This window comes from Archocentrus centrarchus, chromosome 20 (assembly GCF_007364275.1).
Source record: "Archocentrus centrarchus isolate MPI-CPG fArcCen1 chromosome 20, fArcCen1, whole genome shotgun sequence".
Classification (NCBI taxonomy): domain Eukaryota; kingdom Metazoa; phylum Chordata; class Actinopteri; order Cichliformes; family Cichlidae; genus Archocentrus; species Archocentrus centrarchus.
The window spans coordinates 1,425,918-1,542,992 of record NC_044365.1 but is presented as its reverse complement, the minus strand read 5'-3'; the positions used below and the strand labels follow the sequence as shown (position 1 = coordinate 1,542,992).

Below are 117,075 nucleotides of genomic sequence, written 5' to 3'. Positions count from 1 at the left end.
AATGTTGGCGATGAAGAGTTCCAGCTTGTTTTCAAATGCAAACACTGCTTGTTGAAGTGATAAGACTGTATTTCCAATGCCTTGCATTTTCACATTGAGCTGGTTCAGATGTTCAGTCATGTCCACGAGATAGTAGAACTTCAGGAGCCACTCAGTGTTAGCTAACTCAGGATGCTCGATGTTTTTCATTTCAAGAAAAGTCCGGATTTCGCTCAGACAAGCCGCAAAACGGCTGAGCACCTTCCCTCTTGACAACCAACGCACATTGCTGTGCAGAAGCAGACCAGGATAATTATTCCCAACTTCATCCAGCAGTGTTTTAAACTGGCGATCATTTAAAGCTCGGGCAACAATAAAGTTGACCACTCGAATGACCAGCGACATCACCTCACCAAGCTGCTCACCGCACATCTGAGCACAAAGCGCCTCCTGATGTAGGATGCAGTGAAAACTTAGGATGGGTCTCTTTTCATGTTCACGAAGAAGCGCTACGAATCCTCTGTTTTTCCCCACCATGCACGGAGCACCATCAGTACACACCGAAATAAGTTTATCCATCGGCAGATTTTTTCCTTTAGCGAACTCAGTGAAAGACTTGAATAAATCCTCCCCTCTTGTTGTCCCTTTCATAGGCAAAACAGCAAGACTTTCCTCATGTAGTGTGTCACCGACAGCATACCTTGCAATCACGCTGAATTGGGATAAATGGCTTACATCTGTTGACTCATCCAAAGCGAGAGAAAAGAATACTGCTGCATTTATGTCCTTCACTTGTGTTTCCTCAATTTGATTTGCCATCATGATGGTACGATCGTGAACAGTTCTTGCCGACAGAGGCATGTCTTTTATTCGTTTCATTATCTTGTCTTTATCCGAAAAGTCGTCAAAAAGTTCACTGGCGACATCAAGCATGAATGTTTTGGCATACTCACCATCTGTGAATGGCTTTCCGTTTCTCACAATTGCTAAAGCACCAGCAAAGCTAGCCGAATTCCAGTCACCTTGTTGGGTCCAAGCACGAAGTTGCTGCTGACTAGCTTGCACTTTGCACAGTAGCTCTTGACATGCTTTCTTCCTGCTGTCCCCCGCTGGGTATTTCGATGCAAATGTAGTATGGCGTGTGTCGAAGTGCCGCTTTATATTTGACCGTTTCATCGATGCAATTTTATCACTGCATATTAGACACACTGCAGAACCTGCTCTCTCCACAAAGGCGAATTCATCTGTCCATTCCTGCTGAAAAGTACGATACTCCTCATCTTTTTTTCTTTTAGCCATCTTCTTCGTAAAAGGTTTCCTCAATTAGTTAGCTGACTACTTGATTAAAAGGAGGGAAGTTTACTCCCTGACCTCACAACGACCCGCGTACGTTAGGCATTATCCAATAAAAATTTGGTGTGGTCCCGGAGGACAGTTGTGATTGGCTCCAGCCACCCGCAACCATGAACATGAGCGGTAGGAAATGAATGGATTGAAATACTTGAAAATGTTATATATTTTTTAACGTTATTATTTTTTTTTTTATTAAAGATTTGTCTGCGAGCCAGATGCAGCCATCAAAAGAGCCACATCTGGCTCGCGAGCCATAGGTTCCCGACCCCTGCTTTATATGATTTCATATAGTTATTATTAATAGATCGTCGGCAAATAGCGCTCCACCACTTATACTACAAATCCCACGATGCACTGCAAAAGCTGCTGCAAAGGTCAAGACCTGTGCACTAACCCGTTTCCATGCTGCCAATGACACATTGATCAGTGATCAGTGGATAAAAACATCGATCAGCACTTTTTACAGCTACATTTAAGCTGCCTGAAGCCAAAAACGTCCAAATGAAAAGTGGAAAACAGGGATTTTACAGACAGACAGAGGACCTGATGGCTGACAGGTAAATCGTGCGTCTCTTTTCTCCGCCTGCGATGTGCGGGGAAAAGAGGGGATTGATGGGACAGAAGCAGGAGAAGATGGATACCTGCACAGGTGAGCTGACAGAGCATCACTGCGTCACACAGCAGGAAACGCTGCAGCAAAGTCCCGAAGACACAACGCGAGCATCGTAACACAGACAGAGAACTTTATAAGAGGCAAAGGTTTACGTCACCGGCAGCTTTGGAGGAAACAGCTTCTGAGTTTGGTGACGTGCCTTATACACAGGTCACTGAGCTACCTGAGGAAATCTGTCAACTTCAGGAAAAGTAAAGGAAAAGTCTGAGCAGGGCTCCGGGGTGAAAGGTGGCTGTGTGAGAAGCATCCATACGTCTGTGCAGCTTCAGGGACGGACCGCGTGATTACAGGTGTGAGTGCCAAAAACATGAACTCAGAGCAGGTCTCCACCGCGGTGTCTGCAGCTGAGAGACTGACACACTGCACAGTTTACGCAGCGTTTTTCTGACTGAAAATTCAGTTTTACCTGAGAAAGCTGCAACTTTTCATCAGCTGGAAATATATTTTTTCCTGATGTTAGTTTTGAAGAAAAACATCATTTTATATTTTATTTAATGCGTTGAGGGAAATTTTGCTGTATTTTGGCCATTCAAATTCATATTTCTGATTAAAATGATTATTTTTAATCCTGCTCGGCCTGCGACTCAGACCGTATCTTCAGTTTTGACAGCCCTGGATTAAAGTAATGGAGGTGGTGGGCGTGGCCAAAAATAGATGGGAAGCAGCAGCGTTACTGATAGGTTTTAGCTTTGACTGACAGATTACACGAACAATAGGCAGACATGCATTTTAATGACTGAAGGAACATCCATCAACCTTCTCGTCTGGTTTCGTCTCGTCAATGAAAACTGACTGACGTCATGTTGTAGTCATCAAACAGCCATCATTGTCATCGTCTCGTTATCGTCATGAAAAAAGGATCGTCAACGAAATCATTTCATCATCGTTATCTTTAACAAAAACAACACTGGCCAGCACTCTTCACAGGAGATTCCATTGGAATTCTGTGGAGCCGGATCTCAAGGTTTTTAAGTCTGACCATGCAACCAGAAGAGGACCTTTGTGTCTGTGCAGACTCATTGCGACCCAATAATGGGAATGATTTCAGGCCTGCATGATCACGCTGATGTTTGGACAGAGCAGATAATGAAGTGAATGTTTTTGCACATTGGTGACAGTGAAACAGTTTCTTTGCACCGTGGGATCGCTGGTGTCTGGTGTATAAACCGAGATTCCTGAAGCTCTTGTCACACTGGTCACAGCTGTAGTTCCACTCAACATGTGTACCTTCATGACGGCTACAACTACTTACTACTTTAACACCCATGTAGACGAGTTCATGGTGTTTCAATTCACCTGTTGTGGGGAAGCTTCTCCCACATTCTTTGCAGTAGTTCAGTTTGAGTCCAGTGTGTTTGCGTTGATGTGTTTTTAGGCTCCTTTGACGATTGAAGTTTTTCCACAGATGTCACAGCTGTATGCTTTAATTTCAGAGTGGGTTACCTGATGAATCCATAAGCTACGGTGAGTAAAAGATTTACCGCACTGATTACATCTGTATGCTTTAACTCCACTGTGGATGTCTTTGTGGTCTTCCAAAGTTTCACTGCGGGTAAAACGTTTTTCACACTGATAACAGCTGTAAGGTTTAAATCCAATGTGGATGACACTATCCCTGTCCAAGCCTCGTTTCTGGGTAAACCACTTCCCACATTCAACACAAGAATATGGTTTAACACCACTATGGACAAGTTTGTGTCTTTTTAAGTTTCCAAGCCGGTTAAAATTCTTCCCACACTCATCACAGCTGTTTTTTTTCCTTTTTCTTCTGTGACGTTTGCTGGCCTCCTGAGAACGCTGATTTTTTGGTCCATGTTGGTCCTGCAATGACAGAGATACAAACAAAAGCAGCGAGTCATGGAACAAACTCAAGCTTCAAACTCCTTCCAGCACTGCTAGCATTAAACCTGACATTCAAGGAGTTGACAAATATATTGTAGCTCTGTTCTTACCAAGTAGTGGAGATCGCAGCACTTTACACCCAACAAGGTGAAGGAAGCATGTATTTTCATTAGGGGTGGGACTTTAACGCGTTAATTTCGATTAATTAATTACGGGGAAATTAACGCGTTAAAAAATTTAACGCATTTTAATCGCACTTTGCACCGTGGAACGTTTCTCAGTGCATTGTTGGGATTTATTTTTATCAACCATACTGATATTTAAAGTTATTATTCCTACTTCTGTTTATTTGCAACTAAACTGCTTTCTCCACTGTAATAAATGCATATTGTGGTCTAAAAGTAGTAGGAAGATTTGAGGCCTGTTGAATTGCTCTTATTTGTGTTCAGGGCCCTAGAAGCTCTGCTACCCCTCCCTAATAGTCTGCTGTCACCCAGCAGGCCCTCTCAGACCATCCTCAGAGCATACTCATCTTCTGCCCTAGCCCCGTGATGAACCTGTCACTCATTAAATTCATGCTAAGGGGTCTCAACTCATAAAACTGCCCGATTTTGGGTTCGTGTACAGGACACCAGTCATCCTGTTTGCCCATTTTTTGATTTATACTGGTTATAGGGATAAATCTGTCCAGTGGACCTAGCCGTAGGCTAACTTGCTTGTGCAGCACGGCCAAAAACTTTGGAAATGCAAATCAAGAAAGTATAAATCTGTCCATGCAACAGGTCCGGGGGCAAAATGGGCCTCATTTTCTCCCTCATATCTGGTCCTTTTCCCTCATATCTGGTCAAGCATATGTGTGAGGGGTTGTAAATCCTTCTCCAAGAGTGCCTTAGGATGGCCTCAAGGAGGAGGTGGCTGACAATTACTATGATGAATTTTTCTTACTGTCTTGTTGATGTATTGAAGATGCTCCGGGATGTTTGTGCCCTTTCAGATAATGACAGTAGAATTAATGGCAGTTTCTAATGAAAGTTTGCAAAGTGCAGACTCAGCACAAATCGTAGACAAAGAAAGGGAAAGAGTATAAATACCACGGTTAGAAGAGGAGAGGGGAGAGAAGAGAAGATGTAGCGACTGTCTTTGTCCGGGTTGTCCGTTTTTCCAGCAACTACTAAGGCACAACCTCCCGGGAGGGCTTCTTGCTGTTACCTTTTTGCTTTTTGTCCTTTGTTTTTTGTGTTTGTATATTTATAAGTACTTGTACCTTTTTGCAACAGAGCTTGCTCATCGCCATGGATCATCTGGACAGTTTGATTTTATTTAGACTCATACTTAATCTCAGCGCGGGCTCTCCTCGGTCGGAGGGAGTGATGAGGAAGCCGGGGCATGATCAACAGGTTCTTTCTTCCTTTCTGTTTCTCTGTGTGTGTAACTCAGTCTTCATATGCTACTGTCTGTCTTTTTAACTATTTGTGTGCTACTAAGATGTCTAATAAACAGCCTGCATCAGAACCTGCTCAACCCTGTGATTTGTTGGTAACTATGGTTTTAATTGGGTTTTAATTTGCAGTCAAAAAGGAACATGGAGACCCCTAAAATGTATCCTACAGCATGAGTTCCCGGCATACAGATTATATCGACGCACAATGTCCAAATTAGGGGCCGCATCCTGCGAAGGACCCGGCCCACGTCTTTCGCAGCCCACGAACACCACAAAGGCCGGAAGTGAGCGTCTAGCCTTCATATCAGCTGCCATCACCTCTGCGTAGCTCATGTCGCCTAGCAACCGTGAGTGTGAAGTACAGCTGTGTAAAAGCAGCTGTTAAACGGAGAACGAACTTTTTCTCCTTTTTGTGGTTTAATTTTAAGTCTTTAATTCAAAATAAGCTGTTAAAACAAGCATAACACATTTCAACATCAAGGAATACAGCTGAGAGAATGATTAATTTCCAACTATAACAAGTGAGACATTAATGTTGAATAAAACTATCCAGTTATGATGCTTAACTTTAATTTCAGGAGTTTGCTTATCACAGGAGCACTTCCACCTTTTGTTGGTCTGTGTAGTAGACTGGTGGGAAAATAAACAAAATTTTGAAGTTTAAGCTTATGTATATTGATTCATTCATCAACTAAACTTAAATTAATATTTATCATGTGAAATATTGAAATGCGATTAAAATGCGATTAATTTCGATTAATTAATTACAAAGCTTGTAATTAATTCGATTAATTTTTTTAATCGAGTCCCACCCCTAATTTTCATATAAATTATTATATAACTAAACATTAGAATATTTTAAAATGCAGCATTATGGACCGGCATGACCACCATTTTGCATGATAGCACCCTTTTAGGGCTGCAACGATTCATCGATTAACTCGATTAAATCGATTAAAAAAAAATTATCGACACAAATTTACTGTGTCGATGCTTCGTTTAAACTCTGCCGCGCTCAGCTGTCTCTGTGTAAGCGGCGCTCCTCACTAGCATTAGCAGCATTAGTGCTCTGTCATCTTTTTGTGGGTTTATTGGGGGCTGGCAAACCAACATAGAACTGCATTACTGCCACCTACTGGACTGGAGTGTGAATCACTCACACACACACACACACAGATTCTAAAAAGCTCTCCGTCTCTGCGATGGATTTCCTTTAACAGAGTGGATCATCTAGAGTTGCCATCTGTTTGTAAAATACAGAACCCCGTATGTTACGGGACTCCGTGGAATACGGCTCCGTAACATGCCGTGTTCCGTACTTTACGGGACGGGTGGCAACTATTGCTGATATTCATTTCCACGCCTCCACTGCTCTCTGTGTGTCTGTGTGTGTTGTGCTCGCTGAGAATTTCAGCTGCTATTTTTGTCTTTACTTCAGCTGTAGCTACCAGAACTGGTTTGCTAGCGAGCGCGGGCCATTAGCACTAGCGATGGTTCGGTACCGGAAGGCCCGCCCCCCAGGACCGAGGGGCTCCTTCAAAATATTTTTTATACTTTAATCCCTTATTAGTGACTAAACATAGACCTGCAGTAGAAACGTATTTTCGAGAATGCTTGTGAATACAAAGCATTACACCATTACTCACACATGCGCCATGGCTCCCGCAGCCACTAGTTTTTCAGAACACTCATAGCAGGCAGCGGTTTTAACTGCGCAAGCGCAAAGAGGCGAAGCTGTGACGGTGAGCTCAAGTAGTGCAGAAGGAAACGTTTTTCCAGCGTCCAAAACAGCAGCTTTTTCTTTTAGTAACTGTGATGATCAGATGTTATTGTAACTGATGCAATTTCATATCGTGCCACAAGGTGGTAGTATCTATTCCTAGAGACTGAGGTTGATAGGTGGAGATAAAGAGAAGAAGAAGGTTATGCTGGATGTAAGAGAACAACTAGAGACGTGTTGTGTGTTTATCTGCTTGCCTAGAGGTAATAGTAATAAAGGCACGTTGCAGAAGTATAAATGATTCGTTCTTCCAGATGAGGAAATGAACAAAACATGGTACCAGGAGTAAAAAATCTAACCTGAGGGGCATTCTGGACAACGATATGGATTCTATCAAACCGCCAGAGAGTTTGAAGCTAACGGGAAACGTCGATAGCAACTGGCGTGCCTTCAAGCAACGATTCCAGCTGTATATCGCGGCCCTGGGATTTGAAACCAAGCCAGATGCAAGAAAGGTAGCGTTACTGCTTACGATAGCAGGGCCTCAAGCTATTGAAGTGTACAACACGTTCGTATATGACGATCCCAGTGATAAAGAGAAGTTTAACACGGTTATTGAAAAGTTTGATGCCCATTGTTCTCCTAAGAAGAATGAGACGTATGAGAGATACATTTTTCGCTCGCGAATTCAGCAGCGAGGCGAGTCTTTTGACAGCTTTCTGACAGACCTGAAGCTCAAAGCACAGACTTGCAACTTTGCTATATTACGTGACTCCATGATCCGTGACCAGATCGTGTTTGGCGTGGTGGACAAAAAAGTCAGAGAACAGCTTCTGAGGGAAACTGAGCTGACATTGGGAGGAGCCATAAGGATCTGTCAAGCGTGTGAGTTATCACAACAGCATGTCAAGACATTCAGTGAGATGGGCGCGACGGCAGTCAGTGACAGCGTTACTGTGGGAGCAGTTTCCAGCCAGAGCGGGAGGCGCACACAGCCGCGGTCCGACAACAGGAGCTTTGACTGCAAACGGTGTGGCTCAAAGCACATGCCCAAACAATGTCCAGCTTATGGTAAGACCTGCTCTTTATGCAGGAGGAAGAACCATTATACCAGGCAGTGCTTCTCAAAAAGTGAGAAAGAAAAGAAAAGCCGATCAATAAACACAGTTGAAGACACTGATCTCAGTGAAACTTTTTTTGTTGGTCTTGTTAATCATGAAGATGAGCCAGACACAGACAGAAATACCATGATAGAAGACAAATGGACAGTACCACTGATAGTAAATGGGACACTTGTCACATTAAAGCTAGACACTGGTGCCAAAGCGAATCTGATCAGTTTATCTGACATCAAAGGCCTGAGAGAAAAGCCCAGAATACAGCGAACAAAATCTGCTCTAAAAGACTACAATGGACAAAGGATTGAAAGTTTTGGCACATGCAGACTAAAAGTGAGAGTGAAAAACAAAGTGCACCACTTATTCTTTTCTGTTGTTGCTGAGGAGTGTGAATCCCTGCTTGGTGACAAAGCCTGTGAAGATCTTGGACTGGTAAGACGAGTGTATCTCATCAACAAAGAAGTGAATACACCAAATGACTCTGTTGACAGCATAGTTCACAGTTTTGCAGATGTGTTTAAAGGACTTGGCACCTTGCCTTTCACATACAAAATTGTGCTTAAAGAAAATGCTAAGCCAATAGTGCATGCTGCTAGAAGAGTACCTGTACCTCTGAAAGACAAGCTAAAGAAGGAACTGGACAAAATGACCACACTGGGGGTGATAAGAAAGGTTGAAGAACCTACTGACTGGGTAAACTCCATGGTGTGTGCAAAGAAAAAGAATGGTGAACTGCGAATATGCATGGACCCAAAAGATCTAAACGAGAACATCAAACGTGAACACTACCAAATACCTAAGCGTGAAGAAATACCCAGTGAAATGACAGGCGCCAGATATTTCACAAAACTTGATGCTTCACAAGGTTTTTGGCAGTTAAAACTAGATGAAAGCAGCACCAAGTACTGCACCTTCAATACGCCATTTGGCAGGTACTGTTTCCTAAGAATGCCTTTTGGAATAATCTCAGCATCTGAGATATTTCACAGAGCAATGGAGCACATAATTGAAGGACTGGAAGGTGTCCGAGTTTATGTGGACGACATAATCATCTGGAGCTCTACAATGCAAGAACACAAGGAGAGACTGACAAGAGTACTTGAGCGAGTACGACAGTATGGACTCAAGCTCAACAAGAGCAAATGTCAGTTTGGAGTACAAGAAATTGTTTTTCTGGGAGACAAGCTTTCTGCACAAGGTGTTCAGCCTGACCACGAAAAAATCAATGCAATACAGGACATGCCAAGGCCCACAGACAAGACAGGAGTGCTACGCATAATGGGAATGGTGAATTTCATCAGTAAATTCATTCCCAATCTGTCTGCAAAAAAATCCTGCATTCGTGAGCTCCTGCATAAGGAGCACAAGTTCAAGTGGACAGCACAGCATGAAGAGGAGTGGGAAAATCTCAAAAGAACGCTGACAACTGCACCTGTGTTGGCATTTTATGACTCAACGAAGGGGATCAAAGTGTCAACGGATGCCTCCAAAGATGGAATTGGTGCGGTACTCCTGCAAGCTGAAGGTGAGCATTGGAAACCTATAGCCTACGCATCCAGGTCCATGACAGAAAGTGAGCGTCGCTATGCTCAAATTGAAAAAGAATGCCTAGGATTAGTTTTCGGCTTAGAGAGGTTCCACAGCTACATATATGGCTTACCATCCTTCACTGTAGAAACAGATCATCGCCCACTAGTTTCTATCATCAAGAAGAATCTGAATGAAATGTCACCAAGAATTCAGCGTCTAATGATGAGAATGCTGAGATATGACTTTGAATTGGTGTATACACCAGGAAAACACCTGATAATTGCAGATACACTCTCACGAGCACCCACAGGGAGAAATGTGAGTACAACAGAAGACGACATTCAAACTCATATAAACATGGTCTCTGCTCTGCTTCCTGTGTCAGACATGAAATCCAAGCAAATTGTAGATGAGACTGCACAAGACACAGAACTGCAACATGTCATCAGAAACATATCAGAGGGCTGGCCCGCTGGTTCATGTCCACTCTTCTACCACATCAGAGGAGAACTGAGTGTGGTTAATGGGCTGCTGCTGAAACAGGACAAAATCGTCATTCCGCAAAAGATGAGACAAGAGATACTTACCAGAGTACATGAAGGTCATCTCGGGATTGAAAAATGCAAAAGAAGGGCAAGAGAGACAGTCTTTTGGCCAGGTATAAACAGAGACATTGAGAGTCTGATAAGCAGATGTGTAACATGTCAAAAGTATCGCAACAGGCAGATCAAAGAGCCTATGGTGATAGCAGAAACACCAACAGCACCATGGCACAAAGTAGGAATGGATCTATTTCATGCCAAAGGCAAAGACTACTTAGTGGTCATTGACTACTATTCAAACTTCCCTGAAATGGCATTGCTCTCAAACTTATCATCATCATGTGTCATAACACATGTAAAATCCATCTTTGCCAGACATGGTATCCCATACATGGTGATGAGTGATAATGGACCATGTTTCAGTAGCAGAGAATGGCAGAAGTTTGCAGAGCAGTATGACTTCAAGCATGTGACATCCAGCCCGTTATACCCACAGTCAAACGGTAAGGCAGAAAAAGGTGTCCACATTCTCAAACAGCTTCTGAAGAAAGCTGCAGACAGTGACTCAGATCCATACCTTGCCTTACTCAGCTACAGAACATCACCGCTTGAGTGTGGATTATCACCTGCTGAGCTACTGATGAACAGAAAGCTGCGTACCACACTACCAAGCTATACCAAGCCTGAAAAGTATCCAAAGATACATCAGAAACTGCAGCGACAAAAGGTAAAGCAAAAGCTGTTTTATGACAGAACAGCCAAACAACTTCCACCTCTGGTGACTGATGACACAGTCAGGATTGAGGATCATGATGGATGGAAAACCAAAGCCATTGTTCTGGAGGAAGTGGCTCCAAAGTCATTTAATGTGATGACTGAAACGGACAAGTCGTTCGTCGGAATCGACGTAGTCTTCTGAAAACATCAGAGCCTGATCCAAAAGTCACTGACACTCAAAGTGACAGGGAAACCATATCTCCAAATGACACAGACTGTATCAAAATGAACACTGAGAGTGAGCCTGCACTCAGAAGATCTGCAAGAGAGATCAAGAAACCTCAAAGACTGGATTTGTAAAAAAAAAAAAAAAAAAAAAAATGCTGAGGTTATTGTTTAGTATTTGTAGTTATGGCTTAAGGCACAAATGTTTAATGTTATAGACGTTAAAAAAAAAAAAAAAAAAATTTAAGAAAGGAGGATGTGATGATCAGATGTTATTGTAACTGATGCAATTTCATATCGTGCCACAAGGTGGTAGTATCTATTCCTAGAGACTGAGGTTGATAGGTGGAGATAAAGAGAAGAAGAAGGTTAAGCTGGATGTAAGAGAACAACTAGAGACGTGTTGTGTGTTTATCTGCTTGCCTAGAGGTAATAGTAATAAAGGCACGTTGCAGAAGTATAAATGATTCGTTCTTCCAGATGAGGAAATGAACAAAACAGTAACCACCATTAAATCTGTGAAACAGCTGGAGGTCCTTCATCAAGCACCTGATCAGCAAGTGTTAAGGTGAAGAAAAGAGAACTTTGTAGCTGCTCCATTCACTGCTGTTTGTTCACATGGCGAGAAACTGCAGTATGGAAGTTAAAATATGCAGATAAACTGTTAATAAAAAAGTATTTCTTATCCGATTACTCGATTAATCGATGGAATAATCGATAGAATACTCGATTACTAAAATAATCGTTTTATGCAGCCCTACACCCTTTGAATGGTAATTCATTTGCCTACGACTGTTCTTTTTCTACTTAAGTTTGAAATACAGTAGAAATTGCCTCATCTTATGTGTCAGTTGGATAAAATCCGATTCTTCAAACTATCTGACAGTTTGGGGTCTACTATCGAATTTTGCTGTAATGCTTTCTGCTTCATCCCTGGATTTGCATTGCAAAGTTTATAATCTCCTATTTTTGTGTGTAAATGCGAGTTTGTTGCTTAAGCTTGCATCCTGCGCTCGTCATGAGTTTCTCTGGTGAAATGAACTGATTTGCCCAGTGCAGCCAATCCTCACGTGATCTCCGGGTGTTGTTAGTGTGTGCGTAGCTGTGCATGAACGAGCTGATGCATGGAGTTTGGGTTGATTGTAGATATTGGAATTGGGTGTGATCGGAGCTGAGGAGTTCTTTAGCACTAAACTCATTCAAATTATGCGATCACATTTAAGTGGAAAAGTATTACAACAGGACCAGATTTTCATCCGAGGTAGGCAAAAATCCGACTTGTATGGTCTGATCTGGGTGATGACTTTACTGGAATTGTTATTAGGAAAAATCAGGATCTGGAGAAGCCATCCGACCAGAGCAAAAATCAAAAGATCGTTAGTGTGGTAACATTTTTGATTCATTCCACCAGGGTTTGGTTATCTCCACACTTATTTAATGGTTATTAGGTCAACCTAAAAATCTTTTATAGGCTGTTTTGGACATCCTGATCATAAAGAATTAGAGCAGCTCAGCTCTGATGAAACAGGAGGACAACTTCCACCTGTTGCAGTTCAGAGGAAGATGAGTGCAGTGGGGCTGGACTCTGGGAAACCACAGGATCAGAGCACAGTTGTCAAGATACTATAAATATGAACTTGATCTGAATACTCATAAAAATACTTCCTGTCACTTTCAATACCACATGAATTATTTAAAGGCATTATTTGAAATAAAGAGTAGAACATCACTGGATTCAGCTACAGTCCAGTTTATGTCCTGTGCTCCGGATGACTTGCAGCATATTTTCACTGTTGGTCAGGGTTGGTAAGGTTGGCTGCCACGTGTCTAATTTCTGTTTGAAGTTTTTTCAGCTTCAGTCTGGGGCTGATGGCATTTGCTGCCTAGCTCCAGCATTAACAACATTGCTAATTCACCACAGGTGTTAGCCACTACCTCACTGACAACAGACGGCTAACGGGAGCTTTTCTGACCTCATGAAATTCCTCATTAGGACCGAGCCGTCAGGCTTTAACATACTTCAGAGTTTGTTCTGCTGCTGTTCATGTGTTCAGCTGCTAGTGACGGGAGGGGCAGCGTGTGAAGATGAGTGACAGCTGGAGGTGGCGGCGATGGCACTGTTGATATGAGTACTGTGAATATTTAACATGATCATTTGTTGCACCTGAGTGTTTTTAAACCCTACTCACTACATAAACTGGCTTCTAGGGGATATAATATTAATAATATTACTAATAAATAGCATAGTATCACAATATTATGCAGGGTGATATTGTATCAATACAGGGGCACAAATATTGATATTTTATTAAGGAATTACTACAAAGAAGAGGGCTCATTTCATGTACCTCCGTCCTGAGACAACGTTAGCCGAGCAAACTTAGATTAAATCAGCTCACCTGGAAAACCGCCTGACACTGGACACTCTTTTTTCAAATATCGGCTATAATAATAATAATATAATAATTTTCACTGGGGAAAAATTATTTCTTTGTTCTGCATGTTTGACTGTACAGAGTTCAGGAGAGAACAGCTAACACAAAGCCTGCTGCCAAATGGGACCTACAGCAGCTGATGAAGTCACATGATTATGATAATATTGGTCTCTCCTTTTGTGTTGAGCTCATTGTTTCCTCTGCAGGGCTGAGCTGAGTCCTGAAAATGTTCCTCTGACAGGCTCTCCTCCTCCTCCTGCTGCAAATCAGCTGAGACACAAACATGTCTTTATTACATCACAGACCAAAGGGAAATGACTGACTGAACAGGTGTTCCTGGTGTGGGTTCTGAGTGGGCTAAATCACACGATGTGACCAGATTGAAGACCTCCCTGGAAAAGAGGTTTGCCGTGTACAGCTCACGCAGATACAAATGTACACAGGTGTCGATGTTATCTTCAGATAACATGAAAATTCTGCTTTCTAAAAATATTTTGAATAAAGTTTAAGAAGAAAATCTCTGTGTGTGTCTGGGACAGACTTGGAGCTGATCATTATCTTTGAATCACAATTTCATACTGAATGCATGTCTACAGGCAACAATATTACAACACAGTGCTCATCAAAAAAATATTAATGAAGCCCACTGATCAGATTGTACCCGTGTACTTCAGTAATAGATCACTGAGTAACTTGAATAACTTGATTATAAAACACTTCATTTAATCTACAAATCTGCAGTGCTCAGGTGTGACCAGGTAAACGTGAGCACTTCCTGCAATAGAAACAGATTTAGGAGCGCACATGTGAGCAACAAATATTACATTACGTCTGTGTAGGGCCCAGATTTTTTTGTTTTGGATTTTAATCAAAGACTTCACACAACAGTGAAAATAATGCTGTCACAGTTTAACATGGAGCTGTCTGCACACGCAAAGAGGCGGAGCTTGTACTGAGACGATGAGCTCAGGTGGAGCTGCGTCCAAAACAGAAGCTTTTTCCCTGAAACCTCCATTAAACCTTTACTGGGAAACAGCTGGAGGTCCTTCATCAACCAGCTGATCAGTAAGTGAAGAAAAGAGAACTTTGTAGCTGCTCCATCCACCCTTTTTGTTTCACACAGGGAAAAACTGCAGTAAAGATGCAGAAGATACAATAAAACATATTTTTAAAGAAGAAGTCAGCCTTTTGCTGACTTTGCTCTGGATCTTTTCTGTTTACATTTTTATAGCACAGCTGTGAGTCTTTTGTTATGGAAGAAAAATTAATTAATGTATTTGAGGAGCGTTATTATTATTTAAATAAGCCAGTAGTTTATTTTTGAGCAATTTCTTAATAAAATATGAATACTTTATTATTATCACCCAGATCATTTATAGTTCTCGTATCGATTAGAGAGCCATGAGTTCCAAAAGAATTACAAAGTACACCTTTAAACAGCTTTAAGGGGGATTAGAGAAGAAGAGCTTCCTGGATTTTTGTTTAACCTCTGAAACTACGAGCCTTCATCAGGGGCTTCAGTCCTGAGCGCACCATGAGAATAATTATCATAATATTATCATTATTTCAAAGACAGAGCATTTAAGTTTTAACCTTATAAAAACATTTTTTTCTGTCATCTGTGATGTTAAATATGTTCATTTAAATATTTAAATAACTAATCTGAAGCCACCTGATGTTGTTGTTGTTGAATATGAGCACATCAGCACGTTTCCTCTCACCTTTCAGGGTTATGATTGGTGATATATAAAAATTATTGAATAGCAAACCTGCATTGGCTCGTCTTTGGCTGCCTCATTTATCTGATTTGACGTTTTCAGAGAGAAACAGTGCTGTGAAAGTGTTTTTTTCCTGGTTTGTTAAATTTTGTGCATATTTGTCACAGTTATGCTTCAGATCAAACACATTTTAATATCAGACAAAGACAACCTGCCTGCCCCTGAATAAGTTACCTGCAAACATCCTCTGCTGTCAAACTTCTGCACGTTGTTCATTAAAACTTTTAAGTGTCCTGTGAGGCCCTTTTTTCACTGATGGGGTTCCGGTGCTGGTGCCAGTATTTGAACCATTCGTTTTTCCACCACGAACGCACTCTGTGTTCGGCCAAAAAAACGGGTTCAATTCCGGCCCCGCAAACTAGCTGGTCTTGAACCAAGAACGCGTGACGAAAGCAGCAGAAGGGCGTGACTCTGCCGTCTCAACGAAGTTTCCTACAACTGTTTTCTACTGCATGGTGTGTATTACAGGAGAAAAGCGAAGCGATTTTCAGGGCTGTGAATTAGGTTGGGCTCTAAGGCTGAACTTGCTGCTTTGTATCAGTTCATATCACAGATAAAAGGACACAAAGTGTGTACTTGTCGTCTTGCTCTAATCGCTGTCTGTGTTTCCCTCTGTGCTGCACACAGATGCTGCAGTAGTTGGTTTGGACCTTAAAGTGTTTTTTGCAGATCTTTATCGAGAAACAAATGACAGAGCAGTATAATAAATCACAATATGATGTAGTAACAGCTGCCAGGGGGAAACAGGTATTGAAACAATGTTTTTACAGTAACATATTACATAAAAACATTAAAGAGAACACATAAGGTACAAGTTTTAATTGCTTTAGAACTGGTGGGGTTTCTAATAATTTTAATATATTGGTTGACCTCATTTTCAAAAATGGAAGCAAGTGATATTTGAATAGTGTAACGGCATTTGTGAATATGTAATAAGGTTAATAATATAGTGTTTTGTTTTTTTTAATTACTGGGAAATCAATGAATCCAAACAATATGTGTTCAAAGCAAAGGGAGACATCCAGTTCAATAAATGTAGAGATCAAACTGCAAATATTTTTCCAGAGTTGAGCAGAGGGGGGAAGACCAAAATAAATGAAACACGTCTTCTGGGTTTCATTTACAAAAAGAGCAAATAATTTTATGTTATTAAAATGCTGTAGGAAGATTTTGGATGGGCAGACTCTAGGAATAATTTTATTTATTAGTTATCATGGCTGGTAAAGTCAAAATCATTTTCCAGTTAAGGTTATCAATAAATGTGTTCCAATATGATACCACATATGGAGGTGACAAAACATCTTTCTGAAATAATGAGCGTGTACGACGGTTGCTATTACGAGTTGAGGAGAAACAGATTTGACCCTTTTCAAGTTTGGTTGGATCAAAAGGTAAGAGCGTATGTCATTAAAGATCAACCAAGATTGAGCAACTGATGAACTAAGACTGTTGTGGGTGTACCAATTGGGGTAAAATAAGGATTCGTTTTTATGTAAGATGTCTTTATTATTCCAGATATAATACCTGTGAGGGGAGAAATTATGCTTGTAAATCAATGACCAAGAAAGAAGCATCTGCTTATGGAAGCTGGATAACTTTAAGGGGATTTTTTTCAACATTGTAATTGCAATTTTTTCCCCCCCCGGTTTATTTAACTTTTCAAGTGAGGTACAAAATAAAGACAACAGAACGATTAGCACAGTTAACAGTGTACCAGTTCTTTACAATCAGAACTGGGATAGAACACACCTGAATACCCAAATATGAGCACATACAGCAAAGAGATCAAGTCAGAATAAAGTAGTAAGAACCATAATGTGATAACAGACAGATAAATCAGAAAATGAGTATAGTACCTGCATGTACACGCCCAAACAAACACGCACACACGACGAAACAAACAAAACAGAAAACAAAGGGGCCAGGGCGGTGCATCCTGTGAGTATGAAGGACTCATCCAATTCGACTCAGAAAAAAGAAGGTTATTATATATATATATATATATATATATATATATATATATATATATATATATATATATATATATAAAAAGGGCTGGTTTACAAGAGAAAAGTTTACCCACTACAAGATAATTCCCTGATGTTATTTTACTCGCCTTCATAAAATAGGTTCACTGGAGAATTATTTGTGTTGGGAATCCAAATATTATGAAGGGACTTCAGTGCACGCAATGTGAGATTGCCCTGTTGTTAAACCTTTCTGGCAAAAAGTAATCAAAACAATGCAAGGATGGGTGGGTACACACGGCGCCCAACATCTCTAATCCAGAATCTGCACTGGCCGTTTCAGGCTTTATCATAGCTGCCAGTTATTCTCTGTAAATGGAGAAGATGGTCCAGTGTATCGAGATCAGATGAGGTGTATGGCAGAGATGGCATCTTTTGAGTTATTGATAAGTTGCACAATCAAAAGGAATTATATTTATTGGTTTGGGATAAGTTCTTGTCAATTATAAAAGGGGGATAAGACTATATAGTCTAAACATAAGTCTGGATGTGCATGAAGTTTTGAGTTTATATATTGTAGGATTATTCACTGCAAGTCCAGAAACCAGAGCTACCTCATCTGATCAGGATAAGGATCTTTACAGGAGATTCCATCGGAATTCTGTGGAGCCGGATCTCAAGGTTTTTAAGTTTGACCCCAAGAGGAGGTTTCTGACTCTGCAGACTCCTTGTGATCCAGTGATGGGAATGATTTCTGCCCTGCATGATCACGCTGATGTTTGGACAGAGCAGATAATGAAGTGAATGTTTTTGCACATTGGTGACAGTGAAACAGTTTCCTTGCAGCGTGGGATCGTTGGTGTTCAGCGTATGAACGGAGATTCCTGAAGCTCTTGTCACACTGGTCACAGCTGTAGTTCCCTTCAACATGTGTATGTTCATGGAGGTTACGACTACTTGAATGTGAGAAGCTTTTCTCACAGTGTCTGCACTTGTATGGTTTCTCTCCTGTGTGGACACGTGTATGCACTGTAAGCTCATGTGCAGTGGTGAAGGATGACCCACACTGGTCACAGAGATGCTTTTTAATCCCACTGTGGATGAGTTCATGGCGTTTTAATTTATTTGATGTGGTGAAGTCCCTCCCACATTCCCTGCATTCATGCAGTTTGTGTCCAGCGTGTCTGAGTTGATGCCATTTCAGGCTTGTTTTTTGATTGTAAGTTTTCCCACAAAGGTCACAGCGAAACGCTTTTCCACCACCACAGTGAGGACAGGGCTGAGAACCAGATCCATCTGTGTGGTTCTGCTTCTAAACAAAGACACAAAGACAGTGTAAGTCAGCGAATTCCTTCAACACTTATCCTGTACATCACCTGAAATAAAGAGCATCTCTGCCAACGTCCAATAACATTTTACTGCTTACATTATAAACACAGCTTACTGGGATACAGTAACTCTTCCTTTTTGTATGGGTCCTTCCATATAAAGTCATTCATATCTGAAAAAAGTTCCCACTTAAAGGGAATGGGTCGCTCTCAGGAGCTCAGTGAATCCCAGCGTGGTACCGTGATAGGATGATACCTGTGCAACAAGTCCTGAAGTTTCCTCACTACTAAATATTCCACAGTCAGCTGTTAGTGGGATTATAACAATGTAGAAGAGATTGAGAATGACAGCAACTCAGCCATGAAGGGGTAGGCCACTTCATGGCTGGTAGGGTCAGTGGATGCTGAAGTGTATAGTGGCAAAAATTGGACTTCTGGTGCAGTGCTACACCAAGACGGATGCATAGTGGAGAGGTCCTACTAATTGGTTTCAGGAAAAGGACCTCCAGGTGAAATAACTAGCTCCAGAAACAATTTAAGTGATGTATGACTGTCATGTAGTAGCTGTGGCCTGCAAGGCAGAGGACCCCAAAGCAGGACACAGTACACGAGCAGCTTAATTTCAAGTTTGAGGTTTAATAGCAAAAGTCTACTTGATGAAACATAAACATGAATTTAAAGCACAGAGGGATGAACAAAAAAATGACAAGGAACAAGGGGAACGCAGACACTATATATACAGAGGGACAATCAGGGAACAGGAAACAGGTGAGGAGCACAGCTGAACATAATTACACAGAGGAGACAAGGGAAGCAAAATTAACCACAAGCACACAGGACTGTCAAAATAAAACAGGCAGGAACCAAACATGGTGCACACAGCATTAACACGTAGGGAGACTTGGCACAGAGGGAATCTAAGCATGACCAAAAGAACAGTCAGGGAAACACTGGGAATAGAAACAAAACATTAGACTAACAAAGACATCATAAACAAAACAGATACAGGAACACTGACAGAACCCTAACCCTGAGAACAAAGCCCAACACAGAAAACCCAGAAAATGAAACAAGAAGCACAAAAAGGGAAAACCAAACTGAAATTAAAGGCCAACCAAAAGCGTTGGGTCAACGGACCAAGGATCACAACAATGATGCTACTTTTCCACCGCCAAGGTGCTCGTGCCAGTGCTGGTGTCGGTTTCAATGAACCGGCGAAACGCTTAACAGACCTGCATTTCTACCAGTTTGTGTGAACTGCTCCTTTACGTATGAGAGTGGGCGGGTCCTCGTCTGGAAGCTGAAGCGCACAAACGTGGGAGAACACGCCCCCCTTTCTGTGCTGCAAACACGTTTTAGGGTCCAAACCAAACTACTGCAGCATCTGTGTGCAGCACAGAGGGAAACACAGACAGAGATTAGAGCAAGACGACAAGTACGCACTTTGTGTCCTTTTATCTGTGATATGAACTGATACAAAGCAGCAAGTTCAGCCTTAGAGCCCAACCTAATTCACAGCTGTGAAAATCACTTTTCTCCTGTAATACACACCATGCAGTGAGATAGTGGTAGAAAAGTTTATGCTGAGACAGTAACCGCCCTTCTGCGGCTTTCATCATGTGTTCTTGGTTCAGACCAGCTAGCTTGCAGGGCCCGAGTTGAACCCATTTTTCAGTGTTTGCTGTGGAAAAACCGCTGAATGGTTCAAATACTGGCACTGGCACCCCGTCGGTGCAAAAGTGGCCTGAGAGGAGGGAAACAACAAGGGACTCAGGGGAATAATGAGAAAATGTCCAAACCACAACAAAACTTGGATCCAAGTCTGCTAAAAAAGAGGGAGGGATTCCATGGTGAAACGGTGCCTGGTGAAGCTCAGCTAACTTGCAATAGTGAAAACGCTCTACTGGAAGCAATGTCATTACACACCGAAGAGTATAAAAAAAGAAAAACATCAAATGAGACATGAGAATTCATGAGCAATGTCAGGAAAACTCCGATAGACGGCCTCATGGAGTTTAAGGGGGAAGTTTTGCAGGAACCACAGAGTCAGAACGCTAGCATAGCGGAGGTGCAAACTCGAATGGCTCGTTTGTTGATTAAAGAAATGCTCCTGACAGCGGTGAAAGAGAACATGGAGATGCGGAACATTTAGAGAGGTTTTTAAGTAGAAACAGTATAAGGATCTACGGAGTGCCCATGGAAAAAAAGATGGAAAGTCTGTCACTGACTTGGTAAAATAATTGTTCAAAACTCAAACTGCCGGACGACAGAACTCCAGATCCAGCGGGTGCACAGAACATTGTTCCCAAAGCCAGCTGCAACTTCATCACCGAGATCAATAATTGTGAACTTTTTAAAATTTTACATTAAGGAGCTGCAATTAAGAAAGCATGACGACAGAAGATAGAGCAATGGCAAGTGACTTTATTTTGAAAAAAATGATTATGCAACAGACATTATGGAGAGGCAGACCCATCAAAGCAGCGCAGAAAGAGAAAGGGATCCCATACTAGACACCTACATAAAGCTATGAGTGCACTGGGACTCCGGGCAGCTGTTCAAGACCTGAATCTGCAGTCAGTGTCGTGATGACCAAGGTGAACAACACAGCGACAACGGAGGAATGACTGAACTAGGGCTGCAACGATTCCTCGAGTAACTCGATTTTTAAAAAGAAAATCCTTGATCAGCACCAAGTGGATCATTGCTGACATGTTTTTCCACTGCTCTTTGCTGTGTGTGTGTGTGTGTGTGTTTTTTTTTTTGCTCACTGTGCTGAGAATGTAAGCTATAACCAGTTGGCTACTGGGTGCCACCATTAGCACTAGTGATCATTTGATACCAGAAGGAATACAAAGCAATTACAATATTCAGCTCACGCAGACCGCAGTTTTTCAAGAATTTACGTGCAGTGTGCACATGGCTAAAATCTGCAGCAAGCGCAAAGAGGCGGAGCTGTTACTGAGACGGTGAGCTCAGGTGGAGTGGAAGGAAATGTTTTTCTAGTGTCCAAGGCAGCAGCGCTTGTTCCTGTAACCACCTTAAAACCTTTACTTGGAAACAGCTGGAGGTCCTTCATCAACCACCTGATCAGCAACATGAAGAACAGAGAACTTTGTAGCTGCTCCATCCATCCTGTTTGTTTCACACAGAGAAACATCTGCAGTACGGAAGTTAAAACATGCAGATGAACTGTTAATACAAAAAATTTTTTCCTATCCGATTACTTGATTAATTGATGTCGTAATCGATAGAATACTTGATTACAAAAATTAATCGATAGTTGCAGCCCTACTTGTATTCAGAAAGCCATAGTCAAACATTAGGTTTCAGCTGGAGTGGAGTTTCCTGTTACAATAAAAATGTGATAGTTTATGCTCACAACATGGTGGCAGATATTCAAACATAGGAAACGCTTTCAGCAGCTGATTAATAAAAACATCTGGATTATGTTTTTGTTGTGTATGCTTTTTATGTGATTTCTGCAAACCTATTAGTAGAACGAAAAGGCACTCTGATACACATTAAATGCATGATATGTAAGTGTAACTCTTCTGGATTATATGCAAAAATGATCACTCTATTGATCCAATAAGGCCTGATTTAGAGCTCTGCATCGGTCCTTCGTACATAACCAAAAATCCTCTCTGAACCTAACCTGACACGCACCTCGAGAAATGTGACTACACATCCACAAAGACTGTAATTACTACCTAGGTTTCAGAGGTGCTTTCCAGTTACATACGTAGGCCCCATCACTCACTTAACAAGCGGGAGCGGCATTTAAAGGTTAACATTACCTTATTAATTAGTATTAGCGTTAGGGCTGAAAAAAAATTTCTGGCTAGAACCCTGTAGTTAGTATGGCCACCAATGACGGTAGATAAGTAAGTTGTTTCTCTGCCATTAGTACATGAGCAGCGTGTACGAGGAGGGATTGACATCGCTAAGACCCTCCTCCTGGCCCTGATTGGCTGTTTTTGACCGGAAGCAGTTCATGGTGGAGGTGGAGGAGCTTGAGTTTTTCACAGATTTTCTGTCTCATAACATGGGCAACCTGGGTGACAGTTTTAACAAATATGTAAAAAACAGATTTATAAAAGTTACATACTGCAGCTTTTATCTGTATAAGAGAAACTTGTGGTTTTAGTTCTTACTGTCAATAAGTGTTTGCCAATTTTCAGTTTTACACATTTATCTATGTGTTTTTGAAATAGCACCCATTATTACAAAGATTGTTGTTGGTTTAAAAACAACGTAACATATTCTCCATTCAGAGATACACAGTTGAAATTTAATATGTATTGGAGCGCAACCTCTGGGTCATGTTAACAGAAAGAATTGAATATCTATATGGTAAATGGACTAGTTCTTATATAGCACTTTTCTACTCAGAGCACTCAAAGCGCTTATACATTTTACATTTACCCATGCACACCCATTCATACAAGCACTTCCATATTAACTAAGCTAAGTGCTTTAATTATCTAACATTCACACTCCAATGGTTGCGTCGGAGAGCAACTTGGGGTTAAGTATCTTGCCCAAGGATACATTGGCATGTAGCCAATGTATCCTTGAATCGAACTCCTGACCTTCCGATCAGTAGGTGACCTGCTCTACCTACTGAGCTACAGCCACCCCAGAAATTAGGACTCATGTGAAAAGGTAGAGCATCTTTCCATTAGACATTTGCTCACGAATAGAGATCATAAAAATGAGTGTTCTCCCCTGAAGACCTGTTTCAGTCTTTGCCTGTTGAAATACCAGAAAAACAATTCAGAATATGGGATAAAACCATGTCAAGGTTTAGATGTAAAGGCCACTGAGCAAGAATCAGATTACAAGACTACAGATTGGGAAAGATAAAGAAGGTATGGCATTGCCAGACCTCAAGGTATATTATCATGACCTGTAATTTGGTGGTGTGATGAAGTCTATTATGCCAATTGGAAAATTTTAACACAACTCATCCAGGAAAGATAAATTCATAGCCTGATAGGTGACAGAAACAGTAGAACGGAGGAGATGTGGAGGCATTAATGCGGATCACTCATATTTTTTGGCCGTGTCCTAAACTCGCAATATTCTGGGGTAATGTCCAACTAGCCATGGTTAGAATTCTGGATTATGGAATATAAATCATGAAAATTGTTGTATTTTGATAACATGGCAGGACATAAGGTGTTAAAAAAAAAATCTTGTTAGTGGCCTGCAAGAAAGCAGTCACAAGAAAGTGGCATAAACATGACCCACCAACACAAAATGACCATAATCTACATTATGGAGCAGCTGCCTCACAGGACAAAGACTCAAGAACAATTCCATGAGAAATAGACTGTAAGGGCATCAGTGAGAAAGACTTACACATGGATACATAGAAACAAACTGTACATATGGCAATCTTGCATGTCCATGTTAATCTTTTTATTTATTGTTATTATTGTTTGTTTCAGCATTCTTTGATTGTATAAATAAAAAAAAAAATTAAAAAATCAATATAAATTAAAGCCGCAAGCGGCGATGAGCGGGCCCTCGCACCCGGCGCGCGTCGACCCCTGGCGCGCTCCAGCCAAGCCGCGCGTCGACCCGTGGCACGCTCCAGCCGAACCGCGCTCGGAGGTTCTCGCAGACGAGAGAGTAGCTGGCTCACCCGGCTGCTGACAGCTCAGCAGGCTAGCCGTACTTCGCGTCGATCGTCTCCCGCTTCCACTAGGTGGCGTCGGTGAGTGCCCACTAATTAATATGTCACAATGCTCTATGTAATGCCTGCAGCCATCAATGAAACTGTAATGACCATAGGATGATGAGTATCAGTGTCCTACTGATTTCCTGTTGCCACTAGGTGGCGTTATGAGTGTGAAACAAAGCTGATAGAGGGGTGTGTCCAGTCTCCCTTACCCTCCCATTAAGCCTGTGAAGTTTGAGGCACATCGGACAATGTATGTCAGAGATGTAACAATTTGGTGCACTGTGGTATATGAGTAAAATCCCACATTTAGAGGGTTGCTACGGCAACACCGTTCAATATTCTACAAAACCATGAATATCTTTTGATGGGCTACTTGTGTAGATGATGTGGAGCCATTTTGGTGTGACTGGATGAAAAGCTGTCTTAGAAGATGATTCAAATAGCAGGCCTGAAAAATGTGAGAAATGCTGCAAAAATGACACCTTAATTAGAACATGTCAGGCTTCCTGTTGGATTTCGGCTATCGGTCCAAGAGACTTTTTTGTACGTCTTAGGATGGTACTTCAGCATGCACGATTCCAGGTACACAGAGCAAGCACTGCCCTGGGGCTGATGTTTAGAACCTATCTGGGCCTGAAATGGAAAAAAAGTCCAAATTCAGAGGGTTGCTACGGCAACACCGTTCAATATTCTACAAAACCATGAATATCTTTTGATGGGCTACTTGTGTGGATGATCTGGATCCATTTTGGTCTCACTGGGTCAAATGCCCTAGGAGGAGTTGAGGCAAAAAGGCCTGAAAAAGGCGAAAAATGCTGCAAAAATGACACTTTAAAGTGAACGTGGCTGACTTCCTGTTGGGTTTCGGCTATCGGTCCAAGAGACTTTTTTGTAGACGTTAGCATCTTACATCAGCAGGCACATTTTCAGGTACATAGAGAAAGCACAGCCCAGGGGCTGATGTTTAGAATCTCTGTGAATTTGAAATTGAAAAAAGTCCAAATTCAGAGGGTTGCCATGGCAACACCGTTCAATATTCTACAAAACCATGAATAACTTTTGATGGGCTACTTGTGTAGATGATCTGGAGCCAATTTGGTGTCACTGGGTGAAATGCCCTAGGACAAGTTCGTTCAAATAGCAGGCGTGGAAATCGCAAAAATTGACACCTTCAATTGAAGATGGCCGACTTCCTGTAGGGTTTGGGGTATGGGTCCAAGAGACTTTTTTGTACGTCTTAGTATGTTACATGAGCATGTACATTTTCATACATGTAGATAAAACGTAGCTCCGGGGCTACTCAAAAAACTTGCTATTTTAAGATATTCCGAGCTGCCAGTAGGCGGCGCTCTAACGTTTATGGACTTTATGCATATCAGTGTGTTCAGGACAGGGTGCTTATCAGACCACTGAAGTTTGAGCCAGATTGGGCAAGTTGGCTTTGAGTTACAGCCATTTTTGTGTTCATGGCGAATCATCGAACTTGGCCGTCCCATAAGGGTCACGCCCTTTTGTCAAAAAGTCACAGTTTTGAAAACACAGTAAGTCCAACTTCTTAAGGCTTTCCAGGTGAAATTTGAGATGGTTCTGCTAAACCACCTTGGAGCTGGACCTCCAAGTGTAAAATATGACATTTCCTGTTCCCACTAGGTGGCGCTGCGACTGATATTAAATATTGTCATATGTATGTGTTCAGGGGGGCACCCTCATCCTACTGGAGAAGTTTGATGCACATTGGATCATGTAGGTATGAATGAGAGGCAATCAAAATTTCATGGCGAATGATCAAAGTTCAAAGGGGCATAAGGACCCCTCCCCCTTGGCAAAAACTCACCATTTTCGAGATTTAGATTCCCCTGGGGGTGTAGGTTAGACAAATCAAATATGAAGATGATAACGTCTAAAACCTCTGAGTTATTAGAAAAAGTGTGAGGGCTGCAAATCGCCAAATTTGCATAATTAATTCAAAATGGCGGACTTCCTGTTGGGTTTAGGGCATGGCGCCAAGAGGATTTTTTGTGCGCCTGGACATGATATACATGTGTATGAAGTTTCATTCATGTACGTGAAACACAGCGGTGGGGCTCCAGTTTAGGGGGCGCTAGCGAGCCATTTGGGCGCGCCCTTGCCCGAGGCCATTAAAATACTTAAATTTTCACCAGGTGTGACGCATGTGCAAAGTTTCATGAGTTTTTGAATATGATAAAGCCCCCAAAAAGCCAATTCATTTGCCTGAATAATAATAATAATAAAAATAAAAAAAATAAAAAAAAAAAAAATAATAATAAACGAAGCAATTACAATAGGGCCTTCGCACAGTTCGTGCTCGGGCCCTAATAAAAAAAGAAGTAGAAATCATAAGCGAGATTAAAATGTCATGACTCACCCAGTGTTGGAATTCCTAACACAAGTTAATGAGCACAGTTGTTTCAGATAATAAAGCTAAAACTAAAAGATCAAAATAAAAATACATACCTCACAGTAACTGCACTTGTATGGTGTCTTTCTGGTGTGGATCTCTTGGTGTTTTTTTAGACACTCCGTATCTTTAAAAGCCTTCTCACACAGGTCACATTTGTAAGGTCTTTCCTCAGTGTGGGTAACATTATGGCGTTGTAACTGTTTCTCAGTTGTAAAAGGTTTACCACATTGATCACAGGGGTACACATTGTGTCTAGTGTGAATGCGTAGGTGTCTATTTAGAGTCCCTAGAAGGCTGAAAGTTTGTCCACAGATGTCACAGCTGTATGCTTTAATTCCAGAGTGGGAAACTTGATGCCTCCGTAAGTGGCTACTTTGAGTAAAAGCTTTACCACACTGATCACAGCTGTACGCTTTCACTCCACTGTGGATGAGTTGGTGTTTTTTCAAACTTTCAAGATGAGCAAAGGACTTTTCACACAACTCACAGCTGAATGGTCTCTCTCCAGTGTGGATGAGTTGATGTATTTTTAGGTAAGACTTCGCAGTAAAATCCTTCCCACACAGATCACAGCTATATTTCTTGCCTCCCTTCCTTGTGTGAGGTTCGTCGGCTTCCTGAGAGTGCTGACTTCTCACTCCATGTTGGTCCTACAGAGACAGAGATACAAGCAGAAGTAATGAGTGAAATGCAGTCGTGGAACAAACTGAGTTTCCCTCCATTAGTTGGATCAAGGCAGAAACGAAACACACTGCAGGTCAGTTACTGATCTGATCCATTAAATAGCATTTCGCCCATATTAGCTGCATTACAGTTCTCCATTGTTGTCTTATTCTTCTTGTGGATTTACAGTTGACCAAACCAGCTTAGAGCTACATTACCGCCACCTACTGGACTGCAGTGGATCAGGAGTTAGAAATAAACCCCTCAGGCTCTAAAATGTTCTCCGTTGCTGCGATGGATTCCCTTTGACACTGAGTGGATCATCTCTGACATGTTTTTCCACGCCTCCACCGCTCTCTGCTGTGTTTGTGTGTTAGTAATGTTTGTAATGCTCGCGAGCGCAGCTATTAGCACTAGCGTTCGTCCAGTACCGGAAGGACCCCTTCCCTGTCAAGATATTTTCTTATACTTTAATCCCTGATTAGTGACTAAATATAGACCTACAGCAGAAACGTATTTAGGAGAGTGTTTGTGAATATAAAGCCTTACAAGATCACGCTCACACAGCCCTCAGTTTTTCAACATAAACACTGATAACAACAGCAGCAGTCGGCTGTTTTCCCTGCAGTCTGTCTGCACAAGCACAAAGAGGCGGAGCCGGTGGGCTCACATGGAGTGGAAGAAAATGTATTTCCAGCGTCCAAAAGATGCTTTTCTCCCTGTAACCTCCATTAAAACTTTACTGGGAAACAGCTGGAGGTCCTTCATCAACCAGCTGATCAGTAAGTGAAGAAAAGAGAACTTTGTAGCTGCTCCATCCACCCTGTTTGTTTGTCTGTTCTTCGCCAAAGCAACCACCTCCCTGAACTCACACACACACACACACACACACACACACACACACACACACACACACACACACACACACACACACACACACACACACACACACACACTCTGTGTAATAGCCACATCTCTGTGCAATATTATAAGACAGAAACAATAGCGAAAACATAAGGAAAGTAGACTCTGTATGTATGGAGGAGCCCAGGATGAACAGGTCGAAGCTAAATGCTTAAAACTGATTTAATGAAACCAGCGGCTGATAAAGTCACACAGATTCAATCACAGTGATTTTTGTCTCACCTGTTGTGTTGAGCTCATTGTTTCCTCTGCAGGGGCTGAGCTGAGTCCAAATGGATGAATATGTTCCTCTGCTGCTCCGTCAGCCTCTCCTCCTCCTGCTGCTACTCAGCTGGGACACAAAGTATCTGATCCCTGACAAAAAGAAGCAGAGCAAACAAAAACCTGAGCAGAGCAACATTTAGAAGATGCATTTGTTCCAGCAGCTACAGGATGGTTTCTACAGGCTGAAGAACAGCAGTCAGTGCAGGAATCAACATCTGCACACTGATTTTCTATTAGAGGAACAAAGTGAATGCAGACACACACACAGAGACAGACTCTCCAAACCCACAGAACAAAAGCTGTCCAGCTTTGTGTGTCTGTCAAAATGCTTTGTACACATCCTGCTGGAATCAGTGTTGTTACAGCTGCAGTCAAAGCATCATGGAAACCATGAAGGTAAAGACGGCACAGTTCAGCCTCTGATCATGAGATGGACCTCACTCAGACCCAAGTGGACCCTCGCACACCTGGAAACTACAACACTGCTGATAAACTGCACTGACTGCAGTTTGGAGCGCCATTTGAACCTTTTGTGCACAATGTGAGAAACAGCTGAGAAGCAGCAGCATCATTCCTGGAAGGGGAGCTGATAGGAAGAGGCTCTCCAGCCTCTGATGAGCATCAGACCCAGGTACAGATTCTCAACAGTAACCAGTGCTCATCACATGGAGCCAATTAACCAACTACAAGCCCAAAGGCCCCCACACCAGACTTTCCACACCTTGGGGTGGCTGTAGCTCAGTAGGTAGAGCAGGTCACCTACTGATTGGAAGGTCAGTGGTTCAATTCCTGGCTACTGCAGGCTGCGTGCCAATGTATCCTTGGGCAAGATACTTAACCCCAAGTTGCTCTCCGACCGTTCCGTCGGAGTATGAATGTGAGTGAATGTTAGACGATTAAAGCACTTAGCTTAATTAATTAATCATGGAAGTGCTTGTATGAATGCGTGTGCATGGGGTAAATGTGAACGTGTTGTATAAGCGCTTTGAGTGCTCATATCTGAGTAGAAAAGCGCTGTATAAGAACTAGTCCATTTACCATTCAGCCCCCCAGTCCTATTAATACAACAGGAGTTCTCGACCTGCTCTCCACTTCACAAGTCTCTCCACTAGGGCCGGGCAATATATCGAGATTTTAAAAATATTGATAAATTTTCATATGCGATATAAGATGAGACAATATTGTTTATATTAATATAGTCTATGTCGTGTTACAATCACACCAGTTCACCTTTCTCTTCTCCCAGTTTGTCTCTGCACAGTTTCATACTGCCCCCCCTCTCTCCGCTTCACCCGTTAATCATGCAGGAAGTGACAGCATGGCAGTGTTCCTAACTTTGTGACTTTGTTGCTAAATGAACGACTTTTCAGACCCCACTGGAGACTTTTCCCCCAAAAGAGACTAGCGACAAATTTAATGTCTTTTTCCGGTGAGGTCGGAGAGTTTTGTTAACCTGAAATCCTTCGCTGTCGCCGTGTTCTGTGTACATACAGCCTTCGTACTGCGTCCGTTCGTACGCTCTGGCATCGCCCGGACCCCCAAGAGTCCCTGGCTGCAGGTGAGAGAGCGCCGCCATACGCAGCAGAAGTTGGTTTGTACCATAAGTCACATGACCTTAACAGCAGAAGTGGGTCTTTTTTGTGTGCTTGCAGACGCTGCATTGAGTGGGTGGCCCGTTACTGTGATACATCAGTGCAAATGTCTGTGGATTTACTGAGACGCTAAAATCCTGCAGATGGAAGTTTGTTCAGTAGTCACAGTACTGGATGTACAGGAGTACACACAGGAGGAAGTACTTCCCAGTGAAGCAGACTTCCAAACTAGCTTTATAAATAATCAGTCAGCATTTTGATATTTTTGCTCTGTAGCTTTTTTATTTACATTTTAATAGCACAGCTGTGAGTCTTTTTATAGAGGAAAAAAAACATTAATTTATTTGAGGAGCATTATTATTTAAATATGCCAATAGTTCATTTTTGAGTAATTTCTCATGAACATCTACAGCTGAATGTTAATAAAAGTGTCAGACATTTGGGACATGTAGCTTTGACTCTGAAGGGCCTTTTTGTTTATACCTTTGGGAAGAAAAATATCGAGATATCTATCGTATATCGCCATTCAGGTTGAAAAAAAAAAAAAAAAGATTATTTTTCGTCCATATCGCCCAGCCCTACTCTCCACCCTCCATGATGCCACTCTTCAATCCTTAGAGAGATGTAAATAGACTCATTCAGAGACAACCCCACAAAGCAGCTGGATCAGACGTCTCCACCAAACTGTCAGATCCCAGATTATCCTCATACAGTAAGTCTAGAGTTTCAATGATCCTAAGAGCATTACCCTATTAGGAATTTGCATTAAGTAATTGAAACCAGAGGTGTGCCACAGTGGGTGGAAGTGAGGACCCAATGGCTGGACTCAGGTGCAGGCAGGAGTTAAAGAAAACGAGCCTTTATTGTGACTGAAGGTACAAACTAACAAAACAAGGCTCGTTACAAAAGCGGAGAAAACCTAAATTGGGGAACATTACGGAACATGAGGAGCATGGAGAGTCACAGGGACAAAACATAAGAGGGGAAGACGGGAATAATCAGGGAACATGTGGAAGCACAGCGGACTTCCGGACTGAGCGGAAGTGATCTGTCCCGAGGGACGGCTTCCTGCGCAGCGGCTTTTATTGTGGACTTTCACAGTAAAATCAGTGGGATACACAGAACTCAGTTTACAACATGTACACATGGTTCTGATTATGCCGCGGTACCAGTGGATCAGACTCGCCTCAGTTCACCCACAACACTTCCTCTATTTCCTGCTGCTTTTTCACCAACTCGGACCACATAAGGAGACTATTTACGACTGCGCTTCCTCCTCACAGTTCTCTGCTGGGGGAGCTAACGGTGGCTAAGCTACCATGGTCCGCACCGACTACAGGGGCCTGGCTAGATACAGGATTTTCCAGGGTGCAGAACCGAGTCTCCAGTTCACTGAGCCTGGCCTCCAGAGCTACAAACAGACATTTCTTTAAGTACCGTTACTGCTAAAGGAGGCCGAGGAGTAAACATGTGACAGGAAAGTGCGGGAGGGACAGGAGAAGAAGCCATGCTGCTAGTTAGTCGGCAAAGAGCTAAGTTAATGGCTGCGATAAGCTAGCGAATTTCTAAAGACAAATAAAGTGAACAACGTGAATACAGGTGATTGTGAGAGAGTGTGCTCTAGATAAAGTAGGTGAAGATTACACTGAAATATGTCGTTAACTAGGAAAATCGAGCTACACAGATTAAACAGATACAGCAAAGACCACTGTGCTCCTGGACCGGAAGTGATGATACCGCAGTGAGAGCAACACAGTGCTGCCAAATTAGACGAACCGGTGGGAAAAGCGAGAAAACCAGTATTTGTTCTGCTTCTCAGCGAGGCACAAAAACACAACAGACGCAGAACAGCTTCGAGTTTCACTGCCGAGAGCTTACCTCACGGTTGGTCTCTAGTGATGTGGTGTTCTGTGTCGAGTAGAGGTGGGCGGATCGATCCTAAAAGCGATACCAACGCTGGTATTGATACTGAGCAATACTCTTGTAAAAAGATCGATACGCAAACTTTTTTTTCTCTCCTGCACGCACTGACTGCTGCGCATGCGGATTCATCAAAGTCTACTCTCTGCAAGAGCAGCGCTGTGCTGTGTCACACAGCACGGAGCAGCGCACCCCGCCCCTCTCTTTTGTTGTTGCACCGTCACGTGGCTTAGCGGCGCCAGCCAAACAACCATGCAGGTAGGCTCAGCCTGGCCCGCCCACTCAGCGCTCTCCTCGAGTCCCCACGTCACAGTACGGAGAGAGACACCGCCGAAGCATCGAAATGTCTGAGAGGAAGAGAGGCGCCGTTTGGCTTTATTTTATTGCAGAAAATGAAACTACAGCAAGCTGTATAGTTTGCAACAGGGCCGTTAAATACAGTGGAAACACAACAAACCTCTACAAGCACATGAAAAACCACGCAGCAGAAAACGCGGAGCATCAGAAACGGAGAGGAGAGACATCCCCCCATTCCCTGGCCCCGACAGACCCAGACCCTCCACCCAGATTCAGATGTCACTGGCAGAGGCCTTTCAGTCTAGCAGCAGAGAATATCCAGGTAGATAAGAGCGGTCATCTTCAGCATCAGTTCATATTAACTTTCAAAGTGCATGTTACTTAAGTCATACGTTACTGGAGCCAACTCAAAAATATAAAATTAAGACATTGAAATAATCTAGTACATTTATTCCATTGCAAAGTGTTATCTAAGATAAGATAACGTTAGATAAAGCTTTAATTATCCCACAACAGGGAATTTTATAGAATTAAAGCAACAGGCAAGTGCACACCAGGGTTATTATAGTTAACGAAAACGAAGGAAATAACGAAAACTGAAATTGAAAAAACATTGTCGTTAACTGAAATAAATGAAAACTAAAATTAAAAGGAAAAAACGATAACTAACTAAAACTGTATTGTGAGTTTAAAAAACGAACTAAAACTAACTAAAATTATAGATAAAATGACCTTCCTTTCCTTGTTTGTCATTTTATATAAAAGCCTCATGGATTGATCATTTTTCTGCTCTCCGAGTCTAAGCTGGGAGCGCCGTCGGGCAGCTGTGTGTGCGCCCACCGCGCTGGTCCTTAAAGTAATGGCAGCGGTCTGCCGAGAAAGCGGCAGAGTCCCGTATGGAGTTTCTTTGAGTCCGATAATACAGATAGAAGAGCGTCTTGTTGTGAATGATGAAAAATGTATGGAACACGTCTCAGTTAGGAAAAAACACCAACGTCAAAGTCCACCTGAGAAGCGCACACAAGGAAACCGCTCTGAACCGACAATCTGGCCTTCATGTGACTACTCCTCGCTGCCACGCAGCCTCAACGTTGTGATGAACCTTTTCGTCCTTGTGTGTTTTCGCCCACTTTATCAGTGAGAGAATAACAATCAGGAACAAACAATATAAGGACTCACAAATGTCAGCAAATTCCTGGAGGGAGCTGCTAAAACTGTCGGAATGGACATGAAGGAATGAAGAAAGTGAAATAAGAGGGACAAATGTGTTTGCAGCCAAAAAACTGAGCACAAAGAGCCAGAACCAAAAGAAGTCCCAGCCGGCACCGCAGCACACGACCGTAAGGTAATGAACACACACAATTCAGCTACACAAGAATAAATATGGACATGAGGTCGGCCACATATGGAGCATCTAACCAAGCTAGCTCCAAAACAGAAGCTGTTGTTAATCTGCTGCACTGATGCTGAACTTTATTGGGAGTTTATTGTAGAATTTATTGAGTTCATGTTTTTCTTTGTTAATCCCTGTTGATGTTCATGTGTCCTTAATATTACACACATTTAGCATGTAGTGCTGCTGTCTTGTGAACAGTTGGCTGTTGAATATATTTCTTTAAACGGTATCTTTTGTTGAGTTTTTATTACACAATAGTCACTCTTGTACCTTGAATCTTGCACCTGACAAAGTATGAAAAACTAAAACTAATACTGAAACTAACGAAACTAAACTAAAACTAAGCAATAAACCCAAAATGAAAACTAATAAAAACGAGCAAAACCACTCTGAAAACTAATTAAAACTAACTGAATTAAAGAAAAAAAAGTAAAAACTAACTAAACCTAAACGATAATGTAAAATCCAAAACTATTATAACCCTGGTGCACACAGTGCAAACAAAATTACATAAGGATTGAAAGATATAATATCATAAGAAGTGGACTAGAAAAAACATAATGAACAGAACAATTTAACAACAAGGAATATTTACACAGCCAAACAAGACTGTAAACATAACAGAGGTTAGAAACCTCCAAAAAACATTAGATTAATGATTTTCTGAAATTGAAACAAATATACTAAATATGGTACAGCTCAGGCTTACTTTACACTCTTTATTTAAGAAAAAATGTAGAGAAGTGCACTGAAGGGAAGAAATTCCTTATTTTTGTATTATTTTATTCAATTGTTCGACTTGAAAAACCGAATAACTTTGAAACTGTTTACAGTATTTGTTGTGGTGTGTTCATTTTGTTGTATTGTTTTTTGTCAGCCCTCTACCTCAGGAGATTTTGTTTTAAGTTGTGTTGAGTGATATTTTTTTACACTCTGTTTAATAAAAAACAGGATTGCACTGAAAGGAAGAAAATTCCTTAGTTTTTTATTGTTTTTCCTAAGAACAATTCTATTTGAAAAAAGAAACAAAGAAAGAAGGAACTAGAAAAGATGTCTAGTGAAGGGAGAATTTTTATTTTATTTTTGTATTGTGGTTTCTCCTTTTCTACCTCAAAAAAGATTAATTTTCCTAATGTTAAGGCAAACTGTTTTGTTACTGTTCCATTGTTTCTAAACAAAAACGTTGATTGTGATAGTAAAGTATTTTGTTGTCACGTAAAATGTTTGGCGAAATTCTATCCTAGGTCTTTTGGAGCCTTTAGATCTATGAAGCTTAAATATGAAAAAGTATCGGTATCGAGATCGGCGATACTGGGCCTGCATTTACTTGGTATCGGATCGATACCAAAATTCCCAGTATCGCCCACCTCTAGTGTCGAGTAAGGAAAGTTGCTATTGGCTGTCCTAAAAGTCGCTAGAAGTTGCTAACTGGCATCATCACCTAATTTGCATAATTGGTCATTTGCATGTAGTTGCAACCGAGGCTGAAGGAGAGAGGAATAACATCTTTGGAGAGACAAAAAGTGAAGAAAAAAAAAACATTATAAATATATTTATAACTACTAGGGCTGGGCAATATGGACCAAAATAATATCTCAATATTTGTTTTACCTGAATATCAATATACAGAATATATCTTGATATTTTTTCTCCCCAAAGGTATAAACGAAAAGGCACCTCTGAGTCAAATGTCCCAAATGTCACACAGACACTTTAACATTCAGCTGTAGATGTACAGGAGAAATTGCTCTTAAATACTAATGCTCCTCAAATAAATTAATGCTTTTTCCTTCATAACAAAAGACTCGCAGCTGTGCTATTAAAATGTAAACATAACAGATGCAGAGCGAAAACAGCAAAAGGCTGACTGATTCTTTACAAAGCCAGTCTGCCGTGAAGTAGACTTCAGCAAAGTGCTTCCTCCTGTCTAACAAACATGTAAACAGACTGAATGAACAAACTTCCATCCTTCACTCAGCAGGATTTCAGCCAGCTCAGTAAATCCATACGCTGACGTATCACAGCAAAGGACCCACCCGCTCAGTGCAGCATCATATCCACCGGCTAGTGGTGGGCAGAACGATACAAATATCGATAATATCAATACCAATGTTGGTATTGATATTGATCAATACTAGTTTAATGAGATTGATACTTTAGTTTCAGTTTCTCTCTATGCAGCGCTGCGGTTTCATCAAAGATGTGAGCTGACTGTTCAAGTCACAGCAGCACACTTTGCTCCGCCCCTCCCCGCAGTGTTTTGATGTTATACTGTCACATGACAGATAACATATTTTACTTTGGAAAAAAAGGAATTTGTCAGTGGTCTCAAACTCCCGGGTGACTTCCGGCCTGGCGATTTGATGTCAAAAATATAAGACAATTTTTCCATTTAAGTTACTTTTTTTTTACATTTCATTAACTCCTCTTAATTGGAGGGGAAAGCAAAATGTCAAAAAAGTAACTTAAAGGGCCAAATATGTCTATTTTGACATCAAATCGCAGGCTGGAAGTAGGGGTGGGGCTGGAAGCGTAAATGTTTTATTATTGTGGAGTGATAATTTTGTACAGTGTAGAAAAATTGTGGGGGCAGCACGGTGGCGCAGTGGTTAGCACTGCTGCCTCACAGATAGAATACCATCTGGAAGGCCTGGGTTCGATTCCACCTTGGCTCAGGCCTCTCCCTCTCTGTGTGGAGTTTGCATGTTCTCCCTGTGCTTGCGTGGGTTTCCTCCGGGTACTCCGATTTCCTCCCACATTCTAAAGACATGCACTTACTGGGGTTAGGTTAATTGGCTACTCTAAATTGCCCATAGGTGTGAATGTGAGTGTGAAAGGTTGTTCGTCTTTCTGTGTTGGCCCTGTGACAGGCTGGCAACCTGTTCAGGGTGTACCCTGCCTCTCGCCCTATGACAGCTGGGATAGGCTCCAGCCCCCCTGCGACCCTGAACAGGATAAGCGGAAGCGAATGGATGGATGGATAGAAAAATTGTCATTTTTTACACTTTATTTAAGAAAAAAATCCAGACATTGCAATGGACATTATGAACAAAGGAATGCAGCACAGCGAGGATCACCACTGGGTAACACCATTGCCCTTCCGTTCACCAAGGAGGCAGCTACCAAACAATAAAGAGCAAGCTGCACAGAGACTGTCCTCCCCTGATCAGTGGCAGTATGTTCGGACTGAGCAAAACCCAGCTGATCACGCCACTAGACCCACTCACCAACTGGTTCTCAGGGCCTGCCTTTCTTCAACTGCCAGATGCTGCATGAAACAAAGAGCAGTGCTTTCAGCTCATAGATCCTGACCTAGATGTTGAGATTCGGCCTCAGGTAACCACACTGACCACCAAAATGACACACCAGGCTTTAGGTTCACACAGGTTTCAACGCTTTTCAAGCTGGAAATCTCTTGTGAGAGCCTTAGCTACACTCACCCATGTAGCAAGGTCATTTTTGCAACCCTTAGACTCAGACACTTGCAAGAAATGGCATCACTGCACAAAACCTTGCACTGCAGAATTTTCACAAGCAAAATCCACAATCATCAAAACTGTGCAGCAAGAGATGTACAAAGATGAATTTGAAAGCCTAATGCAAGATGGACATGTGCCACACAAGAGCTCAGTCAAACGACTTGACCCCTTTATTGATAGCGAGGGACTGATGAGAGTTGTGGGCGGTTACAGTCAGCTAAACTTTCTGACCAATAGAAACACCCCCTGATCATACCGCCCAGCTACATCGCCAACTTGCTTATTCACAGAGGTGGGAAGTAACGAAGTACAAATACTTCGTTACTGTACTTAAGTAGATTTTTCAGGTATCTGTACTTTACTTAAGTATTTATTTGTCTGACTACTTTTTACTTTTACTCCCTACATTTTTACACAAGTATCTGTACTTTCTACTTCTTACATTTTCAAACAGACTCGTTACTTTTTAGGGTTTAATATTTTTCCCGAAAATGACATGAATCAAATCCCGGGAAATGACGAGCCATTTCCCGGGAATCCCGGGAAAAAGTTTTTTTTTTTTCTTTATTTTAATTAGGCCTTCTGTAGCCTGTGTCGGCCTTAACCTATTCTGATATTGTAGAGGTAGCTTTCCAGCTATGTCCTGTTATGCCCAGTAGGGGGTAACGTCGGCTTGATTAACGCAATAAAACCTACATCTCGACATTCGAGTGCTCGAGCTATGCGGTGTTGTATCGTTCCTCAACACTCCCTTAACAAATATAATTCGAATATTCCTCCATTGTACATGGAATTATACCAAGATATTTTACAACTGCTGGTGCAAAACAATACGGTTCATCTCCACAGCATTGATAAAGGCTCAGCCACGCTGTCGTGGCGACATCTGTTGCGCTATATCTCCACCAGTGGAACGCTGTAATAGTCATTGAAAAGTTAACTACCGTACTACACTATAATATGGCATAACACAGGGCCTTGAGTAATGCACTACGACTTGGTCATTGCCATTCTGGCAACAGCAAATTTATAACACCGTGTCTGAGGGTTAAAGTAGGTTCGCTGTGAATCGTCTTTTGAAAAACTGGCCAATCCTTATAGCCTAAAAAATATACATTTTCCTCAACTCCATTTTAAAAGCGAAATATGTTAAAGCAATCTATTTCATGATAATTTCTTCACACATTAGGCCCGTATCCTAATTCATGATTGTTAGTAAGCGGCTGCAAACAAGGAAAAGAAACACTCGAAGTTTAACAGATATTTCTTTATTGTTCAGGGCAGGCATATTTTATAGGCTATATAATGCAATATAACAATATATAATATAAAATTATATAATACAAAATACCTTAGGGTAAACACATTGCCTACGATTTCAACAAATTAAAGAGGAAAAAAGTACAACTGTGTAATACCTCTATTAAAACGCTTGAGATGAAGGCTGAAGCCTTAAACGGAGGCTGAACGTGCCTGAAATGAAGAGTAATGCTTTTCGCATTAAACGAACCCTTCTCTCAATATTTCCTTAAATTTAACTTTCTGAAGCTTTCTTTTCTTTCTGAAAGTCAAATCGACGCGCGCGACTTTTTTCCCGGTTTCCCGTCTAACGTTTCCCGGGAAACGGGAAATGGTTCTGATCGCATTTCCCGGGAATCCCGGATCCCGGGATTAAACCCTATTACTTTTTAACACGTCAGAGAAGTTTGCGTTTTCGGTCAGTGCGCCGTCAAACATCAAACGATCTGAGCCTAAACGGAGGAATAATAACACATAAGAGACAATCGTACTGCGTATCCTCCATCATCGGGGCTTATCTCGTACAAAGGGATTAAATACGCAAACCCATATAATTAATGTCTCATTTATAGCGCTATAATCGGGCCGGACCGAGTCCGTAAGTTGCGCTGCGGCACATAAACAGCTTAGCTAGCGCTACTGAAGAGGAGCGAGCACGAAGGGAGTAACGTGTGGCAGGTAAATGCAACGTTTCTAAATGCTCAACAAATATCAGCAAACACACAAAGTGTGTGCAGTTTGTCACACAGTGTGTCTGCGAGCTAAAAGAAGAGCTGCTGTATTTCAGGGAGAGCAAAGAGAGAGAAGTTCACTCAGAGATGGAGAAAGAGGACAGGAGAGGAAGAAGAGAGGTTAGAATTAAAGGTAAGGACTGCAAAATAAACTGAAGTATGCTGACGTTGTGTAATTCAAAGATTCTATGAAAATACTGCAGTTTAGGTTAGCTTGTTGTACTGTATTTACAGTAAAGCTCTGTGTTGGACTGGAGCACAGTGTTTGTGTTCATGGTCAGAGTTACAGGTTACATCAGTGCAGCAGAGATGAGTTTGAATCAAAGCTGCTGATGCTGAGATTCATTCACTGAATCCAACATTTCTACAGCCTGTATGCTGTCAGTGTAGGGGATGGAGATCAGCTCAGAGAGCTGTGAAATACTGGCTTACATCTTTGTGAGTTCAGTTCATCCACACAGAGCAGTAAACCTCAGAGCAGCAGCAGCAGGTCAGCTGATCACAGCCTGCACACCAACATCATTTACTGGAGCTCACAATAGAAAGTTGTGATTCTTCTCCCCATGCAGAGCCACTGCTGATCTTAGGGTTCCTCCACCTTCTGAATCCCACTGTAACCCCTGAGTATCCTCATGTTGGTGTTTAGGTGGAGACACAGTCACCCTCTAATATGGAGGACACAGAGAACAGAGCTGTGTTTAAATTCCCTTTAACAGTTTGTGTCCTACATAACAGTTTCAAGCTGAGTGCATTCATTAGGATTAAAATTTAGATTGGAATAACATTTGTATTCTCATGTAATATTATTTTATATTATTACAATAATATATAATGAGGTTCGGTTAGTTTTACACAAAAATAGCAGGTAGAAACATCCTCTAAAGAACTACTTTTACTTTCTTACTTTGAGTACATTTCAGAGCCTGTACTTTTTTACTTTTACTTAAGTAGAGAAGTTGAACCAGTACTTCGACTTGTACTAAAGTATTTTTTAACATAAGTACTTGTACTTCTACTTAAGTACAGAATGTCAGTACTTTTGCCACCTCTGCTTATTCATCACTATCACGACCAAGTAGCTCATCAAGGGCACCATTTCACCATGGGTGCATTACAGACAGCTGGACTGTGTCAGAGGTAAAAAGCTCATCTCCAGTGTGATTCATAAATGTTTCATGTGCAGAAAGCTCAGGAGAAAGCTTGAAGTACAGAAAATGCCAGATCTGCCAGCAGACAGAGTGTCTGTCGATCCTCCATTTACTCACACTGGGCTTGATGTCTTTGGCCCATGGAGTGTAGTGACACACCGAACCAGAGGGGGCAGCGCTGAGAACAAAAGGTGGGCTGTTATATTCAGCTGCCTTAGCACTAGAGCCGTTCATCTGGAAGTTATCGAGTCAATGTCAACCTCAAGCTTCATCAATGCTTTCCGGCGTTTCCTAGCTGTGCGAGGGCCAGTTCAGCATCTTCGTTCAGACTGAGGCACTAACTTTATTGGGGCCTGCAGAGAGCTGCAAATCAATACGACAGACCCAGAGATCAAAAGCTTCCTACAAGAGCGAGGTTGCACCTGGACATTTAATTCGCCACACTCATCCCATATGGGGGGAGTGTGGGAGAGAATGATAGGAGTTGCACGGTGCATCCTCGATGGCCTATTATTGAAAAACAGCTCCACCAGACTCACAAATAAGTAGGGGTGGGTAAAATAATTGAAGAATCGATGCATCGCAATAATTTCACGCAAAATTCATAATCACTTAGGGGGCTCCTCAGAATCGATTCACCTCCTGACACGTTGGGGGCGCTGTGTTTGGTTACTGTGCTGAGCACCTGAGCGCATAACAACAGTCATGGCGAGCAGCTGTAGAAAGCTAACTCCGTCAACTTTTAAGTCAGATGTTTGGGCTCATTTTGCTTTCCCGTCTAAATCTGGAACTCAAGATGTCGACAAAAGCAAGGTGGTATGTAAGCTGTGCCAGAGAGAATTAAAGTACTGCAGTAACACGACAAACCTGCGCAACCACTTAACCAGATACCACACAGATGCGCTACAAAAACACGAAGCACAACCTGTTGTTGTCATGCCAAGCTAAAAGGTACCTTTGCATCCCAGGCAGTAGTGTACCTGCTGAAAGGATCTTTTCCACAGCAGGTGACATAGTCACAGCCCAGAGAAGTGCATTGAAGCCTGAGCATGTGGATCAGCTGCTTTTTCTGAACAAGAATCTCCACGTGCCCACTTAGTGTGTAACCAGAAATGAAGAACTGTACTGTTACAGTACAATTCTTTATTTCTGGCTACAGTACTATAGTTCAGTTCAAGATATGTTCAAAAATTAGAGGTTAATCACTACATGTTCAAAAGCTAAGAATGTTTACAAGCACTAAACTTTTTCAGTGCAATTCAGTTGAATACAACCCTATGATTTGTGTTTAAATCTGCACTGATATGCAGAGATGTTATTGAAATGCATTTTTATTTATATTAGACTTTCAAGAGATGAGCTATGCCTAATTTTATTTTACATGCACTTTATTTTTTATTGTTTATTAAGAACAGTTTTCTACTTTAAGCACATTGCAGAAAGAAGTTTGTTTCTTTGCTCAGAAATGTGATGTTACAGAAGTTTGTATGAAAATAAATATTTTAAAAATATCAACATTATCTTAAATCATTTGTGTCTTCACAACTTTAAATCAATATCGAATCGAATCGCAACAGCAATAATCGAATTCGAATCGAATCGTGAGGTACCTAACAATACCCAGCCCTACAAATGAGGTGTTGACCACACTAATGGCTGAGGTCATGGCCATCATGAACTCTTGTCCTCTGACCCCTATCTCATCAGATGTAGAGGTCCCCCAAATCCTTTCACCTGCAATGCTGCTTACTCAGAAAGCAAGTGTCGCCTCTGCTCCTCCAGGAGACTTTGAATTGGACCACCTGCACAAAAGTCAGTGGCGCCAAGTCCAGAGCCTAGCAAACTCTTTCTGGAAAAGGTGGAGGCAAGAATATTTGACACTCCTACAGCCTAGGAGGAAGTGGACAGAAAATAGACCAAACCTCCAAGTAGGTGACGTTGTCCTACTCAAAGACTGTCAGGTGAGACGCAGTGAATGGCCAGTTGGACTTATCACAAAGGCCATCGCCAGCAGCAGTGACAATAGAGTTCGAAAGGTCATGGTCAAGACTGCAAAAGAAGGGACTGTGAAAGAGTATTTGAGACCTATTGCTGATGTTTTGCTTTTTTCTAGTAATGACAAAGATAACTGATTCAGTGAAATGAATATAGTGATATAATAGCAATTATATCAGGCGGGGAGTGTTCCGACTTGTGTAAATGATTTTATGTTTAAGAAAAGGTATGTTAAGTTTTACAATTGTGTTTACTTCCATATTTTCATGATGCTATGGTGACGCCTAGTGTTCTTTTTGAGTATTGTACAGCATGGTGGTTTCTCTCACTCCAAACCTTGGAATAGATACGTCTGTAAGTGTTGTCAGTTACAGTTTGTCATATAATACGACACATGTGAATCGTTTTCTTTGAATCATTAAGTTTGATGAAGCATCTCTGTGTTAGCCTTTTGCTACTAGCCTGTGTTATACATTGTTACCTAGCAACGATGACCATGTTTGTTAATTGCTTAATGTGAGAGTGCTTATTTTGATAAGAAATGTGTAAATACATGTGAAAGTGTGACGAGACTTTTCTAACTGACATGTGTTTTATGTCTGTTGTAGTTTTACGATTTGAGTATATCTGGGTTGCCGAGGGGTAGTAAAAGGTAGTAAATTAAATGAGGTCAAATTAAGGCTAGTAAAAGGTAGTAAATTAAATGAGGTCAAATTAAGGCTAGTAAAAGGTAGTAAACAGAATCTGACTTGGTAGTAAATTTTTCATCACTCCTTCAATATGTTTCCATTGATGCCGACTTTTTGTTTTACGTTCGTTTAACTATAAGATCTGTATAGAAATATAACTACTAAGCAGGACCTGAGCTGACATTGTTGACGAGCGGTTCCACTGTCCGATCTGCGTTGCGCATGCGCGGAGTCATTTTGCGCCTCTTCATGGGAAAATGTAGTTTTCACAACTTTGGCTCGATGACCGGCAAAGACTGGCTTAACCCTCCGGAGTACACGGATGCGCTGGCGCGTCAAAATGACATCACCAATTTTAGATGACGTAGCATCGGGACGCTGCTGCCATGAATCGAAAGTGCAGACTTCAAACTATGTACCAGTTTTTAAATGACGTTGATAGGCCAAGTAAAACCAGAGTTATGCCCAATAATTTACGCCACGCTTTTTCCTGTATATTGTCCTCACCTTCGATGCGCGTTTTGTGCAGAAAGAAACGGCGAAAATGTGAGTTTCGCTAACAGGAAGTGCTTGCTAATAAAAAAACAAAAAACAAAAAAGTAATCCCCGACAACCCCTTTCCTATTGGTGGAAAAATCAACCAATCAGAAAATTTTGCGGTAACACGCTGCAATTGGGTGCATTTGACTGCTGCGGAGCAGGTGAAAAAGTGGTAAAAGAGAAACATTACTGGCAGGTTTTGCCTGTGATGGGCCCCTCAGTCTTGTGGAGGACAGAAACTGTTTTTTGAGGCGGCATAAATAATTTGTCTAGGATCTTAATGTGAGTCCTGATTGCTCTGCAAATAGTTGTACACAAAAACACCTGAGGCCTTTCCTGCATTTTAATGTGAATAGTTGTATTTAACTTTATTTACTATATTTTTACACAAGTTTTGCAAATTTACAACTTATATTTGCATTTTAATTGTAAAAATAATTCACTAAGCATGTTTCTGATTTTTACAGTAAAAAAAAAATCTAACTTTTTTCTACTCTGATTTTATGTTTTTATGTGATTGTAAGTCCAATGTCTTAATACAGTAGGTCAAAATGAAAGAATAACTATACAGTCACACACATGAGGTCGTGCTGAAAAAAAAATTATACCAAACAGTTTCTAAAGTCAACTATGAAGCTAAAAACAAAACTAGTCAAAAATGGCCAAATATACCCCGGACCCCAGACGGTTAAGATCGAGAGGCGTTTTGTAAAGTGTGCAGAAAAATTATAAATTTGACCTGAAACGGTGTGACGGCGATCAAATCACACCGAGCATCCACCGTTCACCAGCAGCAGATTTGCGCGTGGGGAGCAGATCCCTATTTTGTTTTTTGGTGCTACACAAAGCACTGAAACTGCAACCTCAAGGTCAGCTACGAGCACAAGTATCACTGTCACACCTCAGCAGCAAACCAGTATTCCAAGATTTTATTGAAAAATAAAATAATCGGCTTGTGAAACTTGAATTTCATTGCATTTTGTTTATATTCTTAAAGAAACAAATTTAGATAGATTCAACTCATTGTCATTGTGCACACAAGGCACACAACAAAATGATTGTTCCAGATCACTCATCCAGAGACGAGCATCTGCGGTCATGCAGCTAGAGCACAACCGTAAGGCAATGTGGTTTAAGTCTCTTGACCAAGGACACAACGCAGCGTAGGGACAGGGACTCAAACCGGCAACCCACTGGCTGTAAGACAGGCGCCTACCTACTGCGCCACTTTTTGAAATGTGTTTGGCATATTAATGTTTATGAGGTCTTAGTCAAGACAAAGTCACAGTTACACCTTCAAGTAAGTGGCATACAGTTTTGTCTTTGGTGAGAGCTGGGCGATCATCTTACATGGCTTAGTGCTGTGAATCCACCGCTACCCCAAAAAAGGCTGCTGCTCGATTTCGTCCTGGTAGTAAAAATATTTTAGAGGTAGTAAAAATAGGTAGTAAAATGTAGTAAATTTAACTCTAGGATTCCTGTATAAACCCTGTATATGTGGATGAAGTGGCAGTTCAATGAAACTATAATGAAGGAAAGCCCCACTCCTCATTTTACTCTCGTTAGCTATCTGTCAGTGCTTTGTTTGGACACAACTGCCAGGACAGAATAACATCTCTGCCTCTTATCTCTTCTGGTGTTCATCATATTGTTTTATATTAACCTATAGACTTTGCCCAATTCTGTCCTGGTTTTTAACTTATTAATGATCCAAAGGGAAAAAAATCACAAAACACTTAAACTTCATGAAAATTCATCATAATTATAAGAAAGTATTGGTATCAGTGTCAGTATCAGTATCAGCAATACTGGCCCTGTATTTACTTGGTATCAGATCGATACCAAATCTTGCTGTATTGCACACCACTATCAGCTGTATCCGGGGACACAAACAGACCCACTTCCACTGTTAAGGTCACATGACTTATGGTACAAACCAACAGCCAGGTACTGTTAAGGGGTCTGGGCGATGCCAAAGCGTATGGACAGATGCAGTACAAAGGCTGTTTGTACGCGAAGCATGGCAATAGTGGAGATTTCAGGTTTCCAAAAGTCCCCAATGTCACCGGGAAAAGTCACTAAATTTGCTGCTAGTCGCTTTTTGGAAAAAACGTTTGTAACGTCTGGGTTGTGTTCGGTGGTGAAGAGGAGGCGGCGGGCGTACTTATCAGGCAGCCAAAAACACACAACCACACTGGTACTGGGAATTCCACAGTGTTATCCTTTAATAGACGTATTCTTCACCAACCTTATAAAGCCCGGTTGAACGGCTGCTGCATTATTATACATAAAAACGAGCAGTGTTCATACAACCCGTGACAATACAAAGAGTAAGTAAAGAAAATTAGAGGTCCGCCTCGAGCCAAAGACTCTTTGGATCCAGTTGATCTTTCAGAGTTAACTTCAATAGTTACTTCCTCCAAACCAGCAGCATGTTTGTTAGATCCCATTCCTACTAGAGTGTTCAAAGAAGTCTTTCCAATTATTGATGCTTCTATCTTAAAAATGATCAATCAGTCTTTATTAGTTGGCTATGTACCACAGACCTTCAAGGTGGCTGTAATTAAACCTCTACTTAAAAGCCATCACTGACCCAGCTGTCTTAGCTAATTATAGGCCAATCTCCAACCTTCCTTTTCTCTCAAAGACTCTTGAAAGAGTAGTTGTAAAACAGCTAACTGATCATCTGCAGAGGAACGGTTTATTTGAAGAGTTTCAGTCAGGTTTCAGAATTCATCACAGTACAGAAACAGCATTAGTGAAGGTTACAAATGATCTTCTTAGAGCCCCTGACAGTGGACTCATCTCTGTTCTTGTCCTATTGGACCTCAGTGCAGCTTTGATACTGTTGACCATAACATTTTATTACAGAGATTAGAGCTTGCTATAGGTATTAAAGGTACTGCACTGCAGTGGTTTGAATCATATTTATCTAATAGACTCCAATTTGTTCATGTAAATGGGGAGTCTTCTTCACACACTAAGGTTAATTATGGAGTTCCACAGGGTTCTGTGCTAGGACCAATTTTATTTACATTATACATGCTTCCCTTAGGCAGTATTATTAGAAAGCACTGCATCAATTTCATTGTTATGCAGATGATACTCAGCTTTACCTATCAATGAAGCCAGATGACACACATCAATTAGTTAAACTGCAGGAATGTCTTAAAGACATTAAGGCCTGGATGACCTCTAATTTCCTGCTTCTAAATTCAGATCAAACTGAAATTCTTGTACTCGGCCCCACAAATCTTAGAAACATGGTGTCTAACCTGATACTTACTCTGGATGGCATTACTTTGGCCTCCAGTAACACTGTGAGAAATCTTGGAGTCATTTTTGACCAGGATATGTCCTTCAATGCACATATTAAACAAATATGTAGGACCGCTTTTTTGCATTTGTGCAATATTTCTAAAATTAGAAACATCCTTTCTCAGAGTGATGCTGAAAAGCTCATTCATGCATTTATTACTTCTAGGCTGGACTATTGTAATTCATTATTATCAGGCTGTCCTAAAAGCTCCCTGAAAAGCCTTCAGCTGATCCAAAATGCTGCAGCTAGAGTACTGACAGGGACTAGAAAGAGAGAGCAGATTTCTCCCATATTGGCTTCTCTTCATTGGCTCCCTGTTAAATCTAGAATAGAATTTAAAATCCTTCTCCTCACCTACAAGGTCTTGAATAATCAGGCACCATCTTATCTAAAATTGAAAATACTTTGTTTTTCAGTGGGCTTATGTACATGAAGCTGAAACAGCAATGCATCGTAAAAAATTAATAATCAACTTTAACCCTCCAGTATTAAGGTTCAGGGAACAAAGAAGTGGTATGAAGGAAGACCCAAATCAAATTTTGCTTAGGGCCCCTTCAAGACTTGGGGCAGCTCTAGTGGTCATATTCACAGATCAGATTGCTTCAGGTTCAGGTTATTGTATTTGTACCTGTGGATACATGTTTGCACGAACAGCTTATGTTGGATGTAATAAAGAATTGATCATTATGCTTATTCTCTGAGTTGCTTGCAGTAAAAACGAACACTGTGTCCTTTCACATTTAGGTGCTTTCCGAGAAATGTCTTTTAAATGTCAACGCACTCTGTACTGTGAAAAACAGGAAATGACCTTAACCAGGCCACATGTATATGAATGTGTACGTGACCAAAAGTGAATAAAAGTAAGCTGGAGGCAGTTCCTCTTTGAGAGCACAGAGAACTCTGCCGCGTGCAGACTTGGGCCCTGTTCGCCCAGCTGTTGATCACTACTCATGTCTCTTGTGTGTTTTGTTCAGCAGATCTCCTAAACTGGGTTAGAACCCAACAGCTTATCTATCTTAAAACCTTAAAAACATGACGGGAACAGAATAAAACACAGTGAAGGAAAACAGAACGGAAAACAAAAACATGTTTTTCATCTGCCTGTGGGAAAAAAATACATACTTATGATCTTAAAAATCAAATAAGCCTCTCTTCATCATCTTCATCACTGTCAGTTTTAAAGACTTCTGATTGAGACATCACCCCCAGCCTGCCACACTCACACCAAAGTAACACAAATTGTAACTGGCATAAAATGAGGTGTTTTTTTATTGTTAATATCAAAATTAAGTAAAAGTTCTAATTTTTTTTTTAACAGAATAAATATGAGTGAAGCTTGCTGTTTCAGTGACTCCACAGCTTGATTATGAGATGGGATTGGTCTCAATGCTGTGGGTCTGCTCGGTGTGCCTGCATTCATGACGGTTACGATTAATTGAATGTGTGAAGCTCTTCTCACAGTGTCTGCACTGGTACGGTTTCTCTCCTGTGTGGACTCGTTCATGCTTCTTAAGGTCACTTGCAGTAATGAAGGATGACCCACACTGATCACAGAGGTGCTTTTTAACCCCACTGTGGATGAGTTCATGGCGTTTTAAAGCGCTTGGCATGGGGAAGCTTTTCCCACATTCTTTGCAGTAGCTCAGTCTGTGTCCAGAGTGTCTACGTTGATGCAGCGTTAGGCCTGCTTTCTTCTTGAAACTATTTCCACAAATGTCACAGCGAAACGCTTTCCCACCACCACAGCGATGACAGGGCTGAGAACTGGAGCCATCTGTGTCGCTCTGCTTCTAAACAAAGACACAAAGACAGTGTAAATATGGGAATTCCTTCAAAACTTTAATCCTGCAGGTTTCCTGAAATAAAGAGCATCTGACACCACCGTAATACTACATTAGAAGTACTGTAATACTATAATAACACCACTGTAATATATGTTTAGCAAAGACAATTTTCAAAATGCATCTGTGACTTTGATGTGGAGGACGACATAAATCATCGTATATATTCTGGCAGTTTTTTCTCAACGTTGTAATGACATCATTAAAGTCAGTTATTCTTGACAGATTATACATAAAAGCCAACATGCATTTCTCTAAAAACAGATTTTTAAAATGATCTCTTTCATGTTATCCAGTCATTTTTTGTCCCCTCAATGTAATACTTGATGGGATGCAAAACGTGGACAGTGACCATCGGCTGTGGAGTAACTGTGGGATACTTCAAGACCACTAGTTGAATGACCCACACCACACTCAGCAGCACTACAGACCAACAAACACTTCACAATGAGCAGTGAGGGATGTTGCAGACAGCGGTACCTTCAGAGGCGATTTCAGTTTTTAACTACGGTGAAATTTAATCAAGAAAACAAAATAACTTTTTCAACATTATTTTTGCTCAACAGCTTTGATGCTTCCATTTCTGCCCCTTCTTAAAAGCTCAGGTAAAGAGAGGCTTCGGTTTCAAAGATATATGTGCAGCACTGTGCCTGATGATGCAGTTCTGCCCACACAGACAGGAAGCCAGGTGAGGCAAAGATAACATGGAGACAGATAAACCTGCACCTCATAGTTTGGAGGAATAAGTTTCATTGTCAGTACTTTTAAAGGCCCACTTCCCATAATAATAATAAATTTTAATAAAAACCAAAAAACTGTTTAACCTTTAACATCAGTGATTGCTGCCGATGCACCTGTGGCCTGCCCTTACCTGCTGTGATCAGCTGGTTAATACCAAGCGTATCACCACTGAGACGTCTGATCTTTGAATTATGGGACGGTTTGTCCTATCAAAAAAATTCTAAACGGCTTCTGAAAGCTGAGAAATTGCGCTTCACACCCAGCATATGGTTATTATAGTAATTGTTGCTGGAAGTCCGGGAACGGCGGCACCTTTGAAGTTAAGGGTTAATGAGCTGTCAACAGTCAGGGTAAAGATAAAAAAATACAAACACATACCTCGCAGTGACTGCACTTCCTGCTGTGGATCTGTTGGTGTACTTTAAGGTAATCTGGATCTTTAAAAGCCTTATCACACAGCTCACATTTATAAGGTCTCTCCTCAGTGTGGGTAAACTTGTGGATGTGTAAGTTGTTGTATGTGACAAACCGTTTGCCACACTGATCACAGCAGTACACATTGTGTCCCGTGTGAATGCGCTGGTGTTTATTCAGAGTTCCCATCTGCCTGAAGGTTTTTCCACAGATGTCACAGCTGTATGCCTTCATTTCAGAGTGGGTAACCAGATGATTCCTTAAGGTGTACCTGCGAGTGAAGGTCCTGCCACACTGATCACATCTGTAAGGTCTCACTCCGCTGTGGAGGAGCTTGTGATTTTCCAAGCTTTGTTTCTTTGTGAAACACTTCCCACACCGATCACAACTGTACGCTTTAACGCCACTGTGGATTCGATGATGACTTTTTAGGTCAGTCTTCTGAGTAAAAGACTTTCCACACAAATCACATCTGAATGCTTTAACTCCACTGTGGATGAGTTGGTGTCTTGTCAGATTTCCAGCCTTGGAAAAAAACTTCCCACACAGCTCACACCTAAACGGACTCTCTCCAGTGTGGATGACTTGATGTCTTTTTAGGAAAATCTTTGCAGTAAAAGGCTTCCCGCACTCATCGCACCTGTAGATTTCCTCGCCCTTCCTTCTGTGAGGTTTGTCGGCCTCCTGAGAGCGCTGACTTCTCACTCCATGTTGGTCCTGCAGTGACAGAGATACAAACAGAGGCAGTGAGTGAAATTCAGCCATGGAACAAACTGATTAGATTAGATTAGATTGGATTAAACTTTATTAATCCCTTTAGCAAGATTCTATCAGGAAAATTAAAGTTACTAGTTTTAAATTCCACCTGGAAGAACATGGAGACAGGTCCTGTTTCATACTGAACATTGTATTCATCATGTCACAGCTGAAAGATGCATCAAGATGTTTCCAATCAAAAATGAGGGAGGTTAACCCTATAACTTTGGGCAATCACTGCTGAAGCGCTGGTTTCCTGCCCTTACAAGCCAGGAACAGCTGGCTAAGACAGCGTATCACTGCTGAGGGCTTTTTACCTTAATTCTGTGACTGTTTGTCCTATTGGAAAAATTCAAATGGTTCCTGAAGCCCAGAAATTGCACTTCACAGCCACATAGGGTTATTACAATATTTTTTGAGATGTTTTTGAGCTTTGAGATGTCCTGTTAAACTTTGGTGCTTTTTGTCTTTTCCTTACTTACTGCTAATTAGGACCATAATAAATCAAACCATCAGCAGGTGATAAAGTCACACAGGTTCAGTAATAGTGTCGGTGATTTTTGTCTCACCTGTTGTGTTGAGCTCATTGTTTCCTCTGCAGGGGCTGAGCTGAGTCCAAATGGATGAATATGTTCCTCTGCTGCTCCGTCAGGCTCTCCTCCTCCTGCTGCTACTCAGCTGGGACACAAAGTATCTGATCCCTGACAAAAAGAAGCAGAGCAAACAAAAACCTGAGCAGAGCAACATTTAGAAGATGCATTTGTTCCAGCAGCTACAGGATGGTTTCTACAGGCTGAAGAACAGCAGTCAGTGCAGGAATCAACATCTGCACACTGATTTTCTATTAGAGGAACAAAGTGAATGCAGACACACACACAGAGACAGACTCTCCAAACCCTCAAAACAAGCTTTGTGTGTCTGTCAAAATGCTTTGTACACATCCTGCTGGAATCAGTGTTGTTACAGCTGCAGTCAAAGCATCATGGAAACCATGAAGAAGGTAAAGACGGCACAGTTCAGCCTCTGATCATGAGATCACTCAGAGATGGACCCTAAAAGAGACTAGCGACAAATTTAGCGACTTTTTCCGGTGAGGTCGGAGAGTTTTGTTAACCTGAAATCCTTCGCTGTCCCCGTGTTCTGTGTACATACAGCCTTCATACTGCGTCCGTTCGTACGCTTTGGCGTCGCCCGGACCCCCAAGAGTCCCTGGCTGCAGGTGAGAGAGCGCCGCCATACGCAGCAGAAGTTAGTTTGTACCATAAGTCATGTGACCTTAATAGCAGAATTGGGTCTTTTACGTGTGCTTGCAGACGGTGCATTGAGTGGGTGGCCCGTTGCTGTGATACATCAGCGCAAATGTCTGTGGATTTACTGAGATGCTAAAATCCTGCAGATGGAAGTTTGTTCAGTAGTCACAGTACTGGATGTACAGGAGTACACACAGGAGGAAGTACTTCCCAGTGAAGCAGACTTCACCAAACTGGCTTTATAAAGAATCAGTCAGCATTTTGATATTTTTGCTCTGGATCTTTTTAATTTACATTTTAATATCACAGCTGTGAGTCTTTTTATAGAGAAAAAAAAAGCATTAATTATTTGAGGAGCATTATTATTTAAATATGCCAATAGTTTAATTTTTAGCAATTTCTACAGCTACAGCTGAATGTTAATAAAAGTGTCTGAGAGACATTTGGGACATGTAGCTTTGACTCTGAAGGGCCTTTTTGTTTATACCTTTGGGAAGAAAAATATATGGAGATGTTACTTCTTTTTTTATACCCCAGCCCTAACTCAGACTAGTGGTGGGCGGATCGATCCAAAATATCAATATTATCGATACAACGCTGGTATTGGTATCGAACAATACTAGCGTGATAGGATCGATACTTTGTCTCCTGTAAGTTCAGTGTGTTGCTCCTGTTCATCCGGGAGCAGATATGTCTGTGCAAACACAGCTCCTCTCATGCAGGCACTCTTTGCTCCGCCCCCTCCTCCCTGCACTGCTGTGATTAGTTGTCTCCAGTCACGTGACTCAGCGGCACTGAGCAGTCATGTCGGCTGCAGTGAGTGAGAAAGCGGAGCGTCGTGCAGCTGTACTTTACAGCTGGAAATGGAAACAGTGTAAACAGTGACGCGTTTTGGGAGGAAACTCTCTACTGTGGGGACACCATGGATTTATTTAAAGATGTGAGAGAGGACGAAAAGAAAAAGCTTTGTTCCCGAGGAGCAGGAGGAAGGAAATCCCTCATATGCTACTTTCACACCACCGAGGAACCGGTTCGCGTGCCAGTGCTCGTGCTGTTCCCAATGAACCGGCGAAACGCTTAAGAACGGGCCCGCGTTCCCACCGCGTTTCTGTGAACTGCTCCTTTATGTATGAGTGTGGGCGGGTCCTCGTCTGGACACGAAGCTGAAGCGCACAAACGTGGGAGAACACGCTCCCCTTTCAAATACGTTTTAGGGTCCAAACCAAACTACTGCAGCATCTGTGTGCAGCACAGAGGGAAACACAGACAGCAATCAGAGCAAGACGACAAGTACGCACTTTGTGTCCTTTTATCTGTGATACAAAGCAGCAGGTTCAGCCTTAGAGCCCAACCTAATTCACAGCCGTGAAAATCGCTTCGCTTTTCTCCTGTAATACACATGTAATATGGTAGAAAACGTGATGATGAGACGGCAGAGTCACGCCCTTCTGCCGCTTTCAGCACATGTTCTTGGTTCGAGACCAGCTAGTTTGCGGGGCCGGAATTGAACCCGTTTTTTAGCCGAGCACCGGGAAAACCCGCCTAACGGTTCAAATTACGGCACCGGCTCCGGAACCCTGTTGGTGGGAAAGAGGCCAGACAGACCCAAATAAAGGGGGCTCCTTTTTGACGCTAGAAAAACATTTACTTTCACTCCATCTGAGATCACCGTCTCTATAACGGCTCCGCCCCTTTGCTCAACCAGACTTTAAGTAAAACAGCTGACTGCTGTTGGTGTGTTATCAGTTTTTTTGTTGAGAGCTGTGTGAGCATAATCTTGTAATGCTTTATACAAGCATTCTCCTAAACACGTTTCTCCTGCAGGTCTATATTTAGTCACTAATCGGGGATTAAAGTATAAAAAAATATTTTGATGGTGAAGGGGTCCTTCTGGTACAGAATGATTGCTAGTGCTAATAGCTGCGCTTGCTAGTAGTATGTGGTACCGGTTGTTAAGCGATGACATAGAATTCCATTTCTGGGTCCAAACTGTCACGTGATCAATATCCTGCAGTGCTGTGTCTCTGGTTGTTTTAACCGATGCGACTCGAAAAAAAAACACACTCAGCTGTGATTTACTGATGAGAAAGAGAAGCGGAAATGGCTGCAGCTGATAAAGTATGTTACAATCATCTTTAATTTAATCTTTAACAGTCATTGATTTGCCACTGCTGTTTATTTAGGAACATTTGGACCCGGAAATGACGTCAGATTTAAAGACCTGATAGCGATCCATTCTGGGAGCTGAAGTAGAGAAAAATATAACAGCTGAAATTCTCAGCACAGCGAGCACAAACACACAAACACACGAACACGCAGAGAGCGGTGGAGGCGGAACAACATGTCAGCGATGATCCACTCAGTGTTAAAGGGAATCCGGTGTCGAAGAACTTTATAGAATCTGACGTGGGTTTTTTTCTAACTCCTGATCCACTCCATTCCAGTAGGTGGCGGTAATGCAGCTCTAAGCTGGTTTGGTCAACCACAAACCCACAAGAAGAAGAAGACGACAATGATGGAGAACTGCAGTGGTGCTGATGTGGCTGAAACGGTCCACTTACATTGAGACACACACACACACACACACACACACACACACACACACACACACACACACACACACACAGGTGGAAACGGGACACGGCCCTCACTGACGTCCAGATATTTAAAAAGGCTGATTCAGCTTTATTACTGCAGGCTCTGAATCGTACTCAGAGCATGAAAGTGTAGAAGCAGCTGTTTGGAGGACGTTTCTAACAGCTGTTTCTGTGCAAAACTAACTGCACCTCGTGGCATATTAATCATAAAATAATCCAGGGGAGCAGGAGCTACTGTTTGAGGTCATGTACTCTAACATCTGTAATGTAAAACTGAAGCAGAGGAAGAAAACAGCTGTACCTGCTGTAACCCTCACTGTACATGGTTACTTTGTTTCCACAGCTAAGCAGAAAAATGAGCAGTGTTTGATAACTTATGCATAAATGACCTTTTTTGGCTCTGTGTGTTTTATGTCAGTGCTGTGTGATAAACCCGATGAGTGAGTCAGGAGCAGCATTGTTGTTCATGTGCTGCTGTTCCCTCAGTTTGCTGTCGGGAAGGCGAGCAGTGAACTGCAGATGATTAATCCCAGATTACGCCCACTCCACCGCAGATAACCTGCTCTGACTGTCACAAACACCCACTCCACCTGAGCGCAGGTCAGTTGTGGGGTATGTCGGCGCAAAGAATTCAAAATCTTGACAAAACAAAACCCCACCGATCCAGCCAATCAGCAGCCACTAAACAACATCAAAGTGTGCAGCTCAGCTGTGAACAACAAACCAACAACAACATGTACCTGATTCTGCAGTCTCTGGTGATGTGGACGCTGCAGAAAGCCTTTATGCTTCATGAACTGTTATGAAGTCCAGTTTGAAGCCCACTGCTGTGTGCTGCACAGCACCGACTGACTGTCAATGAAAACTGACATTATTTGGTTGTTTTCAAGTAGAAAACAGTTTCTGTGATTATTCTGATCATTATAGTTCTGACTGTAAAACGTTACTATTTTATAGCCATCAATAAACAGCTGGGATGATGGAGAACACTCAGACTCATGAGCTGTGAAACTTTCTTCCTGTGTCATTTACTTCTTTGCTGTGTAAAACGTCACTTTCCAATAAGAACATCAGCTTTGAGCTTCTGTACAAAGATGCTGTGTTTAACCACTAGAGGGCAGAAGCAGCTTTGCTGTGTTATTACCGGAGATCGTTAAAAATACTAACATTGCGCCACTGACGGTTAGTTTCAGAGCTCTACTAACTGTTCGTAACCAACCAGTTTCCTCCGCATGTCCCGTTCACGGTCCCATTAAAAGCCATCCAGCCGGTCAGGGGGACGCGCAGGCGCAGATGCGGCGCTCCTGCAGCAGGGCTGCACCTATCCGCTCCCTCCCTCAGTTAAACCGGAAAGCCTTTTTCATTCTCTCCTCATGAACAATGCTCCAATAACGTGTCTGATACAGCGGTGCGGCTTTAGGGACGGAGTATTCGCCGTGTTTGTGTTTTGATTTTTCCCGGTTTGTCGCAGCGGCTCCGGGATCATCAGTCTGACCGACTCCCCCCGGCAGCACCGGGGAGAGCAGCCGAAGACCTCCTCCAGGAGCTGCGCTCAGGAAGACCTGAATTCGGGTTAAAGCCAGCTCGGTGCTTACCTTTAGATGATCCGGACCCGCACACCGAACCTGGAGCGCTTCTCCTTCCTCCTCGTCTTCCTCTCTACTGGCGGTTGTCAAACAACGAATGGCTGAAATACCGCCACCAGCTGGCGTGGAGGAGCTGAAACACTTCATCTTCGTCTCCTTTCTTCCTCTCCTTGCTGTTTCCTTCTTTCCTTCACTTCCTGCCTCATGAAGCTCACAGATAAATCTGTGGTCACGCTTTTGTGACTTCCTTTAATTTCCTTTTACTCTGAAGTGATGTGGTAAGAGGGGCTGCAGGGTGGTCCCTGGACACAGTGCAGCTGAGGAGCATCACAGACCGAGAGTTGAGGGTAAAAGCTTTGAAACGAATGTGTCTGGTTTGGAGTAACACGGCTGCATCACAGGACAGACTGAAAACACAGAAATGTCGGAGGGTCATCTTTGGTGTGCCTGTGGTGTCAGCACAGCAGGAAGCCGTGTGCAGGAAGAGGAAACACAACAAATCAAACTGCTGAAACAAAGTAACACCGAGCTATGAAACCTTTAAGCTTTCTCATGGCCAAAAAACCCACAAAATAAGCTGCAGAGCAGTCACATCATCATCACACACAATCAACAGGAGTTCTTATAGGGGGTGAGAGGAAATGTGGCCCCTGAACCTTTGTGACATCAGAGCAAAGATCTTCATGGAGACGTAACCAAAATTTCATGCACTCAGTTTAAAGTTACAGAAACGGTTACACTTCATGTAAATGTGCAGCCAGAGCGACCACAGTGTGTGCAGTCTCCATTGTTACTGTATAAAAGCTGTTAACCTTTCATTTAACTCACCTGCCACTTCATTAGGTACACCCTGGGTTGGACCCCTTTGACCTTCAGCGTCAGTAAGACGCTGCAGCCATCAGAGGATGGTACACCGTGGTTACAAAGGGATGGAAACAGCCAGGGCTGGGAGATACGGACCAAAAGTCTCGATATTTTCTAGCTGAATGGTGATATATGATATATATCTCAGTATTTGTTCTTCCCAAAGAGCGCCTTCTGAGTCAGAGCTACATGTCCCAAATGTCACAGACATTTTTATTAACATTCAGCTGTAGATGTACATGAGAAATTACTCAAAAATAAACTATTGGCATATTTAAATAATAATGCTCCTCAAATAAATTAATGTTTTTTTTCCTCTATAAAAAAAGACTCACAGCTGTGCTATTAAAACGTAAAGAGAAAAGATATAGAACAAAAACAGCAAAATGCTGACTGATTCTTTACAAAGCCAGTCTGCAGTGAAGTAGACTTCACCAAAGTACTTCATCCTGTGTGTACTCCTGTACATCTAGTATTCTGTGCAAATAACAAAACTTGTAAACAGACTGAACAAACTTCATCCTTCAGTCTGCAGGATTTCAGCCAGCTCAGTAAATCCACAGACATGCGCTGACGAATCACAGCAACGGGCCCACCCGCTCGATGCAGCGTCTGTAAGCACACGTAAAAGACCCACTTCTGCTGTTAAGGTCACATGACTTATGGTACAAACCACTTTCTGCTATCTAGTTGTGGTTTAAACCAGGGACTCTTGGGGGTTCGGTTGATGCCAAAGCGTACGCATGGATGCAGTATGAAGGCTGTATGTACACAAAACACGGTGACAGTGGAGGATTTCAGGTTTCCAAAACTCTCCAAAAGTCGCTGATGTCACCGGGAGAAGTGGCTACATTTGACGCGAGTCGCTTTTTGGGGAAAAAAAAGTCTCCAACGGGCTCTGAAAAGCCGCTAAATCAAGTGACAATGTTGCTAAATTGGCAACACTGCCATGCTGTCACTTCCTGCATGATTAACAGGTGAAGCAGTGAGGGAGTGTAATGGAGACCAGGGGTTCCATTACCTTTACCTGCTTATGTAGTAGTAGGTTTTTAAATAAGCTATATAAAAAAGAACACACATTAATTGTTTGGAGGATTCTTTATTGGATTTAAGTTAGTTTGTATCGTGGCAGTTATGAAAGGTGAAGGAATAGAGGGGGACTGGCCATCCTACCTGTATAGAAAGAAAAACCTTAGTCAGAACTGTTCACAATAATCTGTTTCATAATTTTCATTCTGTGTTGTAAATATTTGCTATGTGTTAAGGTTAGCAGTACTCACCTTCTCCTAGTTGTCTCTTCAGCAGGGTGTGGAGCAAAAGATTGGAGGTACCTCAATCACCTGCTTATGAGCCCCTGGGGCGAACCAAAGTATCACGTGAGGGGAGTTTAGATTAAAGAGTTTTAATATAGATGGATAAAATCAATTAAAAAATAAAAGCATGTTATTGAAATATTTTTAGGAATGTGTATATATGTAAATGTTCATTCTTTGTGTTGGATTTTGTTTGGTTTTGGGAATGGGATTATTGTGTTTCCTTTGTGGGTTGCACCCAAACTTGGACCATTCTGGATGCTCACCTGTGACAGGTGGAGTATAAAAGGGAAGCCATTGGCTTGTAGAGGAATGATGGTGGTTGCTGTGTTTGTTTTGATGACTGTGAAATGCTCCTATTTACTGAATAAAGACCTCAAGTTAGATGAGTTTATTTCAGCCTCATGCCTCTGTTTAAACGCCAAGGGACCGCCGGCCAAACTGACAAGTGGTGTCAGGAGTGTTGCCTTTACAGACAGAGGTGAACATGATGATGAGGAGTGGGAAAAAGAATGACTGTCATGAAGGGGCAGAGGATGGCAAAGGTGCAACAGCTGAACCAGTGGCTAAAGCAGGAGTTAACCCTGGTGACAGACTGGATGAACTAACAGACTTGGTCAAGTCATTAATGCAGTCTCAAGCAGCAAGAGACCAGAGAATGGACAAAGAATCAGCCCGGCAAGAACAAAGATGGAAAAGCATGCAGCACCAGTTTCAACAAATCCAAGCACAAGTGAAAGAAATGATAGAGGAGCAACAGGACCAAGAGGAAGTCAGGAGAGATAATGGCAGACAAAGTGAAGATGGAGGTGAACCTGAAGAGGGGCCCAGTCTAACTAGTCAGCAGATGTGGTCTCTGCAGAGACAGGAGTCACCTACCCACAGAGATCCCAAATTACTACCACTCACTCCAGATGACGATATTGAACATTTTCTCACTACCTTTGAGAGGATGGCTCAAGTCTGCCACTGGCCGAGAGAACAATGGGCAGTGCGACTGGTACCTCTGCTTACAGGGAAAGCACGTCGTGCTTATGTGCTCATGGACATTGCTGATTCTGAAACGTATGACAAGGTAAAAGATGCGATACTTGCCAAATAAGAGATAACTGCCGACACCTACAGAAGAAGATTTCGAGCCCTGAATATTCACCCAGGTGAGACTCCAAGAGAACTGTATGTCCGACTAAAAGATCTGTTCTACAAATGGGTGAAACCAGAAAAATCTACATTGAAAGACATCTCTGAACTGATGATCCTGGAGCAGTTCCTGAGGATGGTCAACCCAGAGCTGGAGGTATGGATCAGAGAACGTGCCCCAAAATCTGCAGAGGAGGCTACGCAGTTAGCAGAGACTTTCACCTCTGCTAGAGCAGGATCCAGAAGAACCACTTTTGGCCGAGACAGTTTCACTGCTGGACAAAGTAAGTCTGACGGGGGTGAAAGGGGTGGTGGTATAGGCCAAAATAGAGGTTTTCCTGTCAACAGACACTTTACACCGGGTAGGATTAACCCTGCTAAAAAATCATTCAGGTTCAAAGCCAGATGTTAGGTGTTATCAGTGTAATCAGATAGGTCATACTCAGTATACCTGTCCAGCAACAAAACAGAGTAAGCCATCTCTTTTGTGTTCAGTGCCTAGGCCCACTCTTCTAGCCCCTGATTATCAGCCAGTAAAAACAACACCTGTACTTGTGAATGGCCAGCGTGAAGAAGTACTTTTAGATACAGGGAGCTGTCAGTCAGTGGTTTTATCTAGTTTGGTACCGAGAGAGCTGTGGAGTGACACTAGGACAAAAATAAGTTGTGTACATGGTGATGAGAAGGACTACCCCATGGCTGAGGTTTACCTGACTGTAGGTGGCCAAACATTTCTCTTGCCAGTAGCATTAGCACCCAAGCTACCCTATGCTGTCATTTTGGGTCTAGATGTACCCACATTGGTAGATTTGGTTCACACTGAAACACCTGAAAAAGTGAATGGTGATTATATGTTTCAAGACAAAAAGTCACCAAATCAGGTAATTGAGCTGCAGGCACACTCAGAATGTGTAGTACCCAGTTTGGTTACCACCAGAGCTCAGAGTGCCATGGACCCCTTGAAGGAGCTGCCTTTTTATGATGAGGACATAGAAGTAAGTCAAGTTAAACCAGTAAAATCAAGAGCTCAGCGCAGAAGTGATAAGTTCTTGGGTTCACCCACAACAGAGCTTGTACAGCAGTCTCCCAAGCTTCTAGAATTTGATATTCCACCAGACATATCATCACTTCAGCTGGCTGATCCTACATTAAAACCCTGGTTTGAAAAGGTGTCTGAAGTTGATGGAGAAGTACGAGGCAAAGCAGACCTTTTGGCAGATGAGACCTATGTAGTGAGAAATGGTATCCTTTATCAGTGCAAAGGCAAGAAGGAGGCCATAGCATTACCACAGGCTCTTAGACACAAAGTCATGGAACTTGGTCATTCAGTACCTTGGGCAGGCCATCTTGGTTTTCAAAAATCTTTGCACAGGATTGCTAGTCGTTTTGTGTGGCCTGGCATGTACACTCAAGTGCAGCAGTTTTGTAAATCCTGTCAGACATGTCAGCTCAGCTTATCTAAAGGAGTGGTCCGTGCCCATCTTCAGCCATTGCCGATCATAGATACGCCTTTTGAAAGAATAGGAATGGATGTAGTCGGCCCTCTTGAAAGAAGCTCATCTGGTAACCGTTACATACTTGTTATCTGTGACTATGCTACTCGTTATCCTGAAGCTTTTCCCCTTAGATCAGTGAAAGCCAGACAGGTTGCTAATTGTCTACTGCAGCTGTTTTCTAGAGTAGGCATACCTAGAGAGGTCCTCACAGACTGTGGGACAAATTGTCAGTCTAAACTTCTGCAACAGGTTTATCAGTTACTAGGTATAAAAGGTATCAAAACCACCCCATACCACCCCCAGTCAGATGGACTTGTGGAACGATTCAACCAAACACTAAAGAACATGCTTTGCAAGTTTGTTGCAGAGAATGGCTCCGACTGGGACCAGTGGCTGCCATACCTGTTGTTTGCCTATCGTGAGGTGCCACAGGCCTCAACTGGATTTTCGCCATTTGAACTACTCTATGGTCACCAGGTGAGAGGTCCATTGGACCTGCTGAAAGAGAGATGGGAGCAGCGAAGGGCAGATGGGGAGAATATTGTGGCTTATGTGGTGAAAATGAGGGCAAGACTGGAAGAAATGACTGTGCTAGCACAACAGAACATGAAAGCAGCTCAAAACAGTCAGAAAACTTGGTACGACAAGAAGGCCAGGGAAAGAACCTTCCAGCCAGGACAGCAGGTGGTGTTGTTGCTTCCCACAAGTGACAATAAACTGTTGGCCAAGTGGCAAGGGCCGTACAAAATTACAAAATGCCTCGGTAGGGTTAACTATGAGCTGTATATGCCTGATAGAAAAAAGAAACATCAGATTTTCCATGTTAACCTGTTGAAAGAATTCCAGCAGCCCACGCAGCAGCCCACGCAGCAGCCCACGCAGCAGCCCACGCAGCAGCCCACGCAGCAGCCCACGCAGCAGCCCACGCAGCAGCAATGCTTTGTTCGGGTGGTCAAAGATGAGGAGGAGTGAGAACAATTCTTCCCTACAGACAAGGTAGAGCCAAGTTCAGTGTCTCTTGCCCACCTCCCGCCTTCCCAGCAGGATGATTTAAGACCTCTACTGGATCCACAGTTGTTTCAAGAAAAACCTGGTTTTACAACACTGGTAGAACACAAAGTTCACCTGAGGGAAGAGGCTCCACCTCACAGGAAGTTCTACAGGATTCCTGAACGTCTGGTCCCACAGCTGAGGAAGGAAATTGACTTGATGTTGGAACTTGGGATAATTGAGACCTCGACTAGCGAATGGTGCAGTCCAATTGTGCTGGTCCCAAAAAAGGATGGAACACTGAGGTTCTGCATTGATTTGAGATACCTCAACTCTGTTTCCAAGTTTGACCCTTACCCAATGCCTCGCATTGATGAACTCTTGGAACGGGTGGGGAGGAGTAAATTTATCTCCACTCTTGATCTGAGCAAGGGTTACTGGCAGGTGGCCCTAGCACCAGAAACAAAGGAGCTGACAGCCTTCAAAACCCCTTTTGGACTGTTTCAGTTCAGGGTGATGCCATTTGGTCTCCAGGGGGCACCAGCAACATTTCAACGCCTCATGGACCAGGTCTTGAGGGATGTGTCTGAGTTTGCTGCAGCATACTTGGATGATGTGGTGAGCTTTAGCCTGACCTGGGAGGAGCATGTGGTTCACCTGCAACATGTTCTCCACCTGCTCAAATCGGCTGGGCTTACCATTAATCCTCACAAGTGTAAGCTGGCACAGAGGCAGGTGGAATACCTTGGTTATGTGGTTGGATATGGACAGGTCAAGCCACAGGTGGGGAAAATGGAGGCAATCCATGCATACCCAGTGCCGACAACAAAGAGAAAGGTGCGAGCGTTTGTGGGTTTAGTGGGGTGGTACAGCAAATTCATTCCCCACTTTGCAGAGAGGGCAGCACCTCTCACAGATCTGACAAAAGCTTCAGCACCAAAAAGGGTCAAGTGGACTGAGGACTGTGAAAAGGCTTTTGGTGACCTGAAGTCAGCCATTACAGGTGACTCAGTTCTTCATAGTCCAGATTTCACTCAGCCTTTCACACTGCAGACAGATGCGTCTGGAGTGGGCATTGGCGCCGTACTGCTGCAGGAGGTGGATGGAGTACAACGGCCAGTTGTTTTCCTCAGCAGAAAGCTTCAGGACAGAGAGACAAGATACTCCACTGTGGAAAAGGAGTGTCTAGCAATGAAGTGGGCGGTGGAGTCATTGAGGTACTACCTTTTAGGCAGACACTTCGTGCTGGAAACAGATCATCGAGCACTCCAGTGGTTGCACAAGATGAAAGACTGTAACATGTGGGTTGCACGATGGTATCTCTCTTTGCAACCTTATGACTTCGCAGTGTGCTATCGACCGGGGAAGTCTAATCATGTAGCTGACTGTCTGTCACGTGTATATGAAGACTGAAGTGCATTAGCTTTAGGAGAAGGGGGGAGGAAATGTAATGGAGACCAGGGGTTCCATTACCTTTACCTGCTTATGTAGTAGTAGGTTTTTAAATAAGCTATATAAAAAAGAACACACATGAATTGTTTGGAGGATTCTTTATTGGATTTAAGTTAGTTTGTATCGTGGCAGTTATGAAAGGTGAAGGAATAGAGGGGGACTGGCCATCCTACCTGTATAGAAAGAAAAACCTTAGTCAGAACTGTTCACAATAATCTGTTTCATAATTTTCATTCTGTGTTGTAAATATTTGCTATGTGTTAAGGTTAGCAGTACTCACCTTCTCCTAGTTGTCTCTTCAGCAGGGTGTGGAGCAAAAGATTGGAGGTACCTCAATCACCTGCTTATGAGCCCCTGGGGCGAACCAAAGTATCACGTGAGGGGAGTTTAGATTAAAGAGTTTTAATATAGATGGATAAAATCAATTAAAAAATAAAAGCATGTTATTGAAATATTTTTAGGAATGTGTATATATGTAAATGTTCATTCTTTGTGTTGGATTTTGTTTGGTTTTGGGAATGGGATTATTGTGTTTCCTTTGTTGGTTGCACCCAAACTTGGACCATTCTGGATGCTCACCTGTGACAGGTGGAGTATAAAAGGGAAGCCATTGGCTTGTAGAGGGAAGATGGTGGTTGCTGTGTTTGTTTTGATGACTGTGAAATGCTCCTATTTATTGAATAAAGACCTCAAGTTAGATGAGTTTATTTCAGCCTCATGCCTCTGTTTAAACGCCAAGGGACCGCCGGCCAAACTGACAGGGAGAGAGGCGGGGCAGTGTGAAGTATGATTGTAACGCGACTATATCGATATAAATGATATTGTCTCATCTTAGATCGCGTATGAAAATATATCGATATTTCTTAAAAACGCGATATATCACCCAGCCCCAGCAACACTCAGGTAAGCTGTGGGGTTTAAATGATGCTCAGGTGGTGCTGTGGGGCCCCAAAGGGAGCCAAGAAATTACGCCCCCAGTCTGAACTGTGGACACAAAGCAGGATGGAGCCGTGCTTTCATGCTCTTCACACCAAATTCTGACCCTGCATCTCAATGATTCAGCCAAAATTAAGGCTCATCAGACCAGGCAGGGTTTGGCGAGCCTGTGTGAGGGTAGCCTCAGCTTCCTGATCTTAGCTGATAGGAGTGGCAACAGTACGGTCTCCTGCTTCAAGGGTTGGCATGTTGTTCAGAGATGCTCTTCTGCATACTTTAGTTATTTGAGTTTCCTTCCTCTCAGCTTGAAGCACTCTGACCTCTGCATTAGTAATAAGGCAGGTTTTAGAGCTTCTCTTTATGTAATACAGGCTACCTCAGAGTATGCAAAGGTGCTCTTTGGATGATTGGAGCATATTTGAGCCATAGTAGGAAGAAGTCATTCTTTTCTTTTCCAAATATGAACAAGAAGATTACAATCTGTTCAAGATCTGAGATGAACTCTGGTCCCTTCTTTGTCTGATGATGAGATGATGAGAAGACTTTGACTGATAAAGGTGTGATGTCACAGGTGATTGGTTCCTCCTCCAAACACGGTCAGCCATTTTTTTTTCCTGTCAGCCGCTACAGAGAAGTCGGCTCTTCAGAGAAGGTGATAAGATCACAGGAACAGTAACAGAAGCCTTTTTCCTGTCCCTGGGTGTGGCACTGTGGCTCAGTGGGTCAGAGCACCTGTCTCATAAACAGGAGCTCCTGGGTTCAAATCCCAGCAGTGCCTCTGAGTTCCTGTTTCATAGAGACAGCAGGTTCTTCCTCCTCAGGTGGAGCTGCACACCATAAAAACACAACAGCTGCTGATCATCACTCAGGATGCCAGCACCTGATCAATCAATACACAACAACTAACTCCTCTTCCTCACCAGGTTCATCTTCATCTGCTGATCAGCTCTAGTGTTTTATTTAAATGCTACTTCACATGAATTATCAGGGGATGCGTTCTGGAGCTCAAATGTATTCTGATAATCAGGATACTCAGTAGCAGTGTTAGTTTCCTTACAATGAATGTTTGTTTTAGTTGTATCTCACTTAATGTCAGGGCCTTAAGAGACATAACCAAAAGAAAATCCATCTTTTTGTTTTGTAAGAGTGAGAAAGCCAATTTTACTCTTCTGCAAGAAACTCATTCCAAACCAGAAGATGATAAACTTTGGATAAATCAGTGGGGGGATAAAATTATTTTTGATCATGGTGCAGTTAATCAGCAGGCCTAGCTATTCTTCCTGTAACTTGTACCGTTGTAACTTTTAAATCCAGTTTGAATGTTTCATTGACTAATCTGTGTTTTGAAACTGGATAAGAGTTACTGTATTTTAGTAAACATCTATGGATTTAATGCCCTGAGCGAAAACAAACAGTTAATATCTGACAACATTGGAAACCTTCAGCTTTCCTGTCCTTCTGCACATATGTTTATGGGAGGAGATCATAATGTGGTTTATGATGAAGGTCTGGATAGACACCCTCCAACATAACTCTTCTAACCCTGTTCTTTCTGCAATGATGATTGTCTGGCCTTCTTCAATTATAGAGATTAATTCCTCGCACTGATGGTGAGTTTGCAAAATTCTGTGATGCTGATATGATAATTAATGAATTAGACCGAGCTGTAGAAAGTCAAACAAATCTCCTGGCTGTGGTGGTCTCACATCTAATGTTTACAAACATTTCTGGAATCTTTGAAGAACCCGTTTTCATAAAGAAGCCACAGAACATGGTTTTCCCCCAGTTATGAAACAAGCTGATTTCTTTGATCTCTATAAGTTCATCTCAGATCAATCACCTTATTGAACACTGGCTACAACATTTTAGCCCTCATTTATACAACAAACTGAAAACAAACTTGCATCAAATTATAAGTGATTCTCAGTCAGGCTTTATGAAGAATGGATCTATTCATAACAATATATATTTAGTATAGGAGTCTGCATGTTCTCCCTGTGTCTAAGTGGGTTTCCTCCCACAGTCCAAAGACATGCAGTTACTGGGGTTAGGTTAATGGGTCACTCTAAATTACCCACAGGTGTGGATGGTTGTCTGTCTCTCTGTGTTAGCCCTGCAACAGGCTGGCAACCTGTACAGGTGTACCCCGCCTCTCGCCCCATCTCTGCTTCAGTGTCTTTATCATAGCTGTAGAAATGCTCTCAGCTTTCATTAAAAACTCAAATGTTGCTCCACTGGATGTTATTGGAAGTCCATAATTATTAGCCAGCTTGCCGACAATCTTTATGAAGAACATCACCGAAGCCAGTTCCAGTTAACTGACACTTTCTCTAAAGCTTCGGGTTTGAAACCTAATTTAAATAAATGCGAGTTAATGTCAGTTCATCCAACTCATTTAACAGAGGCTTTTGGGACACCCATAAAGTTGATGGTGAAATATTTAGGAATTCATATATCAAATGATTCTGTTTAAAGGGAAAATATGAATGTATGGAAAGTAATAGATAACTGCCAATCAAAACTCAGCTGTTGGTTATCACAGGATATCAGCTTAGGTAGAATCTTTCTAACTAAAATGGAAACTATTACTGATGCATCTACCTGGCATATTCAGTGAAAGCTCTGAGAGAGCCATCAAAAAACTCAGTCAGGTCCACTCTGACTATATCTAGAGAAGGAAAGTCCACTATATCAAAAAAGTATTATTAATCAAAGATTATAATGAAGGAGACCTACAAGCCATTGACTTTGATTTTATGAATGGGACTCTGAAAATTAATCTTTGCTACCACGTCCCCAGAGAAATCTTTAAGAATTTGGATGGTATTGAATTTTTACTTAAATATGATTTCTCAGTCCAGCGACTCCCTATTAACTATCCTTTTGTATTGGAAACTTCTCTACAATCATAATTTCACCCTCATAATTCCTGATTCGGTTTGGGGTCTCTAACAGCCCCCACTCCGGTCTCTCTGCAGCTTCCATTCATTTTAATGGGGGCTGTGACTTCACTGAAATCTCCCAAACAGAGCGCTTATTCAGTCACATCTTACACCCTATTTAATATTATAAAAACTCAATCTCTGAAGTATTTCCCAAAAGCACATACTCATACTAACTAAGCATTTTAAATTTCCTATTGCAGAACACAGCAAAGGCAAAAGAAATTCATTGTAAGATGCTGGATGGAGTTTATCTGTTGCACCAGCGATTTGGCTTTGAAACCAGCTGTTGTGTATTTTGTGACAATGATTTTAAAACTACTGAATATTTTCTGAATGTTTGTGGTTTGATTTTTATGACTGGTTGTACCCGAAAGTGCCTCTGCTGGAAAAATAGAATATAATTTACAAGCAAAGCCCTGACACTTTTAAGTTAGCCGTTTATTTTACTGTTAATTTGGAGTTATGTTGTGATTTTATTGGTCCTTACTGCACCGGAGCCTTAAACATGTTTACTTGCTATTTCATATGCCTTGTTGTTTGTACAGATTGATAAATAAAGTTATTTAAAAAAAATTCCGCGGCGCAGCTGAGTCACGTGACCGCACCGAGCAGGAAGAAGGGGGCGGGGCACAGAGTGGCTGCATGGTAGTATGGGAGCAGGCAGAGCTGCTTTTCATGGAGGAGAACATCTGAACTCAGAGGAGAAACAAACTGAAGCATCGATCCAGCATCATTACTATTGATACTTGGATCAGACCTGAGGACAGCGGTAATCACGTGGGTCTGTGCTTCCCGATCTCTGTGTGTTTGGAAAGACTTCCAGCTTCATCCCGGAGTTTAACTGAAGGTAAACAACGAGCTAACTTTAACGTTCATCTGGACATGAGCTCCTCACTGAGGTCTCCTGCTGCTGTCTGTTCAGTTTATTGTGAACACGCTGAGAGGAGAGTGTGAGTCCTCTGCAGTGTCCATGCTGGACATGATCACACAGTTCGTTTATCTGGACTCCATCGTGGCTCTGCATACACGTCAGTAACATGGCTGTAAACATTCCCGCGCATATTTTGCATCAGTGCCGTAAAGTGCATCAGAACAGGGAGCCGTAAAACAAAATAAAGCATAACAGCTTTGCAGGAAATTCTATTTTCTATACAGGACATTTCAAAATAAAAGTGCTCACTAAAATAAAACTCCAGCGACTAATCTCATGGGAGCATTGGGAACAGAACAGAGTGGAGACAAACACCAGTTAGCTCGGCATGCTGGGATTTCTGCACTTAAGAGTTGGAAAAAACAAACTGTGCAGTGTGTCCAGTTTCTGCAGACACAGCGGTGCAGACCTGCTCTGATTAATTTTTTTGGCAGCATGTAAATGGCATAAATTCCCCTTTTGCATCTATGCCTGTCACAGGTGCCAGCTGACTTTCACTGCGTCACTGTGTGATTACATGTGTGTGATTACATGTGTGTAATCACACAGTCCCCTCCCTGAAGAGGCCACCTTTCATCCTTCAGTCCTGCTGAGACTTTACTTTCTATGAACTGACAGAGTTCCTCAGGTAGCTCATCACACCTGTGTGATCAGGCAGGTCACCAAATTCAGAAGCTATTTCCTCCAGAAAGACTGAAACTGCTGATGGCTTAAAGCTTTGCCTCGTAAGCGCTTTGAGTGCTCAGAGTAGAAAAGCACTATATAAGGACTAGTCCATTTACTTTATAATGTTCACTGTCTGTGTTACGGTGCTTATGACGCATTCCTGCTGTGTGACGCAGTGATGCACTGTAACATTATGATGCACAGATACAGTAAAAATGCTGACTGATGTTTTTATCCACTGATCACTGATCAGTCCCAGCCTGCGCAGCAGCTGCTGCAGTGCATTGTGGGATTTGTAGTATAAGTGGTGGGGGCGCTATTTACCTGCAGACTATTATTATTAATAATAATAATAATAATAATAATAATAGGTTTATGAAATTATCTCGTAGGTTGTATATAATCATATCATGGGCCAAATCTTGCCCACGGCCTTGAGATTGACACATGTGCTCTACAGCCTCATTTCTATTTGAAGGGAGAACAGGAAGTGGATCACAGCAGTCTGCTGCAGTTTCAGGATCACAATAGTCTGATGCTACTTTACCAACACCGAGGTGCTGGTGCTCGTGCCAGTGCCCGTGCTGTTCCCAATGAACCAGTGAAACACTTAAGAACGGGCCCGCGTTCCCACCGCGTTTCTGTGAACTGCTCCTTTACGTATGAGTGTGGGCGGGTCCTCGTCTGGACACGAAGCCAAAGCGCACAAACGTGGGAGAACACGCTCCCCTTTCTGTGCTGCAGATACGTTTTAGGGTCCAAACCAAACTACTGCAGCATCTGTGTGCAGCACAGAGGGAAACACAGACAGCGATTAGAGCAAGACGACAAGTACGCACTTTGTGTCCTTTTATCTGTGATATGAACTGATACAAAGCAGCAAGTTCAGCCTTAGAGCCCAACCTAATTCACAGCCGTGAAAATCGCTTCGCTTTTCTCATTAATACACATGTAATATGGTAGAAAACTTGATGTTGAGACGGCAGAGTCACGCCCTTCTGCTGCTTTCATCACGCGTTCTTGGTTCGAGACCAGCTAGCTTGAGGGGCCGGAATTGAACCCATTTTTCGGCCGAGCACCGAGTGCTTCCACGGTGGAAAACCCGCCTAACGGTTCAAATTAAGGCACCGGCACCGGAACCCTGTTGGTGGGAAAGAGGTCTGAGTGAGGTCCATCTCATGATCAGAGGCTGAACTGTGCCGTCTTTACCTTGATGGTTTCCATCTTGCTCTGACTGCAGCTGTAAGAACACTGATTCCAGCAGGATGTGTACAAAGCATTTTGACAGACACACAAAGCTGGACAGCTTTTGTTCTGTGGGTTTGGAGAGTCTGTCTCTGTGTGTGTGTCTGCATTCACTTTGTTCCTCTAATAGAAAATCAGTGTGCAGATGTTGATTCCTGCACTGACTGCTGTTCTTCAGCCTGTAGAAACCATCCTGTAGCTGCTGGAACAAATGCATCTTCTAAATGTTGCTCTGCTCAGGTTTTTGTTTGCTCTGCTTCTTTTTGTCAGAGATCAGATACTTTGTGTCCCAGTTGAGTAGCAGCAGGAGGAGGAGAGGCTGACGGAGCAGCAGAGGAACATTTTCAGCCTCTACAGAGGAAACAATGAGTTCAACACAACAGGTGAGACAAAAATCACTGTGACACTATTACTGAACCTTAAGTTTGAAGGTTCAGGTTGTTCTACATCTGCATTTCATTCACTGTCTCTGTTTGTATCTCTGTCACTGCAGGACCAACATGGACCGAGGAGTCAGCGCTCTCAGGAGCCTCACAGAGGGAAGGGAGCAAAAGAATACCGCTGTCATCAATGTGGGAAGCATTTTACCCGATCTCGAAATTTAAAAAGACATCATCTCATCCACACTGGAGATAGACCGTACAGGTGTGAGCTGTGTGGAAACTCTTTTAACCAGCAGGAAAGCTTAAAAAAGCACCAACGGATCCACAGTGGAGTGAAACCGTACAGCTGTGATCAGTGTGGAAAAGCTTTTACTCACAAAAGCACCTTACAGAGGCATCACGTTGGCCACTCTGGAATTAAAGCATACAGCTGTGACATCTGTGGAAAAACGTTCAGCCTTCTAGGGACTCTAAATAGACACCTACGCCTTCACACTGGTTACAATGTGTACTGCTGTGATCAATGTGGCAAACGGTTCACAACAGACGGGCTCCTAAAACTCCACAAATTTACCCACACTGACGAGAAACCTTATAAATGTGAACTGTGTGATAAGGTTTTTAAAGCTCCACAATACCTGAAAAGACACCAAGAGATCCACAGCATAAATAAACCATACAAGTGCAGTTACTGTGAGGTATGTATTTATATTTTAATCTTGTAGTTTTAGCCTGACTGGAACAACTCTGCTCATTAACTTGTTTTAGCATGTTAGCACAGCTGTCGCCACCTGGTGGCCTTCAGATAGAGTGCAAGTTAAAGGCACTTCCACATTAGCTTCATTTTCCCCACCCTGAAGCTACACCCATCTATACTGTGGGGAAAATAAGTATTTGATACACTGCCGATTTTGAAAGTTTTCCCACCTACAAAGTATGGAGAGGTCTCTCATTTTTATCGTAGGTACACTTCAACTGTGAGAGACAGAATCTTAAAAGATCCAGAAAGTCACATTGTATGATTTTTAAATAATTAATTTGCATTTTATCGCATGAAATAAGTATTTGATACAATAGAAAAACAGAACTTAATATTTGGTACAGAAAACTTTGCAGTTACAGAGGCCAGACGTTTCCTGTCGTTCTTGACCAAGTTTGCACACACTGCAGCAAGATTTTGGCCCACTCCTCCATACAGATCTTCTCTGTTGATTATTAGGTCTAAAACTGTTAGCTATTTTTGACGTTTTACAGTGTAACCTGAAGCGCACCTCCGGCTACTTCCCCCAAGTTTGTACAAAGAAGTGAAAAAACTAGCGGGACAAATGTGTTTGCTCCTTAAAAAAAAACTGACCACAGCAAAGAGTAGGACATCAGGACACAAATGAAGGGTAATTAACACACACCGTGCAAACATCGGCCCCTTACGTAGGTTATATTGTAGTAACAATGTGAGAAATCTTGACCAGGATATGTCCTTCAATGCACATATTAAACAAATATGTAGGACTGATTTTTTTGCATTTGCGCAATATTTCTAAAATTAGAAACATCCTTTTTCAGAGTGATGCTGAAAAGCTAATTCATGCATTCATTACTTCTAGGCTGGACTATTGTAATTCATTATTATCAGGCTGTCTTAAAAGCTCCCTGAAAAGCCTTCAGCTGATCCAAAATGCTGCAGCTAGAGTACTGACAGGAAAGAGAGAGAAAGAGAAAGAGAGAGCATATTTCTCCCATATTGGCTTCTCTTCATTGGCTCCCTGTTAAATCTAGAATAGAATTTAAAATCCTTCTCCTCATATACAAGGTCTTGAATAATCAGGCACCATCTTATCTCAAAGACCTCATAGTACCATATCACCCCAACAGAGCACTTCACTCTCAGACTGCTGGCTTACTTGTGGTTCCTAGGATACTTAAGAGTAGAATGGGAGGCAGAGCCTTCAGCTTTCAGGCCCCTCTTTACTTTGTTTATACTCCACTCTGCATTTAATCATTAATTATTATCAATCTCTGCCCCCCCCCCTCAGCAGATGACCCCCCCTCCCTGAGCCTGGTTCTGCTGGAGGTTTCTTCCTGTTAAAGGGAGTTTTTCCTTCCCACTGTCACCAAGTGCTGCTCATAGGGGGTCGTTTTGACTGTTTGGTTTTCTCTGTATTATTGTAGGGTCTTTACTAGGGATGCACTGAGCCAGTATTCAGTATTGGTATCGGTCCAATCCTGACCTCAGTTACAGGATCGGATATTGGGAAGGAATAAAATGTGAAAAGTTCTCCGTCTTCTTCTTCAGAGACACATTTAAAACCTGCAGGACAGGGCCTCTCGAGGCCTGGAGTTGAAGAGCTCTGTTCTATAAAGTTCTCCGTCGCTGTGACGGATTCCCTTTAACACTGAGTGGATCATCGCTGACATGTTTTTCCGCCTCCACCGCTCTCTGTTGTGTTTGTTGTGCTCACTGTGCTGAGAATTTGAGCTGTTATTTTTTCTCTGCTTCAGCTCCCAGTTTAACCGCAGTTTGCTAGCGAGTGCCGCCTTTAGCACTAGTGATCGTTCAGTACTGGAAGGACCCCTCCCCCGTCAAAATATTTTTTAAACTTTAATCCCTGATTAGTGACTAAATATAGACCTGCAATGGAAACGTATTTAGGAGAATGCCTGTGAATACATTACAAGATTACGCTCACACAGCCCCCAGTTTTTCAACATAAACAACAACAGCAGTCAGCTCTTTTACATGCAGTCTGTCTGCACAAGCGCAAAGAGGCGGCGCTGCTGTAGAGATGGTGAGCTCAGATGGAGCAGAAGGAAATGTTTTTCTAGCGTCCAAAAAAGCAAGTAAGTAAGTAAAGTTTATTTATTTAGTGCTTTTCACAGACAAAAAGTCACAAAGTGCTGTACAATAATTAAAACTCAATATCAAAAAAACCCCCAACAAACAAACAGATAAAACACCATGTTTAAAACATATTAAAATTACCATATTAAAAGAATAAAAATAAAGTCAACAGAAAGCCTGGTTAAACAGAAAAGTTTTCAACTGTTTTTTTAAGAGCTGCCACAGAGTCAGCTAAATGGAGCTGGAGTGGTAAACAGTTCCAGAGCTTTGGTGCCACTGCCTGAAAAGCTCTGCCCCCCCTAGTCCTTAGTTTTGTACGTGGGACAACCAAAAGATTTTGATTTTGTTGTATGAGAGACTGTTGACTTATGTAAAATGTATCCAGGCATTTAAAAACAATTGTTTTTTTTGTTTTTTTTTAAAAGATCGGATTTGTATCGGTATCTACGCAAGCCGAGAGCGGCCATGGTACGTATAAACTATTTTCTGATGGTTTTCTCGAGATAACGAGATAAATAACTCGTTATCTCGAGAAAACGGTAATTGTTATCTCGAGAAAACGGTAATCGTTATCTCGTGATCACGAGATAAATAACTCGTTATCTCGAGAAAACGGTAATTGTTATCTCGAGAAAACGGTAATCGTTTTCTCGCGATAACGAGATAAATAACTCATTATCTCGAGAAAACGAACTTTGTTACGGGATGATTGGTGTGTGTTAAACCTGATTCCTTTCTTCAAATTCCTTTCTTCAAATGCCTGTCACACCAGTCCGAGTCCGTTCTTGTAAAGGTTTTAAGAACACTGAGAAACTGATCATGAGCATTAAAGAAAAGATAATCCTCTCGTGATTTCGAAAAAACCATCGGTAAATTAACTCGTTATCTCGAGAAAACCATCAGAACAAAGTTTATACGTACCATGGCCGCTCTCGGCTTCCTTAGGTATCAGCAGATGTTTAAATGTAAAATATCGGTATAGGACATAAAAAAGTGATATCGTGCCATCCCTAGTCTTTACCTCACAATATAAAGTGCCTTGAGGCAACTGTTTGTTGTAATTTAGTGCTATACAAATGAAATTGAATAGCTCTACAAAGATCCAGCACCGAAGTCTGAATCAGGGGTAAGGTGGAGGAGGAGGCTGAGTTAGAGGGAGGTCTGGGTTTCACTGCTCAGGCTGTGGTCCTGCGACCCGACCTTGGATAAGTGAAAATGAATGGATGGATGTTTGTATTGTGTTATTATTTTAGATTTGAGCTTTTATTGAGTTAGGGGTGATGAATTGTAGATCCACGAGCATGGCTCATAATGAGCCACATTTTTAAGTATGACTTCCTCTGTATACCAAAGTATGACAGACTTCGAGTGAATGCTGTGGTGGGACCTTCAGAGAGCTGAGCATAAATGAATGCTGCAAACCTCAATGAGCTGAAGCTACGCTGTGAAGGAGAGTGGGACAGATTTCCTCCACAGCCATGAAATAGACCGATACAGTCACACATAAAAAGGTTACTTCAAGTTTTTGCTGCTCAAGGAGGTTCTACAAGCTCCTGAATCATGAGGCGGACTTAGTTTTTCACACACTGCATTTTGGTAAATGGATAAAGACACAGTGTAATATGTCATGTACTGTTGTTCATCTGAGGTTGTATTTAAATCATTTTAAAATGTGATAAGGACCAGATGTGTAAAATCTTAGGACTGACAGTGACCCTTCTTTTACCATGACTGCAGATCTTTTTGACCAAAGGCTCTTTTAGACATTTTGGCTTTAGCTGAACTAAACAGTGATTCTGAGCTTTTAAGGAGGAGTGAAAACAGGAATAAGTACGCTCATTAACGTGGTTATCTTCTGCACGTAAAAAGTTAAAACAAAGATGAAAAGCTTATGTGAACTAAAAAGTACAAAATGGGATAGGCTCCAGCCCCCCTGTGACCCTGAACAGGATAAGTGGAAGAGGATGGATGGATGGATGGATGGATGGATGGATGGATGGAAAATTTACACTCATTCCATGTACTCTGAGAACTGGTCGAAGGTTAAATTTTGTATGACTTCAATAATTTACAGGAGATGTACAGGATAAAAGTGTTGAAGGAATTCCCATATTTACACTGTCTTTGTGTCTTTGTTCAGAAGCAGAGCCACACAGATGGATCCAGTTCTCAGCCCTGTCCTCACTGTGGTGGTGGGAAAGCGTTTTGCTGTGACCACTGTGGGAAAACTTTCAGTCATCGAAGGAACCTAAAAACCCATCAACGCAGACACACTGAACACAAACTGAAGTACTGCATAGAATGTGGGAGCAGCTTCCCCACATCAAGTGAATTAAAACAACATGAGCTCTTCCACAGTGGGATTAAAAAGCACCTCTGTGGCCAGTGTGGGTCATCCTTCACCACTGCAGGTCAGCTTAAAGGACATAAACGGGTCCACACAGGAGAGAAGCCATACAAGTGCAGACACTGTGAGAAAAGCTTCTCACATTCAAGTAGTCGTAACCTCCATGAACATACACATGTTGAAGGGAACTACAGCTGCGACCAATGTGGAAAGAGCTTCAGGAATCTCAGTTCGTACTCCAAACACCAACGATCCCACGCTGCAAGGAAACTGTTTCACTGTCACCAATGTGCAAAAATATTCATTTCATTATCTGCTCTGTACAAACATCAGCGTGATCATGCAGGCCTGAAATCATTCCCATCATTGGATCACAAGGAGTCTGCAGAGTCAGAAACCTCCTCTTGGGGTCAAACTTAAAATCTTTGAGATCCACAGAATTCCGATGGAATCTCCTGTAAAGATAATGTCACACTTGGATTTTACATTTAGGAAGCTGCAAGTATAGAAATCTACAGTACCAGTCAAAAGTTTGGAGACACCTTTTTTTCAATTTAGTGTTTTTTCATTATTTAAAAAGTGTCTGCATTGTAGATATTAAAGTCATCCCAATAATGAAGAAATACATATGGAATTATTTGGTAAACAAAAAAGTGTTAAACAAACCAGAATGTGTTTTATATTTTAGACTCCTCACAGTAGGCACCACTAGATGACAGCTTTGCACATCTTGGCATCTTTCTCAGTCAGTTTTATGAGGCATTCACCTGGAATAGCTTTCAGCTAACAGCTGTGCCTCATCAAGAGTTCTTGCCTTCTTAATGTGTTTGAGACCATCAGTTGTGTTGTGAAGAGGTAGAGTTGTTATACATTGAAAAGCCCTTTTTGAGTAATGTTCTAATCCATATTATGGCAAGAACTACTCAACTGAATAAAGAAAAATGACAGTCCATCATTACTTTAGGACAGGGGTATTCAACTGGCGGCCCAAGAGCTAAAACCGGCCCATCAGTCATTTTAGACCGGCCCACTGCCCATTTACTTCTATTAAATAAAAATTTTAAAAGAAGCTGTGACTAAACTGTAAGCACCGCATGTAGTTCACACTCCTTAAAGGTGGTGGGGGTAACGCACCATAGATTACCAACCGCCATTAAACTCAAGAAGAGAAAGAAGAAGAAGAACGGCATTTCATCAGTGTTGCCAACTTGGCGACTTTGTCACTAGAGCTAGCGGCTTTTCAGACCCCCCCTAGCAAGTTTTTCCTAAAAGCAACTAGCGTCAAATTTAGTGAGTTTTCTCGGTGATGTCGCCGACTTTTGGAGAGCTTTTTGTTATCCGCATTGAGCGGGTCAGAGTGTTTCTGTGATACGTCAGCATATGTCTATGGATTTACAAATCCTGCTGACTGAAGGATGGAAGTTTGTTCATTCAGTCTGTTTATATGTTTGTTATCTTACACAGGAGGAAGCACTTTGGTGAAGTCTACTTCACTGCAGACTGGCTTTTAAAGAATCAGTCAGTCTTTTGCTATTTTCACTCTGTATCTTTTCTGTGTACATTTTAATAGCACAGCTGTGAGTCTTTTGTTATGGAGGAAAAAAAGCATTAATTTATTTGGGGAGCATTATTAATTAAATATGCCAGTGGTTTAATTTTGAGCAATTTCTCCTGTACATCTACAGCTGAATGTTAATAAAAGTGTCTGTGTGACATTTGGGACATGTAGCTTTGACTCAGAGGTGCCTTTTTGTTTATACCTTTGGGAAGAAAAAAATATCAAGATATATTTCATATATCACCATTCAGGTAAAAAATATCGAGATATTATTTTGGTCCATATTCCCCAGCCCTAGTAGTTCTAAACATATTTTTTCTTCACTTTTTGTCTCTCCAAAGATGATATTCCTCTCTCCTACAGCCTCAATTGCAACTACATGCAAATAACCGTAAATTATGCAAATTAGGTGATGATGTCATATAGCGACTTTTAGGACATCCAATAGCTACTTTCCTTGCTGAGGAGTTGGCTGGAGGCCAGACAACAGTTTCTGATGAAAACATGTCGCATTCAAAAGAGAAGAGACGTAAGATGGACAATAGAAAATTTAACGACAACTGGACCGATAAGTACGCACAAGAGTAAGTGTCCCGAGAAATATGTGGCCCACTGGCAAATAGCCTCATGACAATTTGGCCCGTAGAAAAATGTAGTTGAATACCCCTGCTTTAGGAAATGAAGGTCAGTCGATCTGAAAGATTACAAGAACTTTGAAAGTGTCTTCAAGGGCAGTCGCAAAGACCGTCAAACATTATGATGAAACTGGCGCCCATCAGGACAGGAAAGGAAGCCCAAGAGTTCCTTGTGTAACAGGATCAGTTCATCAGAGTTTCCAGCCTCAGAAACTGCATGTTAACAGCACCCCAGATAAGAGCCCACCTAAATGCTTCACAGAGTTCAAGTAGCATACACATCTCAGCATCCATTATTCAGAGAAGACTCCATGAATCTGGACTTTATGGTGGAATTGCTGCAAAGAAGCCACATCTGAGGAAGAACAACCAGAGGAAGAGAAGGGCTCGGGCCAAGGAACACAAGGAATGGACATCAGACCAGTGGGAATCTGTCCTTTGGTCTGAGTTCAAATTTGAGATTTTTGGTTCCAAACACCATTGTATCTTTGTACCAAATCAAATCAAATATACTTTATTGTCCCCACAGGGAAATTTGTCTTGGACATCGTACGACATGGAAAAGGTGAGTGGATGGTTCCTACATGTGTAGTTCCCACCATGAAGTATGGAGGAGGAAGTGTGATGGTGTGGGGGTGCTTTGCTGGTGACATTGTTGGCGATTTATTCCAAATCCAAGGCACACCTAACCAGCATGGCTACCACAGCATTCTGCAGTGACATGCCATCCATCTGGTTTGTCCTTAGTGGGACCATCATTTGTTCTCCAGCTGGACAATTACCCCAAACATACCTCCAGGCTCTGTAAGGGCTATTTGACCAAGAAAGAGGGTGATTGAGTGCTGTGTCAGGTGACCTGGCCAGTGCTCATGCTGTTCCCAATGAGCCGGCGAAACGCTTAAGAACGGGCCCGCGTTCACACCGCGTTTCTGTGAACCGCTCCTTTACATATGAGTGTGGGCGGGTCCTCGTCTGGACACGAAGCCGAAGCGCACAAACGTGGGAGAACACGCTCTCCTTTCTGTGCTGCAGATACGTTTTAGGGTCCAAACCAAACTACTGCAGCATCTGTGTGCAGCACAGAGGGAAACACAGACAGTGATTAGAGCAAGATGACAAGTACGCACTTTGTGTCCTTTTATCTGTGATATGAACTGATACAAAGCAGCAAGTTCAGCCTTAGAGCCCAACCTAATTCACAGCCGTGAAAATCGCTTTTCTCCTGTAATACACATGTAATATGGTAGAAAACTGGATGTTGAGACGGCAGAGTCACGCCCTTCTGCCACTTTCATCACGCGTTCCTGGTTCCAGACCAGCTATCTTGCAGGGCCGGAGTTGAACCTGTTTTTCGGCTGAGCACCGAGTGCTTCTGCGTTGGAAAACCTGCCTAACGGTTCAAATAAAGGCACCGGCACCAGAACCCTGTTGGTGGGAAAGAGGCCTGAGAGAAAACCAAGAGCGCAAAGCTGTGATCGAAGCAGGAGGTGCCGACTGAAGAATCTAAAATCTAAAACATATTTTAGTGTGTTTAACAGTTTTAAGTTTGCCACATGACTCCTTATGTGTCCCTTCATAATCTGGATGACTTCAGTATTAATTTACAATGTAGCAAAAATAAATAAAAGCATTGAATGAGAAGGTGTGTCCAAACCTTTGACTGGTGCTGTACATCAAGGTTATTTCTTTAAGGAATTTGATTGCTCTAAAATGTTACGTTTCAGTCTTTTTTGCTGTTTTTAATTCAGTTTAATTTAGTTTGTTTACGGAGTGGATTTATTTTTCATTACTTTGAGTGTTCCCATTAGGTTTCTTTGTAATCCAGCTGTGAGAAAGGATGTTATGTGCTTTGTACCGATTCTGATTGTGTTGGACCGCTAAAGTCGAGTCTGCAGCAGGTGATCCATCAGAATCACACAGATGTCTTTACTGGAGGACTTTATTAGGCACCACCGGTGCAGGTACAGCTGGATCCAGATTTGAATGTGTGCTTCTGAAACAAGAAACCCCAAAACATACTGAACTATGTTTCCAAGGTGCCAGGGCCAACAGTTTAGGGAAGCTTAATAATCCGTGCTGTTAACTTTGTGCTGATGACTACGGAGCAGAGTAGTGAGTCCAGGTGACTCCTGATTGGTCCACAGTCCAGGTAGAGTGAAGTGTCTTGCAGGTGGAGAAATGTCTTGGGTGCACGGCCCCAGTAATCTGTGGAAGTGCAGTCAGGGACAGATTTAAGGGCTACAGAGCAGATATTACAAGGTAAACACAACATTTTATGAATGCAGGTGACTCAGTGACACAGACATCCAGGTCTCAAACATCTGTCCCACTTTATTATAATCCTTTTAATTTTAATAAAGATTTTCATACTGTGTGGGATATTTTTATCATGTTGGCATCTGTATTTACTTTCAATATTTTTATATCATGTATTGTTACATATATTAATCACACACTCCAAATTAATGCTCACATTATATATTATTTGTCACCTATATTGTCACTCACACACTGGAACACTGCATGCTATAGATGGGTGGAAAAGGACTGAGGCCTACTCTGCCCAGCCTGGTTTTCTCCACTAGGAGTGCTGCACCCGGTCCTTTTTAGAGGTTCACCTTTGTACACAGTGCACTTTTGACACAGCCTTGCCCGAGGGGAGGTCAAGCAGCGGGGAGTGGGTGCCTTGGAAAGGGGGGCTGAGTTCGCACCTGGGCCTCTTAATGAGGCGAGGGAGTAAATGTGTGAATCGAGATAAGACCGCCCCAAAAGTGTTTCAAGTAATGAGAAAATATGGATAGAAGGGCGGGCTAGTGCCCAGGTGGGAGGTATTTTCCCCTGGGAGAGCTATTTGTCATGAGAGCCCCAGAGACCAAGTCATAGAACTGTTGCATGAGGAGCATGCTACTATGCCCACTTTTCCTGATAACAGCAGGAGGAGGTGTGAGATTGGGCTATAAAAGGTCGTGGTAAAGTTGGGAGGATGCGCTCTTTTTCTGGTCTTCCTTTATCTCCTTTTGCACAGCTCCAAGGCACACACTCCCGGGAGGGCTTCTTTTTCTTGCTTTCTTGTACTTTGTTTAACTTCGTGCTTCAATAAATCCTGGAAATGAAACCTGCTCATCTCCAGTGAGTTTCTTTGTGAAGTGTGGAGTTTTTTCAAGGTGCATTTGTTTTCCATTGGTCTCACCTCCCTCTGGTAAGAGGAACAGCGGGATAGAGCTGCTCCACGACCTGACAACTGTAGACTAATGACGTGCAATTTCAAAGACATTGAAAGTAATATTTTTTGCAGCTGACACAAACTTACTGTGGAAGTGTGGGGAACCAAATATAAGACTCTCCCCTCTTATATAGATTCTGAAACAGAGCAATAAGGATCATAAAAAAAGGCTCTTCATGAAAACCATCAAATCCACTTTTTTATTAAATTAAATCCTCTTAAATGTAAAGACTTTGTCGCCCTCAGAGCCGCACCAATAATGAATACAGCAGCAAACCAATCAATCAGAACGTGTTCCAAATAAGAGCGAATGATGCTGACCTGAGAGGGATCCTTATGATCACAAAGCCGTAGTGATGTCAGATATCACAGCAGTTAGTGTGTGGAACAATTGTACAGATGAAGGAAAAAAGTTCATCCATATATAACTTTACACGTCTGTTCCAGGAAATGTTCCTCTCAGCGACTGAGTTTGTAGTTACTGTGTTCTATTAAAGCATTATTTCATATTGTTTTATTATTACATTATGGATGGTGGTTACACTTTATTCATGCTATGAAACCATCGAGCTGTGTGTACAACACACAAAATAAACTAACATAAACTCTCATGACTCTGAGGCACTGCTGGGATTTGAACCCAGGAATTCCTGTTTACTAGTAGACAGGCACTTTCACCAACTACGCCACAGCGCCACCTACAGTAAAAAGCAGCACTGCTGGTTGTGACTAAGCAGCAATAACAGGAAGAAGCCTTCGAGGCTGCAACTCCAAAGTCTCTATGTGGGAGTACAGGGCTAGGAAGGAGAATAGCAGCAGGCAAGGTGCTCAGGTAAGCACTCTCAGGTAAGTGTTACAGATGAATCAGCAGCTCTCCTCTTCCTACAGGATTTGTCCTGCACGTTCACATGAGAGGTGCATCGGACTCATTTAAAAGGGAATTTCAGGGATCATGTGACCACAGAAAACGATCCCTGTGAGCGAAACCTGCTCCAATCAGAGACATATGATGATGATAAAATGGTTAAAAGTCTATAAAGAACATAATCAGTTACACTGTTGTAAAAAGGACGAGTTGAATGCAGCAGAAAATCCTTCATTTGGTGAAGTGGCAGTAAAATGAGTTACCAAGGCGCCTGGGTGGCTTAGTGGTGAAGCGGGCGACCACATACATATTCCACGTTGCGGCGCAGGTTCGCATCCTGACCCGTCGCCAATTTGCCTGCGTGTCTTCCCCTTTATCTTTCCCCCATTTCCTGTTTCTCTCTCCACTGCTAACAAAAGCCACTGTGGCCAAAAACGCAAAAGAAAAAAGTTACCAAGTGAATGATTTAGTGTCTGAGACGCTCTCAGTGCTGCTGATGGCTGCATCAGAGCTCTGACACTTTAACCTGGATCCACTGAAACTTCAAAGCTTCCTGTCCCACAGCCTGATGGACGAGACGTCGAGAGTTTGTTGCAGCTCAGATTCAGATTAATGTGACTGATCGAACAGGCGTGAGTCTGCATTCCAGCAGAGACTCTGCCCAAAGATTCTGGGAATGAGTCTATTTTCACCTGTCACCTGTGAGAGGAAGCTGGAAAGCTGCAGGTACATCTCCATGATGCAAACACTGCCAGACTCTGTCAGTGAGCAGCGACTGAACAGTTTCCCAGAATCCTTTGCTGTCCTCAGTTTGAAAGAGCTGAAAAATCAAAGGCTCATCTGTGTGTGTGTCCATGCTGAAGCATTCACAGTCAGCTTTGGGCTCAGGCTGCAGTGAATGTGGCCCTTTCTCAAAGGTTTCTTTGGCAGCTTTCTCTGTGTTCATGTTTCACAGCCTTCCAGCAGCTGATCTAGAAGCAGGAGGCTCGTGTGCAAAGATCTGTGAAGGAGAGAAAGATGGTGAGGAACATCTACACTGACCTTCAACACTGGAAACTCCAAAAGCTCCTTGAAAGCTTCTTCTCAGCCCTCAAAGCCAAACTTCAGCCACGAGAGCATCGAGCTTCTTTGTAGGAATGTTCTCAGAAACAAAGACTTCATGTGTGCTGTGATCCTCAAAGCTTTGTTGGTGGACATGCTGGGCTGCTCCCATTAAGGCTTCAGGAGGATCGGGATGTTCAGGAGAGGATCTCCCATTTTCTGCTTCATCCACACAACTTGCACTCATCAGTGTGAGACTGCTGTGTCCCTGAGAAGAAGCATTTCCATGTTGGACACACATGATGCTCTTTTCACAGAGTTGTTCCAGAGAAATCAGGGTTCGTACACCTTTTCCAGGATCACATTCAAGCACTTTTTAAGCACGTTCAAGGTCCATTTTCAATATTTTCCAGCACATTAAGGGGTCATTCACAATTATCAACATTTTCCAAAGTTTACAAAGAGTACTCTTTTTCAGACCCCCTCCCCAAAAGTGTACAAAGAAAGTGTTGATATTTTTTCATGACATTTAATTTCTCCTGGTTCTTTGGTATTTTAATGTAATAGGAAGTATTAAAAACACATCCTGGTGTTGAAAAAATCTGGAAATCTTGGTATTAAATATACTCTTACCTATCCATTAAAACATTGTACTGCACTGCATGTACGCAAAATGTACATGCAGCCACACTGTATACAGTGGCAGTGGAGCAATGTACAGTGGTATGCAAAAGTTTGGGCACCCCTGATAATTGTCCTTTATAATTTAATTTTCCTTTATAAATCATTGGTTGTTCGGATCAGCAGTTTCAGTTAAATATATCATATAGCAGACGAACACAGAGATATTTGAGAAGTGAAATGAAGTTTATAGGATTTACAGAAAGTGTGCAATAATTATTTAACCAAAATTAGGCAGGTGCGTAAGTTTGGGCACCCTTGTCGTTTTATTGATTTGAATACCTTTAGCACTAATTATTGGAACACAAAATGTGTTCTGTAAGCTCATTGACCTTTGACCTACATACATTAGTGTTGCCAACTTAGTGACTTTGTCACTAGGACCTTTCAGACCCCTCTAGTGACTTTTATTTTTTGTCCAAAAAGTGACTAGCATCAAATTTAGCGACTTTTCCCGGTGTCATCGGGGACTTTTGAAGAGTTTTAGAGATATGCTGTGTTGTGCCAAAAAGTGATTTCCAGTATTTGCCCCCAAAAAATTATTGGTTGTATTTAAATTGCTGTAGATTAATTTTTGGCCTAAAATCTGTGAAACGTGTGACAAACATGTCTCTCGTGATGATATTATGTCATTCTGAGTGAGAAACAACACTCCTGTCACAGGTAGAAGCTGCAATCACTTCTTGGCAAAGTGCCTTTCATATATTGTTTATTAATGAGGGTAAAAATGATCATTGACATTAAAAATGTCTTTTTTCCTGAGAGATCTGCCAAGAGGGCTGCAGAAATTGCAACAAATGTAACATTACAGTTCTATAAAGGGTAGCCAAAAACGTCTGGACTCATTATAATGCTGATACAGTAATGCATCATAAATATATTTGCAAAACAAGTCATTTCTACATTTTATATATAAGCCCTTCATAAATCCTGTGCACCACAGTCTGAGACAGCCGACAGTGAGTTTTCTTACACAGAACTTGGCAACAGTGCCAGCCGCCGATCACCAGATTGTCATCTATGCTTATATAGGAACATGTAGAATTAATGTACATACCTTCTGAATAAAATCCATCATTGTTTTCTGTGGTTTACTGCGTACGGCCTACATTTTTGATTCAGCTTTATGGAACACTACTTCCACTTCCTTGTTGAATTTATCTTCGACAGTTTTGGCCTATTCGATGATGGCCTATTTTAGAAAATTCAATGAAGCCTTTGAATTGATCCGCCATATCGCTGCAGACCACGCAACGGCGCAGTGGTGTACAAATGAACGAGAGCGCCTCATTGGATGCGCGCAGCTGAGTTCTACGCTGTTAAATTTACTCGCGATGAATGAATACCTGCGCTCGCGGAATGACATTATTTGCAGGGATTATGTTTTTTTTTCCTCGCGCATAACTTTTGACCTAAAAGTATTAAATATTCGTCTGATCCATAATTGGAATTTGCAGTTTTCCAGTGAACACTCATTAAAACGGCCACTCTCAGTCTTCGGGGAGGGGCGTGGTCACAAACAGACTGACAGGTCACATGCAGACGGGCAGCCCAGACCCATGCGGACAAATTTTCATTTTAGACTTTACGACTCATTTTATTTCTCCGTTTCATAAGCGAACTGTTCAACCAGAGAGTTATATTTTTATTTACAAAAAAAAGCGGTTACAATTTCAAGCACTTTCAAGCACTATATCCAAAATGCAAGCACTTTTCAAACCTTGAAAAAACAATATTAAAATTTAAGCATTCTCAAGGATTTCCAGCACCCGTACGAACACTGAGAAATGCAAACAGGTGCAAACTGCTGTGTTTCCATAGATGAGCTCTGTATGAATGTGTGGACCAAAGACAGGCAGGTGTTTGGGAGCTCCTCAGGCACAATGAATGATCTCAGGTGGGGAAGGAGGAGACGAGGAGCACGAGTCCATTGAAGAGGCAGCTGCACTGAGGGCACAGGCAGAGGAGCTCAGCCCTGAGACGAGGGAGCCGCCCATCAAACAGCAGCTCCAGTTAGAGGTCTGGAAAGAAGCTTCGCACGCTGGTTGAGGATGACTGACAGCTGTGGTCATGTGACCAAACTGAGATCTTTGATGCACTTTGTCCTCGGAGCGCCAAAAGTCCAGCCTGGAGGGAAAGGAGGTGAGCAGCAAAGGGGCCTCTGACTGCCTCCACTTCACACACAGCCAACAAGTTTGCTGCATTTCAAAGGTGATGTTGGTGCAAATCCACACAAGTGAAGCCGTGATTGGAGCAGCTCCGACATCCAAAGGACACTTTTAGAAAAGCCAGTGTTTCTGTCCCGTCTGCAGCAGCTCCTCAGCAGCAACATCCAGAGACACACATCAAGCTGATGTTCTCATTCAAACAGTGCAGGATGTGTTCAGCCTCCAATCTAGGAAGCACACGTTCTCCTTTTTCACACCAACATGGAGAAAGTGCTGAAACTTGGAGCTCAACAACCTGATGAGCCTCCATCAATCAGTGGATTCTCCCTGGAATCATCAATGATTTCCCTCATGTGCCCATCAAGCATCAGATTCAGATCCGTCAGCATGTTTCCAGCTCCTACAGCGTCTGTCAGCAGGAGGGGAGAGTCCAAGGGTCAAAGTGAGGAAGGCTGTGGAACATGGGGATGATGTTTGTGTGTCTTTGGCACTGAGCGGCTCCCCCGGCAGTCCCTGCTGAATCCCAGCAGAAGCAGGAAGGCTGCCGGACCGCCCGATGGCCTCGGCCTCTAGAAGCCGTCCCGTTATGAAGGAAGCAGCTGGATGCTGTTTGGAAGGCAGCTGAGCAGAAGTCCTGTGGAATAAGTCAGTGATGACTTATTCCACAGGAATTATTCCCACCTGCATCTGGATACAACACTTCCTCACTCAACGCCCACAATCTGTCACGTGGCCCCGTCTCTGCTCCACACTCACACTCAGCACTGGTTCCCCTCAAGGCTGCGTGCTCAGTCCTCTACTGTACGCCCTCTATACATATGACTGCACTCCAACTCACCCACCCAACACCATCAATATGTGGATGACACCACTGTGGTTGGGCTCATCTCAGATGGAGCCTCCAGCTTGTTCACAGCTCTGAGATCCTCTCGTCTGACTGAAGAACTCATGAGAGCTTAGATGTTCTCAGCCCACAGAGGAACATTGACTCCATCAGGTCACCTTCTTATCACAGACATGCACAGCTGCAGCTTCCACACAGATAAAGAGGCTCAGATGGATCAATGAACAATATTTTTTATCTTAAATGTTATTTATATCAAGGGTGGTTTGGGAGCTGATTTCCAGTCTGTGTGAGTCTGTTCTAGTTCACAGCTCTGCTTAATGTGTTTTTCATCCTTTTAGTAAAACTTAGTTCATTAAAATTCATTTCATCATATTCACAATGGCTACATTTACTGTCTGCAAACCAACTCCTGCATTGAAACCAGCAAAGCTGTTTTGACTCCAATCAGCACATTTATTGATCATTAGGAGCATCAAGAAGGATGCAGCCTTCATGAACTTCCTGTGTTGAATCCTCTTAAAGTGGCAGCTGAGTTTGAAGTGATGAAGCTGAACTTGAATATTTGATTTCCTCTTAGAAAAAAAAAGAGAAAGTGAAGCAGAGCTCTGATCCTACGGTGGACAGGAAGGACTCACAGAATCAGCTTCGTTAGTTCAGACTGTTGCTGAGCAGTGTCATCAGTGCCTACATGCATGACTCTGATAACTGAGGGGGGGCAGCAGGAGAGACCTGAGTGTGGCCATCAGGCAGTGGGTGGAGCACAGAAAAGCCTCATGCTGTGCTGCTGTTCTGGGAGCCGTGGCGGATCTAGGATTTTTCTGAGTAAGGGGCCATCAAGGGGCCACAGTGTTCATAGAGGGGCCAAGTATTTGTGATAGATGTGGTGATATACGGACCAATAAAAATTAAAGCCATTACATTAAAGTTATGGTAAATCTTATCACCATGAGGTGTAGAATTCAGTGAACTTATGTGCCATTTCACTAAATAACAATATCAGACATTTCATAGATTACAGCATTAACTGTTGTTGCTCTCCCTAAATGATTTCTGGCCTGATGAAAGGGGCTGGAGGTGTCCTACTCCTGACCAGCCTCTGGTCTGCTGTGTCCTGCTGCTCTCTCCCTCCTCTCACCCTGCTCATCTTCAGCTGGCAGACTCACTCTGCTCAAAAACCGCTGAATTCCCACCTGAGACTGACCCTTTCTTTTCATATTCTTCTCTATGACTGCCAAACAGGGGCGCAGCTATATACTTTCTGAGGTGTATGCGGACACATTTTTAGGCGCCCTCCCCCCCTCAGGGGCGGGGGTGGTAATGCTAATTAGCAAGCTAATACTAACCGCTAAAAGCTGCTCCCGCTTGTTAATTGAGTGAAGGAACCTACACATGTAACCAGAAAGCACATCTAAAGCTTAATCACAGTCTTCGTGAACCTGTAGTTACATTTCTCGAGATGCAGGTCATTTTTCTTGAAGGCCTTTCACAGCTCCACTGGTGCTGAAAACTAATGTTTGACTATGGCTTTCTGAATACAACTATCGATTATTTTAGGAATCGAGTACTGTATCGATTATTCCATCAATTAATCAAGTAATCGGATAATAAATAATTTTTCGTACTAACAATTCATCTGCACATTTTAACTTCCGTACTGCAGTTTTTCTCTATGTCACATGTGTCAGACTCAAGGTCTGCGGGCCACTTCCAGCCCACGATCTAATTTTATAGGCCAGCAAGATGATTTCATAGCTATTATTAATAGCCCGCGGTTAATGTGCTCCCACCACTTATACTACAAATTCCACGCACTGCAGCAGCTGCCGGCAGGCCAAGAACTGTGCGCTAACCCGTTTTTCCTATTGCCGATGATCAGTGATCAGCAGATAAAACATGGGTCAGCACTTTTTACAGTGACATTTAAGCTGCCTGACTCCCCAAAGAATGACCCAACGAAAAGTGGAAAACAAGGATTTTCCAAACAGGTGGGAGGCAAAAGACCTGAACGCTGACATCGGAGGTAAACCATCTGTCTCTTTTCCTCACTTGCGCTGCGGGCGAAAGAGCGGATTGGTGGGAGAGATACGGAAAAGATGAAGAGGAGACCTGCACAGGTGAGCTGACAGTGCATCACTGCGTCACACAGCAGGAAACGCTGCGCAGCAAAGTCCTGAAGACACAACGCGTCATAAACACCGAAACACAGACGGGGAACTTTGTAAGAGGCAGTTTCAGTCTTTCTGGAGTAAATAGCTTCTGAATTTGGTGACACGCCTTATTACACAGGTGCGATGAGCTGCCTGAGGAAATCTGTCAGTTCATAGAAAGTGAAGGAAAAGCCTCAGCAGGGCTCCGGGATGAAAGGTGGCTGTGAGAGTCGACTTTTCTCATGAAGCATCATAATGCGTCCCTGCAGCTTTGGGGACTGGACCGCGTGATTACGAGTCTCCACCGCTGTGTTTGCAGCTGCGCTATTTGCTGATAAACTGGACACACTGCAGTTTATGCAGCGTTTTAACGACTGTGAAGCGCAGAAATTCACATTACAGTTTTTACCTGAAAAATTTGCAACTTTTCATCAGTTTGAAATATTTTCATTTTTCCCTGATGTGATTTTTGAAGAATAATATAATTTTATATTTTATTTAATGTGTTGAGGAAAAAAGCTGCTGTATTCTGGCCATTCAAATTTATTTTGCTGATTTAAATAAATCCTGTTTGCTAAATGCAGAGACAGCAGAGCTCCGAAAGTGAAGCGTCTCAGCCTGGCGCTGCACCTTGAAGAAGAAGAAGAAGAAACAGCCTTTATTGTCCCACAGAGGGGAAATTTGGGTGTAACAGCAGCCGCAGTTATTATAAATATAAATAAAGATATAATAATATAATAATTCACACTATTATAAAGATATAATAATATAATAATTGCGATCAACCACTAGCTAGAACACTACACACACACACACACACACACACACACACACACACACACACACACACACACACAGACAGACACACACACACACACACACACACACACACAACGCACCATTCGCATCCTCTCAACATTTACTGTGTTCATGTGTGCAGATCACTTATTCATGGACTTATAAAATACAAGACTTCTATGACATAACTTACCGACTTTAAATGGGACAGGAGGAGGGGAGGTGAAGGAGCGCAGGGGCGCCTAATCAGCGCAGCGCCTCTGTTATTGATCATGTCATATGCACAGCTGTTAAATACAGAAAATGCAACTAGAGAAATATTTTCCCACATTGTTTTGGCGCCCCCCTCTTGTGCGGCGCCCCTATGCATTGCATATAGTGTATACCCCCTTTTTGCGCCACTGCTGCCAAACATTATAGTTAATGTTAATACACAAATGCAAATTACAAAGAAATACATGAATTAGTATTACATGAATTAGTGAAATGCTAACATTCATGTCCAAACACAAGAATGGCCTCAGTTAACATTACTTTTAACTGTCTGTGTAGATTCTCAGTCATCCAGGTCATAGTAGTCTCTGGAGCTTGAAAAAGGCGACTGGACTTCTTTTTGTTTCTTGAAGACGTTTCACCTCTCATCCGAAAGGCTTCTTCAGTTCTCAACCAAATGGTGGAGAGACCCAGGTATTTAAACCCCTGTGGGCGTAGTCCCCTGGAGGTGGTTATGACCCTCTATTGATCATGTGCTTGAACACATGTGCCCAGGTGTGAAGGGGGCGTGGGTCATATTTAATCAGTGGTTTCAGTTGAAACCAATTTAGGACTCCGCTCCATTGTTTCCTGTGGCCTATTGAGGTCACTGGAACAAAGGTGTGAATGGGGGTTGAGACGTCTGGGAAGGGAGCTCAGGACAGCACTGTAAGCGGGGGAAAGTTGGTGACGTAATCCACCTCCTCTGTTCAATGATGGTTGTTCACAGTGGACATAGATGGCTTCTTTCACTCCTCTTTCAAACCATCTGTTTTCCCTGTCCAAAATGTGGACATTGGCATCCTCAAAAGAGTGCCCTTTTTCCTTCAGATGCAGATGTACTGCTGAATCTTGTCCTGTCGAGGTGGCTCTTCTATGTTGTGCCATTCGTTTGTGAAGAGGCTGTTTGGTTTCACCAATGTAGAGGTCCGAGCACTCTTCACTGCACTGAACAGCATACACTACATCGCTGATCTTGTGTTTGGCGGGTTTGTCCTTGGGATGAACCAAATCAGTCATCATCATCAAATCAGCTAAGATGCACAGGAATGAAGGCCAAACCCAAACTACAGAGAATAGGAAGGACAAGAGGAACAACATTGTCATCCCATATGTGTCGGGCTTGTCAGAGAAACTCAGAAGAATTTTCTCCAAGCATGACATCTCAGTATACTTCAAACCAAGTCACACCCTAAGACAAAAACTGGTTCATCACAAGGACAAACCCGCCAAACACAAGATCAGCGATGTAGTGTATGCTGTTCAGTGCAGTGAAGAGTGCTCGGACCTCTACATTGGTGAAACCAAACAGCCTCTTCACAAACGAATGGCACAACATAGAAGAGCCACCTCGACAGGACAAGATTCAGCAGTACATCTGCATCTGAAGGAAAAAGGGCACTCTTTTGATGATGCCAATGTCCACATTTTGGACAGGGAAAACAGATGGTTTGAAAGAGGAGTGAAAGAAGCCATCTATGTCCACTGTGAACAACCATCATTGAACAGAGGAGGTGGATTACGTCACCAACTTTCCCCCGCTTACAGTGCTGTCCTGAGCTCCCTTCCCAGACGTCTCAACCCCCATTCACACCTTTGTTCCAGTGACCTCAATAGGCCACAGGAAACAATGGAGCGGAGTCCTAAATTGGTTTCAACTGAAACCACTGATTAAATATGACCCACGCCCCCTTCACACCTGGGCACATGTGTTCAAGCACATGATCAATAGAGGGTCATAACCACCTCCAGGGGACTACGCCCACAGGGGTTTAAATACCTGGGTCTCTCCACCTTTGGTTGAGAACTGAAGAAGCCTTTCGGATGAGAGGTGAAACGTCTTCAAGAAACAAAAAGAAGTCCAGTCGCCTTTTTCAAGCTCCAGAGATTACTTTTAACTAACTTTGCTTCTTAATTTAATGTTTGTCAGACTTACGCTGTGACAGCTGTGAGTAAAAGGGATTTATGACTTATCATTACCAACAAACTCCTCAAAATGTAGACTGGCATCAGTTGTTGATTATAAAACTTTCTCTGCGAGATCGGTCAAATCTTCTTCTTCTTCTGTAAGCTTTATTCATGCTGGACATTCCTATTTGGCTCATTAGCACTACTGGTGTTTCGGCATGGAATTACATCCACCTATAATTTGATCCTCACTCTCGAACAAAGGACAGATGAGTGACAGGACAGGGGCACTTCAGGGGGCCAATCAGATTTCAGATAGGGCCAATGCCCCTGTGGCCCCACCCCTAGAACCGCCCCTGGCTGGGAGACTAATGAGAGGAAGATGGCAGAAGCTGCAGGATCCACATGAGAGAAAAGCAGGAACAGATTCACTCTGAGTCATTCCTTTGATTCCAATCAGCACATTTATTGATCATCAGTATTCACATTAAACATGTTTTCCAGTTGAGATTGTTGGCTAAAGTGAAGCGTTATCTTTCTTATGACTTTGAAAGAGTCATACACACTTTTATCATGTCAGGACTGGATTACTGTAATTCTCTGTATGTTGGTTTACCACAGTCATCTCTCCGTCGGCTTCAACTGGTCCAGAATGCTGCTGCTCGACTTTTAACAGGGACGAGGAAGCCTGAGCATATTACTCCAGTTTTAGCTTCACTTCATTGGCTTCCTGTCAATTTTAGTATCAATTTGAAGATTTTGATTGTTTTTAAGATGTTAAACTGGCTGGCTGTATTTGTGTGATCTTATCCATGTCCACACTCCTGTCAGAGCATTGAGGTCAGCCAATCAGATGATCCTAAAAATTCCCAGGTCCAGACTCAAGAATAGAGGTGATGGAGCCTTTTCAGTCATTGCTCCGAGCCTCTGGAATGTCCTACCATTCCATATTAGAACTGCTGGGACTGTTTCTACATTTAAGTCACTGCTCAAGACCCACTTCTTCTCTCTGGCTGTTAATTCGAGCTGATCTTGACATTTTGTATTTATTATTATATTTAGTTTGGATCTTTGTTGTTTTTCTTTTATGCCTGTGAAGCAGTTTGGTCCACTCTGTTTAAATGTGCTATATAAATAAATTTGACATTGACATTAAGCAGTGTAGGCTCCGCCCACTGAGGTCACATGATTCAAGGAACATCTCCAAGCACAAACACACCTCCACCAGTTCTCCCACTGAACCACTAGATGTCTTTATTTAAATGATTGCAGACATATACCCCCCCCCCCCCCCAGCAGGGCTCAGATCCCATGTTTCCTGTTATTATGTGAAAAAGCAGAAAAAAATCTACCAGTACAGATTTTCACACTTTTTTCATGTGCTGAACAATTCTGACCTGATGGACGATATAAATGAAGCAGGTGAGACAGATGGTTGTATCAATATTAATGTTCTGCTAATATATGAAAAACTACTTTAAGGAAAACACTGAAACTTATAGATGGACACATATTTGATCTCCAAGCACCAAAACCTGATGTGTAAGTCCTAAAAACATTGTGTCTATGATGGAGATGTTGTTGGAGGCCTTTCCAGGTGATGTTCTCCTGACTGTGATCCAGAATGAAGCCTGAAAAGCTGAAGCCAGTGTCAGACAGAGACTCTGCAGAGACTGTGTAGAAGGACAGAGCAGCAGCAGAGCATCCAGATCCACTGATGATCCTCTGGCAGATCCACAGGGACACACAGGGATGATGGTGGACTCTACATTGTGTCTGACAGTGGAGCTGTTCTCAGAGCAGTTCACTCTGCAGCACTGACAGTCATCTGCACTTCTTCTCATTCCTCTGTCAGTCACTGCTGGATGAAGCTCTCCTCTCCACTCCACCTCCCAGTAACATGGCCCAGTCAGAGCGTCTCTGCACACAAGCTGCTGCTGCTTCAAGCTCTCTGGATCATCAGGACACAGCTCCTCCTCTCTCAGCACACACACCGTCCTGTTTACCTCCACCTGCAGAGAGAAGAAGAAAGAGCAGAGGAGATAAATGAGTGTTTCCAGAGACTCTTCATCAGCTGTCAGTCAGTGATGCAGCACATCCAGTATAAAGAGCAGCAGGGCCTTCAGTCCTGGGACTGTACTAGTACTCGTTGTTTCACTTTGGATTTGGATCGAAGTTCATCCAAATGTTTTTCCCTCCTAGTTTTAGTTTGGAGTCTCATGAACTCTAATAACCTTGGTCTGTCCACTCTGAGCTCTTTAGGAACCCCAACAACAACCCCAACAATTCATAGGAGATGTTTCAGTCCCTCATGTAATGGTTCCAGCTGTTAATTGGAGGAACTCCATCCAAACATCTGCTCTCACAAAGTTCTTCATCACCTACAAACTGTTTCCTTCACTCCTTTAAGCTGGAAAATGAATGCAGTCATTGGTCCATGTTGGGAAAATGTCTGCATGCTGCTTTGTTCAGAGAGCTGATTGGCTGCTGACAATGAACTGATGCTGCATCAGAGCATGTGAGCTTTCCAGGAGCCGTTACTATGGTGAGCTAAAAGCTCCCAGAGTCAGCCAGTGTTTGTTAGAGCAAAAAGGCCCAAACAGGAAGTGTTTGTGTCCAATCCTGAAGCCTGTCACCATCCTCCTCTCACAGCTTCACTGAGGAAAGCAGCCACTGAGAAGGCTGCAGCTTTACAGGAAACACTGGATCTTTGCTTTCATACTAACTGTGTTTAGTACAATACTGCTGAGAGCAGCATGGACTCACTCCAACCCTCTACTTACTGCAGTGTCTCCAGTCTGCAGTGTGGACTCTCCTTAAGATCAGACAGCTGCTTCACATCTGGATCCTGCAGGTTGTTTCTCCTCAGGTCCAGCTCTCTCAGATGGGAGGGGTTGGATTTCAGAGCTGCTGCCAGATAATCACAGCTGATCTCTGACAAACCACAGAGCTCCAATCTGTATAAAGAATCAAAGATGTGAGTTTATTAGACAAAGTGTGAAATCATTCAGTGTTTCATAATCAGAGCTGAAGAAGGTTCAGAATGGAGAAGTTTAGAAAAACTCCAAACAGCTGAAGCCAACAGGATGCAGCTTCAAACAGGAATCCAAACTGTGCAGAGTTTTCAGACTATCTGCCCGATGCAGCCACTTTGAGTTTGGACATTTGAATCTCTGTTCTAGGACTAAGTCCTTCAATCATTTCTTCCAGTTGGTCCAACAAGACAGACTCAGTATTGGACATGTGTTCTGGCTCCATGAGGGGAGCTTCTAAATCTGATGTGATGGCCCCTCTGGCTCTGTCAGATCTCAGTACTGAAGAGAGGTCAAACTGAGCACACAGTTGTTCCAGTCTGGACCAAAGACTCTATACTGGAACTGAGGGACTGCTCTGACTGCACCCACTGGGACTGTTTAAAGGCTCATGTTCTGACTCAGATCATCTATTTCTACTTCCATTTCTTTGGCTCAAAAATGGGGATTCCTGTGAAAACAGGAACTATTTTCCCCAATAACGAGCCCTGGATCAGTAAATCACTGAAACATGTTCTCAGTCAGAAGAAGCTGTCTTGTTCTGAGGGAGAGAATCCAAAGATTGAGGCACAGAAACTTGTTCAAAGAGAGATAAAGCAGCTAAAATCAGGTCTAAAAGGAAAGCAGAGGATGAGCTGAATAAAGGACACTCAAGGCTGGCTTGGAAAGGAATGAAGTCCATGGTGGGGATGCAGAACAAGGACAAAAGGGCATTTTTTCCTGATAAATCTGATCCTGAATCAGCAGCAGAGTCAGACTCATCTGATTCCAGCTCTGATCTCATTGATTTCAATGAAGAGCTTCTGATTTTAGGAAAGGGGTTGTAGGCTCTAAGCTTCACACTGATGAGGTGTTTGTGTGTAAATCTCTTAGTGGGCTCACAGAGAGAAAAAGCCCTGGTCCTGATGCTTTGGGAGGGAAATGATGGAAGTGTTGGTGAGGAACTGAGTGGGGGGAGATGTTCAGACATTTTCCAGTCCTCCTTGGAACAACAGGAAGTTCCAGCATATGGAAAGAATCTATTGTGGTGCCAGTGGTAAAGGTTCAGTCTCCTATGGCCCTCAGTGATGATGGTCCTGTGACCCTCACGTCCTTGTTATGAAGACATTTGAACACAATGTCAGATGTGACCTTTGACACAAAGTGCTGACATGTTGGAGCCCTTACAGTCTGCCTACAGGGCAAAGAGGGGAGTGGAGGACGCTCCGGCTGCTCTGTTAAATCTTGTACTGAGGCACCTGGAGGGAAATAAGAAGCATGCATGTTTGCTTTTTACTGACTTTTCTTCTGCTCTGAAAACAATTCAGACACATCTTCCTGCACACAGGCTCTGAGCTCATTTTAATGTGGATTTTAGCTCAGTGACTTTGGAACAAACACATCTCAGAGGGTCCAGGTTCATGGACGCTGTCCAGTAGGCTCTCATCTTCTACTGGATCCCCTCAGGGCTGTGAGCTTCCACCTCTGTGGTCTCTCTGATATACTAATGAGTGTCAGAGCAATCAGAGATCAGGATTGGTCCTTCAGGATGCTGATGACTCTGGAATCAGGAGTCTTCTGGATGCTGTGGAGTCCCATCATGGCCCAGTCCTTGATCAGTGTGTTAGCTGCTGTGACCAGTCTGTCTCCAGGCTCCAAATAAATAGTCTGGACCTAACTCCCACCCACACCACCCTGTGGCCCCCACCACCTCCACCTCCATGTCAGAGGAACTAATTGTAATGTTCAGACTGCAGTGAAACTTCCTCCACTAGGTGGCAGTGTTTGATGAGAAAGTGTTAGTGTAGCTGCCCTGTAGGCAGGAACAGGAAAATGCAGGATTTGTCCTGAAATTGGGAATAGTGGTTAGCACTATGGCCTTAAAGCAAGAAGGTTCTAGGTTGGAGCTTCTTGGTCAGCTGGGCCTTTCTGTGGACTTTGGAGGTTCTCCCACAGTCCAATGAAATGCTGCTTAGGTTCATTGGTGCTTCTAAATTGGCTGTAGGTGTGGATGTGAGAGTGTGTGCTTCTCTGTGATGGACTGCTCACCTGTTCAGGTGTACCACGCTGTTCCCTTCATCAAAGTTACCAATAAAGTTCCAAAGAAGAAAGAATGCAGAGAAATGTGCTGATTTAAAGCCTTTGAAGTGCTTCAGATGATATCTGTCCACTTGTGTCCACTAATTGATGAATGTCAGCTCTCTAATGCAGCTTTGATCTTCACAGTCTGCTTTATGAAGCTCATTCTAACCCTGAATGTCAGAGTGTTCCTCCTTCTCTTTGCCATCATTCATGGTGGCAGTGGAGGACATTTGGATGTTGGACTGTGTTTTGGATGTTGTGTGTCTGTTTTGTGTTGGACTGCTGTCTGTAAAGCAAACGGCCATTTTGGTTTGGATTTCAGTGTCAGACAGACTTTAAGGTGGAATGAAGTGTTTGAGAGTTTCACAGTGAATTATCCAGTGGAGGATTTTTCTTCTTCTTTGAAGCTTTGAAATGTCAACATTGTTCTGCTACAGTCAATGGACTAAAGCAGAGAAGAAGAACACAGACTTTACCATGAAGATCCTCAGTGTGGATCAGTATAATATCAGCCTTATGTCTGCAGTTTAGTGTTTCACATCAGATTCATCTCAGCACAACTAAAACATGGAGACTGACCTCAGAGTTTCAAGAACACATCGTGGACTCTCCAGAAAACCACACAGATGCTTCACTCCTGAATCCTGCAGCATCTTGTTGTTGGAGGTCGAGATCCAGGGGTCGTTACTCAGGTCCAGCTCTCTCAGATGGGAGGGGTTGGACTTCAGAGCTGCTGCCAGATAATCACAGCTGATCTCTGACAAACCACAGTCCCTCAATCTGTATAAAGAATCAAAGATGTGAGTTTATTAGACAAAGTTTGAGCTTGAAATCATTAATATTGTACCACTGTTAACAACATCACATTGTGTTGGAATAAAGTTTAGTTTTGTGAATAAATGTGTGAAATGCTCCTAAATCTAAAGTGAAAATAAAGCTGATGACATTTGATTTGCTGCAGTTTCTTTGTGAGGGAGCAGTACATACAAACAGCTGCAGAGGGCGTGTCTGATGGATTGAACATCAAACAGGAAGTGTTGAGCTGAAATCTGCTCAGAATGAGTGCAGGTGCAGGTGTGTCACAGGTGAATGTGGGTGGACTGTCACACTGTGTCACAGCGTAGCACGAGCGCACTAACATCCACTCTGATGGGAGTTTATTAGACAAAGTTTGAAATCATTCAGTGTTTCATAATCAGAGCTGAAGAAGCTTCAATGTACAAGTTTATAACATGGAAACTCCAAACAGCTGAAGCCAACAGGATGCAGCTTCAAACAAACAAGAGAAAATTCTGAGAAAAATTCTGAATTTTTCACATTAAAACTTTATAATAAAAAACTACAAACACTAGAAAAGTCGTGTTGTTCCTTCAAGGAACCTCATGGCTTCACTTTTAAAGGTGAAGTTCTGCAGAGAACGTTCTCAATGCTGAACAACCTGCTGCTAGAATTCATGCTTTGGACTGTGGCTACAATCAGCAGAGGAACCGTCCACCGAGGGTGAAGCTGTTTGCACTTTGGAAGTCCTGGATTCATCACACTGATGTTAATGTTAGCTCACTTATTCTGCCCAACGACCTTTAACCTTTGTTTTAGGGAGAAATGAGCAGACGGTTCACTTGTTCAGCTCAAAGAAAGGTGGTTTATTGACAGGAGCCAAACATTTGTCCAGTCCAGCAGATACTGGATTTAATTTGTCTCTCGTCTTATTTAGAAGCCCTAACAGTGAGACAGGCAGTCAGTGTGGAAATCCTCCTTCTCTGAGTGTGTTTCTGCAGAGCTTTATACCACCCTCTCTCTGCTTTGGTCTTTCTGAGTGAAAATACAAAGTCTGCACATGTATTTATGAGTCCAAGCAGTGATTTAATCCTGCAGCTTAACACACATTTGATTCCCTTTGTGTGAGAACTGCAAGTGTCCAGAGTGAGGACAGGCTGAGAAAGCCACTGCTGCAGATCATCTGTGGGCTCTTTGAGGGAGAGCTGATGGGACAGAGGCTCTCCACCCCTGATGAGACACCAGGACAAATTCAGCACTGTGTGAGGAAGAGGAGGAGGAGGAGGAGCAGCCAGCAGCAGCTGAGAGATGGAGGTAAGAACAGGGGGAGGACAGACAGGCTGTTGTCTCTCTGTGAAGGAGCGCTACAACCGTTTAAAGAGCTCCTTCAAATCCATCGTTTTAGGACATGTTCGAATCCTTTGACCATCAAAGTGGGAGTTTTCAAAGGTGGAAAAAGCTGCCAAAGTGTCTGATGAAGGACATTAGCTAACTGTAATAACATGACAGTGTTGTGTTTACAGGCCCGTGGTCTCTCAGCCTCAGAGACATCACAGACCAATCAAACATCTCAGTTTCATCTCAGCAAAATTCACACTAATGAGATCAAATAGAGATTTTCACGTTCATCTCTGTCAAACGATGCTGAACGAGACGCTCTCACAGCTGATGTCATGGTCGCTAGGCAACCTGAGCGGCCCCCCTAAGCCGGACCGTCCCGTTTAACGGCCGTTCACTTCCGGCCTTCACGGCTTTAGAAGGATGCAGCCCCTGAGCCCCCTGGGATCCAGCTACATGTTCATGAAAAGGTACCTGATCATTTGGCAGCAGTAACAGTAAAGAGGGGAAAATTAATGCCACAGATATTATTTTATGTTTCAGGGACATTATGCAGTGTTAATGGCTGCTGGGATCTTCTTCCATCACAGCTGGTTTTTCCCTGTAGCTCAGTCATTGATCCACACAGGACTGTGGAACATCAGCACTTGGAGAGGGATTTGAACCCTCGTCTTACTTCTGTGAGCTTCCACCTCTGTGATCTCTCTGATATACTAATGAGTGTCAGAGCAATCAGAGATCAGGATTGGTCCTTCAGGATGCTGATGACTCTGGAATCAGGAGTCTTCTGGATGCTGTGGAGTCCCATCATGGCCCAGTCCTTGATCAGTGTGTTAGCTGCTGTGACCAGTCTGTCTCCAGGCTCCAAAGAAACAGTCTGGACCTAACTCCCACCCACACCACCCTGTGGCCCCCACCACTTCCAGCTCCACGTTAGAGGAACTAATTGTAATGTTCAGACTGCAGTGAAACTTCCTCCACTAGGTGGCAGTGTTTGATGAGAAAGTGTTAGTGTAGCTGCCCTGTAGGCAGGAACAGGAAAATGCAGGATTTGTCCTGAAATTGGGAAAAGTGGTTAGCACTATGGCCTTAAAGCAAGAAGGTTCTAGGTTGGAGCTTCTTGGTCAGCTGGGCCTTTCTGTGGACTTTGGAGGTTCTCCCACAGTCCAATGAAATGCTGCTTAGGTTCATTGGTGCTTCTAAATTGGCTGTAGGTGTGGATGTGAGAGTGTGTGCTTCTCTGTGATGGACTGCTCACCTGTTCAGGTGTACCATGCTGTTCCCTTCATCAAAGTTACCAATAAAGTTCCAAAGAAGAAAGAATGCAGAGAAATGTGCTGATTTAAAGCCTTTGAAGTGCTTCAGATGATATCTGTCCACTTGTGTCCACTAATTGATGAATGTCAGCTCTCTAATGCAGCTTTGATCTTCACAGTCTGCTTTATGAAGCTCATTCTAACCCTGAATGTCAGAGTGTTCCTCCTTCTCTTTGCCATCATTCATGGTGGCAGTGGAGGACATTTGGATGTTGGACTGTGTTTTGGATGTTGTGTGTCTGTTTTGTGTTGGACTGCTGTCTGTAAAGCAAACGGCCATTTTGGTTTGGATTTCAGTGTCAGACAGACTTTAAGGTGGAATGAAGTGTTTGAGAGTTTCACAGTGAATTATCCAGTGGAGGATTTTTCTTCTTCTTTGAAGCTTTGAAATGTCAACATTGTTCTGCTACAGTCAATGGACTAAAGCAGAGAAGAAGAACACAGACTTTACCATGAAGATCCTCAGTGTGGATCAGTATAATATCAGCCTTATGTCTGCAGTTTAGTGTTTCACATCAGATTCATCTCAGCACAACTAAAACATGGAGACTGACCTCAGAGTTTCAAGAACACATCGTGGACTCTCCAGAAAACCACACAGATGCTTCACTCCTGAATCCTGCAGGTAGTTCTTGTTGGAGGACCCGTAGTCGTTATTCAGGTCCAGCTCTCTCAGATGGGAGGGGTTGGACTTCAGAGCTGCTGCCAGATAATCACAGCTGATCTCTGACAAACCACAGCCCTTCAATCTGTATAAAGAATCAAAGATGTGAGTTTATTAGACAAAGTTTGAGCTTGAAATCATTAATATTGTACCACTGTTAACAACATCACATTGTGTTGAAATAAAGTTTAGTTTTGTGAATAAATGTGTGAAATGCTCCTAAATCTAAAGTGAAAATAAAGCTGATGACATTTGATTTGCTGCAGTTTCTTTGTGAGGGAGCAGTACATACAAACAGCTGCAGAGGGCGTGTCTGATGGATTGAACATCAAACAGGAAGTGTTGAGCTGAAATCTGCTCAGAATGAGTGCAGGTGCAGGTGTGTCACAGGTGAATGTGGGTGGACTGTCACACTGTGTCACAGCGTAGCACGAGCGCACTAACATCCACTCTGATGGGAGTTTATTAGACAAAGTTTGAAATCATTCAGTGTTTCATAATCAGAGCTGAAGAAGCTTCAATGTACAAGTTTATAACATGGAAACTCCAAACAGCTGAAGCCAACAGGATGCAGCTTCAAACAAACAAGAGAAAATTCTGAGAAAAATTCTGAATTTTTCACATTAAAACTTTATAATAAAAACTACAAACACTTGAAAAGTCGTGTTGTTCCTTCAAGGAACCTCATGGCTTCACTTTTAAAGGTGAAGTTCTGCAGAGAACGTTCTCAATGCTGAACAACCTGCTGCTAGAATTCATTCTTTTGACTGTGGCTACAATCAGCAGAGGAACCGTCCACCGAGGGTGAAGCTGTTTGCACTTTGGAAGTCCTGGATTCATCACACTGATGTTAATGTTAGCTCACTTATTGTGCCCAACGACCTTTAACCTTTGTTTTAGGGAGAAACGAGCAGACGGTTCACTCGTTCAGCTCAAAGGAAGGTGGTTTATTGACAGGAGCCAAACATTTGTCCAGTCCAGCAGATACTGGATTTAATTTGTCTCTCGTCTTATTTAGAAGCCCTAACAGTGAGACAGGCAGTCAGTGTGGAAATCCTCCTTCTCTGAGTGTGTTTCTGCAGAGCTTTATACCACCCTCTCTCTGCTTTGGTCTTTCTGAGTGAAAATACAAAGTCTGCACATGTATTTATGAGTCCAAGCAGTGATTTAATCCTGCAGCTTAACACACATTTGATTCCCTTTGTGTGAGAACTGCAAGTGTCCAGAGTGAGGACAGGCTGAGAAAGCCACTGCTGCAGATCATCTGTGGGCTCTTTGAGGGAGAGCTGATGGGACAGAGGCTCTCCACCCCTGATGAGACACCAGGACAAATTCAGCACTGTGTGAGGAAGAGGAGGAGGAGGAGGAGCAGCCAGCAGCAGCTGAGAGATGGAGGTAAGAACAGGGGGAGGACAGACAGGCTGTTGTCTCTCTGTGAAGGAGCGCTACAACCGTTTAAAGAGCTCCTTCAAATCCATCGTTTTAGGACATGTTAGAATCCTTTGACCATCAAAGTGGGAGTTTTCAAAGGTGGAAAAAGCTGCCAAAGTGTCTGATGAAGGACATTAGCTAACTGTAATAACATGACAGTGTTGTGTTTACAGGCCCGTGGTCTCTCAGCCTCAGAGACATCACAGACCAATCAAACATCTCAGTTTCATCTCAGCAAAATTCACACTAATGAGATCAAATGGAGATTTTCACGTTCATCTCTGTCAAACGATGCTGAACGAGACGCTCTCACAGCTGATGTCATGGTCGCTAGGCAACCTGAGCGGCCCCCCGTAGGCCGGACCGTCCCGTTTAACGGCCGTTCACTTCCGGCCTTCACGGCTTTAGAAGGATGCAGCCCCTGAGCCCCCTGGGATCCAGCTACATGTTCATGAAAAGGTACCTGATCATTTGGCAGCAGTAACAGTAAAGAGGGGAAAATTAATGCCACAGATATTATTTTGATGTTTCAGGGACATTATGCAGTGTTAATGGCTGCTGGGATCTTCTTCCATCACAGCTGGTTTTTCCCTGTAGCTCAGTCATTGATCCACACAGGACTGTGGAACATCAGCACTTGGAGAGGGATTTGAACCCTCGTCTTACTTCTGTGAGCTTCCACCTCTGTGATCTCTCTGATATACTAATGAGTGTCAGAGAAATCAGAGATCAGGATTGGTCCTTCAGGATGCTGATGACTCTGGAATCAGGAGTCTTCTGGATGCTGTGGAGTCCCATCATGGCCCAGTCCTTGATCAGTGTGTTAGCTGCTGTGACCAGTCTGTCTCCAGGCTCCAAAGAAACAGTCTGGACCTAACTCCCACCCACACCACCCTGTGGCCCCCACCCACACCATCCTGTGGCCCCCACCACTTCCACCTCCACGTTAGAGGAACTAATTGTAATGTTCAGACTGCAGTGAAACTTCCTCCACTAGGTGGCAGTGTTTGATGAGAAAGTGTTAGTGTAGCTGCCCTGTAGGCAGGAACAGGAAAATGCAGGATTTGTCCTGAAATTGGGAAAAGTGGTTAGCACTATGGCCTTAAAGCAAGAAGGTTCTAGGTTGGAGCTTCTTGGTCAGCTGGGCCTTTCTGTGGACTTTGGAGGTTCTCCCACAGTCCAATGAAATGCTGCTTAGGTTCATTGGTGCTTCTAAATTGGCTGTAGGTGTGGATGTGAGAGTGTGTGCTTCTCTGTGATGGACTGCTCACCTGTCCAGGTGGACCACGCTGTTCCCTTCATCAAAGTTACCAATAAAGTTCCAAAGAAGAAAGAATGCAGAGAAATGTGCTGATTTAAAGCCTTTGAAGTGCTTCAGATGATATCTGTCCACTTGTGTCCACTAATTGATGAATGTCAGCTCTCTAATGCAGCTTTGATCTTCACAGTCTGCTTTATGAAGCTCATTCTAACCCTGAATGTCAGAGTGTTCCTCCTTCTCTTTGCCATCATTCATGGTGGCAGTGGAGGACATTTGGATGTTGGACTGTGTTTTGGATGTTGTGTGTCTGTTTTGTGTTGGACTGCTGTCTGTAAAGCAAACGGCCATTTTGGTTTGGATTTCAGTGTCAGACAGACTTTAAGGTGGAATGAAGTGTTTGAGAGTTTCACAGTGAATTATCCAGTGGAGGATTTTTCTTCTTCTTTGAAGCTTTGAAATGTCAACATTGTTCTGCTACAGTCAATGGACTAAAGCAGAGAAGAAGAACACAGACTTTACCATGAAGATCCTCAGTGTGGATCAGTATAATATCAGCCTTATGTCTGCAGTTTAGTGTTTCACATCAGATTCATCTCAGCACAACTAAAACATGGAGACTGACCTCAGAGTTTCAAGAAGACATCGTGGACTCTCCAGAAAACCACACAGATGCTTCACTCTTGAATCCTGCAGCTTTTTGTTGGTGAACAACCCCACGTTCCAGAACCTGTAGTTGTTCCAGCTCAGGTCCAGCTCTCTCAGATGGGAGGGGTTGGACTTCAGAGCTGCTGCCAGATAATCACAGCTGATCTCTGACAAACCACAGTCCTCCAATCTGTATAAAGAATCAAAGATGTGAGTCTATTAGACAAAGTTTGAGCTTGAAATCATTAATATTGTACCACTGTTAACAACATCACATTGTGTTGGAATAAAGTTTAGTTTTGTGAATAAATGTGTGAAATGCTCCTAAATATAAAGTGAAAATAAAGCTGATGAGACTTCCGGTCTGGCGAGCGAGGGAATGGCAGCGTAGGTGAACTTGCTCCCGACATAAAAATCTAAAATAGCCCACAGTGACCCGAATTCGTAGTGACTACGTACTAAAGTAAAAATTAAGAGTGAGGGCTTCACGATGCCAAAGGGGAAAAACAGTAAGAAATCTACACATGGTGAACCAAGTGAGGGAGACGGAGTCGACCAAACTTCACCTGCTAACAGCGCCGTTGAGGATAACGACATGCTAACAGACATGAGGGAACAAGCTAGCAACGCGAGCCTGGACCTCATACTCAGAGAACTGAGAGAATTTAGGAAAGATAATAATATGCAACTGAAGGAAATCCGAGAGGATATAAATAACACAAATAAGAGAGTCGAGGAGGCTGAAGAAAGATTACTGAATGCTGAAACTCAAATACAAGTTAACGAGGAGGCAGTAAAGATGATGCTCAAACTACACATGGAAATGGACGCGAAGTTAACGGACCTAGAGGGACGGTCCAGAAGAGAAAACATCAGAATATACGGCATTAAAGAGGGAGCAGAAGACAACGCCCCATCAGTGATGACTTTTGTGGAAAGCCTATTGAGGAGTAAACTGGAGATGCCAGATTCAGCGGAGCTGCGAGTCGAAAGAGCACATCGCGCTCTGGTGCCAAAACCGCCTCCAAATGCGGCACCAAGATCCATCGTGGCAAAAATGGCCAGCTACAGGACGAAAGAACAAATACTAAAACTAGCCTGGCAGAAACGTGGGTTTGAATACCTGGGAAACAAGGTTAATTTGGACCACGATTATGCACCCGAAGTTCTGAAGCAGCGGAGGGACTATGCGGAGGTGAAATCAGTGTTAAAGGAGAAAAAGATCCGGTTCCAAACCCCATTCCCAGCAAAGATGAGAGTTTTCTATCCAGAAGGCACCGTGGTATATGGCTCAGCAGAGGAAGCGACCGGCGACTTGGCAAAGAGGGGATTCCCGGTAACGGTCATCAAACGCCCGGAAACTTTAATGGAACAGATTGAGCGTCTCTCGTGGCGCACAGAGAGAAAGACCAGGAGCCACAGGAGTGGGGAGCGGACCCGGGACTACAAGGAGAGACTTCAAGCGTTCAGACGCCAAGATCGGGAATAACAACAATACATGATGAAGATGTTAAGCAATGTAAATCGGTGGTGAGTGTATATGGCTCCCCCTCTTTGTTTTTCTCTTGTTTCTTACGTGGAGATATACTATGAAAAAAACAGTTTAAGTGTGAATGTACACTATTGGAGATTCCTATAATTAAAAAATAATAAACAAATAATATAATAAATAAATGAACAGGAATTAAGCATGGCAAAAAAGACAATGAAAACGGTCGGGCATCTCACATGGGCTGCCAAAGAAAGGGACATTAGCCAGATGGCAAAGGAAGGCCCTTTCTCACCATCAGGTGAGAGAGGCCCACCCTCGAAACCCCCCTTCTACCGGGGTTTATTCAGGGTCATACCAAAGACCCCACAGTTGGAAGTAAATTTATCTGTTTTTCATTTCATTGTTACTCAAGAACAACAAAGTGTTTCATTTGTTGTTATAGTTCTTCGCAGTTCTAAGGTTGAAATGAGGTTTGCTTATGTAGGTTCAGGGAGAGGGTGGATTGTATGGGGTTCGGCCACACTCAAAATAACCAGAAGCTTAGAGTATGGTTAATAGTAAGATAAAAGTAATCTCCTATAACGTGAATGGTCTGCTGAGTCCAATAAAACGTAGTAGGATTATAACTAAGATGAGAAAGGAACAAGCCCACATAGTATACCTACAGGAAACTCATTTGGATTTAAAGGAACATGAGAAATTGAAAAGAATGGGATTTACAACTGTCTTCTCTTCTTCATACAAATCCGGGCGAAGGAGAGGAGTCGCTATCCTTCTGTCAGACAAACTACATTTTGAAAAAGTATTTGAGAGAATAGACAAGGAGGGAAGGTTTGTACTGGTGAGGGGAAATATTGAGGGAAATCCAATTACGATGTTAAATATATATGCACCACCAGGAAGCGACATTCATTTCTTTAAAAAAATTGTTGATATGATGATAACTGAGACAGTAGGTCTTCTGATTTGCGGAGGAGATCTGAATATACACTTAAAGCCTAAACTAGATACTTCTAATGGGAAAGCACTGAATACAAGACCATTAATTAAGAAAGTTAATACATTACTCAAAGAGGTAGGCTTAATTGATATATGGAGATACCTACACCCTAAACAAAGGGATTACACTCACTACTCCACACCCCACTCTGTATACACAAGAATAGATTATTTTATAACATTCGGAAAAGACAAGGATAAGATAAACACATGTGAAATTGGAACAATAGACTTAAGCGACCACGCACCCATATATACCTGTCCATTGATCTAAACCTACAAATAAAAAATAACAATTGGAAACTAAACTCAAGTCTTCTCAACGATCCTCTTATAAAAGAACAGATTAAAAAAGAGATTCAATTCTATTTAGAAATGAATGACACAGGAGATGTATCTCCCCCCATTTTATGGGATGCTATGAAGGCTGTACTGAGAGGGAAAATTATAGCACTATCTTCCTACAAAAAAAGATGAGAAATAAGAAATTAGAAGAACTACAGAATAAACTAAAAGAATTAGAGAAAAAACATAAGGAAAAAATAACACAAGAATTATGGGGGGAAATCACAAAAACAAGAAATGAAATTGGAGATTTGACCACACATGAAATTAAGAAAAAATTGATGTTTCTTAAACAAAAATATTATGAAGGTGGATCTAAATCAATGAAAGTTCTGGCTTGGAAACTTAAAAAAAAGATAGCACAGAATACAATCCATAAAATTAAAGATCCAGTCACAAAAACAATCAAAAGTAAACTAAAAGAAGTTCAGGGAGCATTTGAAGTATACTACAGGACGCTGTACTCCAAAAAGGAGGGGGGCAGCATAGCAGAAATAGATCATTTTCTGGATTCTCTGGAATTACCAATGTTAAATAAAGAACAGAATAAAATAATGACGGAGGACATAACAGTAGAGGAGTTAAAAATGGCAATAAGTAAGCTCAAATTAAATAAGTCGCCAGGGTCAGATGGCTATACAGCAGAATGGTATAAGGAGTTAAAGGAGGAGCTAATACCAGTGATACTTCCTACACTGAACTGGGCTTTAAAAAAGGCGGAAACGCCGCCCAGCTGGAAAAAAGCAATAATTTCAGCAATCCCAAAAGAAAATAAAGATAAATTAGAATGTGGATCATACAGACCAATATCAGTTCTGAACATAGATTACAGATTATTTACTTCTATCATGGCCAGGAGACTGGAAAAGCTCATGCCTAAATTGATACACAATGATCAGACAGGCTTCATACGAGAACATCAAACGCAGGACAATATACGACGAACATTACAAATTATTAGTCACATTCAAGAAAATAAAATAGCAGCAATGGTAATTAGTATAGATGCAGAAAAGGCATTCGACTCAGTGAATTGGAGCTTCCTCTATCGAGTACTACGTAGATTTGGGCTACATGAAACAATAATTAAAACAATACAGGCATTATATAGCGAACCCACAGCTAGAGTTAAAGTTAATGGCGGTCTATCAGATAGCTTCGTGTTGGAAAGAGGCACAAGGCAGGGCTGTGCATGCTCACCACTGTTATTTGCATTATATCTGGAACCATTAGCACAATACATAAGACAAAATAAAGAAATAAAGGGCATCAACGTTCATGGGAGAGAGCATAAATTAGCCTGCTATGCAGATGATATTTTAGTCTTTTTGGGTCAACCAACAAGCTCTCTACCTAAATTAATGCTATTGTTTGAATATTTTGGCCACTTATCAGGATATAAAATTAATATAAGTAAAACACAGCTGCTTAAATACAACTATACCCCACCAGAAGAAATAAGGAAAAGGTATCAATTAGCATGGGAAACAGAATTTCTTAAATATTTAGGAATTGTAATATCAAAAAATCTCTCAGAGCTATTTGAACGTAATTATTCACCAGTACAAAAGAAAATGAAAGACGATATAACGAGATGGAGCTTAATCCCATATCTAAGCTTTAGTTCAAGAATAGAGTCTATAAAAATGAGTATTCTCCCCAAACTACTATACTTATTCCAAACCTTGCCAATACAAATAGACCAAAAACAATTCAATGAATGGGACAAACTCCTGTCCAGATACATATGGCAGGGAAAAAAGGCTAGGATCCGATTCAAAACTTTACAGCTGGAAAAAAGGAAGGGAGGATGGGGCCTTCCCTCTCTCAGAGATTACTATTGGGCAGCACAATTAAGACCAATGATATACTGGTGTAATCCTTCATATGATGCCCAGTGGAAAAGCATTGAAGAAGGCCTGACTCCAATTCCCATAGAAGCACTTATAGCGGATAGCAATTTACAAAGTTTCATAAAAAATATAGAAAACCCATGGGTCAATCAGACCCTTAAAATATGGAACACCATAAAAACAAAATTCAAATTAGAAGAAGATACAGTGATTCTTAAGTGGTGCGCATATGATACACAGTTTACACCAAATAAGTTAGATACAAGATTTAAGGAATGGACACATAAAGGACTAACAGCAGTATGCAAGATAATGAAGGGAAATACACTATTAAGTTTTGAACTAATTAAAGAAAAATACTCATTAGAAACACAGGATTTCTACCGCTACCTACAGATGAGACACTTTGTAAGTGAAAAAATAAAAAGGATATCAGAATCAAGCAAACAGCTGCTGGATCTGTTTAAAAGAGCATATAATTCAAACAAAGACAGAGGTATTATTTCAGGTTTATATAAAGGGCTTAGGAACATGGAAACACATTCGACCATCTATATAAAAACAAAATGGGAAATAGAGGGAGAATTAAATATAACGGAGGAAGAATGGATAACAATCTGGGAGTACCAATGGAAATGCAGTAGCTCACTAAGTTGGAGGGAGTTTGGCTGGAAAAGCCTGATTAGATACTTTATCACACCTTACCAGAAATCTCAGTACAAAGGTAACTCTCTAGCTTGTTGGAGAAATTGTGGAAGCATGAATGCTAACCATTATCACATATTTTGGGATTGTCAGACAATTAAAATGTACTGGAAGGGAATACATAATGCAATACGAGACATTTTAGGTAGCCATCTGCCCTTGGAGAGTAAAGTTCTTTTCTTTGGACTGGTGCCCAAAGAATGGCCGAAAAGAGACAAATATCTGTTTAATATCCTACTAGTGGCTGGTAAAAAGGCTATTACCAAAAAATGGCTCACTCAGGAAAGCCCAACTTTGAATATGTGGATGGACATTATAATGGACATATACAGGATGGAGAGAATAACTGCAGAAATAAATCATAAGACAGATCTATTTGATTCACGATGGGAGAAATGGATAGACTATATAATATCACGCAGGCCGGATACTACTTTGGTTAACTTTATTTAATGCATGATTCACAAAAACAACCACCCCCTCCCCTCAAGCGTTCATGTTCTTGATAGTTCATTGTACTATTGTACCTTTTTTGTAGTTCTGTGCTTTTTGGTTTTTTTTGTTTGTTTGTTTTTTGTTTGTTTTTTTAATTTTATTTTAATCCTATCATTACTTTCCCCTAAAAATGGGACATTCAGACAGATACATGGCAATATGGTTGGAAATAGATGTATATTAATTTTCTGGATGCTGAATGTCAATAAAAATATAATAAAAAAAAAAAAGAAAATAAAGCTGATGACATTTGATTTGCTGCAGTTTCTTTGTGAGGGAGCAGTACATACAAACAGCTGCAGAGGGCGTGTCTGATGGATTGAACATCAAACAGGAAGTGTTGAGCTGAAATCTGCTCAGAATGAATGCAGGTGCAGGTGTGTCACAGGTGAATGTGGGTGGACTGTCACACTGTGTCACAGCGTAGCACGAGCGCACTAACATCCACTCTGATGGGAGTTTATTAGACAAAGTTTGAAATCATTCAGTGTTTCATAATCAGAGCTGAAGAAGCTTCAATGTACAAGTTTATAACATGGAAACTCCAAACAGCTGAAGCCAACAGGATGCAGCTTCAAACAAACAAGAGAAAATTCTGAGAAAAATTCTGAATTTTTCACATTAAAACTTTATAATAAAAAACTACAAACACTAGAAAAGTCGTGTTGTTCCTTCAAGGAACCTCATGGCTTCACTTTTAAAGGTGAAGTTCTGCAGAGAACGTTCTCAATGCTGAACAACCTGCTGCTAGAATTCATGCTTTGGACTGTGGCTACAATCAGCAGAGGAACCGTCCACCGAGGGTGAAGCTGTTTGCACTTTGGAAGTCCTGGATTCATCACACTGATGTTAATGTTAGCTCACTTATTCTGCCCAACGACCTTTAACCTTTGTTTTAGGGAGAAATGAGCAGACGGTTCACTCGTTCAGCTCAAAGAAAGGTGGTTTATTGACAGGAGCCAAACATTTGTCCAGTCCAGCAGATACTGGATTTAATTTGTCTCTTGTCTTATTTAGAAGCCCTAACAGTGAGACAGGCAGTCAGTGTGGAAATCCTCCTTCTCTGAGTGTGTTTCTGCAGAGCTTTATACCACCCTCTCTCTGCTTTGGTCTTTCTGAGTGAAAATACAAAGTCTGCACATGTATTTATGAGTCCAAGCAGTGATTTAATCCTGCAGCTTAACACACATTTGATTCCCTTTGTGTGAGAACTGCAAGTGTCCAGAGTGAGGACAGGCTGAGAAAGCCACTGCTGCAGATCATCTGTGGGCTCTTTGAGGGAGAGCTGATGGGACAGAGGCTCTCCACCCCTGATGAGACACCAGGACAAATTCAGCACTGTGTGAGGAAGAGGAGGAGGAGGAGGAGCAGCCAGCAGCAGCTGAGAGATGGAGGTAAGAACAGGGGGAGGACAGACAGGCTGTTGTCTCTCTGTGAAGGAGCGCTACAACCGTTTAAAGAGCTCCTTCAAATCCATCGTTTTAGGACATGTTCGAATCCTTTGACCATCAAATGGGAGTTTTCAAAGGTGGAAAAAGCTGCCAAAGTGTCTGATGAAGGACATTAGCTAACTGTAATAACATGACAGTGTTGTGTTTACAGGCCCGTGGTCTCTCAGCCTCAGAGACATCACAGACCAATCAAACATCTCAGTTTCATCTCAGCAAAATTCACACTAATGAGATCAAATGGAGATTTTCACGTTCATCTCTGTCAAACGATGCTGAACGAGACGCTCTCACAGCTGATGTCATGGTCGCTAGGCAACCTGAGCGGCCCCCCTAAGCCGGACCGTCCCGTTTAACGGCCGTTCACTTCCGGCCTTCACGGCTTTAGAAGGATGCAGCCCCTGAGCCCCCTGGGATCCAGCTACATGTTCATGAAAAGGTACCTGATCATTTGGCAGCAGTAACAGGAAAGAGGGGAAAATTAATGCCACAGATATTATTTTATGTTTCAGGGACATTATGCAGTGTTAATGGCTGCTGGGATCTTCTTCCATCACAGCTGGTTTTTCCCTGTAGCTCAGTCATTGATCCACACAGGACTGTGGAACATCAGCACTTGGAGAGGGATTTGAACCCTCGTCTTCATTCTGTGAGCTTCCACCTCTGTGATCTCTCTGATATACTAATGAGTGTCAGAGCAATCAGAGATCAGGATTGGTCCTTCAGGATGCTGATGACTCTGGAATCAGGAGTCTTCTGGATGCTGTGGAGTCCCATCATGGCCCAGTCCTTGATCAGTGTGTTAGCTGCTGTGACCAGTCTGTCTCCAGGCTCCAAAGAAATAGTCTGGACCTAACTCCCACCCACACCACCCTGTGGCCCCCACCACCTCCACCTCCACGTTAGAGGAACTACTTGTAATGTTCAGACTGCAGTGAAACTTCCTCCACTAGGTGGCCGTGTTTGATGAGAAAGTGTTAGTGTAGCTGCCCTGTAGGCAGGAACAGGAAAATGCAGGATTTGTCCTGAAATTGGGAAAAGTGGTTAGCACTATGGCCTTAAAGCAAGAAGGTTCTAGGTTGGAGCTTCTTGGTCAGCTGGGCCTTTCTGTGGACTGTGGATGTTCTCCCACAGTCCAATGAAATGCTGCTTAGGTTCATTGGTGCTTCTAAATTGGCTGTAGGTGTGGATGTGAGAGTGTGTGCTTCTCTGTGATGGACTGCTCACCTGTTCAGGTGTACCACGCTGTTCCCTTCATCAAAGTTACCAATAAAGTTCCAAAGAAGAAAGAATGCAGAGAAATGTGCTGATTTAAAGCCTTTGAAGTGCTTCAGATGATATCTGTCCACTTGTGTCCACTAATTGATGAATGTCAGCTCTCTAATGCAGCTTTGATCTTCACAGTCTGCTTTATGAAGCTCATTCTAACCCTGAATGTCAGAGTGTTCCTCCTTCTCTTTGCCATCATTCATGGTGGCAGTGGAGGACATTTGGATGTTGGACTGTGTTTTGGATGTTGTGTGTCTGTTTTGTGTTGGACTGCTGTCTGTAAAGCAAACGGCCATTTTGGTTTGGATTTCAGTGTCAGACAGACTTTAAGGTGGAATGAAGTGTTTGAGAGTTTCACAGTGAATTATCCAGTGGAGGATTTTTCTTCTTCTTTGAAGCTTTGAAATGTCAACATTGTTCTGCTACAGTCAATGGACTAAAGCAGAGAAGAAGAACACAGACTTTACCATGAAGATCCTCAGTGTGGATCAGTATAATATCAGCCTTATGTCTGCAGTTTAGTGTTTCACATCAGATTCATCTCAGCACAACTAAAACATGGAGACTGACCTCAGAGTTTCAAGAACACATCGTGGACTCTCCAGAAAACCACACAGATGCTTCACTCCTGAATCCTGCAGCTTGTTGTTGTTGGTTGAGGACCCGTAGTTGTTACCCAGGTCCAGCTCTCTCAGATGGGAGGGGTTGGACTTCAGAGCTGCTGCCAGATAATCACAGCTGATCTCTGACAAACCACAGCTCATCAATCTGTATAAAGAATCAAAGATGTGAGTTTATTAGACAAAGTTTGAGCTTGAAATCATTAATATTGTACCACTGTTAACAACATCACATTGTGTTGAAATAAAGTTTAGTTTTGTGAATAAATGTGTGAAATGCTCCTAAATATAAAGTGAAAATAAAGCTGATGACATTTGATTTACTGCAGTTTCTTTGTGAGGGAGCAGTACATACAAACAGCTGCAGAGGGCGTGTCTGATGGATTGAACATCAAACAGGAAGTGTTGAGCTGAAATCTGCTCAGAATGAATGCAGGTGCAGGTGTGTCACAGGTGAATGTGGGTGGACTGTCACACTGTGTCACAGCGTAGCACGAGCGCACTAACATCCACTCTGATGGGAGTTTATTAGACAAAGTTTGAAATCATTCAGTGTTTCATAATCAGAGCTGAAGAAGCTTCACAATGTACAAGTTTACAAAATCACTTCTTCTTCTTCTTCTTCTTCAGCGGCTGACGGCCAACATAAAGATGTATTACTGCCACCTAGTGGCTGCACTGATGATATGAGAGCAGCAGCAAGGATGGCAGGTTCCAATCCCACAAAGCCTTTGGGCACTAATCTCCACAGCCCACTAGTACATGTGACCTTTGACCCCTGATTCTCTGAAGAATTCCTGTTTCCCTTCCAAAGCTCCAAAGTGCTGCTGTGCCTCCATTGATAACCCCCTGCAATAACACATCTAAACTGAACTCCTGCACAGCCTTGCTTCTAGATCTTAGTTTCAGAGCTTCTCCAGCTCCTCTGGATCCACTACATTTGAATCCAACATGTTCCACTGGTTCCCTCTCTTCATGTTCCACACTGCCCTGGATTAGGTTTTCCTACAAGCTGCATAGTTGACTTTAATCCTGTGTGACCTTCCTGACCTACAAATACAGCTTCTTCCCTTCTCTTTCTCCCTGTTGTCTTGACTCCATCCACTTTTCCCTCACTTCTGTGGAAGTGTCTTCCCTTTGTCCCTGTGTCCCACCTGTGCTGCCATTTCTTTGGCATGTTGAATCCTATCAGTGCTTTTCCTCCCACTTTACAAAGAGCCACCTCCACCTGGTCTCCTTCAAGTTCCTGTTTAGCCAAAGTGTCTGCCATTTCATTTCCTTTCATATCCACATGTGCTGCTCCCAAATCCATTTCATTTCCCTGCCCTTCTCCACCAGGTGAGGATCCAGCAGGAGTGCTTCATCCAGGAAATCTGGCCAGCTCTTTGAGCTGAAATGATGTGAGCTAGTAAGCACTGAAGCTGCATCTGAAGCAAAGATCACTTTTTCTTCCTGTCACTTTTCTGTCCACTGCAGAGCCGTTATTATTGCTGTCATTGCTGCTGTGTATACTGCTGTGTGCTCTCACATCCTTTCTGATTCACTCACTCTCAGCTTTGCTGTTGCACATCAACTTCCTCCATGACCTGTTTCCATGTCTGCAGAGCCGTCTGTGGAAATGTGCAGGTAGCCTTGGTACAGCTGATCCAGATGTTCCATCAAGAAATGTCTGCTGTTGTTCCTGTTTCAGGTTGATCATCATCCATGGAGGTGGAGCTGCTAGAAATCCTGTTTGGACTAAACTGGACTTCCACTGCTGGATTCTCACCTTCCCACCTGGAACCACTCCTCCTTGGCCTTTCTCTCTCCCAGTTATCAGTTCAAAGATCTTTGGTGTGATGGAACCTCTGGATCCTTTCAATGAAGCCCAGTAAACCCCTGTTAGCTGCTGGGCTCTCAAAGCAAGTGGCATCTCTCCTCCTTCCACCTCCACAGCAGATCATCTGCCTCCATCTCCCCCTATCCCAGCATCCTCCTCTGTCACACCAACCCTTCACATTAATCTCAAAGTGAGAGAAAAAGGAGCTTTATTGAATGAAGAGCTCTGATGAATGAGTCATTACAGATATACCTGAATCACAACACTCACAACACTCCAGCAGTCGCACCCATAGGCCATCAGCTGTGCAACAGTGACACAAATATATGAACTGTGTTCAATATTTAGGCACTTTGTTCATTTCTGTGCTTCAGCTCTTCTTCAGTTTCACCGCTGCAGCCAACACGTTTCAAAAGGAGCAGCTTTTACTTTGAAGGCCAGCTGTCTCTGCTTCCTGTTTGTTCCTCTGCTTTAACACACACCTCACCACAGCAGCTGTGTGGGTGTCTCTGTAGCAGCCATATCAGCTTCGGATCCATGAACATCATCACAGCTCCTAACTTCACCTTTATTAGCTTTGACATTCATGTCTTTCTCTTCTTTCTCTGAGCGTCTCTCTCTCTGTTTCCACAGAAGCTCAAAGTCTCTGCAGCCTGTTTGGATCTGCTATCATCACATCTTCAACAGCCTCATTCACATCCCTCACACACTCTACAGCCTCATCAGGACTGACTTCATCTTCACTGACTGATGGAGCACAACATGAACCTGTGGAGGCTGAAAAACTGTCCTGTCAAACATCTCCCCGTCACCGCTCCACTTCTGTCAGCCTTTAAATGAACTGCTCAAGTCTGTCACTGCTATTTGGAGCCAAAAGGAAAAAGTGTTGTTCAGTCGTTTGGAAAGACACAACATTTCTGAAAGCACTCAAACTTCTTCACATTTGTCTTCAGACACATCCTGAACATTTAGGAACCAAAGAAAGTTTCAAACATCAATCAAAGATCTGAAATATAGAAAAACAACAGCTGCTGCAGTCAGTGAACTGACCTCAGAGTCTCCAGTCGACAGTTTGGACTCTGCAGTCCAGCACACAGAAGCTTCACGCCTGAATCCTGCAGCTTGTTCCCACTCATGTCCAGCTGTGTCAGATGGGAGGGGTTGGACTTCAGAGCTGAGGCCACAACTTCACAGTGAGTCTCTGAGAGTCCACACTCAGTCAGTCTGTGATCAGAGAAAATATGAACTGTGTTATTGTAAAAGCAGAAATTATAAACACAGACTGAATGTATATGAAGACAAAACAGAGTGAGGTCATAATGTGATGAACATCTGCTCTGCACATCTGTGCTTCAGCTCCTCTCAGCTTCCTGTGTTTGACACAATGATTGTCTGCAGCTCTCTCAGACCTGCACACTTTTAATGAGACGCTTTGTTTGGCTGCAGATCTGCAGATGAAGGAGGAAAATGGCCTCACATTTAGGCTCCATAATGTCCACAGTCTGTCAGTCACAGCTGATCCAGAGTCAGAGTCAACACAAACATTTGGACTGTTTCCTGCTTTGAATCTGACTCCAGAACAGTTTGAATGAGTTGAGCTCAGTGAAGAGTTCCAGCTGGGAAAGATGATCT

General features: G+C 42.5%; 4 protein-coding genes and 1 non-coding gene across 8 annotated transcripts in view; 2 read left to right on the top strand and 3 right to left on the bottom strand.

The window, feature by feature from the left end:
• Nucleotides 1-17,412: 17,412 nt before the first annotated feature.
• On the bottom strand, nucleotides 17,413-32,256 carry LOC115799134 (zinc finger protein 271-like). The gene is made up of 4 exons (XM_030756139.1): nucleotides 32,084-32,256; nucleotides 28,572-28,703; nucleotides 26,816-27,412; nucleotides 17,413-18,632 (listed from the first exon to the last, which is right to left on the bottom strand). The coding sequence occupies exons 2-4, from the start codon at nucleotides 28,587-28,589 to the stop codon at nucleotides 18,006-18,008; spliced, it is 1,242 nt and encodes a 413-aa protein (XP_030611999.1). The 5' UTR covers nucleotides 28,590-28,703; nucleotides 32,084-32,256; the 3' UTR covers nucleotides 17,413-18,005.
• A 16,103-nt stretch (nucleotides 32,257-48,359) lies between these two features.
• Nucleotides 48,360-56,286, bottom strand: LOC115799136 (zinc finger protein 595-like). Of its 3 annotated transcripts, XM_030756143.1 has the most exons (5): nucleotides 56,213-56,271; nucleotides 55,358-55,469; nucleotides 51,340-51,471; nucleotides 49,979-50,731; nucleotides 48,360-48,808 (listed from the first exon to the last, which is right to left on the bottom strand). In XM_030756143.1, exons 3-5 carry the CDS (start codon nucleotides 51,355-51,357, stop codon nucleotides 48,383-48,385), a joined length of 1,197 nt encoding a protein of 398 aa, XP_030612003.1. In that variant the 5' UTR covers nucleotides 51,358-51,471; nucleotides 55,358-55,469; nucleotides 56,213-56,271; the 3' UTR covers nucleotides 48,360-48,382. The 3 variants fall into 3 exon arrangements, with proteins under 3 accessions (XP_030612003.1, XP_030612002.1, XP_030612004.1); XM_030756142.1 differs by lacking the exon at nucleotides 55,358-55,469 and having other exon boundaries at nucleotides 56,213-56,286; XM_030756144.1 differs by lacking the exon at nucleotides 55,358-55,469 and having other exon boundaries at nucleotides 48,360-48,805; nucleotides 56,213-56,286.
• Nucleotides 56,287-65,098: 8,812 nt separating this feature from the next.
• trnam-cau (transfer RNA methionine (anticodon CAU)) lies at nucleotides 65,099-65,172 on the top strand. The gene has a single exon. It is a non-coding gene; the product is annotated as a tRNA-Met (tRNA).
• Nucleotides 65,173-67,975: 2,803 nt separating this feature from the next.
• LOC115799135 (zinc finger protein 184-like) lies at nucleotides 67,976-76,362 on the top strand. The gene is made up of 4 exons (XM_030756140.1): nucleotides 67,976-68,186; nucleotides 70,452-70,564; nucleotides 70,675-71,262; nucleotides 75,544-76,362. Exons 2-4 carry the CDS (start codon nucleotides 70,547-70,549, stop codon nucleotides 76,168-76,170), a joined length of 1,233 nt encoding a protein of 410 aa, XP_030612000.1. The 5' UTR covers nucleotides 67,976-68,186; nucleotides 70,452-70,546; the 3' UTR covers nucleotides 76,171-76,362.
• A 16,777-nt stretch (nucleotides 76,363-93,139) lies between these two features.
• Nucleotides 93,140-117,075, bottom strand: part of LOC115799114 (NACHT, LRR and PYD domains-containing protein 14-like) — a 488,499-nt gene continuing 464,563 nt past the window's right edge. Inside the window, exons 8-12 of one of the 2 annotated variants that reach the window (XM_030756099.1) lie at nucleotides 116,494-116,667; nucleotides 113,575-113,772; nucleotides 100,952-101,146; nucleotides 94,657-94,830; nucleotides 93,150-93,885 (exon numbers count right to left, since the gene is read on the bottom strand). In XM_030756099.1, the coding sequence (XP_030611959.1) occupies nucleotides 93,876-93,885; nucleotides 94,657-94,830; nucleotides 100,952-101,146; nucleotides 113,575-113,772; nucleotides 116,494-116,667 (751 nt within the window). In that variant the 3' untranslated portion in view covers nucleotides 93,150-93,875. Of the gene's footprint in view, nucleotides 93,886-94,656; nucleotides 94,831-97,545; nucleotides 97,747-100,951; nucleotides 101,147-113,574; nucleotides 113,773-116,493; nucleotides 116,668-117,075 lie in introns of both variants that reach the window. The other variant, XM_030756091.1, reaches the window with a different exon arrangement.

Excerpts from the sequence above, each read along its gene's own strand:
- LOC115799135 (XM_030756140.1), top strand. Across the intron at positions 71,263-75,543 it reads ACAAGTGCAGTTACTGTGAG|AAGCAGAGCCACACAGATGG; the intron begins GTATGTATTTAT and ends GTCTTTGTTCAG.
- LOC115799136 (XM_030756142.1), bottom strand. Across the intron at positions 48,809-49,978 it reads GGAAGTGCAGTCACTGCGAG|AAGCAGAGCGACACAGATGG; the intron begins GTATGTGTTTGT and ends GTCTTTGTTTAG.
- LOC115799134 (XM_030756139.1), bottom strand. Across the intron at positions 18,633-26,815 it reads ACAAGTGCAGTTACTGTGAG|AAGCAGAACCACACAGATGG; the intron begins GTATGTATTTTT and ends GTCTTTGTTTAG.